General features: G+C 46.7%; 1 protein-coding gene across 1 annotated transcript; it reads right to left on the reverse strand.

The window, feature by feature from the left end:
• Nucleotides 1-7,500: 7,500 nt before the first annotated feature.
• kcnk9 (potassium channel, subfamily K, member 9) lies at nucleotides 7,501-103,435 on the reverse strand. Its single transcript, XM_072467869.1, has 2 exons — nucleotides 102,600-103,435; nucleotides 7,501-9,436 (listed from the first exon to the last, which is right to left on the reverse strand). The coding sequence occupies exons 1-2, from the start codon at nucleotides 103,147-103,149 to the stop codon at nucleotides 8,595-8,597; spliced, it is 1,392 nt and encodes a 463-aa protein (XP_072323970.1). The 5' UTR covers nucleotides 103,150-103,435; the 3' UTR covers nucleotides 7,501-8,594.
• Nucleotides 103,436-144,179: the final 40,744 nt, after the last annotated feature.

Below are 144,179 nucleotides of genomic sequence, written 5' to 3' on the forward strand. Positions count from 1 at the left end.
GGTCTAGATTTGGCAGTACCATTCTTATTTTTGGATGGGACCTGTCTATTTTGTACCCTTAGGATCTCACTAATTAGTGCTTCCCATTGGTTTACCACTGATTTATCCTTTAGCAGTCTTGTCCAGTCCACACCAGCCAAACCACTTCGCAGTTTGGGAAAACTTGCCTTCCCCCAGTTTAAAACATTTTCTCTGAGTTATCTCTGTCCTTTTCCATAATACTAAATCTAACTGAATTGTGGTCACTAGCCCCAATATGGTCACCCACTGTCACATCACCAACTTGTCCATCTTTCCCAAGACTAAATCCGGAATTGCATCTCCTCACATTGAGTTGTCACATATTGTTTAAAAAAAATTTCCTGGACACAGCAGATAGATTTTTCACCCTCAATGCCTTTTATATTATTTGAAACCCAGTTGATATTGGGATAGTTATAGTCTCCTACTATTATTGCCCTCTTATTCCTACGGGCAGAAATTTGTTTACATATATCTTCCATGATCCTTTCACTATTTGGCCGTCTATTATATACTCCTTGTGGTGTGACTGCCCCTTTCATATTCCTAAACTCAACACATAAAGCCTAATTTGTCAACCAGTTTAGCATATCATCCCTTCTCACAACTGGAATTGATTCTTTAACCAATAATGCTACCCCCTCCTTTTTTCTCACCCACTCTATCCTGCCTGAAAACTCTATATCCAGGGATATTGAGCTGCCAATTTTGCCCCTCCTTGAGAAAGGTTTCCATTATAGTAACAACATCCTGCTGTCATGTGTCCATCTGTGCCCATAGCTATTCCGCCTTGTTAGTAACACGCCTTGCATTGAAATTTAAACAGTTCAACCCCACCAATTTCCTTTGCTGAGCGCTTTTTAACCCTTGTTTCTTTTGTCTTTCTGAATCGCTGACTGCATCACTAACTAATGTTCTATCTCTTGTTTCCTGATCTGAATCTGACCCGTTTAAGCCTACCCTTGGCCATACTAGTTTACAACCTCCCCAATAGAACCAGCAAAAGCCACCTGATGATATTGGTCCCAGCCCTGCCTGGGTGCAACCTTCCCACCTTCCCCAGAACTGGTCCGAATGCCTCAATAATCTAAATCCCTACCTGCTACGCCATTTCTCCAGTCAAACATTCATCTGATGTATCCTCTTATTCCTGCTCTCACTAGCGCATGGAACTGGGAGTAATCCTGAGATTATTACATTTGAGGTCCTGTATTTTAATTTATCTCCTAATTTCCTGTACTGAGCTTGCAGATCCTCTGTTTACTTGAAGAAGACTTTTGGTTAAATACAATGACTTAATTGTAGCTACTGTTTTGGCACAAACATAGTTGGCGCTTAGTCATTCCCGAGTTTATGATTGTATCTCTACTCAAGTTATTTTTCCCAAGTTTATGATTGTATCTCTATTCAAGTTATTTTTCTTCTTTGCAATTAGAGTCAGTAAATGCTTCAAGTCAGTACTCTATGGCGATATCATTACCAGTTGTAGTTGAACAGAAAGAGTTTAAGTAAAAAAGCTGACAGAAATATTCAGAACCATTGCATATCACATTTTTGTTGCAATTACTTGATTTTTGAAACAAGCTCAGATGCTGTGATTTCCAATTTCAATATTTTGCACAATTTAGCAGGCAAAACTTTACCTAATTAGACTAAGAATCATAGATACTGCTACAATTTAATATCCCTTAAATAGGTTGCTTGACCCATATGTTATATAGATAGACTTTGTGAAACTATAATTTATTGCATACAGTGTTTCAGCCCAGGGCCAAATAGTCCCAGCATTGTGGAAACAGGGTTGGAAACAAGGGTTGAGAAAATAGCAAGGTGGGATGACTCCCCGATACATTACTGTAATTAGGGAAGTTTTGAGGGGTAGGTTGGGAAGGGGATAAGCTGCCCATGCCACAGAGGCAGGCAACCCTTTAAAGTGCTTCAGATTCCAATTAGGGGTGATTTTGCTGCTTGCAGAATGGTCACCCACTGTGTGCAGAGGCTGCCAGCTTAATAGAACTGGTTTCCCTGCTGCAGACTGGGGAACCATCGGAGCCAGGGGCTCCGTACTCATTGACATTGCCGCAAGCATGACCAATCCGGAACCAGCAGAGGGATTTTCCCTCCATTCAAATGGACCTGACAGCCTCAATCCTATTGATTCTGCACGGCAGTGGAAGACAGTCAGAGTTCCTAGCTGTTCTTGACCTGGCTCAGCAGTCCCCATCTTTCTCAGTGGGCCTCCCAAGGTTCTAGAGCTGCTGGCCTTCTGATTGGGCTTGCCGCATCAAGTGCCCATCTCCCATCCTTAACTGGATGTTGAGCTTGGAAGGAGCTAAATAGGAGACTGCCTCCTGGAAGATTGTTGTGCGGTCTCACTGCTTGGAAGCGTGGGCTGGGGAACCTCCTTTTGAACCCAATGTCAGGGTCCCAAAAATCAGGGAGAAACCCAGCCATAAAAGTCACTAATATAATTATTTCAATAAAGTAGTCACTTATATTTTGCAATTTGGCTGACTAGGCAAAACAGTGAGCTTCATAGGCTCATGTTCTGCCTAGATTCTTCAATTAAGTTAACTTTGTGTTAAAGACAGACCTTTGAAGACCAATAAATTATTGTAATGACAATAATGTTAAGGGAATTTCTATAATTTAATTAAAACATGCACTGAAGCATGAATGTACTACATAAGATTGTAGGAACAGGATTTTGCCACCCATTAAGGCTGAATTTGTATTCAATTAGGTCTTGGCTGATCTGCATCTTAATTACATCTACCTTCAATATACTTTTTAAAACCTAAAGAATATGAATATATTTGCACTGCTTAAAGTATATTCATATGTTGTGTATAGTTACAAAATATATATGTGGAAGTAACACATGCAAGATCGGCCTCCTGTCGGTGCTAATTACTATTAGAATTACAATCTAATGGGGGCCCTTAATATAGCTTTGGAAACTCTTAAGTATTAAGACTGGAAAACAGGCAACACCTGGAGCAACAGCCAGAAGCCTGATAGTATCTGAAGGAGACATAAATACCGTTTCTTTTTCTTTTCTCTCATCTTGTGGGCCCTCAGAAATGCTCTGATCCTTGGAGATCCTGGTGCTATCCTCAGTTCCTGGTTTCCTTTAATTGTGCACCCATTGGAATGATATGGAATAATGTGAAGAAAGGCGCGCTTAAGCTGCATTTGGATCTCTGAAATGTGCCTGGCTGTTCTTCTCTTGTGACTCAGCTACCTCTTGGACAAGTCACAGAGTGTCAAAGACAAAGTAAAGCAAGCAGAACTTCAGATCTGCTTTTCCGATCTTTGCACCAAAGAAATGGGTATTCAGGCTTTTATCTACTCATTGTCCGTGTTTTATGAGGAGTTAAAGTCATAGAAGCCTCTTTAGATAGGTCAATATTCTGGATTTCATTTTCTGTATTTCTCCTTATCTCTTAAGAGATTGGCTGAGAGGTTTTGGAATTTTCTTTCTTGCCATCTCTCACTTGAACGTAAGAAAATAAGTAAAAGTGGGACTATGCTACTGGTTGTAGTACTGAAAATCCTTCATTAATACGATAAGTCCAATTTAATTGAGGATTATCACTGTCATTTTCATGTATTTTGCATTTATGTATTTTGGGATAGCCCTGCGTACCTAGCAATTATTGATGCAGTTTAAGTATCTATCCTAAAGCATATTAAACTCCTGAATGTAGAAGCGTTAGTAGGTTCCTATCTTTGTCCAACATTTGCAAAGCATCACAGACTAATGTTTTTGAATGTGCAGACTAAATTGGTTGCTAGCAACAAGGAATTCATGAATTACATGTAACTTTCCTATTTATTATTCATACTATCGCCACCTTAACCTGCCCCTTTACCTCCTTCCTGCTCACCATCTCAGGCCCTCAGCACTCTTTTCAAGTGAGGCAGCGATTCACGTGCACCTCCTTTAATCAGGTCTATTGCATTTGTTGCACCCAATGAGGTCTACTCTACATTGGGAAGATTTAACACAGACTGGGTGACCGCTTTGCTGAACACCTCCGGTCCGTCTGCAAGTAGGACCCAGACTTCCTGTCGCTTGCAATTCAACTCACCGTCTTGCTCTCACGTCCACATATCCATCCTTGGCCTGCTGCAATGTTCCAGTGAAGCCCAACGCTAACTGGAGGAACAGCACCTCATCTTCCGAATAGGAATGTTACAGCCTTCTGGACTTAACATGGAGTTCAACAACTTCAGACTGTGAACTCTCTTCTCCTCCACCTTTACCCCATTTTTATTTCTATCAAAGAGTTACCCAATCTCGAAACGTTAGCTCCCTTTTCTCTCCACAGATGCTGTCAGACCTGCTGAGATTGTCCAGTATTTTCTGTTTATGTTTCAGACTCCAGCATCCGCAGTAATTTGCGTTTATCTTCGAATAAACGGTGCCTGAATTTTCCCTCAGCGAACCTGCATACATGGGGACAGCCAGCTGGAGTTGGTGAATAGCTATCAGGTCTGGATCTGAACTGTTTTTCTCCTCCCGAGCCCAGAGGCACCAGCCAATTGTAGAACTCCATCCCCAACCCAGCTGAACTCAGCTAAGACCATGTATGGACGGCACGGTAGCACAGTGATTAGCACTGTTGCTTTACCTGGGTTCAATTCTGGCTTGGGTTACTGTCTGTGCAGAGTTTGCATGTTCTCCCTGTGTCTGAGTGGGTTTTCTCCGGTTGCTCCGATTTCCTCCCACAAGTCCTGAAAGACGTGCTTGTTAGATGAATTTGACATTTTAAATTCTCCCTCCTTGTACCCGAACAGGTGCCTTAGTGTGGCAACTAGGGGATTTTCACAGTAATTTCATTGCAGTGTTAATGTAAGCCTACTTGTGACACTAATAAAGATTATTATTATTAAATCAGGGACTAACAGTATCATGGTCATGATTGCTTATTTTACACATGATTTGGATGTTAATTTTCAAATAATGATGGTAGTTCACTGATAAGAAGAGGGAAGAGTTCAAAAGTAACAAATAAAAGATAATATCGAGACATTGGATCATTTGGAAAGCTGGAGTCACAAATGCAATGATCTGATCTAGTATTGTCAAATAAAAATCGCTGACTAGCAACAGGTGCAGCTACAGTGACACTATTTTGTCAAGTACGCTAATTTTAGTACATACATAAACAGAATACAGGTAAATGTGTTTCACTTGGATGTTCACTTAACAAATATTTATCATTATTCAGTACAAAACTTTCGAGTTTTTTCCCTTTCCAAATGTTTGGAATTCTGGTATGAATTTATTGAACATACGTATCTTAGTGCAGCTTCCAAGATTTTGCAGAGCAGCATTGAGCAGTATTTTAAGTTGTACAGACTGACTGCTGAAAAAGTCGACTTGCACAGCAAGATGCATCAGTTCGCATGCGTTCTCTCGATCCAGTGGCTATATGGGACAACAGCAGTCTAATTTGAATAAATGCAGTGTCTGGTAAAGAGGCAAGAAAAGAAGTAGAAAGAATATAAACTTAGCAGTTGCCAGCGAAAGGACACAATACAGAAAGGATATCTGGAGGCACTGGGTGAAACAGTAAAGACTGCAAACATGATTTTCGATAGCAATTCGAAGGATTAAATCATATATATCGGGAGGTGGTACTGAATTTGTGCAGGTATTAGTCTAACTCTCCATAAAGACGATATAATTATGACCACCATACTGCAGTTGGGGCGTATATCTATTCTATGTAGGCTATACTAGCTGGACAGGAGAGTTAAAGTTCTTTGGCAAATATACAACCCCAACCCATGGCACTTTTCACATCCATCCGACTCAAATATTATAATGAGAGGCAAATTTGGCAACTGCATCAGAGAAGTCAGCATATTTCAAAGAGTGAAATGTTTTCTTTCTTTAATTCTTCAGAGACTCAGATCAATATACCCCTTTGAAAGATGCTACAGTGATTGTCCTCCCTCTCATCCAAGGTAGATGCTGCAGAAGCACTGGAAATGGCCCAATCACTGGCCTCCTTCTCATCCCCCCCCTACCCACTCCTGGTCTCTCCATCAGAACATTATCATCCTCTCTCACAACCCCCAATCCCTCTGCCACACTGTATAACATTTCAGTTTCCCCACACCTACCCACTCCATCACACCCTATCTATCAGATTTTGTCCCTCAGACAAGTTCTGTCCTCTATCCGACACCCACCCAACATGTTTTCAACCTTCTTCCAATCTCCTACCACGAAAGGTTTTGACTCCTTGACCAAGAAAGGTTTTGACTCCTTCCCAAATTGGAATTGTGAGTCAAGGGATGGAGCATTAATATTGGATACTAAAATATTGAAGGAATAGTTGTTGCTGGCATTTGAATAAAATAGAGCAGCTAACAAAACCTCCTGATATCGAAAACTGAATTTGATTCATTTTGGGTCATTTGTATTACATCAAAGGTTTGTTTCTTACAATGATTGATTAGGCTGGGAAATGTGACTTGATATCAAAGCAGACATTTCTATGTACAACTGCATGACGGTCTCTCGCATAGTTCATCATAATAAGCTTGTACAGTGCAGCCTGATAAAGATCAATCCTTTGTGCTGGTAAAGCTAACATGAGTTCACTTTGACTTCACCATGTGGTCTACACTGAGTCTAATATGTTACAGGACTCAGATTTTTTTTTAAAAAATTTAGATTACCCAATTCATTTTTCCAATTAAGGGGCAATTTAGTGTGGCCAATCCATCTAACCTGCACATCTTTTGGGCTCTGGGGGCGAAATCCACGGAAACACGAGGAGAAAGTGCAAACTCCACGCGGACAGTGACCCAGAGCCGGGATCGAACCTGGGACCTCGGTGCCGTGAGGCTGCAGGGCTAACCCACTGTGCCACCGTGCTGCCCGACAGTACTCAGATTTAAAAAGAAAAGGTGCAGGCATTTCTTTGGAACCAGTTGTAACTGTCAACCTGTAGTTAAACAATTAAACCAAAAAGTTCCTTTGTCCATTCATGAAAAAAATCAAATTGCCTAGGCTGGTCACATTTTGTGACATTGGTGCTGCCATTATGTTACATAGAAAGGAGGGTACAGTATGGGGGAGGGATCTCTTTTACCTGAGTGCTCATTCATCCAGTCATTGTAAACAGTGGCTGTAATTAACTATAACATTTAAGTGATTGTAAATCTGATTTGGGAAAGTTTGTGAATGTCACTTTGCACATAAGAGTTGTCAAAAATGTAATTTTTATTGCATGCAAAATATTTGTCATTTATAACATCTCTTTATACTTAAATTCATCAGTTAAATAGTCTCTGTACATTTTCATTCAAATTTGAATATATTATATATATATATATTCATAAATCTCTAGATGTCTGTTCTTTTGTACAAAATACTACCACTGAAGTTAGCTTCTGTGGTGCAAATTTACATGATTTCCCCTAACCATGTACATTCGTTATAAAAGCAACAATGTACATTTTGAAACGTGCCATATTTTAATGAAAAAATTAGAAAAGTGCATTATTTTACAACACTGCAGTAATTGTAAAGACAATGTAAAATATATACATATTAGTGCAATCATTACAAAAAAGAAGCAACCCCAATAATTACATTTTGTACATAAGTCTGAGAGCTACCTTGAGTTGTAAACATTTTGTTACAGCTTCCTATCATTTGAACTATTTCATAGAACAGCAAAATAAAAATCAATTTTGGAAATAACAGTTAAAATCATTTAAACTGTTAGACCTTCTAAAGAAAAAAATCATTTTTGTTGTTGATTTTCTAGTCTTATTGTGTTTACCCAGGCATTCAAAAACTAATTCCAGGTCATGCCAGTCATAACTGCGCTAAATAACTAAATGCAACTCCAGCCATTTATTTTTACTCCCCACAACATTCCAACAAATCTCCACAAGGGGTGAGAAAGAACAAACGGTTGGAATTGCCGTAAAAGCATAGATACTCATCATAAATCAATAAATATTAATGGTTTTATTAATTTCAATGCTAGTTAAGTTGTGTTTTCAGGTAAGTTACAAGGCATACCAGTTGTACAAAGCGCATGCATTTTAACTGGCGTGCTAAAATGATCTTTCTGCACCTTACAATCCAGTAATATAGAGCCAGCTGTTGAAAACACATCCAGTATACCGACTGCTTCATGTGTTCACGCGCATGCTGTTTTGGCAACAGGATTTTGGTTCTTCTGTTCTGTTAGTCAAATCTGAAACTCAGTATTTAAACTGTTTAACAAAATTAATACCTGATGCAATGTTTCCACACATCCAACTTCCATCATAACACTCTCTCATTCTAACAGTTTACTGTCTTTCCCAAGCAGAACAATGCCAATCTAACGAGTCCTCTTGCTTGTAGTTTCAGTGAATTCCCAACGTGTTGCTTGTTGCTAAAATTCCAACTGCCACCTGTAAGGCATATTGTCGCTACTGTAGAGCTTTTATTAACCATGCTTCATGCTTGGTTTCTGAGTCCCAGAGAAAGGTTGCTTTATTTTCCTCACCTTCTCCAGCACGCTCAAAAACAAATCAAAATCAGAATTGTTTCAAATGGACTTTCTCCTTCTCATGAGCCTGTGATTTTCATTGAAGCTGTGCAAACCTGGCGACACAGAACTCACCGGGGAGGGGAACAGACTGTTTTTCAATGTGCTCGGTGAAATCTCTTCTATCTTGTAAGATACTGAGTGAAAGTACTGGGGATTGAGTTGGGAACTGAATGAATTCTGGTGAGATACCACCTGGTTGGTATACTCATGGGACCTGTAGCACATGCAGGAGCAAACAGACTGCAGATCTGTCATCTCGGTTTTGAACCGTTGCCGGCCCTGTTGGGAATCCTCCTGGATATGGATGATCATGCTGTTCCTGTTTCCCGCCAAAGAAGCTCGCTCTTCGGCATCCCGCCGCTCATCTTCACTGTTCATGGTCAAAAACCTGAGAACCACAAGGTTGAGGAAAGCTCCAATAACCGTTAAACCCACTAAAATATACATGAAGCTAAAGGCCACATAGAGTGGCCTTTTCTGCAGAGCCTTATCCTTCTGGAGGGCCACATAGTCCCCGAACCCTATTGTAGTCAATGTGATGAAGCAGTAGTAATATGCATGAAAAAAGTTCCAGTCTTCATAATGTGCAAAGGCAGCTGCTCCGATGCACAGGGTCCCCATGCAAGAGAAGAAACCCACAGTCACCATGTTCTCCATAGACACATCTGTGCTTTTCATGCCCAGGCATTTCTTTATTCGTTTCAAAAGGTATTTGACAAATGTGTTCATCCGTTCTCCCAGACTCTGGAACATGACTAGGGTCAGTGGTATTCCCAGCACGGCATAAAACATGCAAAAAGCTTTACCTGCATCAGTGTCTGGAGCTGCATGGCCATATCCTGCAAAGCAAAACAGAACATAGTCATTAGTCAAATTGCACCCAGAAACTTTGGTGTTCGAGAATTTAATCTTCAAATCTTACAAAATGCCCTGGTGAATTAATCTCAGCTGGAAAATTTTCCATTTTATTTCTTGTTGACCTTTGGCACACCTTTGGTGTTGCGTTATCTCAACATTGCAACTTGATTGTCTTTGATGTTTAAAATATGCCCATCACCAGAACATAGGAACAGAGGGCTGAAAATTTCTCAGATGTATCTGTCATGAAATAACAAAAGTCTTTAATTACTAAATTATTTCATATCAATGTTGAATGTCAATAATGGTAAAAAGAAAAAATAGAGATACTATAAACTTAAGCAAACACAGCAATTCAAAATCAGCCTGAGGTCTGGCACATCTAAATTGCCAAGTTTTACAAAGAAAACTGTTAAAATTATATTGTGAATTCATGTTGACTTGGGTACTGGAAACCAGGGACTTGATTGAGATCAACCAAACTAATTTGATGTTTGACATAGGTAAAAGCATTGTTCATTACCAGAACATACTTGGACTCATGTTTCCAGAGGTTTCAATTCACAACACCACTCAACTTCTAAATATGTACTCTTCAACCCTAATAATTACATAACTGAATTGCCATGATTTGAACTGGGATTTATGTATGCTCTAGATAAAAATTGCATCTAATGATCATTTTGTTTAGTCAGTAATTCAAAAACATATGTGACAGAAAATATCAAACAAAGAATAGTTTGGCTTCCAGAATGTGGTGCTATTTCCAGGTTAAATGTTGCAATGGCTGAAATGGTCTGCCAGGGGATCTTCCGGTCCCGCTGATGATGAACCCCACCGGTGGCACATTCCCCTCTGGCGGAGGATATGGGGCACGCAAAACCCCATAGACATTGGATGGACCAAAAGATCCTGCCGCCAGCCAATAGCGGGGCACCTGTGATGTTATCAAGTATCCTATAAACTTGTAAAAAGAAAGGGAGCAATTTATTCCAGTGCTTTGCCTTGAGTGGTCATTCTAAACAAAATGGCAGAGAATGGGAAATGCTTTGCTCCAATTAAATTTTACAATTAGATCCCCCAGAGCGAGTTAGACAACTTCTCATAATAGCATCACAACATCCATGTCAGGACCCACTGCAGTGTCAAAGGGTAGACCTGTCCCACTCTTCTACCTGAAGAGGAAAGTATGGTTGGCATGGAGGGAACACACAGTAAAGTCACTATATTAACAAATCATTAAACAAAGGCAAAATTTTACGTTTAAATATTTGAAGAAATTTGAATTTTTCACATCTAAGGGCAAACTTGTAAGATTATTTCAGCAATTAGCACTAGGTAACACAGCGACCAGGGGTTTCCTGGAAAGATTCAATGTAACTACACCATGAAAATAGAATTACACCCCATTTTACCAAAGTTGCATGTTTCTGTTTTATGCCAGTTTTGACGCTATTGTTTGCATCTCCTTGGTTACATCTGCCAAAATCCAACTTAACTCATTAGAACTGCTAATCCTGTTCAAATGTCCAGTGAATGCAGGTTTCCTACATTTGCTCTGATTAAATTTGAATTTCTCCCAAACGTTAAGGTGCAGCAAGGTCCAAAGTCACCATTTATGTTTTTCGCAGATTTTTATTTATTTCTCCATACTGAGGCCTGCTCTGTATTTTATAGCTTCAGAATCTGTAACATTAAAAAGAAAAAAGCTTCTACTTCAGCATTTTCTTAGACATGAAATTCCTAATGTACATAATTGATTATGTGATGGCTCCCATCTTTACTTTTCAGTGCATCAGTAAGATAAGGAGGAACTACCCGTACCAGCCTCCCCGAACAGGCGCCGGAATGTGGCAACTAGGGGCTTTTCACAGTAACTTCATTGAAGCCTACTTGTGACAATAAGCGATTTTCATTTTTTCATTTTCAACTAAAGCAGAAAGAAGGCCTATATTCTGCACTTTCCCCTGCACACCTGCTATGGTAGCCGGGGCCAGATCTCAGTTTATTTTAGGAAACCGGACAAAATCCCAACAATTTTTCAATTTGTTAAACTGTGAGGAAAGAATGCTTCACCACAGGTGTGACTCCACTGAAAAATAGGAATATTTTATATTAAAACAAACTTTATTATTAATAATAATAATAATCATCACTTATTGTCACAAGTAGACTTCAATGAACTTACTGTGAAAAACCCCTAGTCGCCACATTCCGGCGCCTATTCGGGGAGGCCAGTACGGGAACAGAGGAGTAATCACATTTTCACAGAAAATAGCTTTTCAATTAACAGTTTAAAAAATTGTTATGGGAAACACTTTAACTACTAACTCATACCTTCTCTATCTCCAATTAAGCAAAGTCCATTACAGATCAAAAGCCACTGGTAAATAAAGTTAGCAAACACATATTCTTGCTGTACTATCGCAGAGATTTCCTTTTGGAAAAGTAGAGAGAGACCCTTTCAAGCACAACCTGCAAAATCCTTCAGTCTCTGCCAGGCTCCGGCTCAACTTGACAACATTTGGAAAAACTGTTATACAACTAAAAAACTCCCAGCAGACTGCCAACCCTATAAAAAGTGCAATACTGCAGACAGACCTGGGGCGAAATTCTCCGGAAACGGCGTGATGTCCGCCGACTGGCGCCCAAAACGGCGCAAATCAGACGGGCATCACGCCGCCCCAAAGGTGCGGAATGCCCCTCAATGTTGGGGCCGAGCCCCAACATTGAGGGGCTAGGTCGGTGCCGGACGAATTTCCGCCCCGCCAGCTGGCGGAAAAGGCCTTTGGTGCCCCGCCAGTTGGCGTGGAAATGACATCTCCGGGCGGCGCATGCGCAGGAGCGTCAGCGGCCGCTGACGGCATTCCCACGCATGCGCAGTGGAGGGAGTCTCTTCCGCCTCCGCCATGGTGGAGACCGTGGCGGAGGCGGAAGGGAAAGAGTGCCCCCACGGCACGGGCCAGCCCGCGGATCGGTGGGCCCCGATCGCGGGCCAGGCCACCGTGGGGGCACCCCCCCGGGGCCAGACCGCCCCCCCCCCCAGCCCGCCCGCGCCGCCTTGTCCCGCCGGTAAGGTAGGTGGTTTAATTTACGCCGGTGGGACAGGCATTTTAGCGGCGGGACGTCGGCCCATCCGGGCCGGAGAATTGAGCGGGGGGGCCGCCAACCGGCGCGGCGCGATACCCGCCCCCGCCGAATCTCCAGTGCCGGAGACTTCGGCAACCGGCAGGGGCGGGATTCACGCCAGCCCCCGGCGATTCTCCGACCCGGCGGGGGGTCGGAGAATCTCGCCCATGGTTCCTCCCATTCATTATATCCCACTCAGAACCCATTACCTGCTTACCTTAGTCTAAACAAAATGGGCGGGATTGTCCATCCCGCCGCACCCATTTTCTGGTGCGGCGCACCCCTACCGGCAGCGGGATCCTCCATCCCGCAGCCAGCCAATGGGGTTTCCCATTTTGGGTACCCCCATGCCGTCAGGAAATCCACAGGCGTGAGTGTGCAGCCGACAAAGCAGAGGATCCCACCGACGGAGAATCCCGTCTCAAGTTATCTAGTCTCCAGGGAATCTCCTGCAATCTAAACAAAGTTCCATTCGGCATCTCTTTGTAAACAGGTACATGGTTAGAATTAATGATCATCTCATTTTACAACATCGTTATTGCATCATTTGCAGACATACCACCTGCCTGTGTGTTAAACCAGGACTTTTAAAAATATTACGGCAGCAGATATATATTACCTTAACCCAGGAGTTTAATAACATTGCCGTAACAAATGTGTATATAATACAATCTATATAAAAAATTCTTACATCCATCACACCAATTGCAAATGGTCTGTGGCGCCCTCCCCCTTAAAGGGGCCAGGCTACCACATCTCTCCCCTGAACTCTTGTTGCAATTACCCTAACAAAGCTAAATACAGAAGTTACAAATATTATAAGAGACAACAGGGGAAATAGACTCCAGCAAAACATCTATCGGCCCAGAGACCTAATAATAATAATAATCTTTATTTATTGTCACAAGTAGGCTTACATTAACACTGCAATGAAGTTACTGTGAAAATCCCCTTGTTGCCACATTCCGGCGCCTGTTCGGGTACACTGAGGGAGAATTCAGAATGTCCAAATCACCTAGCAAGCACATCTTTCAGGACTTGTGGGAGGAAACCGGAGCACCCAGAGGAAACCCACGCAGACACGGGGAGTACATGCAGATTCCTCACAGACAGTGACTCAAGCGGAGATAGAACCTAGGACCTGGTACTGTGAAGCAACGGTGCAAACCACTGTGCTACTGTGCCGCCCACCGCTGGGTTCTTCCGGACCTCTGTAGCCCTACCATAGGCTTAGCATCCTTCTGAGCAATTGAATTGTCAATAGTCAATGTCACCTCAGGGAGCACCACCTCAACGACAGGCGATCTGGCGTCATTGGTTTCAAAGGGTGCAGCTGGTTGAGCAGAATCAGGGGCGGGATTCTCTGCAATCGGCGCGATGTCCGCCGACCGGCGCCAAAAACGGCGTGAATCAGCCCGGCATCACACCGCCCCAAAGGTGCGGAATTCTCGGCATCTTGAGGGGCCGAGCCCTAACCTTGAGGGGCTACGCCCGCGCTGGACTGATTTCCGCCCCGCCAGCTGGCGCAGAAATGACTTTGCCGTACGGCGCATGCGCGGGAGCGTTGGCGGGCGCTCACGGCATCCCCGCGCATGTACAGTGGAGGGGGTCTCTTCCTCCTCCGCCATAGTGGAGACCATGGCGAAGGCGGAAGGAAAAGAGTGCCCCCATGGCACAGGCCTGCCCGCGGATCGGTGGGACCCGATTGCCACCGTAGGGGCACCTCCCGGGGCCAGATCGCCCCGCGCCCCCAGGACCCTGGAGCCCACCCTCACCACCTTGTCCCGCCGGTAAGAGAGGTGGTTTGATTCTCGCCGGCAGGACAGGCATTCCAGCAGCGGGACTTCGACCCATCGCGGGACGGAGAATCGTCGGTGGGGGGGGGGGGGGGGCGCCAACCGGCACGGGGCAATTCCCACGGATGGGCCGAACGGCCTGCCCAACACGACAGGTTCCCGCCGGCGCCATCCACACCTGGTCGCTGCCGGCGGGAACAGCATGGTAACGCTGGGGGGGCGGCCTGTGATAGGCATTCTCACTCAGGGTTTAATCATTCCCGACTCTTGCTGGAGCTTCTCGACTTTCTCAACTGCACCTTCCTTCCCCGTTCAATTCATAACGTCTGTAGGCTACGATCAAAAACTTTTACCTCACCACAAATGTGGTGGCTCGAGACATACACTGGAGGCTTCCAGTAGTTAGCAAAGGGGTTTATTTATTAAAGGCAAAGGCAGTAAAGTAACAGGCACAGAACACAACACAACAGGTGCACTTTAATTTCTATGATATGTACAGGTCTTAACACTTCAGCTCAGGGGTCCACACTTATTGGGGTCCTGTTCCCAGGGCAAACACCCTATTGGCTGGGGTTTGCGTGATCCCGTATGATTGGCCCCAAGCCAGACATGTAATCCATGGAGACTGCCTCCTCAAAAGGCACTACACCTTTTTCAAATGAATTATTAAACATGTGCAGTAATGCCTTTCTCTGGATTCTTTCAAAATGCTTGGATGCAATCCATCCTAACCAGAGGTTTTATCCATTCTATGTTTTATTACTTTATTTTAAAATATTCCTCTTTTTTATTTTAAATGCATTTATCTCTCTGCTCATTTCATCATTCAATGCCATGTTTACCTTTTCCATAGCCCTGGCAAATACGGAAGAGAAATAATTACATTGGGGGTTTTTACAGCCCTTCCCACCAGCGGAATCTTCTGGTACCGATGAAGGCAACCCCCCAAAGTAAGATTCCCTCCAGCGGGACTAGCGAGCCACACAAAATACCGTTGACTTCGGCAGTACCAAAAGATCACACTAGCGGCCAATAGCGAGCCATCTCCATCGCTGAAAACATCCAGGTTGAGGGGGTGGGGGAAGTTGAAAACCCTGCCATCACGCTATTGCTTTCTGTGGTATTATCCGGTCTATTCCATAATGGCCCTATTCCCATCGCAGTCTTTCTTTTTTATTAATGTACCTGTAAAATATTTTACTGTTTTGTTTAATGTTCCTTGAAATTTCATTACATGTCCCTCTTTGCCTTCTGATTTTTATTGAACATGGAACATAGAATCCCTACAGTGCAGAAGGAGGCCACTCGGCCCATCGGGTCTACATCGACCCTCCGAAAGAGCACCCCACCCAGGCCCATACCCCACACCAACTGCTGGTTTAGCACTGTGGCGACTAGGGGCTTTTCACAGTAACTTCATTGAAGCCTACTTGTGACAATAAGCGATTATTATTATGATTATTATCCCTGCAACTACGCCTAGGGTCAATTTAGTAAAGCCAGTCCACCTAACCTGCACATCTTTGGACTGTGGGAGGAAACCGGAGCACCCGGAGGAAACCCACACAGACACGGGGAGAAAGTGCAAACTCCACACAGACAGTCACCCGAGGTTGGAATTGAACCCGGGTCCCTGGCACTGTGAGGCAGCATTGCTAACCACTCTGTCACCGTGCTCCCAAACCCTTTTCTCTCTTATCATGCGCTCCTCTGCTATCTATGTATTTGCTGTAAGCTCAATTGTTCCCTTATGTCTTTATTCATCCTTGGAGTCTCACTAGTGTTTAGTGAGATCTTTCCTTTTAGTGGAATGTATATTCCCTGCACTCTGTTGAACACAGTTTTAAATGTTTCCCATTGTTGTTCTTCATGATTGTTTTACAGTCTGGCTTTAGATTTTATTTTCCAAAATTCTGTTCTCTGCCACTTATAATCAGCTTTTCTCCAATTTCTTCACTGGTTTTCATCATACATATCTCCTTCTCAATTGTCATTTTAAAGTAAATGATTTTCCAAAAAGTTATAAATGTTTTAATGCTGGAGTCAAGCAGACAGTTTGTGCATTGATAACAAGATAAGCTATTTCTGGGGAATAGAGCTCCTTGTGTACTTGCAAGGATGGTCTGGTAAATGCGGATTCTTACAGTCCCTGTAAAGGCAGTGGGTGAGATTTATCACATAACCTGCCACATGTCTCATTGCAGCCCCACCAATGGCCAGCGACAGAATCTTACGGTCCTGTCATGGGCAACGGGGGGGCTTCCTGTTGAATGCATCCCTCGCCACCAGGAAACCTGTGGTGGGGGTGGACTGTTGGCAAGTTCCGGTCAATAATCTTTTTTAAAAAGAAAGGAAACCCCACGCCTCCAATGGAAAGAAAACCACCGAGCAATATTTCACGTTTTAAAACTTCTACCATGACAAATCAACCAAAACAAAAACATAATTCAAACATTAAATAACAGGTTGTGGATATTTCAAATAAAAAGGTCAATTTCACTTTAAACAGTCAATACTTACAGTATTGATACGCATCATATCGTTACAAGCACACACATTAATTCCCACACAAATGTGGGATCACACATGCAATCTCACAGTCTTTCCAACTCAGCCTTTGCTATGCACGACCTCGCACTTCCCACTCAATCATGTTGGGCTTGCGTCACATTCACCTGCAGCTGTATTACGTCCAAAGTCCCAGGACACACAAGGCATGGGTGGAGGAACCCTCTCTCACTCATGTGTCGCGAGGGCAGTATGCCCAGAGATTTCCTTCTCTGACCCACTGGTCTGATGGCCTCTGACAAAACTGAAACAACTGCAATGGCTCTTGTCTAATCTACAGTCCATTGCGTTTCCTGTCTTCAGCTCATTGCTCATTCCAACTGTATAACACACACAGTAACACAGTCTGTGCTCTATTCTCAGAGACCTGGGGCGAGATTCTCCGACCCCCCGCCGGGTCGGAGAATCGCCGCGGGCTGGCGTGAATCCCGCCCCCGCCGGTTGCCGAATTCTCCGGCCGAATCCCCCCCCCGCGATTCTCCGGCCCGGATGGGCCGAAGTCCCACCGCTAAAATGCCTGTCCCGCCGGCGTAGATTAAACCACCTACCTTACCGGCGGGACAAGGCAGCGCGGGCGGGCTCCGCGGTCCTGGGGGGGGGCGTGGGGCGATCTGGCCCAGGGGGGGTGCCCCCACGGTGGCCTGGCCCGCGATCGGGGCCCACCGATCCGCGGGCGGGCCTGTGCCGTGGGGGCACTCTTTTCCTTCCGCCTTCGCCACGGTCTCCACCATGGCGGAGGCGGAAGAGACTCCCTCCACTGCGCATGCGTTGTTGAATCTGGGGCTAAATTCTCCGGTATCGGCGCGATGTCCACCGACTGGCGCCCAAAACGGCGCAAATCAGTCGGGCATCGCGCCGCCCCAAAGGTGTGGACTGCTCCGCATCTTGGGGGGCCGAGACCCAACCTTAAGGGGCTAGGCCCGCGCCGGACGAATTTCCGTCCCGCCAGCTGGCGGAAAGGGGGTGGGATTCTCCACTCCCGCGCCGAAGTGGCCGCGCCGTCGTGAACGCCGTCGAGGTTCACAACGGTGTGAAACGGCCCCGATCCCGACCGATTCAGGCCCTGACAATGGGCTAGGATCGGGGCCGCGTCATCTACACGTGCCAGGCCTTGTCGCCCGCGGAAAGGCGGCGCCGCATAGGTGACGCGACCGGCACCGCATAACTGCCGTCATCTGGCGCCAACCTGCGCATGCGTGGTTGCCGTCCTCTCTAAGTCCGCTCCGCAAGAAGATGGCGGACGGATCTTGCGGGGCCGCGGAAGGAAGGAGGTCCTCCTTCAGAGAGGACGGCCCGACGATCAGTGGGCACCGATCACGGGCCGTGCCACATTTAAGATACCCCCCCCAGTGCAGGATCCCCCCTCCCCCCCGCAGGCCGACCCCCCAGCGTTCACGCACCGTTCACGACGGCAGCGACCAGGTGTGGTCGGCGCCGGGGGAACCCGCCGTTTTGGCCTGGCCGCTCGGCCCATCCGGGCCTGAGAATAGCAGGAATCGCCATTTTGGGTCTCTCCAGCGATTCTCCGGCCTGCGGCCCGCGGAACTCGACGGGGCTGTTCCCGCGCTTGGGAGAATTGGGAGGGCGTCGGACCGGCGGCCCGGGAAATTTTGGCGGACCAGGCGATTCTCCCAACCGGCGTGGGAGTGGAGAATCTCGCCCAAGGCCTTTGGTGCCCCGCCAGCTGGCGCGGAAATGACATTTCCAGGCGGCGCATGCGCGGGAGCATTAGCGGCCGCTGACGGCATTCCCACGCATGCGCAGTGTAGGGAGTCTCTTCCGCCTCCGCCATGGTGGAGACCGTGGCGAAGGCGGAAGGAAAAGAGTGCCCCCACGGCACAGGCCCGCCCGCGGATCGGTGGGCCCCTATCGCGGGCCAGGCCACCGTGCGGGAACTCTCGGGGCCAGATCGCCCCACGCCCCCCCCCCCATGACCCCGGAGCCCGCCCGCGCCGCCTTGTCCCGCCGGTATGGTAGGTGGTTTAATCTACGCTGGCGGGACAGGCATTTTAGCTGCGGGACTTCGGCCCGTCCGGGTAGAGAATCGCGCAGGGGGGCACGCCAACCGGCGCGGCACGATTCCCGCCCCCGCCGAATCTCCGGTGCCGGAGAATTCGGCAACCGGCGGGGGCGGGATTCACGCCAGCCCCCGGCGATTCTCCGACCCGGCGGAGGGTCGGAGTATCCCGCCCCAGATTCAACAACAGGACTTCGAAGACTGACAAACAGAAACATTTTCCAATCAGATAGAACCTTGCTTGTTTCTTCTTTACATGAATTCTCAGTATGAACTAAAGTGCCAAACAGAAAACGCAGGCTAATCCAACCCGGTTGCAATTATCACATGAGCATTTTCTGGAAGCTAACGATGTCATAATCAGAACCACAATGAACCCTCTTTCAGAATTCTTCCAGCCCACATTGGCCTAAAAGTGACATTGCACAAGAGAAAATATAGCTTTTCCCAGCACATTGGGCCTCACAAAATTGGACTTCACACATTGATCCAACCTAAAACTGTATCAAAGCTGTTTCTACCCCCCCACCGAACACTCTGTCTTAGTCCTAAAATTAGTTTCTACTTCCAAATTCAATTCAATATTTACTCAGAAGCAATTAACTGGAATGATTTTTAATGTTATCAATATTATTAATGTCACCACGTTTTACAAGCCATCAGGTATAGCAAGTGAATTGTGCTGGCATGAGCATGGTGACTAGAAGCAATAGGAGCTATAATGAAGCATTTTATTTGATTTAGAAACAAACAGACCAGTTAAGGAAAGTGTGAGGCACTGATCAGAGGCAGAAAAGGAATTTTCACAAAAGATGAAGGAATTGGCAAACATACTAGCTAGGTTATTTGTCCTAATTTCCAAAAATCGCGATAGTGAAGTTGCATGCATCGTAGAAAGGTGAAAACTCACAGAAACAAATTGCCTGGGGCTCTGGGCAATAATCCTTCAACCACCCTTTGATCTGGAACGTATGCCAAAGGAATGAAGGGTTGCCAAGGTAACACTGCTATTCAAAAAATAAAAAATAAATAAATTGCAGAGCTTTAGGTCAGTTCAGCATTGGTAGTGGGTAATTTCTTTTTTTTAATATAAATTTAGAGTACCCAATTCATTTTTTAACAATTAAGGGGCAATGTAACGTGGCCAATCCACCTACCCTGCACATCTTTGGGTTGTGGGGTGAAACCCACGCAAACACAGGGAGAATGTGCAAACTCCACACGGACAGTGACCCAGAGCTGGGATCGAACCTGGGACCTTGGTGCTGTGAGACAGCAGCGCTAACCACTACGCCACTGTGCTGCCCTAGTAGTGGGTGATTTCCAGAGACCAATACATAGGTGAAAATGAATACTTACTTCGAAAAACATGGGTCGATTACAGACAGCCAACATGAATGGGCTAGTTGTATGTGACAAATTTAGTACACTTCTTTGAAGATGAAATGAGTGCATTGCATGATCACAGAACTCTGCTTTCTTTTTCCTTTCAACCTTTTATTTCCTGAAGAATTTAACTCCATATGGAAGTTTTATTCTATTGATGCCAGCCAACCTTCAGTACCTGAATGTTCATTATTTATGTGTGGATATTGTTCAAGTCAAAATTAATTGGCTTTAAAAGCAAAAGTAATTTGCGAAGAAACAATTCTCACCGGTAGTGGTTAAAGTTTGGAATGCACTGCCTGAGAGTTGAAGCAGCCAAAAGAGAATTAGACTGTGATCTGGAAAGGATGAATGTGTAGGATTATGGGAGAGAAGGCTGGTGAGAATGGCTCAAAGTGGACGGGATTGTCCAACCCCCCAACGGGTCGGAGAATCCGCGGGGGGCGGCATGAATCCCGCCCCACTGCTCCGATGCCGGCAGCCGTATTTTCCTGCGCCAGTTTTCGGGCGGGGGCGGGGATCACACCGTTGGCAGCGCCCCCCTCCCCCCCTGGCAATTCTCCGGGCCCCGATGGGCCGAGTGGCCGATGGTTTCTGGCCAGTCTCGCGGCGTGGATTGGACATGGTCCCACGCGGCGGGACCTGGCTGGTAGCCCGACTGGTGTGGTCGTCGGGGAGGCGCGGAGGGATCCGGCCCCGGGGGGGCGCCCCACGTTGGCCTGGCCCGAGATCGGGGCCCACCGATCTGCGGGCAGGCCTGTGCCATATGGGCACTCGTTCCTTCCGCGCCGACCTATGTCGGGCTCCGCCATGGCCAGCGCGGAGAAGACACCCCCCTGTGCATGCGCTAAAATACGGCAGCCGGTCTGCGCATGCACGGAACCACGCCATCTCGGTGATTCGGGAAAATCCCGCAGAGTGTGTTGCTCATTCAGAAAGACAGCGCAGACAAAATGGGCCAAATGGCCTCCTTCTGTACTGCAACAATTCTGTGATTCTGTCATGAGGAGGACTATAAGCAACTTTAGGAGGAATTAAGTTAATAGGTTGGACAAATACACATCAGATGAAAGGAATGTGAGGTGATATATTTTTGGAAGGAAAATTATGAAATATGCACTAAATGGCAGAACCTTAAAAGGGTTATTGAAACAGAGATAGCGAGGTGAATTCACCGCCTCCCTGGCTGCATGTTCCTCGGCGGTGTGCCATCGCTGGCAGCGAGATTCTCCATTCCTGCCACCGGCCAATTGGTTTTCCGGTTGTAGCCACCCTACGCCGCTGGGAAATCAGTGGCAGGGGTGTGCTGCCGACAGAACAGAGAATCTCGCCGGAGGAGAATTCACCCCAGAGTTGCAAATCCCTAAAGGTGTAAAAAAAGTTGATTTACAGGATTTAGGGATTTTTAAAATTGGGCATCACGTACAAAAGCAGAGTTAATGCTGGACCTGTACAACTCATTGGTAATTATGCTAAAATGTTGGAATATTGGGCGCGATTCTCCAAGCCTGGCACGGGCCAGAGAATCACCGCAACTGCGCCACGCCGCCCCGATGCCGGCGCGCGATTCTACGAGGCGTGGAGAATCTCCGACCCGGCGGGGGGTCAGAGAATCCCGCCCCAGATACAACAACAGGACTTCGAAGACTGACAAACAGAAACATTTTCCAATCAGATAGAACCTTGCTTGTTTCTTCTTTACATGAATTCTCAGAATGAACTAAAGTGCCAAACAGAAAACGCAGGCTAATCCAACCCGGTTGCAATTATCACATGAGCATTTTCTGGAAGCTAACGATGTCATAATCAGAACCACAATGAACCCTCTTTCAGAATTCTTCCAGCCCACATTGGCCTAAAAGTGACATTGCACAAGAGAAAATATAGCTTTTCCCAGCACATTGGGCCTCACAAATATGGACTTCACACATTGATCCACCCTAAAACTGTATCAAAGCTGTTTCTACCCCCCCCCCCCCCCCCCCCCCCACCGAACACTCTGTCTTAGTCCTAAAATTAGTTTCTACTTCCAAATTCAATTCAATATTTACTCAGAAGCAATTAACTGGAATGATTTTTAATGTTATCAATATTATTAATGTCACCACGTTTTACAAGCCATCAGGTATAGCAAGTGAATTGTGCTGGCATGAGCATGGTGACTAGAAGCAATAGGAGCTATAATGAAGCATTTTATTTGATTTAGAAACAAACAGACCAGTTAAGGAAAGTGTGAGGCACTGATCAGAGGCAGAAAAGGAATTTTCACGAAAGATGAAGGAATTGGCAAACATACTAGCTAGGTTATTTGTCCTAACTTCCAAAAATCGCGATAGTGAAGTTGCATGCATCGTAGAAAGGTGAAAACTCACAGAAACAAATTGCCTGGGGCTCAGGGCAATAATCCTTCAACCACCCTTTGATCTGGAACATTTGCCAAAGGAATGAAGGGTTGCCAATGTAACACTGCTATTCAAAAAATAAAAAATAAATAAATTGCAGAGCTTTAGGTCAGTTCAGCATTGGTAGAGGGTAATTTCTTTTTTTAATATAAATTTAGAGTACCCAATTCATTTTTTAACAATTAAGGGGCAATGTAACGTGGCCAATCCACCTACCCTGCACATCTTTGGGTTGTGGGCTGAAACCCACGCAAACACGGGGAGAATGTGCAAACTCCACACGGACAGTGACCCAGAGCCGGGATCAAACCTGGGACCTTGGTGCCGTGAGACAGCAGCGCTAACCACTGCGCCACTGTGCTGCCCTAGTAGTGGGTGATTTCCAGACACCAATACATAGGTGAAAATGAATACTTACTTTGAAAAACATGGGTCGATTACAGGCAGCCAACATGAATGGGCTAGTTGTATGTGACAAATTTAGTACACTTCTTTGAAGATGAAATGAGTGCATTGCATGATCACAGAACTCTGCTTTCTTTTTCCTTTCAACCTTTTATTTCCTGAAGAATTTAACTCCGTATGGAAGTTTTATTCTCAAAATTAATTGGCTTTAAAAGCAAAAGTAATTTGCGAAGAAACAATTCTCACCGGTAGTGGTTAAAGTTTGAAATGCACTGTCTGAGAGTTGATGCAGCCAAAAGAGAATTAGACTGTGATCTGGAAAGGATGAATGTGCAGGATTATGGGAGAGAAGGCTGGTGAGAATGGCTCAAAGTGGACGGGATTGTCCGATCCCCCGACGGGTCGGAGAATCCGCGGGGGGCGGCATGAATCCCGCCCCGCTGCTCCGATGCCGGCAGCCATATTTTCCTGCGCCAGTTTTCGGGCGGAGGCGGGGATCACACCGTTGGCAGCGCCCCCCTCCCCCCCCTGGCAATTCTCCGGGCCCCGATGGGCCGAGTGGCCGACGGTTTCTGGCCAGTCTCGCGGCGTGGATTGGACATGGTCCCACACGGCGGGACCTGGCTGGTAGCCCGGCTGGTGTGGTCGTCGGGGAGGCGCGGAGGGATCCGGCCCCGGGGGGGCGCCCCACGTTGGCCTGGCCCGAGATCGGGGCCCACCGATCTGCGGGCAGGCCTGTGCCATATGGGCACTCGTTCCTTCCGCGCCGACCTATGTCGGGCTCCGCCATGGCCGGCGCGGAGAAGACACCCCCCTGTGCATGCGCTAAAATACGGCAGCCGGTCTGCGCATGCACGGAACCACGCCATCTCGGTGATTCGGGAAAATCCCGCAGAGTGTGTTGCTCATTCAGAAAGACAGCGCAGACAAAATGGGCCAAATGGCCTCCTTCTGTACTGCAACAATTCTGTGATTCTGTCATGAGGAGGACTATAAGCAACTTTAGGAGGAATTAAGTTAATAGGTTGGACAAATACACATCAGATGAAAGGAATGTGAGGTGATATATTTTTGGAAGGAAAATTATGAAATATGCACTAAATGGCAGAACCTTCGGCGAAATTCTCCCCCAACGGCGGGATGTCCGCCGACTGGCGCCAAAGCCGGCGCCAATCAGACGGGCATCGCGCCGGCCCAAAGGTGCGGAAGGGATTTCCGCCCCGCCAGCTGGCGGAAATGGCGTTTGTTTCCCCGCCAGCTGGCGCGGAAATGCGGCGCATGCGCGGGAGCGTCAGCGGCCGCTGTCAGTTTCCCAGCGCATGTGCGGGAGCGTCAGCGGCCGCTGTCAGTTTCCCGCGCATGCGCAGTGGGGAGAGTCTCTTCCGCCTCCGCCATGGTGGAGGCCGTAGCGGAGGCAGGAGGGAAAGAGTGCCCCCACGGCACAGGCCCGCCCGCGGATCGGTGGGCCCCGATCGCGGGCCAGGCCACCGTGGGTGCACCCCCCGGGGCCAGATCACCCCGCGCCCCCCCCAGGACCCTGGAGCCCGCCCACGCCGCCTGGTCCCGCCGGTAAATACCAGGTTTGATTTAGGTCGGCGGGACAGGCAATTTCTGGGCGGGACTTCGGCCCATCCGGGCCGGAGAATCCAGCGGGGGGTCCCGCCAACCGGCGCGGCCCGATTCCCGCCCCCGCCCAATCTCCGGGAGCGGAGACTTCGGCGAGGGCGGGGGCGGGATTCACGGCGGCCAATAAAAGGGTTATTGAAACAGAGATAGCGAGGTGAATTCACCGCCTCCCTGGCCGCATGTTCCTCGGCGGTGTGCCATCGCTGGCAGCGAGATTCTCCATTCCTACCACCGGCCAATGGGTTTTCCGGTTGTAGCCACCCTACACCGCTGGGAAATCAGTGGCAGGGGTGTGCTGCCGACAGAACAGAGAATCTCGCCGGAGGAGAATTCACCCCAGAGTTGCAAATCCCTAAACGTGTAAAAAAAGTTGATTTACAGGATTTAGGGATTTTTAAAATTGGGCATCACGTACAAAAGCAGAGAGTTAATGCTGGACCTGTACAACTCATTGGTAATTATGCTAAAATGTTGGAATATTGGTTGCAATTCTCCAAGCCTGGCACGGGCCAGAGAATCGCCGCAACTGCGCCACGCCGCCCCGATGCCGGCGCGCGATTCTACGAGGCGTGGAGAATCGCCGCCATTTGCGCCGGCATGTTTGGCACGGTGCCAGTCGCAGGCCGCTGTCCACGGTGGGGCCGCCGTTTTTGCGGCCTGGATCGTCCGAGCGGCCGCGCGGAAACGGTAGAGTCCCACTGGCGCCGTTCACCCCTGGTCGCTGCTGGCGGGAACTCTGCGCGAAGGGTCAGGGGGCGGCCTGTGGGAAGGGGGAGGGGGGCACCGTCCCCGGGGGAGGCCTCCGATGCGGTCTGGCTCGCGATCGGGGTCCACCGATCGGCGGGCCGTCCTCCCCCCCCCCCGGGCCTACTTTGTTGCACGGCCAGCCCCTGAACCCCCGCGCCATGTTGCGAAGGGGCCGGCACGCTGACGAAGTCCCCCACGCATGCGCGGGTTGGCGTGGCACCCATTTGGCGCCGGGAAGGGAGGCTGGAGTGGCGTGAACCGCTCCAGCGCCGTGCTGGCCACCTGTGGAGGGGGCAAACACTTAGTCTCCATTTTGGAGAATCGCGCCCATTATTTCTAGTTTTGAATGTAATAAAGAGTGTACAGAACAGATTTATTAAAATGCTACCAGGGATGACAGATTTTAGATATTATGATAAAGTGAAGACACAAGGGTTCTTGTGAGAACAAAAAGGTCAAGGGGATATATAATAGAGGTGTTTAAATGATGAGAGACTTTAATGAGGTCCATAGGGCAAAACTCTTCCACTGGCTGGTGAGTCAGTAAACAGAAGTAATGAATTTAAGATCATTAAGAACAGATGGAGAGTTTTGACATTTTTCATGCTTTGGTGTGCTAAGATACAGAGTACCCTATCAGAAACATTGACAAAAGCAGATTCCATAACAGTTTTTAAGAGAAGTAGATAAAAAGCTGTAAAATAAATTTTTAAGGAATTTGGTGAACGTGTTGAGCTAATGGATGAACTGGTTTGCTCTCTAAGCAAGCTGAAAATGGGTGTGGTGGGTCAAGTAACCCCTGTCTGACATGTAGGATTCGATGATCCCATAAGATGCAAATGTCATAAAACAAAGGAAAATTGCCAATTGTTAGAAGATGACCTACTGCTCACAAGTTTAGAGCATCCACCTTTCACCTGGGAGATTCAGGTTATGTCAGGGTCCAGCACAGACTAATGCACACTTATATAGGAACTAAAATGTTAGAAAGGGGACATAACTTTGAGAAATGAGAGAAAACATAGAGAAAATGATTACTGACCGACAATAAAGGCAAAGTAAGTCAATAATGTTAATGAGATTCAGCCCAGTTGTTGACTAAATGTTAAAGGCTTTTAGGCATACACTTTGCTGAGTACAGGGATGGGATTCTCCCATCCGCCAGTTGCGTTTCCCCCTCCCCCGCCTACAGCGATATTCCCATTGTGGCCACCTCACACCGTCGGGAAACCTACGGGCGAGGGTGCGCTGCCGGCAGAGGACCAGAGGATCCCGCCAATGGAGAATTCTGCTGCAGAACTTTATGAACAACATCTTGCACCTCTTTTCATATGATAAAAAACCCAAAGTGCTTCACAAAGTGGAGCTGGATACCAAGCAGAAATTACAAGACCATAAGAAATAGGAGCGAGAGTAGGCCGCTCGGACCCTCGAGCCTGCTCCACCATTCAATATGGTCAAGGCTGATCTGACATTCCTCACATCCACATTCCTGCCCTTTCCCTGTAACCCTTGATTCCCTTACTGATAAAGGATCTACCTATCACAGCCCTAAATATACACAAGGACACTGCCCCCACAATCATCTATGGTAAGAGGTTCCAAAGACTCACAACCCTCTGAGAGAAGAAATTCCTTCTCAGCTCAGTCTTAAATTGGCCCCTCTTTATTTTGAGACTTTGTCCTCTAATCCAAGATTGTCCCAAGAAGGAAACATCTCAGCATTTATCCTGTCAAACCATTTAAGAATCCTGGACAGGATTCTCTGATCCTGAGGCTAAGTGTTGACGCCGTTGGAAATGCCGTAGCGCTTCTCGACGGCGTCAACACGGCCCCAGGATCAGCATTTCTGGCCCCTACAGGGGTCCAGCAGGACGCTCGAGTGGTTCACGCTGCTCCAGCTGCTGATCCGGCCGTGGAATGGGCGCGGGGGGTGCCCGCATGCGCAGTGGGTCCGGCGCGAACCCGTGCATGCGCAGTCCCACTGGCGCAATTTCCGCGCGTGCGCTTTGTCTCCCTTGTCCGCGCCGGCCCCGACCCAACATGGCGCAAGAGTACAGGCGCTGGCGCAGAAGAAAGGAGGCCAGGAGACAGAGAGGCTGGCCGGCCGATCGGTGGGTCACGATTGCGGGCCAGGCCACATCGGAGGCCCCCCTGGGGTCGGACCCCCCCCACCCCTAATACCTCCCACAGGCCACCCCCAGATCCTTCAACGCCGAGGTCCCTCCGGCTCAGATTATGTTATAACGGTGCCGGCGGAACTCGTTTTTTTTTAACGGCCGCTCGGCCCATCCGGGCCAGAGAATCGCGGGAGGGCCGCGTAGAGTGGCCGCCGGCCACAATGGCGCCGATTCTCCACTCTGCAGGGAATCGCGTCCCACGTCGGTGTAGCGCTGCGCGATTCGCGCGGCCCGCCGCCTATTCTCCGACCCGGCGCGGGGTCGGGGAATTCCGCCCCCTATATGTTTCAATGAGATCATCTCTCATTCTTCTAAATTCCAATGAGTAGTCCCCACCTGTTTAACCTTTGCTCATAAGGCAATCCCTTTATACCAGGGATCATCCTACTGAACCTTCTCTGAATGGCCTCCAATGAAATATTGGGCGAAATTCTCCGGAAACGGCGCGATGTCCGCCGACTGGCGCCCAAAACGGCGCCAATCAGACGGGCATCGCGCCGCCCCAAAGGTGCGGAATGCGCCGCATCTTTGGGGGCCGAGCCCCAACATTGAGGGGCTAGGCCGACGCCGGAGGAATTTCCGCCCCGCCAGCTGGCGGAAACGGCCTTTGTCGCCCCGCCAGCTGGCGCGGAAATGACATTTCCGGGCGGCGCATGCGCGGGAGCGTTAGCGGCCGCTGACAGTTTCCCACGCGTGCGCAGTGGAGGGAGTCTCTTCCACCTCTGCCATGGTGGAGGCGGAAGGGAAAGAGTGCCCCCACAGCACAGACCCGCCCGCGGATCGGTGGGCCCCGATCGCGGGCCGGGCCACCGTGGGGGCATCCCCCGGAGCCAGATCACCCCGCGCCCCCCCCCCCAGGACCCCGGAGCCCGCCCGCGCTGCCTTGTCCCGCCGGTAAGGTAGGTGGTTTAATCTACGCCGGCTGGACAGGCATTTTAGCAGCGGGACTTCGGCCCATCCGGGCCGGAGAATCGAGCGGGGGGGCCCGCCAACCGGCGAAGCGCGATTCCCGCCCCCGCCGAATCTCCGGTGCCGGAGACTTCGGCAACCGGCGGGGGCGGGTTTCACGCCAGCCCCTGGCGATTCTCCGACCCGGCGGGGGGTCGGAGAATGTCGCCCATTATCTTTTCTTAATTAAGGGGATCAAAAGTGCTCACAGTACTCCAGATGTGATCTCACCAGTACCTTGTACAGTTGCAGCATGACATCCTTACTCTTATACTTCAACCCCCTTGAGATAAGGCCCAACATTCCATTAGCCTTCCTGATTACCTGTTGTATCTATGTGCTAGCTTTCTGGGTTTCATGTACAAATATCCCTAAGTTCCTTTGTGTTGCAGCTTTATTCCGTTTTTCTCTATTTAAATAATACTCTGTTCTTGTGTTCTCTCATCCAAAATGAACAACATCACATTTTCCCACATTATTCTCCATTTGCCAACTGTCCACTTACCTAACCTAACACTATCTCTTTGCAAACTGTTTGGATCCCTCTCGCAACTTGCCTTTCCACCTATTTTTGCCTTGTCTGCAAATTTGGCTACAATACATTCGCTTCCTTCCTCCAAGTTATTAATATGTATTGTAAAGAGTTCCGGTCCCAGCACTGATCCCTGTGGAACCCCACTGGTTACAGCTCGCCAACATGAAAAAGAACCCCTTATGCCCACTCGTTGTTTCCTGCCCATTAGCCAATTCTCTATCCATGTCAATATACTACCTCTAACACCATGGACTCTTATCATATGACTTAACCTTTTGTGAGGTGACTTGTCGAACGCCTTCTTGAAGTTCCAAATACAACACATCTACTGGTTACCCTCTATCCACTCTTGGTTGAGACTTCCTCAGAAAACTCTAAGAAATAGGTCAGACACAATTTCCCTTTCATGAAGCCATGCGGCTTCTGCTTGCTTGATTAGATTATGATTTTTCAAATGTACTGCTATTAGTTCCTTAATAATTGATTGCATCATTTTTCCAACAATAAATGTTAGGCTAATCGACCTACAGTTACCCACTTTTTGCTTCTCTTCCTTTTTGAATAGGGGTGTCATATTGGCAGTTTCCCAATCCTCCGTTACTTCTCCAGAATCCAAGGATTTTGGGAAAATTACAACCAATGCATCCACTATTTCTGTAGCTACTTCTTTTATGATTCTAGGATGTAAGCCACCAGGGCCCAGAGTCTTATCTGTCTTTAGCCGCATTAGTTGGTCTAAAACTAATTCTCTAGTGATTTTGATGATATTTAATTCCTCCCCTGTATATTCAGTATGAATGGGATGTTCAAAGTATCTTCCACTGTAAACACTGTTGCAAAATATCTATTTAATTCCTGTGCCATTTCCCCAGAACAACTATCTCCCCAGATTCATTTTCTAAGGAGCCTATGTTCACTTTGATCTCTCTCTTTCTTTCTATATATTTAAAGAAGCTTTTATTGTCGGTTTTTATATTCCTCGTCAGTTTGCCCTCATAGTTTATTTTCACTCTTTTTATTATCTTTTTAGTCCTCCTTTGCTAGATTCTGAATTTATCCCAATCTTCGCGCTCTCACTGTCCTTTGCCTCCTTATATGCTTTTTCTTTCAACTTAATACTCTCCTTAACTTCCTTGGTTAGCTGTGGTTGGTTTATCCCTCTCTTAGAATCTTTCCTCATTGCTGGGATCTATTGAAGGGAGTTTGATGAGTGTTTTGAAAGTGTGAGGAGATTTTGACAAGTGTTACGACACCCTTGACTAGTGCGCGGTCGACACCAGCCCCAGAGGCCCCGGAGTCCCAAGTGAACTGACCAATAATTCATATAAAATTTGCAGAATCTTTGGCCCTTGACTGCTCAATAAGTTATAGCCACCAGGTTTGTAAGTTGAACACAACGACTGTTTATTTATAACAGGAAGAAAATTAAAATATGCAATTATTATACCAGAATAACAGCCAGCTAACCTACTCCCCGCAACCCCCCCCCCCTCCCCCATTCTACTGTCCCACACTCTACCCAAACACACACAAGGCAGACACACACAGAGGGAGAGGGGAAATAATTGGAATTAAAATGAAATGAAAGATAAGTGGCCTTGCTTCTGATGTTGATGTTGTTGCAGCAAGCTGTCCTCCCAAGATGCTTAGGGATCAAAGCCATCAGTGTATGGTTCGAGATGATCTTCTGACAGGCGAATTCAGCCAGTTTGCCCAGACAATAAGTTTGCCTCCAGAGAGCCACTTTAACTGTTACAAAAATGGGCCTTCACTCAAAGGAACAGCCTCAGGTCTGTTCAATTCTTATTTGTTTCCAACTTCACGTGAATGACCAACAGCTTTGCTGAGATAAGAACAGAGTTCCCCACACGAGATTTCAAAAGAGTTTTAGACAACTGATTCTGCCTTCAGCTGGTGGTTGGACTGGATTTCCTTGCAGTTCAGTCTGGCTGTGGAGAGAGAATGGCCTTCACTTTGGATCTTCAGAAAGAATCCATGAGATGAAAGAGAGATCAGGGCTGTGACCCTCCAGCTTCTGATCAAAATGAAAGTAAAAGAGAAAAAAAAATAGTCACATAGAGGAAGAAACATTCCAGAGAAAACCCCAACCAATCAGCAAGGGCCATTGATAAGGCCCGGCAATTCAAAACAGTCCATTGGTCGACAGCCAAGTCCATCATGAGGTGTCAGCACTGATCTCCCTTGAATCGCCTGATCCGGAATATAAACAGTTCTTTGCAACCTGCCTTGCCTGAGGTCATAAGTCAATCCTCAGTTTACCAGCCACTCGAATTAAAACTGAAGTCTATCTTAAAGGAATAGGCACTTTAATTGTCCATGTACAAAATTTGAAAGAGCAGAACAACAGAATTTAGAAGGAAAAAAACAAGAGACAAACAGGGATTAATGAGAGGATCCTTACACAAGGGTGTGCCAGAATATTGAATGTTAGATATTGTATGTCAATTTCATTAGCAGTCCCTTCTTTATATCTAATTGTTGTGTCAAAACTTAAATGTGAACGAGATTACGAAACTTTTTAGAACCTAGTCATGGTCACTAGATGTCCAAAATGCAAAGCATTCTGTTCCTAGCATCATCATCTTTCAGACTGATGAGTTCAAACTATTTTTCTAAATTGTTTTGCTCACTGTGAAGATATAAATTGATGCGATTGGTGGTTTCAACATCTGACTGAGAAAAATATGATTGTGTTCATTCTGCAAGCTGATGTTGCACTTTGTGAAAGATGAAATAAATTAATCTGCCTTTTTATTAAGGAATTCTGTTGCTCGCCATACGAACAGCAATCAAACATAAAAATTAGGAGCAGGAGTAGTCCACTCATCCCTTAAGCCTCCTCATCCATTCAATGGGATCATGGCTGATCTCATTTATAAAAAAATATTTTGTTGGTATTTTTACAGAGTAAGAGCTCAATCTCTGTGTGCCTGGTATTTACATATGAAGTTGCTTCTTATTTACAAAGATTTTTACATGTGTTTTCTCCATCTACCCTCCCCTCCCTTCCCCTGTTGGTAGTCTAGTTTTCCTCCCTAGAACTGACCTCTGCCCTGGGTGCCCCCGACTGTGCTCAGGTCATTTCTTTTGTGGTTTTTAGTTGTTGTTCTTGCGGGGACGTGGATGGGTGGGGCTTGCAGGCCCCTCCCCTCCTCTCTTTTTCCATTTGTTTCGTTCTGACTCTCTTGAGTTCCCTCCTCTCCTACCCGCCCCTTCCCCCTCTGTTCCTTTCCATTGTGCGTGCTCTTATTTGTTTTCCTCCATCACACCTCCCCGCCTCCTCATACCCTCTTCCTAGTCACTATTGGCCTCAAACAGATCTTGGAACAGACAGATGAATGGCCCTCACATTTTGTGGAAGCCCTTATCTGACCCTCAGATGGTATACTTGATCTTCTCCGGGTGGAGAAATTCCATCTGGGGCGAAATTCTCCCGAAACGGTGCGATGTCCGCCAACTGGCGCCCAAAACCGCGCCAATCAGACGGGCATCGCGCTGCCCCAAAGGTGCGGAATGCTCCGCATCTTTGGGGGCCGAGCCCCAACATTGAGGGGCTAGGCCAACGCCGGAGGAATTTCCGCCCCGCCAGCTGGCGGAAACGGCCTTTGTTGCCCCGCCAGCTGGCGCGGAAATGACATCTCCGGGCGGCGCATGCACGGGAGCGTCAGCGGCCGCTGACTGTTTCCCACGCATGCGCAGTGGAGGGAGTCTCTTCCGCCTCCGCCATGGTGGAGACCGTGGCGAAGGCGGAAGGGAAAAAGTGCCCCCACGGCACAGGCCCGCCCGCGGATCGGTGGGCCCCGATCGCGGGCCAGGCCACCGTGGGGGCACCCCCCGGGGTCAGATCGCCCCGCGCCCCCCCCAGGACCCCGGAACCCGCCCGCGCCGCCTTGTCCCGCCGGTAAATAGGTGCTTTACTTTACGCCGGCGGGACAGGCAATTTATCGGCGGGACTTCGGCCCATCCAAGCCGCCGCCGACCTAGCCCCTCAAGGTTGGGGCTCGGCCCCCAAAGATGCGGAGCATTCCGCATCTTTGGGGCGGCGTGATGCCCGTCTGATTTGCGCCATTTTGGGCGCCAGTCGGCGGACATCGCACCGTTTCCGGAGAATTTCGCCCCTGTTCTTTGTTCTTTGTGAAGAATTGAATTATGGCAATGCAATCGATTTTATGGTTAGACTTTCTCTTGTTGGAGATAGTTTGGGCAGAATTCTCCAGCCTCCCAATCCCAGCGGCAGGAGGTGGTACGCCATTCACTGGCAGCGGGATTCTCTACTCCTACCACTTGTCAATGGGATTTCCCATTGAAGCTGACCCCCCGCCGCCGGCAAACCAGTGGGCAGGGTGCACTGCTGGTGGGACCAGAGAATCTCACAAGCAAACAGCCGGAGAATTCCAGCCAGTATTTGTGAATAGATGAATAGTACTTTCCATTTGCCAGCCCAGCGTGGATCTTCCAAGGCTGTAGCTGGAGACTTTTGCGACATTGTGCAGTTTGTGTGTACTGCTGGTAAAGGGAGATCACTGGCACTCTGTACTGATTGACAGGTAGCCACTTTTCACTCTCGCTTCCCAGAGAGAAGCCAGCAGAGCAAGCATGCTGCTTTGTTAGGATTGCAGATTCTATGGCCGGGATTCTCCAATATCGCGACCAAGGGTTGACGCCAGCGTCAAAATCGGCTTGAGCTACGCCAGCGTCAACGGGCCTCCTGGCCCAGTTATCCTCCGGATTTCAGGGGGCTAGAACGGCGCCGGAGTGCTGTGCGCTGCTCCGGTGCCAAAAGCCGGCTCTGCACGGCTGCCGCGTATCCGCACATGCACGCGATGGCTGGCACGGGTCTGCGCATGCACGCGATGGCCGTCTCCATGCTGGCACATGCGCGTGGTTGCCGTCTCCATGCTGGCGCGGAGCAACATGTTGCCGACCGGACAGCGGGCCCGCGCGGAAGGAGGTAGGCCCCCTCCAGATTGCTACCGCCCGCCAGGTGGTACAAGGTTTGAACCACGCCGGCGGGACTCGGCAGAACTCGGTGGAAATTAGGCATGTCGCGTGCGGGGAATCGCCACGGGGGCCTATTTCCGTGGCCCCCGACCAGCGCCGCGGCGACCGCGCGGGCACGATTGGCACCGATTCTCCGGTCACTGGCCCGGCATCGGAGACGGAGCGGCATGGAGGGATTCTCGCGCTCCCCGGCGATTCTCCCGGCCCATATGTTGCAGTGCACTGTCTTTGAGAGTGTCGGATGGCAAGTCTGCCTAATACTGGAACCAAAAGGAATTCCGCTTCCTCAAGGTCCATCTGCTGTGTTGCCATAGGCCAAGGATTATTCAGGTCAATGTCTAGTTTCCTGGCAGCAGTCAGGATGGCTTCATTCATTCATCGGCAGTTTGCTGTACCATTTACATTTTGCTACCACAGAAAATCAAACAGGGGCTACTGGTGTCAAGGCCTATTAGCTGACCACAGAGATGATAGATCCAGTGCGCAACTCACACACATGTGCACAACATGCAGACAATGAAAGCTATGCTGTCATATGAAAGGTGATAGAACAGACCATTCTCATCCTGATTCATTGCTGCTGTTGCCCCGGCTGCACTGGAGGAGCTTTTCAGTATTCAGTAGCATGGGTGACAAGATTGGTGATGGTCTACTGCATGGTGCGCGACTTCTCCATCATGAGGAGACAGCTACATGGTGAGAAACCCTGGGGCAGAAGCATGAGGAGCAGCAGGAGGAAAGGAAGAAGAGGAAGATGAGGAAGTCAGGAGGCAAATTAGATAACCTCATTCTGGCCAACTGTCCATGAAGAGCTCTTCTGCATGCAGTAAAGGTAAAATCATCATAATATAAGATGAACATAGGCTGCTTTTCCCTTTGAGAGGGAGAGATGACTGGTGGTGATTTAACCTGAGGATCACCACACCTCAGGCGAAGGGCAAGGTTGAGAAGGCGGGCCCTTCATGAATAGGCTCAGCTGGTACGAGAATTGAACCTGTGCTGCTGGCCTTGCTCTGCATCGCAAACCAGATATCTGGCCAAGTGAGCCAAACCGGCCTGTGCAACACCAGTAACTGCAACCTTTGTTTCCTCTTCATCAACAGTCCCAGATATTAGCTTTCCCATGTCACAGAATATAGCACCACAATGCAAAAATAAAAGCCAACACAAAATAAACATTCCTAATAAAATTTATGAATGAAATCATAACATATTGATTGCATAATTAAATGAATCACTCTTCTGCATTTCCTTTGTGCCTGTTTTCTATTTGCTCTTGCCTGTTCTAGTGCTCCTGCAGTGCAACAGCTACAGCTGCAGCCTGGCTGGCAGAAGGTTGCTGACTTTAAATGCAGAAAAGAGTGTGTCATGATATTCAGGTAAACATCATGGTGCAAACATACATACATACTGATGGGCAGATCAACGGACCAATCAATACACACACAACACCACAGCCAATCACAGGCAAGAGCATACAAACTATAAAACGGGGAACACGACACTTCCCGTTCATTCCAGCAGGAGACAGCTCAGGGCACAGAGCTCACAGCAAGCCACTCAGACATCCACCATGTGCTGAGTGCCACTCCAAGATAGTGTTAGGGATAGGTCCACAGATTCAAGGGTGATGAACGAACCACAGTAACCAGTTTACCATTGTAAATATTGTTAGTAATAAAACTGAGTTGTACCATCCGCAACCGTGTTGGTCTTCTGTGTAGCAGAGCGCCCAATGTGCAGATGGCCCTGGTGGACCAGCTCAATCTGCTTTATATCTAGAAGGTCCGGCTGCAGATTTCACTGTCTCACACTGGCTGGCAGGATTGGAGGATGAATGATGTCCTCCTATGAGCGGGCAGCCAGTTTATGTCCCACGAAATCAATGCCCCTCCTTTGGGCTCGCACCTCAGCAATCTCAGTAATCTGAGGAAGGACTATTGATGAATTGCTGTGAACCCCCTTTGCAAACTGCATTCCGCAGCTATGATGGCAACTGTCTGAGCTTGCATGGCAGCAAACTAACCTTACTTGGCAACAGTTTGAGCCTTCACTGTAACATTCAGATTTTGGATGACTGCTAGTTGTGTGCAATAGACGCTGCAATATTATCATAAGATAGGACATCATTGTTGGGTTCAGACTGTGTGAGTGTCACCAGTTCTGGAAAGGATGTGACCCAAGCTCTGTGCAAAGCCCTGCACCAAGTTTGTACTGGACCCTTCCATACTTCCTAGCATTGACCGCAAGTTTTTAATCAACTCCCCAGTGCATCAAGCATTTGTTGTGCACACGCATCAGTGTTCTTGTGTAGGTTGCCCCATTGAAGTACTTGCAGCAGAACACTAATGCCTGGTTTCTCACCGTGTGCAGATACTACCCCTATGCTATCGTCTAAATTACATGCATTGTCAGTATCTGAACTAGTAGCTGCAGGTTTAAAATCAAGTGACCATGGGCGCAATTTAACATCGTGAGTGGGTTTAGCGGAGTGTTTCCCAGTGCCTAGGGAACCCAGCGCCGGGAACGACCCCGCTATCGAACAGGACTCTTTTTTTTCCACTTGCCTTCATTTCCTGCACAGAGGACCTCTGCTCGCCAGTGCAGGAAGAGATTCGGGTGCCATTTGTAAATGTGCCCCTCTCTCTCGATCCTCCACCACAACCCCAGATTCCCCCAATGTCCCAAGTTACCAGTTCGGGAGTCCTGGAGCCCCCCACGCCCCACTTCATAAGGGCAGGGCAGCCCCGGGCCCAAGGCTTAATATCATTGAACAGGAATGCACATAATAGGAAAAATACAAAAGGACCATAATCTGCTGTATTGATACTTAGAAATAAACTCTCATCAATTCATAGAAAACAAGATGATTGCTTCTCTTTTGATTTCTCTCACTGCCGATATATGCACTTCATTTTATATCAATGGGCTCAGATCCTCCAGTCACCAGACAGTATGAGATTGGACGAAACCAGCAGATATGCTATGGGACCCTTCAGAAATCCCAATGCAAGGACTCCATGGAAATTGCCTGGGAAACTTGACCTTCCAATGGACATTTCCCTGCTTCCAGGACACTCTGAAAATGTCTGCAGCTCAGTGTTAGAGTTGGAGAGCTCTGACAGTTCCCTTCCGGAGTACTTACCTGGATAGTTACCCAGGAACTGTTTGATAGGAAAAAAATCTACTCTAACTCCTGGATAATTACACAGCTGAGCACCACTGCCCCCCCCCCTCCCCCCATGCTCCCCCCCTGCCAATCACTTACACTGACCACCCCACCAGCACCCCAAGTACCCCCCCAGTTCTCCCTGACCCGACCTGACTAGCCCCACTACCAGACTACCCCTGACCCACCTGCCACCCTTCCACACTGCCCATTTCATCCACCTACCACCTTACCATTACATACATTGCATACTTAGCTTCACTCCACTGCTGTTTTCAACGCAGATTTGGGACACTTAATCTATTTATTTACAAGAATGCAGCAGATAATGCTATTAAAAAGAAAGTGCATTGGTTTTTATTCTCTGCACTGCTCCCTATGAGATTCATTGGGTCGAATGTGAAGGATCATCCATCCGAATGTCACTCAGGAAAATTAGAGGAAAGGAAACGTGTATTTATTTGTCTAATCAGTGACGGAAATAGAGATTTCGATCCTGATTAGAAGATCTTGGCTAAAACTCTGAGATAGAGTCCGAGGCTTTTACCGGTTCCAACTTATTTACCTAGATACTCAAGGAATGTTAGACAGGGAAAACCTAGTCAAAAACCTACAACTGACACCCCTATCTTCCCCTGAACGTCCAGCTACCTCCTTGAACCCCAAATATGCTCCTGACACCACACACCCAGCCCCTCTCAGATACTCTCCCTACCTTTCCTGACACATCGACTTTCCCCCGACCGGACCAGACTTGCCTCTGACCTCACCTAATAACATCCCAACCACTTATCCACTCACCCAAATGTCATCCTACCTACCTCACCTGTCTCCCTGTCTGCAATGTACTGAACCTGAAGCTGGCCTACCCTTGGACCACTTACTTTTGGCGCGATTCTCCCTACAGGAAACAAAGTCCCCTAGCGAGCCTGTTTACTGAATGGTTCCCGGCTCGCACAGTGCTGAGAAACACATGACTATTCAACGTGACTCACATTGAATAAGGGGCCTGAACGGGGAATGCGCAGCCGAGGCCACTCATGTCCTGTTTTGTACAGTGGGGATCTCTGCTCGCCGGAACTCCCCATTGTAGCGAGAGATCGGATCGCCATTATTAAATGCCGTCCCAATCTCGGAGTCCCCCAAAACAATCCCCAACCTTTCCCCCAGCCTGAACACAATATGGGAGGGTCCAGGAGGGTCGCCCCCTCCCCAACACCCACGGAGGGCACCCCCGACCCGATCACGTGCGTGCAAAAAATGCCAGCTTCAGATTCAGTACATTGCAGACTGGAATAGAAGAACCAGCTGATGTGCTGGATGCTCTTATAAAAATTGTCTACCCCATTTCCCATAAGCAAGTCTTCAGCACAATGTGAGAGTTGGAATCATGATCAAGATAAAGTGAAACACTTTACAGGTTGTTAGTTATTCTGAATTGGTTGCAGTGGTGTTAACAGAAGTTTGTAACCTCCCTAGGACCTGAATTTTCCACCTGTCAGACACGCACACTCGACGGGCCTTGAAATGGATTGGAAACACATTCCTGGCCACTGTCAGCTCCAGAGATCAATTTCATGCTGACTGGCCAATTAGCGGCCATCCAGCGTGAAACACGTTCCGTGACAGGCTCGGCTCTGCCAGGGAGGGGAAAAAAGACATGGTTAAAATGGGACCTAAAAGGAGAATGATGGGGAAAATATTTGGGATCATGGAGAACATCTTTGTCCTCGTATTTACTCATCTAAAAAAAAAATTATAATTGCTCAGGCATTGGCATCATCATGAGCATTACAAGCCTGTACAGAGAATTTATCTTCCGAATGCAGTTTCTACATTGGAAAGAATTCAAACATTGATGTTTTCTTTTAGATGGATTTATAGGCCCTTAAAGCCACAAAAAAATACCCTTTCAGTAGCAATGCCAAACAATTAAATATTGAAGCTAGTATTTCCATGTACTTATTGGACTTCCTCTTCAATACATCTAAGTTACATAGATACATAGAACATACAGTGCAGAAGGAGGCCATTCGGCCCATCGAGTCTGCACCGACCCACTTAAGCCCTCACTTCCACCCTATCCCCATAACCCAATAACCCCTCCTAACCTTTTTTTTGGACTCTAAGAGCAATTTAGAATGGCCAATCCACCTAACCTGCACGTCTTTGGACTTGTGGGAGGAAACCGGAGCACCCGGAGGAAACCCACACAGACACGCGGAGAACATGCAGACTCCGCATAGACAGTGACCCAGCGGGGAATCGAACCTGAGACCCTGGCGCTGTGAAGCCACAGTGCTCGCCACGTGTGCTACCGTGCTGCCCCTCAATGTGGTAGAGAGTTCCCCATTCTCACCACTCTATGAATAGGGAGGTTTCTTCAGAGTTCCTCATTGAATGCTTGCTTCATTTACACAGCATTTGTAAAATTAAATTGTCTATTATCAGAAATAACCCAAGCACGTTGTGGCCTGTAATCACACGTGTCCTATCTTTTGATGCTAATGTTGTGAAAGCCACTTTCTTAAGTGAAAAAGCATGCAAACAGATAATAATAATAATCTTTATTGTCACCAGTAGGCTTACATTAACACTGCAGTGAGGTTACTGTGAAAAGCCCCGAGGCGCCTGTTCAGGTACACAGAGAGAGAATTCAGAATGTCCAAATTGCCGAACAGCACATCTTTCGGGATTTGTGGGAGGATACCGGGGCGCCCGCAGGAAATCGACGCAGACATGGGGAGAACATGCAGACTCTGCACAGATAGTGACCCAAGCCGGGAATCGAACCCGGTACCCTGGCGCTGTGAAGCAGCAGTGCTGACCACTGTGCTACCGTGCCGCATTCTCCGTTTGGGAGACTATCAGCCAGATTCTCCATTCCTGAGACTAAGTGATGACACCAAGGCAGGACTTGTGGAGCTCTAGGACAGCAAAACAAGGGCTGTATTTGGACAAATTCACCGACCATTGAGAGGCTAGCACCGGCACCATGTTGAGCAGATTGATTCCAATGGAAAACAGTGTCAGATTCGCCAAAAACAGTGTCTAGATTGGCTGACAAGCTACAGCTGCATATTGGCACTCCACTCCCCACACCCACTCATCCCAGCCAACAAGATGGCACTGGTTGCGCTGGAACACACCAATCCCATTGATAAGTCAGCTGGGGTCAGAGGGTACCAAGAGGATTGGCCTGGGGTGGGGGGGAGGGGGGGTCACCATACGACCATAGCGCTCGGTTCACAGTTGGTAGTCAGCCGCATGGCTGCCTGGCAGGCTGCGGCAATGGTGCTCCGTACCCCTCCATCCCAACCCCACAGCCCACCTCCTGGCCACCGTCTGCTACTCCCCCTGTGCCGGTCAGCAGTACAACTGTCAGCCCACTATGGCGATGTTGGACACTTTCCATATCCCCTCTCTTCCCCCCTCGTCAGCCACGATGCCCATTTCTCAATTTCTAAAAGCACAAGTGAACCTCGCCGTCGGGAATTAACCCCGGTGGAGGTGGAAGATTGCTGAGGCCCTGGGGAATACTGGGTCAGGCCTGCTAATGAGATGGCAACGGCGTTTACTGTACCTGCGGAGTGGAACGCATTGACACCAAGTGTCAAGACACCGCAGAATTGCGCTTTGGCGTGAACCAGGTAACCACCACGATTTCCGCAACAAAACCAATTCTCCGCCCAATTGCGTTTCACGATTCCGGCGTCGGCCAATGGAGAATCCCCCTTATTTTCACCCACCGCAGCTGAATTGCGCCCGAGTTGTTCGCCCTCAGGAAGCTATTCCCAATCCTTAGCCATGCAAATTTTTGCATTGCAAGGATTGCGATGGATTTCTTAGGCAATCCCACTATTAAGCCGCCATTTTGAGTGGGTGGCCCATAACGAGGTCCCATGGCTGGGCACCCCGCCTCCCCCCCCACAATAAAATTCAGCACCCCCACCATCCGTCCCCCATACAGCGCAATTCTGTCCCACCCCCCCCCGGGATTTTCTGGGTCACCCTATTCCCCTCTCCCCCAGTACGGGATGACCCAACACCCCCCCCCACTGTTCCCACCAGAGACCCACAAAATAAAGTGACCCCCCCGTGACCCCCACAGAGAGTCCTAAATAAAGAGACCCCCCCCCCCAAGTAAAGAGAGTCCCTAAATAAGGAGAGATCCTCCCACAGACACCCCGCTCCGCACCCACACAGAGGCCCCCTAAATAAAGAGACCCCCACAAGAGAGATCCCTGTCATAAAGCCCCCCCAGAAGAGAGAGTGCTGTCTGGAAGCTAGAGAGAAGTTCAGACAGAAGCAGCGAAAAAGAATCACTGCTTTACCTGGGTATACACCTGCGGGCTCAGACAAAGAAAGCAGCACCTCTCAATTCCTGAGAAGAGAAACCAGTCAGCTGGGTTTAAACCCCCTCAGATCTTCGATCTGTAAGCCATCCATTCTTTTCTCTTTGGTATTGACTTTATTAGGCTGTGATTGACAGCTTCCACGCACACACAGCTGTCAGCATTGTTTCATTCAAGGACGGCACAGTGGTTAGCACTGCTGCCTCACGGCACCAAAGACCCGGGTGTGGAGTTTGCACATTCTTGCGTGTCTGCGTGGGTCTCACCCCCACAACCCAAAGAGGTGCAGGATAGGTGGATTGGCCATACTAAATTGCCCCTTAATTGGAAAAAAATAATTGGGTACTCTAAATTTAAAAAAATATTGTTCCATTCATCTCCCTTCACAGTTGAGTATCTTTGAAGCAGTCAGCTGTGAACCTAACCGCAATGTTTATAAAAATCAAGCTTTGATTAGCAGCTCCTGGACCACTTCAAACAGAATTAAGTGCTGTTAGTATAGAGGAAGCAGTGGGGGCTTCTGGTGAGGATGGGATGGACAGGTGGCCCATCCCGAGGTCCACCATATCAAATACATGCTTGCCAAGACCAGCACCAATTTTCACCCACATGATTCCTGGACCAGAGAACCACGTGGGACCAGAGAGTATGGTGTCCAGCCCATTAATAGGATGCAATTGGGTGGGGCACAAACTTTGGTCTCAATGCCAGCAGGGGGAGCCGGAGCATCGAAAATGGGTCATCGCCTGACACCAATCGCGTTTTTCCCCGAAGCTGGATTCTCTGGCACCTCGGGAACTCCGCTACTGGCGGCGCGAGGCAGACAATCCAGCCCCAGTTGATCAAGTCGGTTCCTAGCCTGGATCTTGTGTAATCTACCCTGTCATGGACAATAACTCACCCACTTAATCATTTCACAGAAAGTTCTGCATAAAACCTCACTGATCCCCAAAGCACTCCAGAACATTCATCGATTTACACTACCCAATACTGGTCTGCTGCATTCTGAGCAACACAGAAATCATTTTCTTCAGTGTGGTATACTGTGAGACTGCTTATCACATGGAACTCTTAATGAAGCCAGATCATCAGTTTCAACTATTAATTCAACATCATGTTCCTATTGTTAATACTATTAGGTAGCCATCAATTAATTTAAGATACCAATCTAGTCAAGGGCTTTAAATGGTATGTAAACTGTTTGACTTTTTAAAAAACTGTTTGAATTTATTGCATCACCTTAACAGTTCAGTTGGATCATTTGTCTTGTTATCCACTGAGAGATGATTAGTGGCTCCCTTACATTTCTAACATTAAGATTCATCTACGATACTTGAGATGACAGATTGTGTGAATTCTGCTATAACTGACCTCCTAAGTACAACAAATTATCAATGCTTAACACCAATTAAAGAGCATCTCTCATAGATGGAACTCCTGTAGCTCACACTGATAAACATTAAAACGTTTAAGTAACTACAACAGCAAAATTGTGTCTAAAGAATGTGATAAAAAGCATTAAATGGACAGACGAAGAATGGCTGAGTATTTACAACAGTGGCAATGGAAGTTTGGAATGGAAGTTGATTTAACTCTCAGGGTGAAGTGATGCCATGGAAGCCTAGTCAGCTTTAATGACCAGGCCTTATTTGCAATCTGCAGGGTGATTTCTCAGCCAACTGAATGGGAATGATGGAGAGTCTGTCAGGTAGGCAGGAGTAGGAGATGAACACCAAGGACCTCAGAGTTCTGGGCATCATTGAGTCAGTCAGCATTTATTGCCCATCTCTAATTGCCCTAAAACTGAGTGGCTTGCTAGGCTATTTCAGAGGCATTTAAGAGGATATGGAGTCATGTGTAGGTAAGGATGGCATATTTACTTCCCTAAGGGACATTAGCGAATCAGGTGGGTTTTTACAGCAATCGACAATGGTTTCAATTCCAGGTGTTTACTGAATTCAAATTTCACCATCTGCCGGATTCTCCGTTCCTGAGATTATTTGTTGATGCCGGGGCAGGATTCGTGGACTTCCACAACAACCAAACTGGCACCTCACCTGGCCAGATTCTGCTCCTGTTAAGGAGTTAGCACCGGCACCACATGGAACACAATCGATTCCAATGAGAAATGGTACGGGAATCGCCAGTTTTGCTATTGACACTCAGCACGCTGCAGCCGCATATATACACTGCACTCTCCACACAAAGAATCCCAGCCAACAAGATGGCAGCAAAGACAGCGGCCCCAAGATTAACCAAGCTAGAGACCGTCCTGGATGTGGTAGAGGATAGGCGGGCCACCCTGTACCCCGGCTCAAGAAGGAGGCTGCCAGCTCCCACCATTCCCCATGCCTGGGCACAGGTGGCAGAGGCAGTCAGCGCCACCAGCAACACCATCCGACTGGCTGGCAAACCTCCTCAGGACGGCCAAGGTGAATAGGCAATACTGTGCCCCTGGCACCAAACCCCATCCTACACACCCGTGACCCACCCCCCCACCAGGAGAGCAGTCGAACCCCGACCTTGCATCACATGCCGGCACCCATACCGGCCGCCATGGCCTGGTGCCCTGGTCACTGAGGCCACCAGCCATCCATCCCCTGGGCTGCATGTTTTGAAATTTTATTCATTTACAGGATGTGGGCATCACTGGTTAGGCCAGCATTTATTGCCTATCCTAGTTGCCATTCAGAAGGTGCAGGTGAGTTGCCTTCTTGAACCGCTGCAGTTCCGGAGGTGTAGGTACACCCACTGCGCTGGTATGCGTCGGACTGTCTAACACTGTCGTTTTCTGTTTCCCCCATCCCCAGGAGAAGGCCGACCATAACCGCCAGTAGCGGGAGAAAACAGGGGGGGTGTCCACCAGACCTGCCGCTCCTCACCATGGCAGAGCAGCATGGTCGGCGGGCCAGAAGAAAAGGAAGTCCACGGGGTGGAGGTCAGCCGCGGGCGAGGAAGTGAGACACCACTTGCAGTTCCCCGTGACCGTGTGTCAACCCCCCCAACAGCAGCCCCACCCTTACCCCCACACCACCCTCACCCACACCCCACACCACTCTCATCCCCACACCACCCTCACCCCCACAACACCCTCACCCTACTCCCCACCCCACTGGCCCGCGGTCTAATCACGCTTCTTGTCTTGTGTCTTGCAGGACCTGTTGGCGATGGAGCGGATCCATCTGGTGTCCCCACCCCCAGCCAGTACCACAACCTGAGTCCCCCATGGGCCAACCAGCGACAAGGACACCGACACGGACAAGAGCGATATTATGCCTGTGACCCAAGACACCCTGGAGCTCAAATCCGGAGATGACACTGATTTCCCATCACAGCTGTCTCCAACATCCTCCACCATGCCAGAGACACACTCCTCAGTTGGGCACTTCAGCGAAGAGGCTCCTCGGACACCCTCTGGTCTGCACCACACAGCTGCTCCGGTATATCAGGTGGAGGTAGGAATTCCCGAAGGGGCGGAAGGTTGGAGGGTGGGCCGACCCCAGTGACTAGCTGCCATTGAGATGGGTTTCGGTGTTCTGGAACGGACAGTCCCATCGATTGTGGAGATGCAGTCGCAGAGCCAGGGATTATATGAGGGGTTGGCAGTGAGCATTCAGTACCTAGAGATGCAGTTGGAGGAGTCCAACCGTGTGCAGCAGCAGGAGGTGGTGCCGACCATGCATGCCACCCAAGCCAACACCACACGGGTGGTGTCCGCGGTGAAATCCTTTGGGGCCAGGGTTTCGGCTATGGATCAGTATGTCCAAGACCTGGGGTGCTCAGTGTAGGCACTGGCCCAGGAGAGGGCTACCCTCTCACAGGCAGCCATGTGCCAGAACCACTTGGACATTGCAGTGTCTCTTCTCAGCATGGCCCAGTCACAGCAGGCCATGGCTACAAAATCATAAGAACATAAGAACTAGGAACAGGAGTAGGCCATCTGGCCCCTCGAGCCTGCTCCGCCATTTAATGAGATCATGGCTGATCTTTGTGGACTCAGCTCCACTCTCCGGCCCGTACACCATATCCCCGAATCCCTTTATTCTTGAGAAAGGTATCTATCTTTTTCTTAAAAACGTTTAAAGAAGGAGCCTCAACTGCTTCACTGGGCAAGGAGTTCCAGAGATTCACAACCCTTTGGGTGAAGAAGTTCCTCCTACACTCCGTCCTAAATCTGCCTCCCCTTATTTTGAGGCTATGCCCCCGAGTTCTGCTTTCCCCGACCAGTGGAAACAACCTGCCCGCATCTATCCTATCTATTCGCTTCATAATGTTATGTGTCTCAATAAGATCCCCCCGCATCCTTCTAAACTCCAACGAGTACAGTCCCAGTCTACTCAACCTCTCGTCATAATCTAATCCCCTCAACTCTGGGATCAACCTAGTGAATCTCCTCTGCACTCCCTCCAGTGCCAGTACGTCCTTTCTCAGGTAAGGAGACCAAAACTGAACACAATACTCCAGATGCGGCCTCACCAACACCCTATACAATTGCAGCATAACCTCACATAACCTCAAGATAGGTGGCATTGCCCAAGCGCTGGCCGACATGGCGCAGTCCAAGACGGCGATGGTTGACTCCCTGTGCTCCATGGCCATGAGCATGCAGACCCTGGGCCACACCAGAGCAGGCCTCCAGGACTGGCAGTACAGGTGGCGGGGGTGCCTCAGGGGATGGCTCAGCTTGCATTGCCGTCCCATGGAGTAGCCCGGGGCCCATCGGGCACTCCAATGGATGAGGAGGAGGTGGGGCCCAAGCCAGTGGCTCCCGCAGGGGTGTTGCTGGAACACTGCAGCGTTGGAGGCCAGACAGGAAGCCCTGTTCCCCTGAGGTTCAGGAGGGTCAGTCACAGGGCAGCAACTGCCACCTGGGAGGAAGTGGCAGTGGCCGTCAGCTCAGGGAGCATGAGCAGGAGGACCGGCACCCAGTGCCACAAGAAGGTGAACAACCTCCACCGGGCCATTCGGATGAGCTCGCACCGGTCCCCCAACCCCCCCCTCCCAACATACTCTCCCCCCCATACTCCCCATACAGGCCATCACCCCATGACGTTGGCCCACAACTGACAGATGAGGGCCCAGAAGGGGAGCGTGTGCCAGACATCAGAGTCCTCACCCCTTTTGAGGAAAGACCCGGGAGGTTACGGGGGGAGCGAGGACAGATTGGTCACCAATGTGGAGGTCAGGACTGTAGTGATATGCAAAAGCAATTGTACTTTTAAATATGTTTGACCTCCGACCACTAGGTGGCAGGCAAGTAATACCATGTGAGTCTGTAGGAGAATTTGTCGTGGTTAGTTGTGTTTGTGATTGTTCCAATCTCCAACCCACAGTTTCTTATACAATAATAAATTTGACTAGTCTAGAACTTGATGTTCTTTGGTACGCCGACTCAATCATTGTCTCTGTACGAGAACATAACATGGTACCAGAAGTGGTGATCAAAAACTGACGGTGAACATTTGAAAGACCCCAGCCGGAATTCACCGCCGGCATGATTCTCCGTTATGCCGGCTCCCGGGGGTTTCCCAACTGCGTGGGGCTGCCCCACAATGCAAAACCCCATTGACCGGCTGGCGTAATGGAGAATCCCGCCCGCCGGTCGGGGCAGAAATGTGGCGCGGCGGGGCGGAGAATCCCGCCCACAGTCTTCAAATTCAGAAACGGTGCTAAAAAAAACAAACGAGGAACATCGAAAATAACCTCTGAAAACGATTAACAGGTAAAAGAAGAAGATGGAAAGTTTAAAAACGCCTGAGTATCTTTGAGTAACTGGTAATTTAGATAGTAATTGCCGTGCATTTAAACAACAGTTCACATTGTATGTGACAGCCTTAGGGCCACAAGTACAGCCAGATGAACCAAAATAGTGTTATTGCTAACTGTGGCAGGCCCCCAGGCGATAGAGATTTACAACACATTTGTTTTTGAACAGGAGGAAAATGGTAAAAGCTTCAATGCCATCATTAAGAAGTTTGATGAGCATTGTACTCTGAAAGGAATGAAACTTTTGAGCGGTACACATTTAGAACACGCACGCAGAAGACGGGGGGAGTCATTTGATAGCTTTCTTATCGACCTCTGGTTGAAAGCACAAACTTGTAACTTGACATTAAAATCTTTGATGATTCGAGATCAGATTGTCTTCGGAATTAATAATGATAAGATGCGTGAACGTCTCTCATGGGAGAATGAGCTTCAGTTAGAAGGCGCGATTAAGATTTACCATGCTAGTGAGCTAGCTGTGCAACGTGTAAACATATTGAATGCATGGAGTTTCGGCGCAAAAATTGGAAGCAATGCCGACACCACTGATGTTGTGACACACTCTAAAATAAAATGTGGTCTTAGCAGTGACAGCCATTTTAAACGCTGCCAAAAGCAGCCATTTCATGTAAAAGACGTGGAAACAGACACCTACTGAGTCAATGTCCAGCATATGGAAATGTTTGCACAAAGTGCAAAGGTAAAAATCATTTCGCCAAACAATGTTTTACAATCAAGTAAGTTAATCTAGAAAGGTCCATCAATACTATTGACAATATTAACTTAAGAGGGCACACTTTTCATTGATGTAGTCTCGAATTAAGACCGGGCCAGCGAAGCCAATCAGAGTAAAATGTCACCTACAGAAACAGAAAGTTGTAAAAATGATATTTTAACAGTAACAAAAGACAACTGGACATTTTCTTTGTTAATAAATAAATCACTCATCAATGTTAAATTAGACCCAGGAGCAAGAGCGAATCTCATAAGCATCAGTGATATTGAAGCTATGAAAATAAAACCAAGAATAGTAAACAAACCAGTCTTATTGAAGGACTATAATGATCAGAAAATTGACACATTGGGGATATGTGAACTCTATGTCCAAGTAAAAGATAAAATTCACAAGTCAAATTCTCCATAGTAGCTAAAGATTGTGAGTCGCTGAAGTTGTTGAAGCGTGTGAAGCACTGAAACTGTTTGAACGAGTATATAGCACTGTATGTGCACTGAACACACACAGTGGATCGCTTGAGTCTATTGTGTAGGCTTTTCCAGACATTTTCCAGGGTTTTGGTGTCTTGCCTTTCACCTACATGATTCAACTCAAAAGTGAAGCTCAATCAGTGATACATGCTCCGAGAAGAGTTCCAGCACCATTACGTGACCGTCTAAAAGCTGAATTAGATAGAATGACGCATCTTGGTGTGATCAAAAAGATCGAAGAGCTGACAGTGGGTCAATTCGATGGCATGTGTAAAAAAAACAGAATAATGATCTTAGAATATACATGGATCCTAAAGATCTAAATGCAAGTATAAAAAGGGACTACTATCCGATACCTAAGTGAGAGGAGATCACAAGAGGAGATTACATATTTCAGCAAACTTGATGCTTTGCAGGGATTCTGGCAGCTCAAGCTAGATGAAGAAAGTACCAAGTATTGTACGTTCAGTACTCCATTTGGTAGATCTTGGTTTCTTCGTATGCCCTTTGGCATAATTTCAGTATCAGCAATTTTCCACAGAGAGATGGAACACAAAGTTGAAGGCATTGAGGGTGTTTGAGTATACGTTGATGACATCATCATTTGGGGTTCCACCCAAGAGGAACAGAATGACAAGCTAATAAGAGTATTGCAGAATGTCAAGAAAAATGGGCTGCGTCTTAACAAGGCCAAATGTCAGTTTGGTGTGAAGGAAATAACATTCCTAGAAGCCAGGTTGTCTGCTCAAGGACTAAAGCCTGAGGACATGAAGATACAAGCCAGTATGAATATGCCTCGACCAACAGACAAAAAGGGAGTCCTAAGAGTACTAAGCGTGGTTAACTTCATTGGTATATTTATACCTAATCTCGCAGCGAAGACAACTTGTCTTAGAGAAGTCCTGAAGAAAATGAATAACTTCACTTGGACAGACAAACATGAACAAGAGTGGATCACATTGAAAACAGCTCTGACAACAACTCCAATTCTAACATCTTTCAATCCCCCCAAAAATACCAAGATTTCAACAGATGTATCGAAGGATGGTTTAGGTGCAGTTTTGCTGCAACAAGAAAATGGTAGTGATTGGAAATGCATATGCATCCAGATCAATGACAGAATCTGAATGTCGTTACACTCAAATAGATAAAGAATGTCTATGGTTAGTGAATAGATGAGAGAAATTGCACAGTTACTTGTATGGTCTACCTACTTTCCTTGTAGAAACAGATCACAGACCATTGGTAGCCATAGTCAGGAAAAAGCTTAGTGAGATGTCACCTCCCATCCAAAGGATGATGATGAAACTTCAGAGGTATGACTTTGAATTGATCGATACACTGGGCAAGGACATTGTAGTAGCTATCCAGGGCTACAGCAACACTGGATGACACTTACATGGGAGAGGATGTGCAAGTGCATGTAGATATGATCACAGAAACACTACCAGTGTCAGATGCATAGTCAAAGCTGATTGTTGAAGAAACAGAGAACGATGAAGTATTGCAAATGGTGCTACACGATCTCAACAATGGATGGCCGAAAGGTTAATGTTCTAAGTATCATCATATAAGATCAAAGCTAAGTGTAGCAAATGATTTGTTACTAAGACCAGATAGAATCGTTATTCCACAGTCTTTGCGCAATTAAATACTGCAAAAGATTCATGAGGGTCACCTTGGAATCAAGAAATGCAAGAGAAGAGCGCGAGATACTGTATATTGGCCAGGAATAAATAAAGATATACAGACAATGGTGGACGAGTGTACCACTTGTCAACGATACCAATATCGACAAGCAAAGGAACCGATGGAGATGGGTGAAATCAGTTCCTTGGCAAAAGGTTGGGATAGACTTCTTCTACCTTGAAGGTAAAGGATATTTGCTAATAGTGGATTAATATTCAAACTATCCTGAAGTGGCACAATTGTCAAGCTCGTCAGCCAATTGTGTACTTATGCACACGAAAGCACACAAAAGTAGTATTTGCACAACATGTCTGAAAATAGGTACAGGATCCGACACTGCAATCACGGAGCAAGGACAGGTACTAAGGAGAATAAGCGAGGACTCCTAAAGGTTAAACAACCTGTTGCTCAACTGCAAGGGGACAATGTCAATGAAAATGTATATTCAAAACCAACACAACCAGAGGACGAATCAAATATCATTGTACAGTCTGAAGTTCCGAACAGTGATGTGGTCATATCAGTTGCACCTACAGAAATGCCAGACTGTCAAACAGATTCATCAGATCTACCGAAGTTAAGAAGATCAACAAGACATAGAAAGAAATTTGAAAGACTGAATCTGTAATTGAACAATATAGCTGTACTTGATATAAATTATTGTGCTATGCATATTGTCATGTGAGAGGGCCTTTAAGAACTGGATGTTTAAACAATGTACCTTTAAGAGAACAGTGATGTCATAGAGTGAGTGGAGCTCAGGTGGAGGATGAGGCGGATATTTTTAGTTGAGGAAAATTGGCTGAGTTACAACAGAAAGATGTAGAAATAAAACGGATAAATCAGAAACCATATACGGAACAGGAATCTGAGAGTATACCAGAGTGTTATTACCGTAAAAATGATGTCTTGATAAGAAAATGGAGACCTGTACATATGCATTCAGATGAAAAGTGGGCAGAAGTTCATCAAGTAGTATTGCCGGTAGGGTATAGAAAGGAGATGTTGCGAGTTGCACATGAGGTCATTTGGGAATAAGGAAAACTCAAGCAAAAATCCAGAAACATTTTTATTGGCCTGGACTACATAAAGATGTAGTTAAATTTTGTAAATCATGTCACACATGTCAAGTGATAGGGAAACCTCAAGCAGTGATAAAACCAGTGCCCTTAATACCCATTCCAGCATTTGAGGAACCTTTTACAAGGGTCCTAATTGATTGTGTAGGACCGCTTCCTAAAACAAAAGGTAGGAATCAATATCTTTTGACTGTAATGGATGTGTCTACTAGGTTTCCAGAGGCCATTCCAGTACGAAATATTACAGCTAAAAAGATTGTGGCGGAGTTACTTAAATTCTTTACTAGATATGGACTACCCACAGAAATTCAATCGGATCAAGGAACAAATTTTACCTCAAGGTTATTCAAAGAAGTTATTGATAGCTTAGGAATAAAACAATTTAAATCAACTGCGTACCATCCAGAATCGCAGGGAGCATTAGAAAGGTGGCATCAGACATTAAAGACAATGTTGAGGGCATATTGTCAAGATTATCCAGAGGATTGGGATAAAGGAATCCCATTCATATTGTTTGCAATTAGGGATGCACCTAATGAGTCTACCAAATTTAGTCCTTTTGAAATAATTTTTGGTCATGAGGTAAGAGGACCACTTAAATTGATTAAGGAAAAATTGGTGGGTGTGAAATCGGAAATTACACTATTCGATTACGTGTCAAATTTTAGGGAACAATTAAATAGAGCAGGTGAATTGGCTAGACAACATTTGAAAGTTGCACAAAATGTGATGAAACGGGTGGCGGACAAGAAATCCAAAGTTCGTAGTTTTGCCAGTGGGGATAAAGTTTTAGTGTTGTTACCAGTGGTAGGGGAGCCTTTAAAAGCTAGGTTTTGTGGGCCGTATCAGATTGAAAGGAAATTAAGTGAGGTGAATTATGTGGTAAAAACACCAGATAGAAGGAAGATTCACCGAGTGTGTCATGTGAATATGCTTAAAAGGTACTTTGAAAGGGAAGGAGAGAAAAAGGAGGTTTTATTGATTCTAACTCAAAGTGACAAACCAAATCCAGATGACTGTGAATTTGACATACCTCAAATTAAATTGGAAAATGAGGAAGTTCTTAAAAATTGGGATGAATTGTTAAGTTACCTTCCAGAGGAAAAACAAACTGACCTGAAAGAGTTATTGATATCACATGGGCAAGTTTGTGGAGATAAATTGGGAAGTACTAAAATGGCTATACATGATGTAGATGTGGGAAATGCTGTTCCTATCAAACAACATCCATATAGACTTAATCCTTTAAAATTGGCACAGGTTAACAAAGAGATTGACAGTATGCTAATAAATGGCATAATTGAAGTGGGTTGCAGCCAATGGAGCTCACCCATAGTGATGGTACCTAAACTATATAGTAGCCAACGGTTGTGTGTGGACTACAGAAAGGTGAATGCAGTTACAAGAACGGACTCTTATCCTATCCCACGTTTGGAGGATTGCATGGAGAAAGTGGGACAATCTGCTTTTATTTACAACTTCCAGACATGGAAAGAACATTTAAAGCATCGTATGGAGTTCTTCGATCGACTTCAGGTGGCGGGTTTGGTGATGAACCTAGCCGAAAGTGAATTTGGAGAAGCCCGAATCACTTTCCTTGCGGAGTTTCCGTTATCCTCAAGATGAAGGGAAATAATGCGATTTCTTAGCACAAATGAATTTGATCGAACCTTTGTGCAAAAGCTTTGTGGCGTGATTACTCCACTGATGGACTTGCTAAAGAAGCATAAAAAATTTCAATGGACAGCGGACTTTCAACAGGCATTTGACTGCCTGAAAGCTGTGGTAACCAATCTTCCTGTATTGGAGAATTGCAAGGGACTCTGTGGTCAGATTGAACTAAATTATCTGATTCTGAAGAGAAATGCCGAGGAGTAGAGGAATGGATGGATCGTGCAGAAACTTTGTTCAAAGAGACTGTCAATCGAGAAGGATTTCGGTTGGAGGAAGAAGACAAAGAAAAATGGACTATATTATTATACCTGTTTGCGTGTGTGGTTTTTTTAAAGAACGAAAAGGTATATTTACTGTGTGCATTTCTTAGTGGAGGGTGCAAAAGTGAAAAATGAAACCATCTTGAAGTTGATGGTTTATTTTTTTTTCTTGGGGTGAGGTGTCATGCAAGAATGCCTTTAAGAACTGGATGTTTAAGCAATGTACCTTTAAGAAAACAGTGATGTCATAGAGTGGGTGGAGCTCAGCTCAGTTCAGCCATTTGGGGTTTTGCAGTTTAAAAAGTGCCTGGCTGGTTTTGCTGAGAGCAGTTTAAAAGTAGAAAGCCAGTTTGAGACAGCAGCTTGAGAAGTTCTGGTTTGCTGTGATCTGCTTAGAAGGGAGAAAGCCAGGTTTAAAAAGTAGTGTGTGGGTGTCTGTGTGTTTCCAGAGAGCTGCAAGTTTTGAAAAGTGCCTGGCTGGTTTTGCTGGATCTCTGCCATGAAAGACTATCTCTGGGTCATTTGGGTGATTTAAAGAAAAGCCTTTAACCTGATGTGATTTTGTTTAATAAGTCTCTTGGAAGTTTGAAGGAACATTTTAAGGAGTTACTTACTGTTGCAATATTTTCTGAGTTATCTTTGAAGTAAGGTGTGTTAAGAGATCCAATGTTTATTTAAGATGTTAAGTTGAGCTCACAGAAGAAACAGTGTTTTGTGTTTAAAAACCCACGTGTCCATAATTGTGATACCACACCTAGGGAAAAAGCCGTGTGCTCGGAAAAGCAACAAATCCATTAAAGGGAGAGGTTGGTTGAACTCCATGATACATTTTGAGGTTCTGAAAACGCCTGTCCCATAATAATATCATATTATACATCATTTCAATAAATATTATATATGTTTTGTTCAGAATCTCAAGGAAAGAGGATGTAGCGATATGCATAAGCAATTGCATTTGTAAACATGTTTGACCTCCGACCACTAGATGGAAGGCAAGTGACACTAACCTAGCATGAGTCTGAAGGAGAATTTGTCATGGTTAGTTGAATTTGTGTTTGTTCCAGTTTGTTAGTATTAGTTTCCAACCTACAATTTGTTATACAATAATAAATTTGACTAGTCTAGAACTAGTTCAATATGCCGACTCAATCATTGTCTCTGTACTTGAACATAACAGAAGCATGGCACCGAGGGGAAGTTACAACCGCCTGCACCCAGATGAACTTTCAAACATGAGTGTTTAACGCCATACGGACTGACCCATTCCTCCCACTGACCACATGTCTGTTTTCCCACAGGACCTCCAGCCGACGGCACGGGCCCATTCGTGGTGGCCCCCCCCCCACTTGCCTCAAATGAGAATGTCTCCGAGAACTCCAAGGATGCCACCATGTACGTTGTGTATTTATGTTTGCCCTATGTTTTTTTCATGTATAGAATCATCTGTCTGTACTGTTCGCAGAAAAATACTTTTCACTGGACTTCAGTACATGTGACAATTAACAAATCCAATCCAATAGACGTGGCACAACTGTCATCCCCACCCTACACGAGCACAGAGATACGCATCTCGGTGGGACATGTTAGTGGACAGGCTTCTGGGGCACAAGCTGGGATGCACAGTTGCAGATGCGCATCAGGTGGAGCAGGAACGCCCAGGTGAAGCAGCAGTCGGAGATCCCAGGACCCAGCTGCATCCCAGTCAGATATTGAGCCTCTGGAAGATGTTTACCCGGAGCTGATGGAGACGTTAGGGAGCAGCCGTGATATTCAGAGGGGGATGTCAGCAACACTCCAGTGGGCCCATAGCTGATTGAAGGAGTGGCAGAGGCTAGGACACAGGAGATGGCACCTGCAATGCCTGGCACCAAGGCCAACACTGCTAGGATGGCGCCTGCAATGGAGAGCTTGGTGCACAATGTTAACAGCATGAGTGGAGGTGTGCAAGGTGGCTCAGTTGGTGACAGCCATGGTGAGGGCCTCCTCAGCATGTCCGATTCAGTGGGGGACCTCACCCAGCACCAAGCGGACCTTGATGACGCACTGTGGGACATGTCCCGCTCTCAAATGGGAAAAGCCGAGGCAATTACCTGTAGAATACCAAGAACACGGTGGGGTCTACAAGTAGCATACACCTGATGTGGCCTATGTCCATAATGTAATTCTTTGCTAATCATGGGCAGGATACTTCAATCCCCCACCTGCGTGCTTCTCGGCTGCGCGCCATTCATTGGTGGCGGCGTTCTATCCTCCTACCACGTGTCAGTGGGATTTCCCATTGAAACCACCCACGTTGCCGCAAAACCTCCTTGTGGCGGTGCGCTGCCAGGGGAATCAGTGAATCCCAAGGACCGGATAATTCTGGCCCATATCAAGCCCATTGCTCACATAAAAAACAATTTTGCACTCACTGTTCAGTGGCGTCTGACCTTAGAAATATATTTTTACATATCTAAGAAAGATCTGCAAGCTAGGAGACTCTGCACCCGGGATCTACCCTGCTCGCAACGCCTTGTGAGATTCAACGCAATCTTGTGGGACGTTGTGAAGTGAATCCCGCCTACAATGGGCAAATCTGCATATTAGAGCGAGGCAGTAAGCCTCACTCTAATGTGCAGATTCCCAAGGGTATCTGAGGCTTTGGATACAACCCCTTTGCCTCAGAGACCTCATTGCATTGGTCACCGGCCTCCATACTGGTGTCGTTAGCCAGGTCCTCAGCAGGTACCCCTTATCCCCCAAGGGCCAACCAGGCTGGAGATGGCTGACTGCCCCAGGATGTAGCTGTCGTGCACACTCCCTGGGCAGTGTGCACACACACGTGCACGATCCTCATCTGGTGGACGCACATGAGTTGGATGTTCAGGGAGTAGAACCCCTTCCTATTATGAGAGGGCACTCCCAGATGGCATGCATGAGCAAGGCGACATGCATGCCATCTATTAGCCCTTGAACTTGGGGCATCCAGTCGATGGTGAAGAATCCTGCTGCCCAGGAATTTTGGTGGGCTTGGTATAAGTCAATGTTTATATAGTTTGCTACCTAGGTAAACAGGGCATCCGTGACCTCATGGGTGTATTTCTGGGCTGTAGCTTGTGAGATGCCGTATAAGTACCTGCTCGAGCCCTGGAATGATACTGAGGCATAGAGGTTCAGGGATACGGTGACCTTGACGGCCCCCGGGAGCAGGGATCCATCATCTATTCAAAAGACCAGCGACGCTTGTAAACCTTGGGCCGTCGTGCATCCCCCCACCCCCACCCCCCACCCTGAATCTCTCCCTGGCCTGTTGGGTGGCTAGGTCCTCAGGGTGTGGAGCGGGGCTCAGCATATGGGCTGCCTCTGTCTATGCTGCTGCTGCCACCACCTTTTCCACCATCTGACCACCTGGCCTGCCAGCAGCACCATTAGGGCAAATTCCGCTGGGTCCAAAGTATCGTCCATGCTGTTCAATATCTGTAATGAATTGGAAGAGGTTGTGAGACTGACAAACAGTGATGTCTTCCATCCTGGGATGCTCCAGTCTCCTCGTTGCTTCCCCCTTTGACACCGCCAAGCCCTGCACACATACTCCTGGCCCGCAGTGGGGGCCACTATTCATTAAACCCCACACCCTGCACCCCAGACACCTGCACATAACATTACCTGGACCAGATGCAAGTCCCCTCCCCAGTGCATTCACCCATCCTCCGGCTGCGGAAATGCCCCCGGAGTTTGGATGTTGGATGCTGCGCCCATGGCATTTCTTCCTGCAGTGTCCAGGCATAACGGTCTGATTGGGATGCCTGGCAGTAACCCCCACATGCTACATGGCATGCCTACCCACGGGGTCTACTTGGGAAATGTGAGATACTCACTTAACCATGATTGTCAATTCCCTATTAGCAATAGCCTTCAGCAACGTGGCCAGATGCCTCCACAGACAGTGGGAGTTATATGTGGGTGGTGGAGCAGAACAACAGGGGCTAGGGTTGCCCCCAGAATGGGTACACATGATCCAGGGGTTGGCAAGGCAGACCAGCGGGCGATTAGACTATCCCAACCGAGACCATGGGAGGCCAACCCCCTGCTCCTTGACCCCAACCCCCGAAGGTGGCTCACCCCGACCAAGACTGGCCCCTGGTTGCTTTCCCATCCCCTCCATGCACCAGGGTAGCAACCCAGTGCCCCTGGGCTCATTGTCCCGGAACGAAGATGGCTACTCATCTCCTTGTGTCCCCAACAGTAGCTCCCCCGCCAGTTACACGATTTTAAAAAGGAGTACTAATTGTCGCCTGCACAACCACTTGTTGGGGAGGCCGTTAGATAGGAGGTTGCTCCCATTAATTGTATGGAGATTGGCTTAAGTGGTGATTATTGGTTGCTCGCCATGCTTAGGCGGGATCCAGATTTCGCCAACGGGACTGGGCCGGTTAGATCGCGAACAGATAAGCGCATGGCACGGTTCTCATTTTGGCCTTTCTCATGATTGAACGGCCTTGTCGCACACTTGCTTAAGTGCAACACAGCCATTAAATCAGGCCCAACATTACTTAGATTACCGTCTCCAGACAGTCCTCGGATTTACGACACAACTGGTTCCTGAAAACCGCATAGTAAACCGAAACATCGTAATTCAGACTGATTTGCCCATAGGTACATTAAAAATGTGATTGGTTTGTGAATTGGTTTGTTAGTGTCCAGCCCTTCAGCTTCATTTGTGCATCTGCTTGGAAGTCCCAGCTGGTGGTAAGCCATTTGTCTGAAGCTATTTCTCAGCGAACAAGTCACTGTAGGAGATTAAACCACATGGATACATTAGGAGATCAGCCTAGTACGGTGCTGGCATATTTACTGTGCTCTCATGTTCTCAGTGTAAGTGTCTGTCTAAACTAGGCACATAAAACCAAGGCAGATAGCACTGCCTCTCCCACTCCACGGATCCCTGTCCATCTCTCATCCTGTCTGTCTCTGTCCCTATACCTCTGTACTGTAAAGCCACATTTTTACTGAAAATTCTGAGGGGGATTTCTCTGCTTCCATGGGCTCATTTGGGGTCAAAGACCCCAAAATATAAAAGATGAGCAGCGCAGAATGCTGTAACGTCAAAACTGTTATTGTAAAGCTGAAACAGTGAGCAAATTTATAAATGTCGCAAATGCTATTAGTCGTTAAGTCAGGTACTTAAAATGACACAATCTTGATCACCACACACTTAAATGAAAGTGCCCATATTATTTTATACTTAAAATGAAGTTCTTACATTGCTGTATACATACATTTATATTGCCATAAATTTAGAACAAGTAAATGTCATAAAAAAGAATAAGGGAAGGGGCTTAAAATAAACCAACTTGTACAGTAAAATGGAGTATATTATAATTGAGGCTCTCTGCTGAAGTATACAATTACTCATGATTGTTTCCATCAGTTCAATAGATGTTGATGTGACTGGGATTTCAGATGGTAATACCTAGTCACCAACTTTAACTCATATTTAAATGAAGAGTGCACTATTAATAAAATGGAAAGCTAGCTTCAAATTCAGGTTACTTTACTTATCTTTTGAAAGCTGAGGGAAGGGCAAACTTTAAAGCAATAGTTCCTGCACACTTTTACACGGTACAGATGGGCTTTGCTCACTTGGGGAGAGCCTGATTTTTAGGAACAAATTTGCTCCACCATTAGTGACCCATTTAACTTGGGCAGTTTAAATTCAATTGTATTTCTAAATAAACACAGATGCTATCATTGTTTGTGAATCATAATTATGGGTTAAAGGAAATGACTTGGCTGACGTGCTTTCTGGCAGTGGAGGCAGCTTGCCACTGGCCCCCAGGGGGATCTTTCATTCCTGCCGACATCTTCGACATTTTGTGTGCCTTGCCGTCCCACTGCCAGGGAACCCATCGCAGGGGGTTGCATTCGGTGGAGTCAAAGGATCCCACCGGCAGGAAGGGAGGGAAAATCCCACCCATTATTTGCCATTTCCAGATGTGTCTTAAAGTATTTGTGATCCGCAATATTTTTAAATGACTTACGTTAGTTCAGTATAACATTACATGTTATGGCTGAGAAACCTACTTCAGGTCAACCTGTTAGAGACGTCAAATACATTGTTGCTGGGTAACACTGCATTAGAATCTACGTGGTATTAGGGTTTGTTTTTATTTTAACACCGAATACTGATTTGAGTGAAGTGGCAAGTTTTTCTTTGGGTGGAAGAGGCAAATATATCACAAACTCTTGTACTCATTGACCCTTTTTAATAAAACCAAATGATGTTGCCCAAATTATGTTTCTCCACCTGGTCAGGTTTTCGGGAATTATGGATGGGATTCTGTGATCCTGAGGCTAAATGTTGACGCTGTCGGAAACGCCGTCGCGTTTCTCGACGGCGTCAACACGGCCTCAGGATCAGCATTCTGGCTCTACTGCTCTCAGCTGGCAGGAACTCGGCATGGAAGGGTCGGGGGAAGCCTGTGCAGGGGGCCAGCACGGCACTGGAGCGGTTCATGCCGGCGTCAACTGGGCACCACGGGATCCGCGCATGCGCAGTGGCTCCCTTCAACGCACCGGCCCCGACGCAACATGGCACAGGGCTACAGGGGCTGGCGCGGATGAAAGGAGGCCCCCAGCCAGAGAAGCTGGCCCGCTGATTGGTGGGCCCTGATCGCAGGCCAGTCCACATCGGAGGCCCCCCCTGCACAGGCCGCCCCCGACCCTTCCATGCTGAGTTCCCGCCAGCTGAGAGCAGGTGTGGATGGTGCCGGGGGGACTCGGCTTTTCTACGGCGGCTGCTCGGCCCATCCCGGGTCGAGAATCGGTGGGGGGGCCGCGTAGAGAGGCCCCCAACCAGCAGCGCGCCAACCACGCCGGCGCCAATGGCACCGATTCTCCGCTCTGCGGCGGCGTGGCGCGATTCGCGCCAGTCGTGGGGATTCTCCGGCCCGGCCCCGGGCTGAGAGAATCCCGCCCAACCTATTTGCATCCCAAGATCTCTGCTCCTCTAAATATGTCAGCACTTTTGGATTGGTGTCCATCCCTGCTTGTTCTTCTGAAAATATATTGCCCTGCTGTATCAGTAGTATATGCTCCCCCCCCCCATCCAGCTGTTCATTATGCTAACTCAGCTATGGCTTTCAAAAATCTGCTACATTCCCCCTCACAGTTTCCCACCACTTTTGGTTTGTTAGCAGAGTTCAGTATTGTGCTCTCTAATCTACAATTTACATCATCTAAGGAGATTGCAAACCAAAATGATCCCAGCATTGACCCTAGAGTAACATTATTTCCAATCCTTCTCCAATTCATCGGACTGGGATTCAATTTGTACACTTGGTACACTTCGTTGAAACTCAAGTCTGTTAACAATGATTATTCAAAGAAAATGAGAGAAGAGATTCGAGAAATTATAGCATATTCTACAAAATGACCTGAAAGTATTTAGAACAATTGTTCAATCCAACTCTACCCTGCCCCCAACCTGACATCAGGATGCATGTTTAAAAGAAGAATGTGCAATTTGTATTCAGTTCAACCTTTTAAGGGCTACTTTCAGTTTTAGCACAGTTTGAAGTATGGGGAAATCAAAAACTGAATTCCCAAACAGACTTTTGTTGATGAGTGATTCTGCTTTCCAAAATGGAAGTACAGTCCTGCAGAAATCCTATTCAGAGCCACTGATCTATCATGAATGTTTTTTCTTTATGTCATCAACTTTCTTCTCATTTACTGGGATCAGATTAATTGTATTAAAAGCTGCCATTGACGGCACCACTCAACAGAATGTACCAAGTCCCTGGCCACATAAGAGATTAGATCAGATGTCAAAATCTACCCAGTGCTGCACATGGATCTGAACAAGGCTTTTTTTTATATTATTCATTGTAAATATTCTATCCTTAGAGTCTTGGTATTTCTAAATATTACAACACAATCAGGATCTCAATGCAGAGGAATCCAAGAGGAATATCCTTTCACATTTGCGAATATATAGTGATTGAAATGTCAACAATAAGCATTAAGATTATTCATCTCAAGTGCCCGTCAGTGATTAAGATTATAGGTTACTCTTACACACAAATCCTGATGTTCCTATATATGTTGTACAGTGACTGGGGAACAATAGAGTACTACAGCTGGTGAATAATTAAATTCAAGAGATTGCTTTCTCTCCTCTCAACAAGAGAAAAGCAGATTTTCATCTAAAAACAAAGAACATTTTTTCCAATTCTCCCATTTTTTTCACTATTCTTTCTATTCCATTCTCATTTCAAAACTTGTTGTGTCCTGAGATAACAGGATTACAGCCCTCACTCAGCCCTGACTCTCCTGCTGTTCAGTATGCAGCGTATTGAAGGTATTAAGGGAAATGGGACAAAGACAATTAGATGGAGATAGGTCACAAATCGGCTATGATATCATTGACGAGACCTATTGATGTTCCTATGTTCCTACGTTGCATCAAGAGTTGTAAAAAGTATCTGGCTGCACTATTCAGTCAAGGACTTCAACTGCACATTATGTGAAGCCTGCGATGAGATGAGAGATATCTAGATTAGATTAGAGGTTAGAAATGGTGAAGGTCACAGTATTGCTTTGTGCTCATTTGAGGTTCACAAGTGCATTATTTCTGCATTGATGTTAACCTTATTTCAAGGGAAGACTACTTCAAGGAAGTGTCCTATCTGCTTAATTCCTTCTTTCACATTTCTCAGTCAAACAAATTAGCACTTTATTGCATTTACCTGGTACATCATTTAAAAGTCTGGGATTGCAATTGATTTGTTTTTGGTTTACCCGTCTGAGTTACATACATGTCCTTAAAATAAAATCCAACCAAAACTCCGAACTGAAGTGAAGATACAAGTCAGCCAGTCACTTTGTAAAAGGAGTATGGCCCAGATTTTGCAATCAGTGCCGAAGAATGGTGCTCACTTTTTACCAGGCAGACAGATTGCCACAGTTTTTCAGACTTTTGAAGAGAGTCTAAACCAGCATTGCAGCCTCTACTGAGGATCAGTAGTATGTGTGACCAGAAGAGCAACGTGAATCTTCAACTAATCAGATTGACAGTCCTCACTGGGACATACAGGGCAATGGAGTTCTGAACCCTTTTCAGGCCCAGATTCGGGTCAGATGCCCACATTCTGTGGTAGACAGTCACCACCTGTGCTTTTCCTCAAATTGGCCAATAAGTAGCCAGAGGGCGAGTATCCAATTATAGATGATAGGTAAGCTCTCAAAGCTGGAGAACCAATGCGAGGCCTTCCATCTTGAAAGCAGGATGCCATGGCATCTAAAATAAATTATGCTTGCAACTGGATCGCCACCGTTTAGAGGAGGGATGACTCCCCTCTAAAGAGTGGCCTGCAGCTGCTGCTGCAACCAGGCAAGCAGGACGGATCTCTAGGCCTGCCTGAAACCTGGGGCGAGATTCTCCGACCCCCCCGCCGGGTCGGAGAATCGTTGGGGCTGGCGTGAATCCCGCCGGCTGCTGAATTCTCCGGCACCGGATATTCGGCGGGGGCGGGAATCGCGCCGCGCCAGTTGGCGGGCCTCCCCCCCCGCGATTCTCCGGCCCGGATGGGCCAAAGTCCCGCCGCTAAAATGCCTGTCCCGCCGGCGTAGATTAAACCACCTACCTTACCGGCGGGACAAGGCGGCGCGGGCGGGCTCCGGGGTCCTAGGGGGGGCGCGGGGCGATCTGGCCCCGGGGGGTGCTCCCACGGTGGCCTGGCCCTCGATTGGGGCCCACCGATCCGCGGGCGGGCCTGTGCCATGGGGGCACTCTTTCCCTTCCGCCTCCGCCACGGTCTCCACCATGGCGGAGGCAGAAGAGACTCCCTCCAATGCGCATGCGCGGGAATGCTGTCAGCGGCCGCTGACGCTCCGGCGCATGCGCCGCCCGGAGATGTCATTTCCGCGCCAGCTGGCGGGGCACCAAAGGCCTTTTCCGCCAGCTGGCGGGGCGGAAATTCGTCCGGCGCTGACCTAGCCCCTTAAGGTTGGGGCTCGGCCCCCAAAGATGCGCACCTTTGGGGCGGCGCGATGCCCGACTGATTTGCGCCGTTTTGGGCGCCAGTCGGCGGACATCGCGCCGTTTCCGGAGAATTTCGCCCCTGATCTCTGAGCTTCCACCAAGATGCCATCGGCAGGCAGTTAAACTGGCCCCCACTGCCTGCAGAAACTGGAGGATGACTGGAAAATCCTATTCGACCTCCATCAATTGACTTTAAGTGCCGTTAATGAGCTTAACAAGCTATCCACCACTTGCAGGCAGGTCGCCCAGCCACATCATCGTTCACCACCCCACCCACATTGCACCTCCACGAAAAAGGCCTGGGAGGGGGGTTGGAACTGATGAACAGCACTGTTTTTAATGCCCACCATGTCTGTTCACAGTCCCAAAAGGTATGAAAACTCAGAGCTCCAGTACTTAAACTAGGAATTATAAATTAGCCAGAAAGTGAAATAAAAAAGGGAATGAAATTTGGGATTAAGAGAGAGACAAAAGAGGTGTTTTTTTTTAAACTCAAACACAAAGTAAAATCTGAAGGAACAGGCAACATACTTGTAAAAATAAACTTTCAAAATTAGAGAGATCGTTTGGCAGTAATCATGACTAACACACCTTTAAATATTAATATTCACCTGAATGCTATGTTTAATGATTAACTAGTGGGCAAGTGCCACAACTTCACGCCCTTGGAGTCAGAAATTATAAGGTGTGTTTGTACATATTAGTATGCATATATGTCAGTAATTACAAATGTGTTTGTGTACCTGTTAGTGTATGCATGTCAGCAACTATGAATGTCTTTGTCTATCAGTGAATGTGCATACATATCACAAATTATGAATGTGTCCATATTTATGAGCCTGCATGTTTGCCATTAGCCAGGCATGTGTTTGTGTATGTATGGATGTGTTTAGCTGTGTCTCTGCTTGAGAGAGAAAGACAGAGAGAAGAATTTACAATCTGGAGAATAGAGAAAATGAAAATATTGACATTTTTCTGTTTGCACCTTTTTATTTTGAGGTGAAGAATACAGTAAATATTTTATGACATATCTAAAGGGCACTGATATATTACTTCAATATGAAAACTTCTGTTTCCCATATACAAATGAAAATTTCCATTGTGTGACATAGAACCTAAGGCAATGTTGCTGAGAGTGATGTAGTGTAAGGGTACACGCCTCACAGTATAGGATTTTAAACTATTATGCTGCATCTTATTTTTACTGCACCTTTTGTACAGAAGATTCTATATTTTGCTATGTTTATTTTTTATGAAGTAAGAAACTTATAGCCAAGAAATAAACTTAGAAGGGCGGCACGGTGGCACAGTGGTTAGCACTGCAGTCTCACGGCGCCAAGGACCAGGGTTCAATCCTTGCCCCGGGTCACTGGAGTTTGCACATTCTCCCCGTGTCTGCTTGGACCTCACCCCCACAAAAGATGTGCAGGGTCGGTGGATTGGTCACACTAAATTGCCCCTTAATTGGAATTTTTTTAAAAAAAAGAAATAAACCTATAAATCAATATATGTTAAATGTGTAGCATCTAATTTTAACAGGAAAATTACGTTTCATCTTAGAATCAAAAAAATGACACTTGCAGTACATTTCTCATTCCTTCCTTTAACTTCCAACCCTTCATGAAGCATGCCCATCATCTGGTAGATTACAGAATTGCATTGATGGTGGTCAACAGGAAATCCAATCCTGTTGTTCTAATTGCAGGAAGCAAATCAGCATTGGAGTCCAGATTGACTGATCAAACATGAGGAAAAATCAATGATAATAATAATAATCTTAATTATTGTCACAAGTAGGCTTACATTAACACTGCAATGAAGTTACTGAAAAAGCCCTTAGTCGCCACACTCCGGCGTCTGTTCGGGTGCACTGAGTGAGAATTCAGAACGTCCAATTCACCTAACAAGCACGACTTTTGGGACTTGTTGGAGGAAACCGGAGCACCTGGAGGAAACCCACACAGACACGGGGAGAACATACAGACTCCGCACAGACAGTGACCAAGCCGGGAATCGAACCTGGGACCCTGGGAACCTGGCGCTGTGAAGCAACAGTGCTAAAACAAACCAGAAATAGCATTCCCTGCCCACAGTATCATGCCCTGAGCATGTTACGAAGATAGCATAGCATCTTATAGCACAAAAAAGGATCATTCGGCTCATTATGCTGGTGCTGGCACTTTAAAACCTATATCCAATAGTCCCACTCTCCTGCTCTTTCTGCACTGCCCTGAAAATGTTTCCTTAATTGCCTCTTGAAAAATTTGAAAGCTTAATTATGTCAGTGTACCTTTCATTATAAGTATGAGGGATCTTTTTAACATCCTATAGTCAGACTGTATCAGGATACATTTTAGTAAAGCTCTACCAATTTTAGAAACTGTCTCATACATTTCTTACCATGTAATCCATAGAGAGACAATCTGTAACATTACTTTTCAAGGGACTGTAGTTTTATTGGACCCTAAGTAGCCATTCTGCTACCAAGCAAACGTATAATTCACTAATGGCTTCCAGGGGATAATAATGATCAGAGTGATGGTATGAAATAACATTGTTAATGGAACCATCATCTATTTTGTCTCTTTAATTAACTTTGTAATAAATCTAGCCCTTGGAGTTATTAGTAAAGTTTTTATTTCATTGGCTTGCTGAATGACATATTGTTTCATTTAATTTTGCCTAAGAATCCACAAGGCTAAAATTGATTTGGCCTTTCTATCATGATGAAATGGTTCTGCGGTACCAGGGAGCATTTTCAGCTGTTGAAAAATAAATGACTGAATAGAGAACTATATAAGACTGATGGAGAGGAAAAATATGAAATTGCACAAAAGAGACGAACAGTAAGTTGTGAAAAGAAAAAGCCATAAATTATTTTCTTGCCAGTATTTCCTTCATGCATTACAACTTCAAGGATATTTATTAATATAATTTGTTTTTGAGGCTGAGACATCAGAAAAGTTACTCAATAATTTCATGTGAAATTATATATAACCATCAATTGTAGCTTATGCTGCACATGTAATGTGGCGTGATTATGGTTTACCAAAAGTTCATTGTCACATCCTTCAGATAAGACTTTTGAATTATCCAAGAAAGGGAAACATGAGTAAAGAAAGATAGCTGTTTATCCTAATTTAATTTACTGAGTGGTTCATAACTAGCATACATCTCTGAGCCTGACATCAGGGGCGGGATTCTCCGACCCCCCGCCGGGTCGGAGAATCGCCAGGGGCTGACGTGAAACCCGCCCCCGCCGGTTGCCGAATTCTCCGGCACCGGATATTCGGCGGGGGTGGGAATCGCGCCAGTTGGCGGGCCCCCCCCCCGGCGATTCTCCGGCCTGCGATGGGCCGAAGTTCCACCGCTGTCAACCCACGCCAGCCAGCGTGGATTGAACCACCTTTGGGACGGCGGCGCGGGCGGGCTCCGGGGTCCTGGGGCGATCTGGCCCTGGGGGGTGCCCCACGGGGGCCTGGCCCGCGATTGGGGACAACCGATCCGCGGGCGGGCCTGTGCCGTGGGGGCACTCTTTTCCTTCCGCCTTCACCATGGTCTCCACCATGGCAGAGGCGGAAGAGACCCCCTCCACTGCGCATGCGCAGGGATGCCGTGAGCGGCCGCTGGCGCTCCCGCGCATGCGCCACCCGGCAAAGTCAGTTTCTCGCCAGCTGGCGGAGCACCAAAGGCCTTTCCCGCCAGCTGGCAGGGCGGAAATCAGTCCGGCGCGGGCCTAGCCCCTCAAGGTGCGGGCTCGGCCGCTCAAGATGCGGAGACTTCCGCACCTTTGGGGCGGCGCAATGCCGGACTGATTCACGCCGTTTTTGGCGCAGGTGGGCGGACATCGCGCCGATATCGGAGAATCCCGCCCCAGGTCTCAACTAAGCTCTCACCAGATTTTTTGTCTTATTGTCAGGAAGGAATTTGGTGCAGCATAGTTTGAAATGTTGGTTTCACTTGGATCTAGCTCACTTTAATGGGCATTGCAGATCTTCTCTTTTTAGCTGCCAATATGGATTGCATGCAAATTGGATTGGATTGGATTTGTTTATTGTCACGTGTACCGAGGTACAGTTCAACAGATCATTAAGTACATGAGAAGAAAACGGAATAAAAGAAAATACATAATAGGGCAACACAACATATACAATGTAACTACATAAGCACTGGCATCGGATGGCAAATAGAATTGATGTAGCCAATGCCTTTTTTAGTAGTTCTGAACTTGCACTTTTTAGATTGGCCAACCATTTGAGATTGCTGATGACAATCATTCAGTGCAATTCTATACTGAAATTGTCCAGTTTGGTGGAGTAACATTTTCAAAGATTGAGTGATGTACAGTCATTATGATGCAGGCCCTTTTGCATTTTTCTACATCTGATGATATTGAGGGTCTGTGTCCAAACATGTGTCCAATCCTCCTCCGGTTTCCTCCCACAAGTCCCAAAAGATGTGCTGTTAGGTAATTTGGACATTCCGAATTCTCCCTCTGTGTACCCGAACAGGCGCCGGAATGTGGCGACTAGGGCCATTTCACAGTAACTTCATTGCAGTGTTAATGTAAGCCTACCTGTGACAATATTATTATAAATAATAAATATTATTATTATATTATTATAAAAATAAGGTTCTTGTGAAAGAGTTGGTTTTATATGGTGAACTTTTTAAAATCCCAGGATCTAAATCAGGGTTTGCAGAACATGCAGGTTAGCATTGTCTTCAGTAGTAAATGCAAAAGAGGTGCAACTTTCCTCTATGGTGAAATATTTCCTAATTTCTACAACTCCTGTGCTCAAACATAAAGCACAGGCACCTATGCTACAAATTCCAATATTAGCAGGTAATGTTTGACCTCCATCTGAGACAGCAGGAAGTGACCCTCTTGGGTTTCCCCAAAAATCCGCTTCACAGGAGAGGAATACAGTCCAGTAGAAGGAATCTACCTTTGGACAGGCAAGGACAATAACCCTACCTAATATTATTACTTGCAAACAATGGTAAATTGGCTTAAATTGTGCAGCAAATTGAGTGATTCATGATGCACAGGATATCTCTTCCTCACTCCGAATCTCTCAACAAAAAGAAGGGGAGCTCCCTTATAGATTCAACATCCGACTCAAATTTTATGTGGAGCCTCATCTCTTACTTCGGGATCAGACCAGGCACCAGTGTTAACTGCAGTCCCATGATGACCTGCTAAGTGGCCATCTACATTGTTCATTGTGGCTCATTTGACTACCAATAACAATGTGCATCATTCACATATCATAAATTTTCAGCCAAATCTGGGCTAGTACTGACACATTAGTTTAGTCAAGAAGATGGACCATTCACATGAATAGCCTCAGGCAATTAATCTAAAACAACAACTACAACTTATATTTATATATCCTTTAATGAAATGCAGGGCGGGATTATCTGATATTGAGGCAGAGGATCCGCGCCGTCGTGATGGCCAGCGCGTTTCACGCCGGCGCGAAATGGCCGCGGGCATGATCGATTCAGGCCCCAAAAAGGGGCCAGCAGCGGGGCCGTGAGAAACCAGGTGGGCGAGGTGCCAGAGCAGCGGCGTCATCAGCTGATGCCGCGCCACATCACTTAAAGTGCGCGATCCGCACACAGGACCCAAAGGATCGAGATGGCTGAGCCCCGCCGTGCCGCTCCCAGGTTCCAGGACAGTGACCTCGAGACGCTGCTGGATGCTGTAGAAGAGCGCAGGGCCATCTTGTACCCAAGACGTGGGCACCGGCAACCATCCAGCACTGTGAAGCGCGGCTGGCGTGAGGTGGGCACCATGATTAGCGCTGTGGGGCACACCCCCCGCTCTGGAGACCAGTGCCGAAAGAAGCTCCACGACCTCACAAGGGCTGCCAGGGTAAGTACCCCGAGGTTCCCCTGGGCCACACCCCACCCCTCCCTCCCCCCTCACCACGTCTCGTGGGACCACCACCCCTGCCCACGCAGGAGGGGGGGGGTTGGGGACACCATGTTGTACCCGATCCACATGGGCAACACACCCCCCTTGAGAGCTGCCGTGGCGTGGTGCCCAGTGTCCCCCACCCAGTCATAATGTTGCCAACATCTGCGCGTCTTGGTGCTGACCGCCTAACTCTGATGCCCCCCCCTGCAGGATAAGACTGCTCACAACCAACGTGAGCGTACAAGAACCGGAGGGGGATCACCTATGCTGCACCCCCTTACCGTCCACGGCTCAGGACCTCGCTGGGGGAGCCGCCACCCGGGAGGTAGCGCCATGCCAGATCGGAGGCGCAGGACCAAGTGAGACTCCCCTGCCTGGCTACACACCCTCAGCCAGTCACTGCCCCCCAACCCCCTCACACTGCACCCCCTACCACTGCCCCCAAGCCCCCCACTTTCAACCCACCCCGTGACACATACCCCTCCACCCCCTAACCCCCCGACACTCCATCCCCTCACAATGCCCCCAAGCCCCCTACTTTCAACCCACCCCCTCACACTGCCCCCTCCACCCCCTAACACTCCGCCCCCTCATACTGCCCCCTCCACCCCCTCACACCCGACTCCGCGTGTCTAACGATACATGCCTCATTGTCTTCCCCAGGGCCAGGAGCCAATCGTCCAGGGACGTCTCGGACAAGCCCCCGCCCTCCAGCTGCAAGCTCATCAGCCCCCACGGATGCACGGCAGAGGGGGGAAAGAAGACAGACAGGCGGGCCCTCCTCTGAGGCCGGGGCACTGGAGGGGGACGCACCGAGGATGGACAGCCACGACACGGACGAACACAGGACGGACAGTCAGGACACTGATGGCCGTGATTCGGATGAGGAGAGGGCTGCGAGCCAGGACAGTGATGGAGAGAGGACGGGGACTCTGGACAGTGATGCACAGAGGACGGCCAGTCGACGGACACACCGGACACGGCACCTAACATGGGCCGCGGACTAGTTGCATTGGTCCAAGTATCGACACAGGAGACCCCAGTCCTGGAGACAGATGAGGACCTCGGGTTTGCGGCACTGCTGTCACCCACAACATCCACCATTGCAGATACACTCACCCCGGTTTGGCACATAAGTGATGAAGCTTTGGGTTCACTGACTGGTGCGTACCACACAGCCGAACCGGTACAGCAGGTGGAGGTAGGGACAGCCGAGGGGCTGGACGGTCGGAGGGCAGCCCTGGCCCAGCACCCAGCTGCCGCCCAGGCGGTTCCCGGGTTCCTGGACTTACCAGACCCACCCCAGACCCAATGCATTTGGAAACCCAGGGAGTGGACAAGGGGATGACGGCCGTCTTCCAGCATCTGCAGACGCAGTTCGAGGAGTCCATCCACGCCCAGGAGCAGGGAGTGGTGCAGGTCATGGCTGCCACCCAGGCCGACACCACACGGGTGGCGTCCGCGGTGGAGGCAATGGGGGCAACGGTTTCGGTCATGGGTCAGGTTCTGCAAGGCGTGGGACTTGATGTGCACATGTCATCCGTGGCCCATGACAGGGCTGTCCTCTCACAGGCAGCCATGCACCAGAGCCAGCTGAACACTGCCGCCACACTCCGGGGTCTGGCCCAGTCTCAGCAGGCCATCGCTGAGAGCATCGGCGGCCTTTCCCACGTGCTAGATGGCGTCGCAGAATCCCAGCGGGAGGTAGCGCTGTCCCTGACAGGGATGTCACACTCCCTGAGCTCCATCGCTGGGAACGTTCAGACCCTGGTCGATTCCACAGCGGGCATCCAAGACTGGCAGCGCCAGGTGTCGGTGGTGCCACGGCGCCTGTCTCCGCGCGCACCACCGTCCCATAGTGGGGGCCACCGGGCTCCCCGAGGGAGGAGGAGGTTCTGGTGCCCGTCCCAGTTACTCCAGCAAGGGAGGTCTCGGAACACTCATACTCCCCCTGTTCCGTCCCTGGTGCATCTGGTGGGCAGCGGGCAGAGCAGGGTGGCACCACGCCATCCAGCACAGGCACCGAGCAGCCTGGCCCATCCAAGCCGCGACGCCCCAGGAAACGCACGCCGACGGGGACCAACGTCGCAGGGCAGGAGTCTCAGCAGTCCGCCTCCACTCCTGCTGTACCGTCTGGGGAAACACCAAGACGTAGTGGTAGGGCCCGTAAGGCCAAGAAGTTAGACACGTAGTAAGTTGGCATGGGTGCAGGGCACAGCTTAGTTGTAGAGGCTAGGGCACTTGTATGTGAATGGCTCGATTAAAGTCACTGTTACACCAAATCTAGACGCCTCTGTGCCTGAGCGGTCGTGAGGGGGACCGAGTGACGCTGGGGGTCGAAGGTCTGTACAATGGTGAGGCCGGGTGTGTGTTTCTACCCCTCACCGTACTCAGTACCTCGGGCGATTCTCCGGCTGGCGAGGCGTCGACATCAATGGGAGAATCCTGCCCGCAACCTCCCAAGTTACTTCACAGGAGCATTTAACACCAAGCCACATAAGGCAATATTAGGTCAGGTGACTAAAAGCTTAGTCAAAGTGGTAGGTTTTAAGGAGTTTCTTCAAGGTGGAAAGTGAGTTAGAGAGGCAAATTGCAGAGCTAGGAGCCCAGGCAACTGAAGGCACTGTCAAAAAAGGGAGATGATTAAAATCAGGATGCTCAGAATTAGAGGAATGCAGATATCTTTGGAGGTGTGTGGGGTTGGAGGAGATTACAGAGACATAGAGGGGAAATGCCAGGGAGAGATTTGAAAACAAGGATGAGAATTTTCAAATCAAGATGTTGTTTGACAGGGAGCAAAGGTAAGTCAGCGAGCACAGGGGACATAGCTGAACAGGACTTGCTTGTGAGTTAAGATACAGGCAGCTGGGTTTTGGCCTGAAGTTTACAGAAGGTAGAATATGGGAGACCAGCCAGGAGTGTGAGAGAATAGTCCAGTCTTGCGAAAAGGCATGAATGAGGATTTCAGAGGCAGAGAGCCTGAGACAGGATCGGGCAACATTATGCAGGTGAAAATAAGAAGTCTTAGTGATGGGGCAAATGTGAGGTCGGCAGCTCATCTTGGGATCAGATACGACACCATGATTATGAACACACTGTCTTAGTCTCAGATAGTCACCAGGGAGAAGGATGGAGTCAACAGTTAGGGACAAGAGTTTGGAGCAGGAATCAAAAACAAAGGCTTCAGTTTTCCCAATATTGAATTGGAGGAAATTTCAGCTTTCCAGTACTGGATGTAAAATATGCAGTCAGATAATTTAGCAATTGCAGAGGAGGCAAGAGAGATGGTGGTAGGTGGTGAAGTACAACTGGGTGTTGACAGCAAAGATTGGGGCGGCACAGTGGTTCGCACTGCTGCCTCATAGCTCCAGGGACCCAGGTTCAATTCTGGCCTTGGGTGACTGTGGGAAGTTTGCACATTTTCCCCGGGTCTGTGTGGGTTTCTTCCGTGTGCTCTGGTTTCCTCCCACAGTCCAACGATTTGCAGGTTAGGTGGCTTGGTCATGCTAAAATCGCCCCAAAGTGTCCAGGGATGTTCAGTTTAGTTGGGGTTGCAGGCATAGAGTGGGGGGGGGGGGGGGGGGGGGGCCGAGGTAGGGTGCTCTTTCAGAGGGCCGGTGCAAGCTTTATGGGCCAAATGGCCTCCTTCTGCATGTAGGAAGTCTATGGTTCTATGTGAAAACGAATGCTGTGCTGTCAGGTGATTTTGCCGAGAGGCCGCATGTCAATGGGAGGTAGTAGAGAGCCAAAACTAGGTCCTTAGGGAACACCAGAGAAATGGTGCAAGAACAGGAACAGAAGCCATTGAAAGTTCTTCTCTGGCTACAATTAGATAAATAAGAATGGAAGCAGAGCTATTCTACCCAGTTAGATTATAGCGAAAAGTCACTGGGAAAGGATGGTATGGCTAACCATGTAAAAGACTGTACACAGGTTTATGGGACCATCTCAGAAGACATTCGCAGAAAGTTTGGGACATTTAAAAAAATACTTGAACAACTGCACCAATGCAATGCATTTTGCTTTTTACAATATCCACCAGAAAAACATTTGAGATTTTTGTGTATTTTGTGATCGTACTGCCTGTGAGGTCTCCTCAATGCAAAAAGGGTGTACTGAAATTATGACAATCTTTTAAATGCAATTGATACATAAGTAAAACAGAATTTTCAGAAGAGTGGAAATTCAACATATTATCAAACAATCATGGGCGAGATTCTCCGACCCCCCGCCGGGTCGGAGAATCGCCGGGGGCTGGCGTGAATCCCGCCCCCGCTGGTTGCCGAAGTCTCCGGCACTGGAGATTTGGCGGGGGCGGGTATCGCACCGCGCCGGTTGGCGGGGGCCCCCCCCGCGATTCTCCGGCCCGAATGGGCCGAAGTCCCGCCGCTAAAATGCCTGTCCCGCCGGCGTAAATTAAACCACCTACCTTACCGGCGGGACAAGGCGGCGTGGGCGGGCTCCGGGGTCCTGGGGGGGGGGCACGGGGCGATCTGGCCCCGGGGGGTGCCCCCACGGTGGCCTGGCCCGCGATCGGGGCCCACCGATCCGCGGGCGGGCCTGTGCCATGGGGGCACTCTTTCCCTTCCGCCTTCGCCACGGTCTCCACCATGGCGGAGGCGGAAGAGACTCCCTCCACTGCGCATGCGCGGGAATGCCGTCAGCGGCCGCTGACGCTCCTGCGCATGCGCCGCCCGGAGATGTCATTTCCGCGCCAGCTGGCGGGGCATCAAAGGCCTTTTCCGCCAGCTGACGGGGCGGAAATTCATCCGGCGCCGACCTAGCCCCTCAATGTTGGGGCTCGGCCCCCAAAGATGCGGAGCATTCCGCACCTTTGGGGCGGCGCGCTGCCCGTCTGATTTACGCCGTTTCGGGCGCCAGTCGGCGGACATTGCACCGTTTCCGGAGAATTTCGCCCCATGCATTTTTTAAAATGGCATCATATGTTCAGCAGGCACCAGGGACACTTATATTGTATATGTGCAAATTAAATATGTGCATAACTATTAGAAAGATAAATCAGACTTCCGGTTGCGGCTATGCGGAGCTAAGTCACACATTCGGCAGCTCCCGCTAAAAACGGACTTTTGGGCTCTTTTCAGGGCCCCCATCGGCAGTTTTTCGATGTTTCCCGGTGTGGGAAGGAGATTTCAATAGTTCCCCGACAGTGTATGGCTTGGACCAGGAGCGGGGCGACTAAGAAAGTGGTGGTGAACCCAAAGAAGGTGCGAGGGAAGAAGAGCAAAATGGCGGTGGGCGGGGACTAGGCAGTGTGGATGCAGTGGGCGCAGGAGCAGCAGGAGGTTATCCAGCGCTGCTTCAGGGAGATTAAAGCGGACCTGCTGTAGTTGATGAAGGCTTCTATCGACAAGCTGCTGGAGACCCAGACGGCCCACGGGGTGGCGATGCGCGAGATCCGACAAAAGGTCTCCGACAACGAGGACGAGATCTTAGGCCTGGCGGTAAAGGTGGAGGTTCACAAGGCGCTCCACAAGAAATGGCAGGATTGGTTCGAGGAGATGGAGAATCGGTCGAGGCGGAAGAATTTGCGGATTCTGGGCCTCCCGGAGGGGCTGGAGGGGCCGGACGTGGGGGCCTATGTGGTCACCATGCTAAACTTGCTGATGGGAGTGGGGTCCTTCCAGGGGCCCCTGGAGCTGGAAGGGGCCCTTAGAGTGTTGGCGAGGAGGCCCAAGGCTAACGAGCCTCCGCGGGCGGTGCTGGTGCGGTTTCATCGGTTCGCTGATCGGGAGTGCGTGCTCTGGTGGGCCAAGAAAGAGAGGAGCAGCAGGTGGGAGAACGTGGAGGTTCGAATATACCAGGACTGGAGTGCGGAGGTGGCGAAGAAGAGGGCCGGGTACAATCAGGCGAAGGCGGTGCTGCACAGAAAGGGGGTGAAGTTTGGCATGCTGCAGCCGGCACGACTGTGGGTCACCTACAAGGACCGGCACCATTACTTTGAGTCTCCGAAGGAGGCGTGGGCCTTTGTTCAGGCCGAGAAACTGGACACAAACTGAGGGTTGGGATGGGTGGTCGGGGATTGTTGTTGGGGTGTTACACTTTGAGGGGGGGTTCTTTGCTCTTATTTCTGTTTGGTTCGATTAGGGTGGGTTGGGCACTGTTTTGGTTGGGTCTGTCGGGTGGGCTCTTGGAGGAGGGTAAGTAAATGGAGTAGGGGTGGATGGCCGGTAGGAACCTCCAGGTTCCTACCGGCCCGAGTCGGGGGTGAGGGGACTGGGCCTGTAAAAGGAGCGGCGACAGGGGTGGCGGGGCCGGGCAGGTGGAAAGCGTGGGCTTTTTCCCGCGCTGAAGGCTGGAGGGGGTGGGGCCGGGGCGTGGAAGCGAGGGTTGTTTCCCGCGCTTGGGATGGAAGGGGAGGCGGAGAGCCTGTCGATGGGTAATGGAGGAGGAGGATATGTCCCACAATGGGAGGAGTTGAAGGAGAGGCGGGAGTAGCCGGGGTCAGCAGGAGTCAGCTGACTTGCGGGAGTGCAATGGGGGGAGTAAAGCAGCTGGGAGGGATCCTAGCTGGGGGGGGTGTGGGGGGGGTGGGGGGTGGGTGAGTGGGGGGGAACCGGGTTGCTGCTGCTATTGTCAAGGGGGAGCTGGAGCGAGTAGAGGGGGTTGGGACGGGGGTCTGCCGCCGTGGGGAACGGGCCGGGTGTTGGGTGCAGGCGCGTGGCTGGCCAAGGAGGGGTTATGGCTAGTCAGCGGGGGAGGGGGGTGGGTGGCCCCCCGATCCGGCTGATAACCTGGAATGTAAGGGGACTGAACGGGCCGGTCAAGCGGGCCCGGGTGTTCGCGCACCTAAAGGCGGATGTGGTCATGCTCCAGGAGACACACCTGAAGGTGGCAGACCAGGTAAGATTGAGGAAGGGGTGGGTAGGTCAGGTGTTTCACTCAAGGTTGGTTGCCAAAAATCGGGGGGTGGCGATCTTGGTGGGAAAGAGAGTGTAGTTTGAGGCGTCGAGCATTGTGACAGACAATGGCAGCAGGTACGTAATGGTAAGTGGTAAGCTGCAAGGGGAGAGGGTGGTGCTGGTCAATGTGTATGCCCCGAACTGGGACGATGCGGGTTTTATGCGGCACATGTTAGGTCGCATCCCAGACTTGGAAGTGGGGGGCCTGATAATGGGGGGGGGGACTTTAACACGGTGTTGGATCCGGCATTGGATCGCTCCAGGTCTAGGAGGGGTCAGAAGCGGCAACGGCTAAGGTGCTGAGGGGGTTTATGGACCAGATGGGAGGGCTGGACCCTTGGAGATTTGCAAAGCCGGGGACGAGGGAATTTTCATTCTTCTCGCATAATCATTCATTCTTTCTCCATAAGGCTTATTCTTGGATCGACTTCTTTATTATGAGTAGGGCGCTGATAGCGAGAGTAGAGGATACCGAGTACTCGGCGATAGCCATTTCGGATCATGCCCCGCATTGGGTAGACCTAGAGCTGGGGGAGGAGAGGGACCAGCGCCCGTTGTGGTGCTTGGAGGTGGGGCTGTTGGCGGACGAGGAGGTGAGTGAGCGGGTCCGAGGAAGCATAGAGAAATACCTGGAGGCCAACGTTAACGGGGAGGTCCAAGTGGGGATGGTATGGGAGGCACTGAAGGCGGTGGTTAGGGGAGAGCTGATCTCCATTAGGGCCCACAAGGAGAGGAGAATGCAGAGGGAGAGGGAGAGGCTGGTGGGGGAATTGGGGAGGGTAGACAGGAGGTTTGCGGAGGTGCCGGAGGACGGACTGTTGAGGAAGAGGCGTAGCCTCCAGGCCGAATTCGACCTGTTGACAACCAGGAAGGCGGAGGTGCAGTGGAGGAAGGCCCAGGGGGCGATTTATGAGTATGGGGAAAAGGCAAGTCGGATGCTGGCGCATCAGCTTCGGAAGCGGGACGCAGCTAGGGAGATCCAGGGAGTTAAGGATAGGGGAGGGAGTGTGGTACAGAGTGGGGTTGACATCAATGGGGTCTTCAGGGACTTTTATGAGGAATTGTATCGGTCCGAGCCCCCACCGGAGGAGGGAGGGATGGGCCGCTTTCTGGACCAAGTGAGGTTTCCGAAGGTGGAGAAGGGGCTGTTGGCGGGATTGGGGGCCCCGATTGGGCTGGAGGAGCTGGCCAAAGGGATAGTGAACATGCAGGCGGGGAAGGCACCGGGGCCGGACGGTTTCCCGGTCGAATTCTACAAGAAATATGTGGACCTGTTGGGCCCGTTGCTAGTTAGGGCCTTCAATGAGGCAAGGGAGGGGGGGGCTTTGCCCCCGACGATGTCCCGGGCACTGATCTCCTTGATCCTGAAGCGGGACAAGGATCCCCTGCAGTGTGGGTCTTACAGGCCGATTTCGTTGTTAAATGTAGATGCCAACGTCCTGGCGAAGGTCTTAGCCACGAGAATTGAGGATTTTGTGCCGCAGATGATCCACGAAGACCAGACGGGATTCATGAAGGGGAGGCAGTTGAACGCGAATGTGCGGAGGCTCCTGAACGGTATTATGATGCCGGCGAGGGAGGGGGAGGCGGAGATAGTGGTGGCGATGGACGCTGAGAAGGCCTTCGATAGGGTAGGGTGGGGGTACTTATGGGAGGTGCTGAAGAGGTTTGGGTTTGGGGCGGGGTTTGTTAGGTGGGTTAGGCTGTTGTACGAGGTCCCGATGGCGAGTGTGGCCACGAACAAGGGGAGGTCTGAGTACTTTTGGTTGCATCGAGGGACGAGGCAGGGGTGTCCCCTGTGCCCCCTGCTCTTCGCACTGGCAATTGAACCCCTGGCTATGGCACTGAGGGAGTCGAGGAACTTGAGGGGGTTGGTGCGGGGCGGGGAGGAGCATAGGGTGTCGTTCTATGCGGACGACTTGCTGCTATATGTGGCGGACCCGGTGGCGGGGGTGCCGGAGGTAATGAGGATCCTCAGGGAGTTCGGGGATTTCTCAGGGTACAAGCTCAACATGGGGAAGAGCGAGTTGTTCGTGGTTCACCCAGGGGACCAGGGATTGGCGAGCTTCCACTAAAAAGGGCGGAGAGGAGCTTCAGGTACTTGGGGGTCCAGGTGGCCAGGAGCTGGGGGGCCCTGCATAGACTTAATTTCACGAGGCTGGTGGAGCAAATGGAGGAGGAGTTCAAGAGGTGGGACGCGCTGCCGCTGTCCCTGGCAGGTAGGGTGCAGTCAGTTAAGATGACGGTGCTCCCAAGGTTTTTGTTCTTGTTCCAGTGCCTCCCCATTTTTATCCCGAAGGCCTTCTTTGGGTGGGTCAACAGGAGCATAAAGGGGTTTGTGTGGGCGCGAGGGACTCCGAGGGTGAGAAGGGTGTTCCTGGAGCGGAGTAGGGATGGGGGGGGGCTGGCACTGCCCAACCTCTGTGGGTACTACTGGGCCACCAATGTGCCGATGGTGCGCAAGTGGGTGAAGGAGGGGAAGGGGGCTGCATGGAAGAGGCTGGAGACAGCGTCTTGTGAGGGTACGAGTCTGGAGGCGCTGGCAACGGCGCCGCTGCCGCTCCCTCCAATGAGGTATACCACGAGCCCGGTAGTGGCGGCTACCCTCGAAATCTGGGGGCAGTGGAGACAGCACAGGGGGGAGGTCGGGGCCTCGGCGTGGACCCCAATACGGAGGAACCACCAGTTTGTCCCAGGGAGAATAGATGGAGGGTTTTCGGGGTGGCACAGGGCAGGGATAAGAAGGTTGGGGGACCTGTTTGTAGATGGGAAGTTCGCGAGCCTGGGTGAACTGGAAGAGAAGTATGAGCTCCCCCCGGGGAACACCTTCAGATATTTACAGGTAAGGGCGTTTGCCAGGCGGCAAGTGGTGGAATTCCCGCGGCTGCTGCCACGCACAGTAGAGGACAGGGTGCTCTCGGGGGGGTGGGTGGGAGTGGGGAAGATCTCAGAAACTTACCAGGTGATGCAGGAGGAGGAGGAGGCCTCGGTGGTGGAGTTGAAGGGTAAGTGGGAGGAGGAGTTGGGAGAGGAGATCGAAGAGGGGACGGAGACAGATGCCCTAGGGAGGGTGAACTCTTCCTCTTCGTGTGCGAGGCTCAGCCTCATACAGTTTAAGGTGCTGCACAGGGCACACATGACCGGGACAAGGATGAGCCGGTTCTTTGGGGGTGAGGAGAGGTGTGTTAGGTGCTCAGAGAGCCCAGCAAATCACACCCATATGTTCTGGGCATGCCCAGCACTGGTGGAATTCTGGAAGGGCGTAGCGAGGACGGTGTCAGGGGTGGTAGGATCCAGGGTCAGACCGGGCTGGGGGCTCGAAATATTTGGGGTTACTGGGGAGCCGAGAGTGCAGGAGGCGAAAGAGGCCGGTATTTTGGCCTTTGCGTCCCTGGTAGCCCGGCGAAGGATTCTTCTTCAGTGGAGGGATGCGAGGCCCTCAAGCGTGGAATCCTAGATCAATGATATGGTGGGGTTTATTAAATTTGAGAGGGTGAAATTCGCCTTAAGGGGATCGGTACAAGGGTTCTTTACGCGGTGGCAACCGTTCTTGGACTTCCTGGCAGAACGGTAAAAATGGTCAGCAGCAGCAGCAGCAACCCGGTGGGGGGGGTTCTATTTTATTTTTGTTTATTTACCCTGGGGGATCTGAGGGGGTGTATATATTTGCCATGTTTGCTTTGTGTTAACTCGGGATGTTAATTTATTATTTATGTATAGGGGGGAGGAGGGTACGGGGGTTGTTTTAATTTGTTCTGTATTTAATTTTACTGGGTTTCTTTTTCATTCTGTTGTTGATATTTTGTGAAAGCCCTAATAAAAATTATTTTTTTTAAAAAGAAAGATAAATCAATATTCCCGTAATTCTCCATATTTCAAATACAATAAAATGACAATGGCAAAGAATTGTTCTGATTTCATTTAAATGCAAGGCACAAGGCATTTGATAAATGTTTTGAATCGTTATTAGTGAACTCAAATTCAATCATCAAGTCAATTATTCAGAAAAGGCATTTTTGTATGCTTCGTTTTGAGTTTTTTTCAGTACTAGTGGTTACTAACAATGGTGAGAGCTGACAGTGCTGGATGGCGGAATGGATTTTTTGCTCAGTTACAGCAAAATCCGTACCAGGCAGATGCCTCACATTATTGTTTTTTTCCCATGTCGAGCTTCCATAAAATAATTCTGAAGTTCCAAGACAAAATTGCACTTGTTACAATTTAATTAACTTCATTTAGTTACAAGTTGTGCTTCTGATTTAGTTACAAATTGTGCTTTCATATTTGTGTTATATTTAAATGTTTGAAATGATATGTTTATTAACATTTGATGTAGGCTTTACCTGTGGATGATAATCCACTATAATATGGGAGAACAGTTGGCAGTGCGTATTTCTGCGACAGGTTCACTCTGGTTTACTGCAATGCCATGCAGCATTGCAGTTATCTTTCAAACAAAACCAGGGGGCTGCTTGAGCTCAGTTAGCTGGATAGCTAGTTTGTGATGCACAGCGAGGCCAACAGCAGGGACTCAATTCCCGTACCAGCGAGGTTATTCATAATTGCCCACCTTCTCAAATGTGCCCCTCGCCTGAGGTGTGGGGATCTTCAGGTTAAATCACCACCAGTAGTCAGCACCCCACCCCCCACACCCACGAAAGGGAAAAGCATCCTATGGTCATCTGGGACTATGGCGACTCTACTGCCTTTACTATCTTGCACCAACTCACTATATGAGTATTTAGCAATACTGGGCTGAATTTTACCAGCCTGGTGGAAGGCCTTGTAAAATGGCAGAGGAAGGCATTGCAATAGGAGCCTGACATCTTCCCACTGTCGCAACATTTTCAATGGTGGGAACACCAACAGCATGGTCTCCCAGGAACCGGAAGCATGTAACTAATTAAACCAATTAATTGGCATAGTAACAGCCACTCATGTCCCTGCTGCCAGTGTCAGGATGAGCCCTCACTGGGGAGACCATGAGACAAACCATGGCAGCCTCCCAGAAGGTTAACGAGGGGACCCTCCTTAATGGCCTATCCATGATCCACAGAAGAGCCCCCAGTGGCCATGGCTACCCCTACAGCTCCAACACCATGGCTCCAACTCTCAGCTTTACCCCTCCAATCATTGGGGCCTGTCTTTCTGGCCTCAGCTCAATAAAATAAATCTTACCTGACCTTCTAGGATACCTTTCTACATCTCCTGCAGTCTCAGCAGAGGTTAGCTTTATTGGTAGCACTGCTGGTGCTGCTGAGCTAGGAGATTTCTGATTGTCTTGGATGTGGGCTGTCCTCCTCAATTGGACAGCGGTCCTGGCAGTATCGCTTAATTGACCACCACCAGTAAATTCTCTCTGCAGGTCCCGGCAGTGGGACAACATGGGATTTGGTAAGGTTCCAGACACTTGTTCTGAGTTTTACCAAAGACAAGATCATATTTATTTTAAACCACACTAAGTAATAATGAAAAGTAATGTGGCGTTCTTTAAAAATATCCAAGAGTTTATATCCAGATAGTATATATTGTAAAACATTTGGTTTCCAAGCGTTAGTACCTTGATTAGAAAGTCAAAGAATTATGCACCGCCAAACTGCTGTTGTTCATGCGCAATGATGATACACTTTGCCTTTTCTTAGCGAGTTCCTTAACTATTCTTTACACATAGAGGTCTTCCTTGTTCTTATTTTTGCATGAGCAAAAGAGCAATTAATATCTGTACACTCCATTCTTACACCTACCCTTTGTTTTCATAAAAACAAATGTTTCATAAATGATTGCTATTTTGCAATAATATGACTTGGAAATGAAAAGTCATTCATTCATCCTGTGTATTAAACATAAGGAATAAATTGAATGTCTTTAAACTAACACTGACACTTAATAACCACAGAATCCATCACTGCAAGGCATATGTCAAAGTCTGACACTTGAAAGATTCAATGGCATATAATAATGCTGCATGCAGAGAGAAATTTTTGTTTTTTAAATAAGCTTGCGTGACACACTGAAGTTGGAGTTTAGAATTGCCAGTGGATGGTGACATACATCTTACATTATGTGTAAGGTTCACCAAGACGAGTGAGTTCCTGGTCTTGTCTCACTACTGTTGAGAGCAAAATGCACCATTCTGCACGGTTTATGATAACATAGCCTTCTAAGCATCCCCCTATGTTGTTGTGAGAATATAAATTAGAGGATAGTACTACAGCTAAGATCAGGTTGTGGTGAATTATGCAGCAATATGTTACACCTTTGGAGCACTATGTATTACCTTTTACAAACACGATATCAGTGCTGTTCCATAACTACTGCATGCTTTGGAGCTATCAGACAACTGAAACAAACCAAGGGGACAGATTTTCTGCTGCCTCATCGGCAGGTATGAAGGGATGGGCATGTTGAAACCAGCAGGTGGACTTCCTGCCACTTCTCTGCTGGCCCCCAACTGGTCTGAAATTTTATGAGGGGGTGGGAGAGGCAAGCACAGCTCAAAGCCCTGGGTCCTTCTGATGCCCTTAATTGGCCACTTTAGGGCCTCATTCCACTTCTACTGGGATTTTATCCACAGCAGGCCATGCCGCGCTGATTGGAAAGTGTGAGAAAAGCTGCTTTGAAGACCCCCTGTGCTTACCAGAGGCATCCCCAAAGGTCATGCTCCCCTTCAACAATGCTCCCTGGCATCCTGAAACTGCCCCCTCACCCAACTCACTGAGATCCTGATCCTAGACTCACCTGGACTCCTTGATCTGGTGGCATTGCGTGTAGTCCTAACAATGGCCACCGCTCCCAGCTGGTGTTGCTGGGACTACAGGGAGTTCTCTAAAGTGGGATTCCGAGAAAGGGGGGAATTATTGTCTTAAGACTTTTTAAACGGGAGGTGAGTTGGTGGAGAGTGTTGGAACCTGTATTAATGCCCTGCAAAGTCCAGCCCAAGGACACAATAATTTTAAACAGTACAGCATAGATTATCACTAAACTAAGAATGTTTTCTGTTTGCTATTTTGTCAAATTAAGATTCAGTTTGATATTTTTGAAGGCAATAGGTTTAAAATTATTGGGTAGGCTCTATGTTAATGCTATGATTTTGTACCAAACTGTTTTTTTCATACAATGTAGTGTCATGTGAGCGTACCTTTAAGAAATGGGTGTTTATAAATGGGTTTGTATATAATTATCTGCAGTGAGAGTACCTTTAAGAAATGGGTGTTTATTACTGCAGTGATGTCAGAGAGTGGGTGGAGCTGGGCTGTCTGTCAGCTTTTTACTTTCGTTTTAGGCTGTTTGCTGCAGGGTGTGTTTTAGTTTTGTTTTCAGAGCTGGATAGCTGCGGTCACAGCCAGAAGGTGTATAAATCTCTCTCTGTAATCTAAAGATTGTAAATCGATCCTGGTGATTTAAAACTAATAACAGTAGTGACTTTAATCTGATGTGCTTCTGCTAAAAGGTGTTTTAAGTCGAATGGATGTTAAAAGGAAAGCTTAAAGGATTACTTAATGTTGTATTCTTTGGGGGTTGTATTTGAATTGATGGTTGCTAAGATGTTCAATGTGTGTTTTAAAAAGGTTAACTTGAGTTCATAGAATAAACATTGTTTCGCTTTAAAAAGTAATTTTCCATTTCTGTTGTACCACACCTGTAGAGTGGGCCGTGTGCTCCTCATACCACAATCTAGTAAAAGTTGAGGGTCAGGTGAACTCTATGATACACTTTGGGGTTCTCTAAATTCTGGCCCATAACAAATTGGGGGCTCGAGGAGGATAAAAGTCTATCTATTGGATTGGCTTAGTGAACTTAAAGGCAGTGAGGGGTGAGCATATTGTGGTTGCTTTTCAGGTGCGGTATTTCAGTTTAAGTAGAGAGTGTGTTGTGGACAATGGCTCTTTCAGAGGCTCTGAAGTTCTTGGCGGTGGAGACGGTCACACGCAGTACCTTACGGACAGAGACTAAAAGGAGACTGTTAGATTTGGCAAAAACATTGCAGTTGACATTACCTGACAAAATGCAAAAATATGAGGTAATTATGGTGGTGGCTAAGCATTTAAAGTTGCCTGAGATACAGTTTGACTTGACTCATTAGAAATGGCAAAAATTCAGTTACGAATTAAACAAATGGAACATGAGAAAGAATTAAAGCAGCTTGAATACGAAAGAGAGGAAAAAGAAAGAGAGAGCGGAAAATCAAGAGAAAGAGATAGAGCGGAAAGAGAAAGAGAGAGAGATGAAAAAGAAAAGGAGAGAGACGAAAGGAGAAAAGAAAGAATGGCCCTAGCAGAACAAAAAGAAAGAGAAAGGGAGATACAGATCAGGGAAAAAGATAAAGAGAGAGAGTTTGAACTTCAGAAAATGGGCATGAAACATGGCAGTCAGTTAAAATTGGCAGACATAAAGGGAAACGTAGTTGGTGGTAGTGATGAGGATAGTGAGAAAGATGGTCAAAGTCGAAGGCTTGGTGGGGATCTATTTAAATATGTTCAAGCATTGCCAAGGTTTGGCGAGAAGGAGGTAAAAACCTTTTTCATTTTATTTGAGAAGGTAGCTAAACAAATGAAAGGGCCACAGGACACGTGGGTATTACTGATTCAAACAAAGGTGGTAGGTAGGGCTAGAGAAGTGTTTGCATCACCACCAGAGGAGGTATCTGAGACGTATGAGGAGGTGAAAAATCCATCTTAGGTGCATATGAACTAGTGCCTGAAGTTTACAGCCAAAGGTTTAGAATTTTAAGGAAAGAATTTGGTCAAACATACATGGAGTTTGAAAGGATCAAACAGAGTAATTTTGATAGGTCTGAAGCTCTCAGAGAAATTATGCTTTTGGAGGAGTTTAAAAAAATCAATTCCTGATGTAGTAAGAACTCACGTGGAAGAGCAGAGGGTTAAAGCTGTGAGGTTAGCAGCAGAAATGGCAGATGATTATGAATTAGTTCATAAATCAAAGCTTTGTTTCCGACATCAGTTTCTGCCTGTGAGGGATAGAAACTGGGGACAATACTCAAGTGGTTAAGGTAAAGGTGATCTGATGGAAGATAATAAGGAGAGTGCACCTCAGATTAAAAAAGAAATCCAGGAGGGTGGAAAAGAAATGAAAAGTTTCAAATGTTTTCACTGTAATAAACTAGGCCATGTAAAATCACAGTGTTGGTGGTGGAAGAAAAGCACTGGGAAGGCTGATGTGGTAAAACAGGATAAGACAGTGGGGTTTGTTAAAGTGGTAAAGGAAAGCCCAAGTGAAGAGAAGGAGGTGCAAAAGATTGTACAGCCTGATCAAGAGCTGATTGATTAGAAGGTGCCAGATCTCTTTAAAGAATTTACCTGTGTGGGTAAAGTTTACTCATGTGTATCAGGAGGAGCAGGTAAAGAAGTCATAATTTTAAGAGATACGGGAGCTAGTTCATCTTTAATGATAAGAGATGAGGAATTATGTAGTTTGGGAAGAATGTTGCCAGAAAAGGTGGTAATATGTGGAATTCAGGGTGAGAGGAGTAGTGTTCAATTATATAAGGTAAGGTTGGAAAGTCAAGTGAAGAGTGGTGAAGTGGGAGTAGGAGTAATAGAGAAACTATCTTGTCCAGGAATACAGTTTATCTTGGGTAATGATATAGCTGGATCACAGGTGGGAGTGATGCCTACTGTAGTTGATAAGCCAGTGGAAAATCAGACAACTGAAGTGTTGAAGGACAAATATCCTGGGATTTTTCTGGATTGTGTAGTAACAAGGTTGCAAAGTCACAGGTTGAGACAAGAGGAGAAATCAAAGAGTGAAGATGAAGTTGAAGTGCAATTATCAGAAACGATTTTTGATCAGATGGTTGAAAAAGAACAAGAACAGGTGGAGGATGAGGCGGATATTTTTAGTTCAGGAAAATTGGCGGAGTTACAACAGAAAGTATCGAAATAAAACGGATAAATCAGAAAGCATACACAGAAGAGGAATCTGAGTGTATACCAGAGTGTTATTACCGTAAAAGTGATGTCTTGAGAGAAAATGGAGACCTCTACATATGCAGGCGGATGAAAAGTGGGCAGAAGTTCAACAAGTAGTATTGCCGGTAGGGTATAGAAAGGAGGTGTTGCGAGTTGCACATGAGGTCATTTGGGAATAAGGAAAACTCAAGCTAAAATCCAGAAACATTTTTATTGGCCTGGACTACATAAAGATGTAGTTAAATTTTGTAAATCAAGTCACACATGTCAAGTGATAGGGAAACCTCAAGCAGTGATAAAACCAGCGTCCTTAATACCCATTCCAGCATTTGAGGAAACTTTTACAAGGGTCCTAATTGATTGCGAAGGACCACTTCCTAAACCAAAAAGTGGGAATCAATATCTTTTGACTATAATGGATGTGTCTACTAGGTTTCCAGAGGCCATTCCAGTACGTACTATTACAGCTAAAAAGATTGTGGAGGAGTTACTTAAATTCTTTGCTAGATATGGACTACCCACAGAAATACAATCGCATCAAGGATCAAATTTTACCTCAAGGTTATTCAAAGAAGTTATGGATAGCTGAGGAATAAAACAATTTAAATCAACTGCTTACCATCCAGAATCGCAGGGAGCGTTAGAAAGGTGGCATCAGACATTAAAGACAATGTTGAGGGCTTATTGTCACGGTTATCCAGAGGATTGGGATAAAGGAATTCCATTTGTACTGTTTGCAATTAGGGATGCACCTAATGAATCAACCAAATTCAGTTCTTTTGAACTAAGTTTTGGTCATGAGGTAAGAGGACCACTTAAATTGAATAAGAAAAAATTGGTGAGTGAGAAATCGGAAATTATATTATTGGATTACGTGTCAAATTTTAGGGAACGATTAAATAGAGCAGGTGAATTGGCTAGACAACATTTGAGAGTTGCAGAAAATGTGATGAAACGGGTCATCGACAAGAAATCCAAAGTTCGTAGTTTTGCCAGTGGGGATAAGGTTTTAGTATTGTTACCAGTCGTAGGTGAACCTTTAAAAACTAGGTTTTGTGCACCTTATCAGATTGAAAGGAAATTAAGTGAGGTGAATTATGTGGTACAAACACCAGATAGAAGGAAAACTCACCGAGTGTGTCATGTGAATATGCTTAAAAGGTACTTTGAAAGGGAAGGAGAGAAAAAGGAGGAGGTTTTAATGATTGTAACTCAAAGTGACGAATGAAATCCAAATGACTGTGAATTTGACAGACCTCAAATTAAATTGGAAAATGAGGATCTTCTTAAAAATTGGGATAAATTGTTGAGTTCGCTTCCAGAGGAAAAACGGACTGACCTGAAAGAGTTATTGATATCACATGGGCAAGTTTGTAGAGATAAATTGGGAAGTACTAAAATGGCTATACATGATGTAAATGTGGGAAATGCTGTTCCAATCAAACAACCTCCAAAAAGACTTAACCCTTTAAAATTGGCACAGGTTAACAAAGAGATTGAGAGTATGCTTAAAAATTGTATAATTGAAGTGGGTTCCAGCCAATGGAGGTCACCCAGAGTGATGGTACCAAAATCAGACGGTACCCAACGGTTGTGTGGGGACAATAGAAAGATTCATGCAGTTACAAGAACGTACTTTTATCCTTGCAACTTTTGGAGGATTGCACTGAGAAAGTGGGACAATCAGCATTTATTTCCAAACTGGGTTTACTTAAAGGTGACTGGCAGGTACCTTTATCTGAAAGGGCAAAGGAGATTTCAGCTTTTGTGACTCCAGATGGCATATACCAATTCAAAGTTATGCCATTTGGCATGAAAAACGCACCAGTAATATTTCAACGGTTAACTAACAAAGTTGTTGCAGGATTACCCAATTGTTTGGTATACATCGACGATCTGGTAATTTTCAGCCAGACAAGGACAGAACATTTGAAACATCTGATGGAGTTATTCGATCGACTTCAGGAGGCGGGTTTGGTGAGAAACTTAGCCAAAAGTGAATTTGGAAAAACCCAAGTCACTTTCCTTGAGGTGTTTCCGATACCCTCAAGACGGAGGGAAATAATGCCATTTCTTGGCATGAGTGGATTTAATCGAACATTTGTGCAACAGTTGTATTATTCTACCTGTTTGCGTGTGTTGTTTTTTTTTAAACAAAAAAGTATATTTACTCTGTGCATTTCTTAAAGGTGCATTTCTTAGTGAAAAGGTGAAAAATGAAACCATCTTGAAGTTGATGTGTTTTTTTTCTTGGGGGGAGGTGTCATAAGAACATAAGAACTAGGAGCAGGAGTAGGCCATCTGGCCCCTCGAGCATGCTCCGCCATTCAATGGGATCATGGCTGAACTTTTGTGGACTCAGCTCCACTTTCCGGCTCGAACACCATAACCCTTAATCCCTTTATTCTCCAAAAAACTATCTGTCGTTATCTTAAAAACATTTAATGAAGGAGCCTCAACTGCTTCACTGGGCAACGAATTCCATAGATTCACAACCCTTTGGGTGAAGAGGTTCCTCATAAACTCAGTCCTAAATCTACTTCCCCTTATTTTGAGGCTATGCCCCCTAGTTCTGCTTTCACCCGCCAGTGGAAACAACCTGCCCGCATCTACCCTATTTATTCCCTTCATAATTTTATATGTTTCTATAAGATCCCCCCTCATCCTTCTAAATTCCAACGAGTACAGTCCCAGTGTACTCAACCTCTCCTGGTAATCCAACCCCTTCAGCTCTGGGATTAACCTAGTGAATCTCCTCTGCACACCCTAATGCGCCAGTATGTCCTTTCTCAGGTAAGGAGAGCAGAACTGAACATAATACTCCAGGTGTGGCCTCACTAACACCTTATACAATTGTAGCATAACCTCCCTAGTCTTAAACTCCATCCCTCTAGCAATGAAGGACAAAATTCCATTAGCCTTCTTAATCACCTGTTGCACCTGTAAACCAACTTTCTGCGACTCATGTACTAGCACACCCAGGTCTCTCTGCACAGCAGCATGTTTTAATATTTTATCATTTAAATAATAATCCCTTTTGCTGTTATTCCTACCAAAATGGATAACCTCACATTTGTCAACATTGTATTCCATCTGCCAGACCCTAGCCCGCTCACTTAACCTATCCAAATCCCTCTGCAGACTTCAGGTATTCTCTGCACTTTTTGCTTTACCACTCATCTTAGCGTCATCTGCAAACTTGGACACATTGCCCTTGGTCTCCAACTCCAAGTCATCTATGTAAATTGTGAACAATTGTGGGCCCAACACTGATTCCTGAGGAACACCACTGGCTACTGATTGCCAACCAGAGAAACACCCATTAATCCCCACTCTTTGTTTTCTATTAAATAACCAATCCTCTATCCACGCTACTACTTTACCCTTAATGCCATGCATCTTTATCTTATGCAGCAACTTTTTGTGTGGCACCTTGTCAAAGGCTTTCTGGAAATCCAGATATACCACATCCATTGGCTCTCCATTATCTACCGCACTGGTAATGTCCTCAAAAAATTGCACTAAATTAGTTAGGCACGACCTGCCCTTTATGAACCCATGCTGCATCTGCCCAATGGGACAATTTCCATCCAGATGCCTCGCTATTTCTTCCTTTATGATAGATTCCAGCATCTTCCCCACTACCGAAGTTAAGCTAACTGGCCTATAATTACCCACTTTCTGCCTACCTCCTTTTTTAAACAGTGGTGTCACGTTTGCTAATTTCCAATCCGCCGGGACCACCCCAGAGTCTAGTGAATTTTGGTAAATTGTCACCAGTGCATTTGCAATTTCCCTAGCCATCTCTTTTAGCACTCTGGGATGCATTCCATCAGGGCCAGGAGACTTGTCTCCCTTTAGCGCCATTACCTTGCCCATCGTACCTCCTTAGTGATAACAATCATCTCAAGGTCCTCACCTGTCATTGCCTCATTTCCATCAGTCACTGGCATGTTATTTGTGTCTTCCACTATGAAGACTGACCAAAAAACCTGTTCAGTTCCTCAGCCATTTCCTCATCTCCCATTATTGAATCTCCCCTCTCATCCTCTAAAGAACCGATATTTATCTTAGCCACTCTTTTTTTGTTTTATATATTTGTAGAAACTTTTACTATCTGTTACTATACTTCTGTTAGCAGCACGGAGAGAGGGCGAGATTTCAGTAAAGAGCACGGAGAGAGAGAGGGTGAGACTTCAATAAAGAGCGCGGAAAGAGGGCGAGACTTCAGTAAAGAGCACGGAGAGAGAGGACGAGACTTCAGTAAAGAGCGCGGAGAGAGAGGGCGAGACTTCAGTAAAGAGCGCGGAGAGAGGGAGGGCGAGACTTCAATAAAGAGCGGGAAAGAGGGCGAGACTTCAGTAAAGAGCACGGAGAGAGAGGACGAGACTTCAGTAAAGAGCACGGAGAGAGAGGGCGAGACTTCAATAAAGAGCGCGGAGAGAGAGAGAGCTAGACTTCAGTGAAGAGCGCGGATAGAGAGAGGGCGAGACTTCGGTAAAGAACACTGAGAGAGAGAGGGCGAGACTTCTGTAAAGAGCGCGGAGAGAGAGAGGGCGAGACTTCTGTAAAGAGTGCGGAGAGAGAGAGGGCGAGACTTCTGTAAAGAGCGCGGCGAGAGAGAGGGCGAGACTTCGGTAAAGAGCGCGGAGAGAGAGAGGGCGAAACGTCAGCAAAGAGCGCGGAGAGAGAGGGCGAGACTTCAGTAAAGAGCGCGGAGAGAGAGAGGGCGAGAATTCAATAAAGAGCGCGGGGAGAGGGCGAGACTTCAGTAAAATGTGCGGAGAGAGAGAGGACGAGACTTCAGTAAAGAGCGCAGAGAGAGGGCAAGACTTCAATAAAGAGCGCGGCGAGAGGGCGTGACTTCAATAAAGAGCGCGGAGAGAGGGCGAGACTTCAGTAAAGAGCGCGGAGAGAGGGTGAGACTTCAGTAAAGAGCATGGAGAGAGGGAGAGACTTCAGTAAAGAGCGGGAAGAGAGGGCGAGACTTCAGTAAAGAGCGCAGAGAGAGGGCGAGACTTCAGTAAAGAGCACGGCGAGAGAGAGGGAGAGACTTCAGTAAGGAGCGCGGAGAGAGAGAGGGCGAGACTTCTGTAAAGAGCGCGGAGAGAGGGCGAGACTTCAGTAAAGAGCACGGAGAGAGAGGAGAGACTTCAGTAAAGAGTGCGGAGAGAGAGAGGGCGAGACTTCAGTAAAGATCTTGGGTAAGACAGCTGTTTGATTATTTAAAAACAAATGGTATTGTGACATCACACGAGACTGTGACCTGATTGGCTGAAAGTCAGATTGGGCTAAATTTGAATATCTGGAGTTACTGATTTAAATACTAGTTTTGATTTGACTTAGATTACCATTTTTAAGTTGATTTGAATTACTATTTTAAATTTTTTTTATTTGACTTAAATAACTATTTAGGGTTGATTTAAATTACTATTTTTAATTTGATTTAAATAACTTTTTTAATTTCAATTAAATTACTATTTTTAATTTGTTGTCAGATCAAGAGGGATAAATACTCAGTTTTTAAAAAAAAATCTAATTAAATAGTACACGGGGATTGGATTTAATCTGACACAAAAATATCTTTCGAAAGTTTAATTTCAAAGGTTTAATTTAAAGGAATAATTCATGGCAGGACAGCCCCAAGGCATGGTCTGCTCCTCTTGCTCCATGTGGCAGGCTGGGGACAGTTCCAGTCCCCTGGGTCAGCATGTGTGCAGGAAGTGTCTCCAGTTACAGCTCCTGGAAGCTCGGGTTTCAGAGCTGGAGCGGCGGCTGGAGACACAGTGGAGCATCCGCGAGTCAGCGAGCATCGTGGATAGCACGTACAGAGAGGTGGTCACACCGCAGGCTCAGACTCCGCAGGCAGGAAGGGAATGGGTGACCACCAGACAGAGCAAGAGAGCGAGGCACGTAGTGCAGGAATCTCCTGTGGCCATTCCCCTGCAGAACAGATATACCGCTTTGGATACTGGTGAGGGGAATGGCCACTCAGGGGAAAACAGCAACAGCCAAATTCGTGGCACCACGGTTGGTTGTGCTGCAGAGGGGAGGGGTGATAAGTGTGACAGTGCAATAGTTGTAGGGGATTCAATTGTAATGGGAATAGGCAGGCGTTTCTGTGGCCGCAAACGAGACTCCAGGATGGTGTGTTGCCTCCCTGGTGCTCGGGTCAAGGATTTCTCGGAGTGGGTACAGGACATTCTGGAGGGGGAGGGTGAACAGCCAGTGGTTGTGGTGCACATCGGTACAAACGACATAGGTAAAAAAAAGGGATGAGGTCCTTAAAGCAGAATACAGGGAGCTAGGAAGGAAGTTAAGAAATCGGACCTCGAAGGTAGTGATCTCAGGATTACTACCGGTGCCACGTGCCAGTCAGATTAGAAATGACATGATATATAGGATGAATATGTGGCTGAAGGGATGGTGTCAGAGGGACGGTTTCAGATTCCTGGGGCATTGGGTTCTGGGGGAGGTGGGACCTGTACAAACTTGATGGGTTACACCTGGGCAGGACAGGAACTGATGTCCTAGGGGGGCTATTTGCTAGAGTGGTTGGGGAGTATTTAAACTAATGTGACAGGGGGCTGGGAACCGATGCAGGAAGTCGGAAGGTAGTGAAACAGGGACAAAAACAAAAAACAGTAAGGGGGAAATCTGTTACTTTTACTATATGTCATGTGAGAGTACCTTTAAGAAATGGATGTTTATACATGGGCTTGTATGAAAATATCTGTAGTGAGAGTACCTTTAAGAAATGGGTGTTTATTACTGCAGTGATGTCAGAGAGTGGGTGGAGCTGGGCTGTCTGTCAGCTTTTTACTTTCGTTTTAGGCTGTTTGCTGCAGGATGTGTTTTAGTTTCGTTTTCAGAGCTGGATAGCTGCAGTCACAGCCAGAAGGTGTATAAATCTCTCTCTGTAATCTAAAGACTGTAAATCGATCCTGGTGATTTAAAACTAATAACAGTAGTGACTTTAACCTGATGTGTTTCTGGTAAAAGGTGTTTTAAGTCATATGGATGTTAAAAGGAAAGCTTAAAGGATTACTTAGTGTTGTATTCTTTGGGGGTTGTATTTGAATTGATGGTTGCTAAGATGTTCACTGTATGTTTTAAAAATGTTAACTTGAGTTCATAGAATAAACATTGTTTCACTTTAAAAAATATTTTTCTATTTCTGCTGTACCATACCGGTAGAGTGGGCCGTGTGCTCCCCATACCACAATCTAATAAAAGTTGTCGGTCAGGTAAACTCCATGATACACTTTGGGGTTCTCTAAACCGTGACCCATAACAGTAGGATTATAACATGTTGCAATACGAATATACATCTGGGAAAGTATCAAACAGATACAGGGCCTGGAATCTTATGCCTCTGCAAGAAAGCAGGCTGGCAGGCAAGGGAGGTATTAAATTAGGCCATGTCAGGGAACACTGTGTCCATCTTCTACCTACCTCCACTGCTATTTTATCAGTGGTGGCGAGGCATCAGGCAGCTCGCCCACCCAGGCCAATTGACACCCTTAGGTGGGCAATTAATCACCATTTAAGGGCTCTTCCTACCACCACTGATAATTTATCAGCAGTAGGGCATGCCCACATCATATGGCAAGACCGTTGTGAAGCCTGGCATCTTTGTTGCAATCTGGAGATGGAGTCCCCATTGTTCGAGCATCCCTGTGCCCAACATATGCTTCACAAACACATTACTTTGCACCTCCACTTGTTCCTTCCCATGGCAGCCCCACTTTCTGCCCCTTGTTGGGGCCTACCTGACTGGTCCTGACAAAACCACCCCACTTACTTCAGTGGCCAGCCACCAGTAATGGTTTTCCTTGATGACTAGCTGCAGTCTCAGCAGTGACCACCACTCCTGGCCATTTTATTGAGCCAAGTAATAGCCCAATGGCCATAAAATCAGCTCAGGGTTTCGCAGTCACATCAAGGCCAATTGCTCCTAACTTTTCAGCTGGAATGTAGGGCCAACATCTCAATGTGAAATTATGGCTAATTTTGGCTAATCACTCTGGAGTGATAAGACCATAAGATATAGAAGCAACAGTAGCCCATTTGGCCCATAAATCTGCTCCGCCATTCAATTCCACAGGTTCACTACCCTCTGAGAGAAGAAATTCCTCCTCATCTCTTTCTTAGGTGGGAAACCCCTTACTCTGGTCCTGTCTCTCTCGCAAGGCAAAACAACCTCTTAGCACCTACCCTGTCAAGCTCCCTGACAATTCTATATGCCTCAATAAGGTCACCTCTCATTCTTCTAAACTCCATCGAGTACAGATTCAACCTACTCAACCTCTCTTTGTAAGAAAATTCCTCCATACCCAGGATAAACCTAACAAACCTTCGCTGGACTGCCTCCATTGCCAGTATGTCTTTCCTTAGATAAGGGGACCAAAACTGTTCACAGTATCCCAGGTGGAGAGAAAGTCAGACAGTGTCAGTCCCCCAGATACTCTCCTATACCAATGGCTGGTTACTTTGCTAAAGTCACCATAATAAAGTCACAGTAAGGATGTTAGAAATGTTCCGAGAGCAATTTCAAAAACACAAGCCATATTTGAAAAAATGCAGCATTGCAGGAACAGAAATTGAGATAGAAGGCCAGTCCAGCTTTCACTGAAATATGATCATTATAGGATATGACAGTAAATAATTTGTTGGACCATCCCTGTGTGTTATTGGTACAGTCCAGCAATTACAAATCATTACTGTAAGCATAGAATAGCAGATTCAATAATAGGAATTCATTGCTGAACCCCTAATCTTTGATCAATTGGTCTATCATTATCTTTCTCAAAGGTACTTGATTGGAGAACATTTCTGTGTGGATTGCATATATAACCAGCTACCTGCCCATTCTTGCTAACCAGTGTGAAATAAATAGTTGCTGCTCTTGAGAAATCAGCAGCCAGGATTTCACAATTAACAGTGAAGCGACAGTGCTCATGGCAGCCCTCTCTCGAGGAAAAGCGCCCACAAAGATCGAGTGATCTGTGTGGCGTGGTTTTCCCCTTTCCCAACATCAGTTTGAATCTAGCGCCAAGAAAGGGGGGGGGGGTCGCCAGGCATCCACCACTCAGATGTGATCAAGCAGGTCAAGACCAGCACGAAGTATTCTCACAGACAGTGGGCTGAATAATATGGTGGGGGTGGAGGCCACCCCGGAAATCACATCAGCAGGGGGCCAGCTGACACCTCGCCCAGCAGCACAGCAGCAGCAAAGCACTGCGGGCCCATTGACAGGAGCCCAGTGAGTCTCCTGCCCCTCACTGGCATGGGGGCCTGGCCCTCTGCAGCTGCTGATTACCTGGCAGCTCCAGCAGTCCCGGCAATGCCAGGAGGGGTCGAGTGGCAGCTTTCGGGACCGCAGCTGAAGAGAGGAGCCCAAGGCCTGGAATTCCCGGAGCAGGTAAGTCCGGAATCTTAGTTTGGTTACGTTAGGGACAGGGGCAGTGTGAGTTCAAGAGAGGGAGTGGGTTGGAAGGAAGTAAGGGTTTATAGGTGTGTGTCCCTCCCACAATCAGCAAAGGGTTGCCCCTGAAGACCCCCCTCCCCCCCTCTCCCCCATTTGAGGTTAAACATCGGGCTCCTGCTCCCATCCTGCTGCACATGCCAAACGTATTATCGTGTGGACAGCATATTATTTGGTTTAATAGGATTGATAGCAAGCCCAGCTGGCCTTTACATTGTAAATTTAATATGACAGGTAGGCTACTTATTTCGGTGCCCAATGGGGTTGAGGTGGGGAGTGGACAGGAAGGTGGGAGTCGTGCCCCCACCCCCTTCCGTAGGAAACATGCTGAGGGCAAGTAAAATTCAACACAGCAAATCAGGGAGTTTTTTAAAAATTTAACATTGTTTTAATTAAACCTACAAAAGATTAAATGAATGCTGGGGCACATAGATGAGGTTAAGATAGAAACTGAAATATTTTTATATCATCAATCATATTATTATTTTCTAATTGAGATTCCCCCCCCCCCCCCCCCCCCCATCGTGGTTGAAAATGTGGACCTTTCACAAAATAGAAATGGATTATCCGGGCCACAGAGGCTGTTCAGTAGTAATTATGAATTTAGTACGCCCTTAAAAACCCAGTGACACCTCATTCAATATGATGTAACATTTTCAGGGGGTTTTACAAGATCGGTTGCAGACGAGCAAGTTCTCTTTGGTTCATTAAATTATTTGTTTTGCAATCCGGGATGACTTCAACAGCACATCCTAGAATCACTAACAGCAGCGTGTGAATTGCTGTGTTTAATGGTTTGTGTGCAGGCTCCAGACGTAGCTTTTAGTTGTGGAGGAATAATTACCATGAACACAAGCTTTCACCATCATTCCTCCGGGCCACTGAAGAATGTGGTTACCGTCGGCCCCTATAATGTGGCCGAGATGAATCCGTGTTTGTGTGAAAGGGGCACGATCTGTGAGCCATGTTGAAACGTCTGAAGTGTGTATAGGTGAGAGAGATGAAAGAATCGTGTGTGCGACGTAAGTGTGTGTGTGGCCTGCAGAATAGCTGTGTACAGGTGTGTGACATGTGGCAGAGCTGTGTGCTCTGCATGATGCAGAGGTGGCCATGCCCTTGCATGAACTGTACGCTGCAGTAGTCAAAGCCATGGTACAAACGCTTTCCTTTCTTTAATGTTTAAAGTGTGACCACCAGGGGGGCATTCCCGGAGTGACAGCAGGATACCAGACCACACCGCAGTAAGTTCTGAGTTCCAACAGAAACCGCTGCGATTTGACGCTTTGGGGAGATGCGCAAATTGTTAACCCTGTCACTGAAGAAATTCTTCATCTGCAGCGCTATCCCTTGAGAGTGTGAAGTGAGATTCACCGCCACTTTCTTCAAAAGCACTGTCTATAACCTGCAGATAAAAGCAAATGACTGCCGATGCTGGAATCTGAAACAAAAACAGAAAATACTGGACAATCTCAGTCGGTCTGGCAGCATCTGTCAGTCATTCAGACTGGAAACGTCAGCTCCCTTCTCTCTCCACAGATGCTGCCAGACTTGCTGAGATTGTCCAGTATTTTCTGTTTCCGTCTATAACCTGGGCAGCCACAAGAAGGTTCAGCAGAAACAGAAAAAACATCAGGCCCGGCCCGTCGGAATTTGAAGTCGTGTCCTCTGGCTGTCCCGTGTCAAAACTGTTCAATGGAGCTTCTGTAATTTAATTTAGCTTTTCTTTCATTCTCCGTAATTTTGTTATGAGAATGGCAGCTGTGTGTTTTTCAAACACTTTGAATTTTTATTTCTGCCAAAAATGAAAACAAGGAACTTTTGTGACAAAACGAATCCACCGCAAAACAGGGGGGTGAGAAAAGGAGGCTCGCGGGAAGGTGAGAAACAAGGACACAGTAAGAAAAGTCAGGGAGGAAGAGAGTGGACAGGGATGAGATGTAACGTGTCAGATTGCAAAGGCAGATCATTATGACCGTAAATAAAGATTAGAACAGGACTGGGAAGACGTGTGGAAGGACAATAATAAGGAAAGGCAAAGAGTGAAAGTGCCAAGTGTTGTGTTCAAGTTCTGAGAGACCAGTGACCCCGAGCCGAATCCACAGCGAGCCAGGCAGCGATCAGGTACAAAACAGGCCAAACTCCAGGAAAGCATGATGCAAAACAAAAGGCCGTGACATGGCAGCGTTTAACCCCTTCCTGGTCACGTTTACGGAAAGATAAGCACAACACACTATGTCTTAAGTCACCCTACTACCCAGCACCACCCCAGTAGTAAAGAGCAAGATCAGAACCCAGGTAAGGGTGTTGGGGCGGTTACTACCCGAGCTTACAGTACCCAAGTACACTTCAGCACGACCGACACCTTCCCGCTAAGACCGGTGGGGATACAAATCGATTCAAAGCCATATCCCGGTAGCCAGATCATTTGAGCACATCACCATGGGCCTTTAATTAATATTTAAGGAATTACCTTTCTTTGCGCTCCCTGGGTAGATTGGGCTACATCTGTAGCTTGACCGAGGCAATGGGTTTCAAAGATTCTGACCTAGTTCAATTTAGCTATTAGAATCAACCTATTTGGCTCCAGATTTATTCCAAGATGAGTTATTAGTAATGTACTGAAAGATAAGACAAAATACAAAACATTAACTGTGACTGGAGTCTATTCTTGGATATTCAGCATCTGGGGAACGATTTTGTGCAGTTGAAACTGAAAAATGGCTTGTATTGGATAAGCACCTGAAGATTAAAAATAATGTAGGGCTTCAGGGAAAGGGCGGGGGAGTGGGATAGCAGAGAGCTGGCAGGGGCCAGGCAGGCGGAAGGGTCACCTCTTGAGCTACAACCATTCCATGAATCTCTTGCAAATTCGGAGTGGTGTTGTTTTTAGAAGCTGGGAGAAGCAAAGTTCTACCCTGCCTCCCTCTCCACTCCCGGATGGGGAAGGAGCTCATTTTGGTGCCAGACTCACCAGGAAGCTCTAAAGGGAAAAGAATATCTAAAGAGATAAACTATTAGAGACCCTTTTGTTCCCAGTAGTAGCTCTAAGTAGAAACGCGCCCCTCACTTTAATATCATCGTTCAATTCCAACCATTTCTGTTTCTCTGTTTGTTTTGTCAAATCAAATTGTTCACTGTTGTTCACTGACGATCTGATGACAGAGCTTTGTGAAATACCGCCCTACCCTCCAAAATAATCACTCTGAGCACCAAGATACAATTTAAGATTGCAATATACATTATTCAAGTCTGGCCAGAGGGGAATTTCCAGGTGCAGCAAGGGAATAATCCTATTCCACTGTATTTAATCATCTGTCTACCCTCATATCCTCCAGTTCCCTTCTTGAACAGATATTTATCTATCTCTTTAAGAAAGCAGGCAACAGTATTGTCCTGGTATTGGACAATTTCTTCCATTTCCTCTCATTTTACCTGCTTCCAAGGTTAGAGAAGGCAGTGTTGAATGGAAAACAAAGGTTTGTTGGAGAGAAGATTCAAAATTTGCAATAGTCATTCTCACCGTCTCTCCTTGCAAAGTTACCACTCTCTTCATTTTCCTGCGTCTTTCCTGTTTCTCGCCTATTTATTTGATCAGTATCAGCTGTTACGAAACAAAATGATGTAATACATCATTTCACAGACTCATCATTTGTTTACTACATCACCCGTAGTTTTGGTTATTTTATTCCCAGGCAATATTAGTTTTCAACAATTATTATGGAGAATACAAACTATGTTGAATGCGCTATTGATCGGAGAACAAAGCTGACTAACAGCGCTCCAAATAATTAACAAGGCTCCAACAACACTCAAGAAGCTCAACACCATCCAGGAAAAAGCAGCTGCTTGATTGGAACCCCATCCACCATCTTAATATTCAGTCCTTCCACCACCAACACGGTAGCAGCAGTGTGTGTACCATCTACAAGATGCAGCACAGCAACTTCGGTAGCACCTTCCAAACCCCTGGCCTTTACCACCTAAGGGGGCAGGAGCTGTATGGGAACACCTCCACCTGCAAGTTGCCCTTCAAGCCACTCACCACCCTGACTTAGAACTACACACCCTTTCTTCACTGTTGTTGAGCCAAAATCCCGGAGCTCCCTCCCTGACAGCACTCTGGGTGTATCTGCATCAATAGACTGCACCATTTCATGAAGGCGGCTCACCGTCACCTTCTCAATTAGGGATGGACAATAAATGCTGGTTTTACAAGCGGTGGCCACATCCTATGAAATATTTTTTTTAACCTGGCCAATTGTGAGATTAAAGAGAACCACATTTTTGCCAATGTCAGAATTAAACGAAGTTTACAGAAGTTTAGACAAGTTCCAATTGATACTATCTTTCGAGTAGAAAGGAGCAAGTTGCTCTGGGACCGGGGTTAGTGGTGACGAGGATCGGGGGGGGGTGCTTGTCTTGGGTTTGGGTGCAATATTTTAATTGCTAAATGTTCTCTTCTGGGGCGCGCTACCTTGACACTGAAAGACTGGCCTGTAAGCCATTACTGAACCGTAAGCATGCACCAGAACACAATCTAGGTGATGCCAGTTTATTTATATCCTGACGTAATTCGAATAGCTCAATATGTTTATTGATAGCTGTGAGTTTTCAAGCACCAGATAGTTTCTACCTTCAACAACTGAATCATTCCCATATGTTGAACTATGAGATATTACAGTATCACTAAAACACTCATCTTCTCGCAATCTATTTATATGTATGGAATAGATTCAAATAATGTTGCATGCATCATGTGCTTGACATATACAAAAGAGGAAATAATGTGTACATTATAAGTGCATCTGTTTGGCACGGCGGATGCACTCCCCAGGCCCAATGATCCTACACCTGGATTCACAAGGTAAGCAAGGTACCAGGAGCCTCTTGCCAAATGATCTGTACCTGAATGTGCGTGGGTACCCCCGCCGAGTTCTGACACGCTGTTGTGATTCTAACTTAAATGCATCTCTAAGCCGGCGCTTGTTGTCGGTAATTAAATAAGCAGCGTTGGTGAAAACATTTAAAGCAATTAATCAGGAAAAGTGCACTGGATCGAGTGACTGGAAGGCGGGTGGAAATGTCAATTCTTACACTTATGGATGAGCAAAGAGGAGCGGCTGGCGGGGCCAAAGGCGGTACACAGGACTTGAGCTTGAATTACAAGAAGACGTTTCATTCTATTGGGAATCAGGCCGTGTCAGCTGGGACATCTTTTGACTCGCCCAAAGAAAACAAAATGTGCAAAACAGCAACTTTAATGGCACGGGACGCTTACAATATAATTGGCTGAAAGTTATGGGGAAACAATTAAGTGTGGAGCTTTCACAGGGTGGCTGGAGTGGGCTGCAATCACGCCCAATACTGGAGTGGTCAAGTGAAAGCCATCCTCATGAGGAAACCACGATGTGGGATTACATTGTTTTATTGCAATCCCGTGACTACTTCACAGAAGTGACGTTCCCCTTGATGTTTAGTGTGGGAGCAGAGATGAGACGGTAGTGATTCACCTCCCCCTTTCGTCACCCACCAGCACCACCCACCCTACCCACCCCCATTCACGCCTGCGCATTCCAGCTAAATGACATTGTTATTGGTTATTATTGTCATTTGAAAAGGGGGAGGGAACAGCTGGTGTATCCCAGATACTGGGTATCACTTACTGCAGTGTTTTGTTCCAAACACTGAGCTACTGCCTTTGGCGCAGTAGGGGGCTGGTTTTCCACCTTGCGGGGCCTTGTTATTCCAACACGCCACCAAGAACGACCATATTCTCTTAGTATCTGAAATTATCTCGGTCTAATAAAAAAAAGCTCGAAGCATGTAATAGGTTCCTTCTCTTCCAGTTTTACCAAGGACTAGTAGAAATTAAATCTGCAGTTCCTTTCTCCAAACTGCCACATGCAAGTTCATTGAAAACTATGTTGCGCACCTCTTTGCATACCCTCCCATATCTTTAAGCCCTGGTTTTACATGACACGTCATTTTTCGCGCTTACTGCACTGCACGCACATGGTTCCATTGCATTTTGCCCACATTGCGGTTTTCTTGAAAGAGTTTCAAATTCAGCCCTCCCCATTATTTCGGACTTTACGAAGCAACGTGTCCCAGTGAGTGGAACAGGCTCACCTTTTCCCTCCCCCCACCCCGTTCCCCATCGCCTCCCCTTACACTTTACTAATACTCTTGCAATCTCCTGTTCGCATCTTCAGTAGACAACATGACCGCCCCAGCTTTACGTTCTGCCAGGTGTTTTTCGTACTTCGCATGCAACAGGACACAAGTTGAGTGAAAAGACTGAAGCAGAGGCGCGAGTGCAGTTGCTATGTGCTGGATCTGACAACGGAACGATCGCTGTTCAGACTCTGAAAACCACGAGTGTGTGTGTTCTCAATACGTTTAACCATTACAATGATGAAATGTAGACATGGTCTTATTCCAAACAGACCACGTAGAGTGATGGAGAAGTTGCAAGTCATGCTGAAAGCTAGCGTGTCTGGGCTACCTAACTGAAGTGAGCCTGGCCAGCAGTTTCACCTCGTCTTGCTGTGAAAATGTGCTCACGGGCAGCAATTTATTTACATTAAACACACCAAGCTGAACAGTTTTCTTTGTATCTGGTGCACTGTTACTGGGGGAAAGGGTTTAGATCGCGTTTAGAAATCGGTTTCATAGCCAGCCAGATTCGTGTATCTGCCAAGCAGGAGCAGAACAAAAAACCTCATCCCGTTTAACACTTCTGTTGCTGCCGGACAAGTGGCTAACCCAGCAAACGTTTCTAGTTTTGGAGGGTTCTCCTGCTCGGGTTGTCGCTGTTCTTTCAGCACCGACACCAGCGCAGACATAGCCCTGTGTGTGTGTGTGTGTGTTCAAAGTGGAATCACAAAGCAGAACCTTACCTATAGTTGTGATCACTGTAATAGCAAAATAAAAAGAGCCGGCGAATTTCCATTGAACTCCAGCTCTGTGGGGCTCCGCTTGCATGATGATCACCTCCAGTTGCTTGTAGTCCTCGTCGCTGATGTTATACTTGCCCTTGAGCCCGATCTGCTGCTCCTTTAGCTTCCCACCCTGCTCCATTTCAAACTCGGACTCGAGGGCATCGAAGACAGCGGCTCCCACCAGCAGGTAAGTGAACGTGCAGATGATCAAGGATAGAGTTCGCACGTTCTGCCGCTTCATGGCCTCCAAAAAGCGGCTTGTGAGCGGCTCATGTCCGCTCTCCCTCCTATTCTCCAAACGGCCGAGGTCCACAGAGAAAGCCCGGGTGCAGCAGCCAGGATCCCGGCAGCGGTTGTTCAAGTTATCCGAGACGTACTGGTCCTCGTCGATGGCTTTCTCGGAGGCGGACAGGCAAAGCAAGCTGCTCGATCGCCGGGACCAGGATCCCTGCAGCCTAACTCTGCGCAAGACCTGACCAAACCAAGTGGTCCCAGTGCGCAGGGCCATCAAAACAACACGCTCAGGGTGGGGGAATAATGCTTTTCGCTCAACGATCTGTTCACAAAGGATGCGATCGGGTGCCCAAAACCTGTGTAATCTGCGTCAAAGCCCGCTGCTGACAGTGGGGAGATGCTGACGGGGTTGGACTGAGTGGGTTTGGCAGATTCCTGCTGGATCTGGGTGAGATACCCACCAAGTTGGTTTGGGTGTGATCGCCTCCCCCGGGTCCTCTCTGTCCTTTCTAACTACACCCAGTGGGATCCCAGTCATCAGGGTGTTTATTTATTTATTAATTTAAAGGACAGGTCATTTCAGATGGATTTTTATCAGGAAGAGTTGCTGCCAGCCAGCAGGCTGATGTCATCCCCATATTTGTACTATGAAAGGCGGGAATTAAGCAACCTGTTAAAGGAGGATTAAGTCTGGTGAGGGCGGGGACAAGTAAAGCGAAAGGTCATCAACGGGAACATTCTTACAAAAATGTCAAATCGTGCTGCATAAACTTCTATAACCTTCCTTTCCCCCACATAATCCTGATTTCACATGGGTCCCCGCAGGGGTTGCCTGGATTAGCTACCTAGGGTAGCTTGACATTTAACATGATAATAATAGAGTGGGACGAGCATGTTGGCTCTCCATTTATGTTGTGTGTATGTTTTTGACGTGCACTCATTGTATCACTTTTACTTTAAATTTTTGGATTATACTTGTCCTAAAATATATTTTCCTTTATAAATGTATGGTCAACCAGGACAGATAGTTCATTGCACTGAGCACCGATCCTGATTACCAGGTACAAACGGATGTTCCTATCCCTGCGCTATCAAACCGTTTGAATGCAAGTACATGGAATGCAAGTATCACCAATCTTCCACATGAGTTCTCCGACTATGTATTTTTTATTCCCTGACGTGACATTTCGACTGAAAGAAAGGCAAATACGGAAGGATACAGCAGCGAAACAGAGCCCCAAAGCGGTGCTAAACAAATGCTTACCTCAGTAAATGGAGTATAACTACAGGGAATTGCTACAACCCAGGTTTAGATCATACGCTCGAATAACCCGGCAAAGTTAGCGCTGCGAAAGTGTATCGAAGAACCCAGCAAGTAAAACAACAGAAGCATCCTGGAGTGGCTGAAGACATTTTGGGGAATGGTCCCGAAGATATTCTACATAATTACTCATAATCTGACTTCAGCATACTACCAGCCCATTGGTGTTGTTACATTCAATTCATTGTCCAAAGTTTCTTAGAACATAGAACATACAGTGCAGAAGGAGGCCATTCGGCCCATCGAGTCTGCACCGACCCACTTAAGCCCTCACTTCCATCCTATCCCCATAACCCAATAATCCCTCCTAACCTTCTTTTGGTCACTAAGGGCAATTTATCATGGCCAATCCACCTAACCTCTTGTCCCATTTAACCGCACGATGGATTGTAGTCAACTTCATCTGAAACTATAACATATTTTAAAAGTTTGACATTTTCCTGTGTGGGTAAATAAATCTCCTTACGACCCTGTTACATAATTCAACCCAGGTTATCTGCCTAACGTGGAAATCCCGATTCAAGTGTAAATCTCGATTCAAGCCTGACATGATTTGATCAAGAAATTATACCTGTTAGTATTAGACAATGGGGAATCTCGGGGACCCGGAGAAGGGCATCTGTTATAAATAGGGATCTCTTTGCATTTGACCGTGCATTAAAGGAGTCATGATTCATGCAAGATCAAATTGTTGTCCCAAAATGGCGTTGGTTATCTGGAACCATGGTGATGAAAACAAAACTTGTTCTAATAATAAATAGTCTCATGGTAGGCACGCTGTCTCCTTGTTGTTTCTCCACTGCCGTGGTCCTGAAATCAGCATAAGGCACAAGCTCCAGGGCGGGGTTTTCCTTCTGTGCGTCACCGGCAGCAGAAGAAATTGACATCATGGGTGAGTTACATGGAAATCAAAAGCTGCAGAGATGTGAAATGGTATGGCCGAGTCAGCCTTCTGTCTGCTGTGTCAGCAGACACACAAAATGCTATCAGCCGCTGAAACTTCAGCCAGCCTTGAACAGCCTTTTCGGGGATAATTAGTTTAGGGGGCACTCCAGATTAACATATCACTTCTCCAACCGACCAGGACATGGTATTTTGTTTTAAAAGTCATTGAACGACCAACTATTCAAACCTCAGCGCTATGTGATGTTGTGACAAAAGTGCAACTTGTGTTTGCAAGGAATCGTCTGGTTTCAAATGCAATATTTTCCATTTGTTCGGCGCTCCAGACCATTAAAGCCAGAAAGTAAACCGTTCCGCATCCCCTGATCCACGAACAGGACCTACCCCCGGACTGACACCAGGTACTATTGTTCCCATATCGCCCTGCACACCTTTTAAGCAGAGTTCTCAGAAAATGGATATGGTGCATTATCACGTGGTCAAGGTTACTGTAAATATAACCATGTCACTTCAAAGCTGAAAGATTGCCCTTGGCGCCCAGTACGCAGGAAAAGCCTGTGTCGAAGGATTAAATGCATTTTGCTGCCCTCCTCACGTGACGCTTTAAGACGTTCCTTTTTATATGTTCACTAAACAATCCTCACTGACACTGTTTAGCCTTTAACTTTAAAACTCGGCTTGCCAATACTCAACAGAACACTGTGTTTTTGCTTTGCCCAGGGCTGCGAAAAATACCCACTTAAATGAGAACAATCTCGCATTCCTTGGATATTTTTGCAAACGTTTGATCCATTTTATTTGGATCCTAATAATAGGCAGAATTTGAAAAACACGCGTTTTTTTAAATTCCAGTAACATTTGAGTTAGAAGGGGGTGTTGCAATGACAATGTCGCTGAGTCTCCTTCTGACTGTTACTGTGAGAAGCGCACAGTGAAGTGTATTGGGAGAGCCGCTTGTTAAATACTTCTACACAAACACACACGCACACACTGTTTTTTCATATTAGAACATAGAACAGAGAACAATACAGCGCAGTACAGGCCCTTCGGCCCACGATGTTGCACCGAAACAAAAGCCATCTAACCTACACTATGCCATTATCATCCATATGTTTATCCAATAAACTTTTAAATGCCCTCAATGTTGGCGAGTTCACTACTGTAGCAGGTAGGGCATTCCACGGCCTCACTACTCTTTGCGTAAAGAACCTACCTCTGACCTCTGTTTTGACCCGAGTACAGGGAACAGCTTGCAGTTAGCATCGTTGTTGTTATTGTATTTTCTATGAAGGACTTGACCTAAGGATATTGCAATTCACAATAAAACGGATGTGGCATGTCCGCGCCACTGGACAGTTGCTGTGAAACAGCTTATCAATGCAAATGGAAGACCCTGCACCTTGGTTGCAGCTTGTAACTCGGCAAAACAAAAAGCACATTGGCAGGAAATAATCCGTACACCTTTTTGACTGCTCAAGGTACAGGATGAGGACAATTGAAGACATAAATTTGTTTTCGGGGGGTATTGGGACGTTTATGGTGAGTGTGGAAGTGTGTTAAAGAGGTCACTTAGTCCCGCTCACCTTGAGGGGACCATTTTTAAAGAGTGCGTTGAACATTATTGAGCTGGCGAGAAAGTATTCCTCAGCACTGAGTGGTTTTATGGAAGCGTTCTCCAAACAAAACATTTCTGGTGAAGGGGAGCACATCACGACATCGCTGAGAACATGGACAACCTCACTAAGAAGAGAATAAACAATCCTGCATGTTTGTAAAGATCATGATTGGAAAGTTCCTTTCCAACATAGACAACTCTCGCTGTGAAGACTGGGCTGCATTTTAACCCTTCACCCTGCTGCATATAATTTTTAAGGACAGAGTATACTCTATTGGATTATCATGGTGCAGAGCCCAGCGTTTGAAGCGATAAATTGATTAGTGCGGTCATGGTAATCAGTATCTTCATAAAAGGGTTGGAGGTTGTACAGTCATCTCGGGCTCTTTTGATACGTCTCGATTTACATGGACAGCTTCAAATATCAGGCGCCCTCACACATTTTCTGAGAATTGATTGGGAAAGATGTTAGTTGAGAAGGTACATTTGCCCGAGAACTAGTTGTCTCAGCTCCCCTTCGGCATAGGTCACATTAGGTGACCAAGAAAATTAGTTGAGATTTATGTGCTTCTACACCTGTTGCCCTTATAAAAATCTCAGACGAAATAGGGTAAGAGAGTTGAGTTGGCGCATGTACCTGAGTACCTGTGGCCCCAGATCGCTTTATACCCAGCTCAATCTTGGCTGCAAGGAGAGTGTTTCGGCTGGCACATGGACCCAAGCAACTATTGTACTGGATATCCTCGGGCATATCGCAGAATGGGCGAAAACTCTTTGTTTTTAAGACAAGAGGTACTTAATTATAGATATGTTTTTCATCCTGTTAAAGTTAAACATTACATGGGCTGACCACTACTTTACTCCCCGAGGGTCTGCTTTCAAAATCCTGTTTGCTAAAGATTGCATTTTGCATTGTAAGCGTATTATTTACAAGCATATACATTGTAGTTACAACATGCTGCGTCTTTTCTGTGGGGCTAGAAATGCAAATTAAACTGGAGCACCATTACTTAACTTTAGGTCTAAGATTATGGATTGAGATGGGTTGGTTAGCGCAGTTGGCTAGATGACTCTCTCCTCACAAAGCAACTTTGAGCGGAGGATGAAACAGACCTGGGACAACAGGTACTCAAGTACACGTACCTCCTCAACTAATCTCTTCTCCAGCCTCGTCTGACATATTTCTAACTAAGTCAATGACAACAGGCATTGAACTACATAAATCTCACTGCGGGTTCACTGCCCGCACCGGCTATGAAGACTCTTGGGAGCACCCTCCATGCCTTGTCCCATACAAGTAACATGGCAATCAGCCAATGTCAGCAAACCCTCATGACAACGAGAACGCTCCAGAGAGAGACATTACGGATGTTCTAATGTTACAGTCTGCTCAGTTTTCCTTTGATTATTTTCCCCTTTTTGTCAAGTTACCTGATGAAACGTTTGATCAAAATTCTTGGAGTGGGCTGAAGATATACTGGAACATTTATAACATACTGTTCCATAAATGCATCTTGCCCCTGTTGTCAGCTCACACTTCCTGCAAAATCTAATTTCCCGGTAACAATGGTAACCCCAGTCCGCCCTTTCTCACACCCTTGTCTTCACACTCACTGCCTGTCATGGACACACCGGTATTATCTTCGTCCTTCTCGTCTTCCCCTCTGTATTTTTTCATCTATATCGCGCTCTCGTTTTTTCCTCAGTTGAGCAAACTCTGGATTACGTCTTCTCTCTTTCTTCGCCCCCCCCCCCCACTTTATTTTCTTACTTTTTCCACTCCTTCCTTTTAAAATAACCATTTTTACTTTTCATCATAACTGCTGTTATCACTATTATTTTTGTTTTCCAACCTCCTGCTCGCTTGATTGTTTTTCTCTTTGAATTATTCTGACGTTGATTCCTCCCTTTCCTAGAGGTGATGATGCGGCTCCGATATCAAACTAACCAGTGACAATGCACATAGTGATCGATGGAAAGGGGGTCAACTGAGGACATGCTGCTCCATTTCTAACCTGCTGTTCTTACAGCGGGTCTTAAAATTAACATGCAGTCTCACGGCAATAAAGTTCTGATTAGACTTATGCATTATTTCAGAAACTGGACAGCATTTTAAGATTGATCAAACACTTCATTCAAACACGCAGAAAGACCGTTAGGGATTGGTGGGACCTCTCATTTTGTTGAGTTTTCGTAGTCTTCTCTTCACATTGAATGAGAAACCGGCCTCCTCGAACAGGCGCCGAAATGTGGCGATTAGGGGCTTTTCACAGTAACTTCATTGAAGCCTACTTGTGACAAGAAGCGATTATTATTATTATAAATTGTATGAACTGGGAGTTAAATGAATTAGATTAGCAACAATTGTTTCCATCATCAATTATTGGAATATGCTTTCATTTGTGTTAACCATCTTCCAGGATCTTGCACACAGTATTCTTAATCTGTGGCCTTAGACAAAGTCAAGGAGTTCAGGCAGCACGGTAGCATTGTGGATAGCACAATTGCTTCACAGCGCCAGGATCCCAGGTTTGATTCTGGCTTGGGTCACTGTCTGTGCGGAGTCTGCACATCCTCCCCTTGTGTGCGTGGGTTTCCTCCGGCTGCTCCGGTTTCCTCCCACAGTCCAAAGATGTGCAGGTTAGGTGGATTGGCCATGATAAATTGCCCTTAGTGTCCAAAATTGCCCTTACTGTTGGGTGGGGTTACTGGGTTATGGGGATAGGGTGCAGGTGTTGACCTTGGGTACGGTGCTCTTTCCAAGAGCTGGTGCAGACTCGATGGGTCAAATGGCCTCCTTCTGCACTGTAAATTCTATGAAATTCTTCGATCATGAGCAACATCCAGCCACGTTCAACCTTCTTCCCCAATAGATGTTCATATACTCCCGGCAGATGTCAGTGTATCAGGATCAGGAGTAGAAATCTCTGTCAATCTTTCTCTCTCAACAACAAACTCCAAGGTTATTTATAGGGCTCCCACGGTGTCCCGTTGCATATCAACTAATATAGACTCTGGTCAAAGACCGAGACTGGGTTCAGCAATTCATGGAAAGGGCAACAGAGCAGATCATTCTGAAAAAGACCAGTCGGCACGTAGATTCCCTTTTGATATTACGTTTGCACGGACTACACATGTGTTGATTAATGGTCACCCACTCGACAAGATCTTAAAAAGCAATTTAATAATTATCCGTGTCGATAACGTGTTTTGATATTCGGTGACTTCATGGGACTGTTCTTCAGATGTTTTGGCCAATGAGAAGATGAAGGCAGTTGTGAAATGTCCATATCCTGTGCAGCCCAGGACATTTGTGAAGCAATCTAGTGTATTTAAATTGTATGAAATTGGGACTCTAAATCCACTCTGGCTTTCTCGAGCAAATTCATTAGTGAGAAAGTCTCTTTTGGGATTTGATAGAGATAATCCGAGGAATGTGTTTTGGTATTTGTTGGAACAAATTTGTAAGAGAATATTTGCCTTGAGGGCATTTGGCCAAAAACAGCAATTAGTAGATTCATTGAACTCCTACGTAATTCAGAGTAAGATATGTGGCTAAAAAAAATCCATGAGACCAAATATCACGTTAATAGTTAAATATGAAAGAGGATGAGTTCTTCAGAGGGGAAACGATTTCCGATTGGGCGGCGTGTTGTAAATACGGATGTGTATGCACTACAGAAGTTAACCTTGTAGACAAAATGCCTGACATAATCAATTTTAAATGACCTGGAAAGATATTGGTTCGTAAATTGTGGAGAAATATTATTTCTGATAAAACAAGTTATAAAAAATGATAGTTTGTTTTATTGGTACCTGTTTTATTGGTACATGGAATATGGGCCTCCATGGCTGGGCCTGCGTTCATTGCCCGTCCCTAATTACCCTGAATTGACTGACTTGCTCGGCCATTTCAGAAGGCAAGTAAGTGTCAACCACATTGCTGTGGATCTGGGGCCACGTGTAGGCCAGACCAGGTAAGGACGGCAGATTTCCTTCCCTAAAGGACATTAGTGAACCTGATTTATTTTTTTAAACCACACTCCACAATGGTTTCCTGACCATTAGATTTTCAATCCCAGAGACTTAGAGTTCAAACTTTAACATTTAGGTCCTTGATATGTATGTCCCTGTCAGGCAGGGAAGAGATGGTCAAGTGAGGGAACCATGGTTGACAAGAGAGGTTGAAGTCTTGTTAAGAGGAAAAAGGAGACTTATGTAAGGCTGAGGAAACAAGGTTCAGACAGGGCGTTGGAGGTATACAAGATAGCCAGGAGGGAACTGAAGAAAGGGATTAGGAGAGCTAAGAGAGGGCATGAACAATCTTTGGCGGGTAGGATCAAGGAAAACCCCAAGGCCTTTTACACATATGTGAGAAATATGAGAATGACTAGAGCGAGGGTAGGTCCGATCAAGGACAGTAGCGGGAGATTGTGTATTGAGTCTGAAGAGATAGGAGAGGTCTTGAATGAGTACTTTTCTTCTGATTTTCAAATGAGAGGGGCCATATTGTTGGAGAGGACAGTGTGAAACAGACTGGTAAGCTCGAGGAAATACTTGTTAGGAAGGAAGATGTGTTGGGCATTTTGAAAAACTTGAGGATAGACAAGTCCCCCGGGCCTGACGGGATATATCCAAGGATGCTATGGGCAGCAAGAGATGAAATTGCAGAGCCGTTGGCAATGATCTTTTCGTCCTCACTGTCAACAGGGGTGGTACCAGGGGATTGGAGAGTGGCAAATGTCGTGCCCCTGTTCAAAAAAGGGAATAGGGATAACCCTGGGAATTACAGGCCAGTTAGTCTTACTTCGGTGGTAGGCAAAGTCATGGAAAGGGTACTGAAGGATAGGATTTCTGAGCATCTGGAAAGACACTGCTTGATTAGGGATAGTCAGCACAGATTTGTGAGGGGTAGGTCTTGCCTTACAAGTCTTATTGAATTCTTTGAGGAGGTGGCCAAGCATGTGGATGAAGGTAAAGCAGTGGATGTAGTGTACATGGATTTTAGTAAGGCATTTGATAAGGTTCCCCATGGTAGGCTTATGCAGAAAGTAAGGAGGCATGGGATAGTGGGAAATTTGGCCAGTTGGATAACGAACTGGCTAACCGATAAAAGTCAGAGAGTGGTGGTGGATGGCAAATATTCAGCCTGGATCCCAGTTACCAGTGGCGTACCGCAGGGATCAGTTCTGGGTCCTCTGCTGTTTGTGATTTTCATTAATGACTTGGATGAGGGAGTTGAAGGGTGGGTCAGTAAATTTGCAGACGATACGAAGATTGGTGGAGTTGTGGATAGTGAGGAGGGCTGTTGTCGGCTGCAAAGAGACATAGATAGGATGCAGAGCTGGGCTGAGAAGTGGCAGATGGAGTTTAACCCTGAAAAGTGTGAGGTTGTCCATTTTGGAAGGACAAATATGAATGCGGAATACAGGGTTAACGGTAGAGTTCTTGGCAATGTGGAGGAGCACAGAGATCTTGGGGTCTATGTTCATACATCTTTGAAAGTTGCCACCCAAGTGGATAGAGCTGTGAAGAAGGCCTATGGTGTGCTAGCGTTCATTAACAGAGGGATTGAATTTAAGAGCCGTGAGGTGATGATGCAGCTGTACAAAACTTTGGTAAGGCCACATTTGGAGTACTGTGTACAGTTCTGGTCGCCTCATTTTAGGAAGGATGTGGAAGCTTTGGAAAAAGTGCAAAGGAGATTTACCAGGATGTTGCCTGGAATGGAGAGTAGGTCTTATGAGGAAAGATTGAGGGTGCTAGGCGTTTTCTCATTAGAACGGAGAAGGATGAGGGGCGACTTGGTAGAGGTTTATAAGATGATCAGGGGAATAGATAGAGTAGCCAGTCAGAGACTTTTTCCCCAGGTGGAACAAACCATTACAAGGGGACATAAATTTAAGGTGAATGGTGGAAGATATAGGCGGATGTCAGAGGTAGGTTCTTTACCCAGAGAGTAGTGGGGGCATGGAATGCACTGCCTGTGGAAGTAGTTGAGTCGGAAACATTAGGGACCTTCAAGCAGCTATTGGATAGGTACATGGATTACGGTAAAATTATATAGTGTAGATTTATTTGTTCTTAAGGGCAGCACGGTAGCATTGTGGATAGCACAATTGCTTCACAGCTCCAGGGTCCCAGGTTTGATTCCGGCTTGGGTCACTGTCTGTGCGGAGTCTGCACATCCTCCCCGTGTCTGCGTGGGTTTCCTCCGGGTGCTCCGGTTTCCTCCCACAGTCCAAAGATGTGCAGGTTAGGTGGATTGGCCATGATAAATTGCCCTTAGTGTCCAAAATTGCCTTTAGTGTTGGGTGGAGGTGTTGACTTTGGGTAGGGTGCTCTTTCCAAGAGCCCGTGCAGACTCAATGGGCCGAATGGCCTCCTTCTGCACTGTAAATTCAATGATAATCTATGATTAATCTAGGACAAAGGTTCGGCACAACATCGTGGGCCGAAGGGCCTGTTCTGTGCTGTATTTTCTATGTTCTATGTGCCCTGGTTGGCTTGGCACGCGGCTCCCCCGAGTGTTATCCTGGGTCTTTCCTAGTCCAGCAGCAATATCACTACACATGGCTTCCCCATACAATCATCATTTAAAAAAATCACCCAGTTAGAATACATACGTTTGAAATCTCAGCTCATGCATTTACGGGTAGGGAATCGAGCAAATAGGCGGGAAAAATGATCTTTATAGTGAGCAATTCCTTTCCTTGCATGTACAGGTCCTGTAGTTAAAGTCAATCATGAAACTTGGAATATCAGGATGACACCTTCATCAGGCCTTAATTGAAAAAGACAAGACCCGTTCCTCTTTCCCTTATATCTTGTGAATTCAATAATCTGGGAATTTGCATTCCATTCGGCCCCTTCTCAAGGGCGAGACATTTCCTCCGCCCAATGACGACTTCCCGTGGGAATGATGGTCCACACGTTTCAGTTTCTGTCTTCCTGACTCGAAGCCGGTTTGTGACCAGTAACCAGGCTCCAGCCAGGAGAAGGACATCTTCTTGGCTAACAAGTTTTCTCCCAGAGACTAATTTTGACAGATGTGCCCTGGGAAAGTACCGACATGGTAGGCTGCGCTCTTACTCCAGAGAAAATGAAAGTACTTTTCTCCCAAAAGGAAATATATTCGCAGATCCATTATTTAATGTTGCCTTCATTCCAGAGATCTGTGCAAAATCGACAAATATAAAGGTACATTTCGACTGCCCGATTATTACTTAAATTGGGAACAACTTTACTCGTCCGATTAAAGCTAACAATCGTTGTTATTCCTATTCACGCCTCCTCTAGACACGTCCTTTGTTTCTTTACAAAAACTAAGTGGTGCTTAGGAACAGGGAAATAAAACAGAAAATGTTGGAGATGCTCTGAGCAGGTCTGGCAGCATCTGTGGAGAGAGAAACAGAACTAACGTTCCAGAGATAACTTTCATCAGAACTTGTCCCAGTATTACATCTTTGTGCCTTTCACCACCATCCCATGTAATCTCTCATGTCCTCCAAGGATGGACCGTCTGTTTTGTTCTCCCGTCCCCGCCCCATCTTCGCCGGATTATATATTTGGGGAATCTTCTGAAAGGTTAACCATCTGAAAAATTACCCATTTCCCACTTCTTAGATGCTACCTGATCTGAGTACTTCCAGTATTTTTTTTATATTTCAGATTTGCAGCACCCATGATATTTTGCTGCTGTTGTTATATCAAACTTGCCTCTTGGCTCGCAGAAGGTGAGCATTACTATCCCAGGTCTTGCAACAGTCAAGCCACCTGACCCATTCTGCCTTTAATGACCTCAGGATGGTTGATTGGCATTTGCAGAATAGGCACTTGCCATTAGGCACAGCTAACAGAGAGCTCTCTCTTCAAACCCTGGGCTCCGATACAAAGCTACCCTCACCTCTACGTGTTGTGGAAAAATCACGTCCGGAAGATAAGGCATGTTGCGGGCCGTATACACCTTAGTCTGCTGTGTGCAGAATTGCTGAGGTTGCAGTGTCCCCGATTACACAGAAGGTGAAACAAGAGCCTCCAGAGATTTACTGAACCTTCCACTTTTGCGAGAAGCTGCAAGGTGCTCTGGGTCTACCCAAGAGAGACACTGCCGGGTCTCACATTAATGTCCCATCCTACCCATGAAGGGAACACAATCATTTCGCTTCCTTTTGTTGAATTTCACTTTAACTGCAAGAGGGCAAATCTGTTAAATTCAAAAAGGGACAGTTTCACGTCAGCCAACAGCAAAAGGGTATCCAGTGATACTCACAGGATAATTACAGGAGAAGGAGTCATCAGCCCATCTCAACTCATCTACCCGCAAGACCCCGATAAGAGCAGCCAGCGATTCCTTAATAAATCCAGGGTTTTAATTTCCACTACTCTAATGGTGTATTCCGCGATGAGCACGTTTTGTCTTTTGCTAGTTTAAACCCGCGAACTATCTTCACAGTTTCATTTATAATCTATCTTTTTTTAAATTCATTCACGGGATCTGGGCGTTACCGGTTAGGCCAGCATTTATTGCCCATCCCTCGTTGTTCTTCAGAAGGTGGTGGTGAGTTGCTTTCTTAAAAATACTTCATTAGTTGTCTTGAGGTCATTTTTTCTTTACTTTTAATGTTATTAGCATTCATATACAACATCCAAATGTTGATTTGCCTCCTTTCCTCCTCCCAATGGTTGCCTTTTCCTGGTCACAGGTTCTCATAGAATTTACAGTGCAGAAGGAGGCTATTCGGCCCATTGAGTCTGCACCGGCTCTTGGAAAGAGCACCCTTCCCAACCGCACACCTCCACCCTATCCCCATAACCCAGTAACCCCACCCAACCCCACCCAACACTAGGGCAATTTTGGACACTAAGGGCAATTTATCATGGCCAATCCACCTAACCTGCACATCTTTGGACTGTGGGAGGAAACCGGAGCCCCCGGAGGAAACCCACGCACACAAGGGGAGGATGTGCAGACTCCGCACAGACAGTGACCCAAGCCAGAATCAAACCTAGGACCCTGGAGCTGGGAAGCAATTGTGCTAACCACAATGCTACCGTTCTGGTACATGCCTTTGATTTGTTGTAGCTCTACCCATCTTCTCACTATGCCTGACTTTACATTCAGTATCATCTGAGATTCTGCCTTTGTCACATCTATCTAGTTTAAATCAATCTTAATTTTTGTTTTAATGTTGTTCATAAATGTTTTTATTCCTATTTGGGTTAACTCCAGCCTGCCTCCCCTTTACCTGTCTATTATTTTGAATATATTATCATGATTGCGTGTAGACCAAAAAGAGTCAAAATTACTGAACCACCCAAATGAGAAAACAATGGACACGTTTTCAATAACTTATACATTATCAAACAGAAATCAACATAAATTAAACAAGAATTAACAGGCAAATTGTGGCCAAAGGAATATATATAGCAGGCTGGTTTAGCTCAGTGGACTAGACAGCTGATTTGTGATGCAGAACAAGGCCAGCAGCGCGGGTTCAATTCCCGTACCAGCTGAGAATTCTGAATTCGCCCGCTGTGTACCCGAACAGGCGCTGGAATGCGGCGACAAGGGGATTCTCACAGTAACTTCATTGCAGTGGTAATGTAAGCCTACTTGTGAGAATAAAAGATTATTTATAAATTACATGTTAACTAGCAGATACAAAAAAGATAGATCTCAAAAATTTACAAAGAAGTCCACACAGCATATACGACAACAATTCCAGTCAAAAAGCCCTTTGAGGCTCAGACGTTCCCCAGGTGGAATTCTAAATATTGTTTCAAGGATTTAGACAATGATTCTCATCTGACAGCAGCTTCCCTTCAACCCAAGTTCCACGGGCATGGTCTTTAGCAAACGGCACATTTACCCAGGAAAGTTTCAGCTCTGCTCGTGACAGTCTTCATGGTGTGGACCTACCACAGTGACCTTAAACCGAACCTCCAGGGGTGACCTTGTGCAGTGCAGAGCAGGTTCTGGTTGTTCAACCACTTTAAATAACAGGAACAGTGGTCACCATTTTGTACTTGCCTTTTGCCAGCTCTTGGATTCAGCCTCCGTTTTTATCTCTTGTCAGCTGTGTCACAACCTCTTTTTTTCAGCAGACCCAAGAATACCCTTAGTCACGTGGAGCCTGTTTCACTCCGGCCCTCAGTTCATGTGGGCCAGTTTTGCAACCTTTTAGAGGCTGAGCCAATATCCCCAGCCCACCGAGCTTGCGCATGACATCCACCAGCCACACCCCACCCCATCCCAATCATGGGCCCATCCCAATATCCCCAGTATTTACAAACACAACATTGCCGTTTGTACAACATTGATACATAACCTGAGTTTTCATGATGAATAACTTCTTCTTTCCCAGAAACTGAAAATATGTGGAACACTGCCGCACATCCGTTGTCACAACGTCTACATGGTCTCATGCAGACACAGGAAAGGATGTCCCGAAGCGTGATACACTGGCGAGACCATGCAGACGCTGCGACAACGGATGAACGGACATCGCGTGACAATTGCCAGGCAGGAATGTTCCCTTCCAGTCAGGGAACACTTCAGCAGTCAAGGGCATTCAACCTCTGATCTTCAGGTAAACGTTCTCCAAGGCAGCCTTCAGGATGCGCGACAACACAGAATCGCCGAGGAGAAACTTATAGTCAAGTTCCGCACACATGAGTACGGCCTCAACTGGGACCTGGGATTCATGTCGCATTGCATTCACCCGCCCACCATCTGGCCTGGGCTTGCATAATCCTACCAACTGTCCTGGCTTGAGACAATTCGCAACTCTTTAACCAGGGATTACTCCTCTCTCTGGATCTGTAAAGACTTAATTACCTGCAAATGCTCGCTGTCAAAGTATCGTCTTGCATCTTTGACTTTGTCTATATATATGTTTCTGGAACCTCTTCATTCACCTGAGGAAGGAGCAGTGCTCCGAAAGCTAGTGTTTGAAACAAACCTGTTGGACTTTAACCTGGTGTGGTAAGACTTCTTACTGTGCTCACCCCAGTCCAACGCCGGCATCTCCACATCAGTATAAATTAGATCATTTCTTCAATATGCCCTGCTCTAGGGAAGCAACGTACTATTATATAGATATTGGCTGGGAGTTTTCTCAGAACTGCTCGCAATCTGCGACCCTAACTGCTCTGGAAACTGTTTACATGTAAAAATCAGTTTCCTTTGCTGGAAATGTTGCAGAGGTGTTCAGGGAACAGTTACAAAGAAATGCTTGGCCAATGGCACATCAAAACTACAAACGTAAGGTGGAATTCTCCCATTATGAGACAAAGTACGGTGACATCCGGCTCCAGCAGTGATCTTTCCCGCTGACCAGAATGGCAGGATCGCACGTCAGATTGTGCACTTGGAACCTAATTAATTATGTATGGACAAGTTCCCGTGAGTCACCTGGCATGGCAGCAGCTAATTTATCTTTCACTGTCAGCTGGTGGGTTCAAGGGTTCCAGCACCATATTTAAATACCAATCCAGCACACTCGGATCACTCTGTCCAGCCCACCCGTCTTCACCAGACTGTGCAGGATATCAGCAACCCAGAGGGAAAAAGGACAAGAAGAAATCTGTTCCTTGATTCAACACCATCCCCCTCAGCCCATCATCTGTGAGGCACTCTTTGTTTGTGAGCTTTTTGTGCAGCCTGGTTGGGGTCCAGCTTCCCTCCCCTCGGTCTTCCTTCTGTCTTCTTCATCCACCCATAGTTAAGTATGGTAATCTGCTTCTGTCAGAAATCATGGGCAGTATGCTGAAGGTTTGCGGTAATTTGAAATGTTTGCAATAATGGTCTTTTACCTGTGACCACCCCCAAAACAGGAGGTAAACAACCAGGATGATGATGCCTGACACGTTCTTAATGTGGGTACCTTAGACATGTGGAAGTCCATCAACCTATTTAAGTTACTCCAAACCAAGTTAATAAGGAATTCACATGGGGAAATTTCCTGCTCGCTGAAACTCACCTTCTCACTTCACTTATGCTTTAGATATAAGTTTAAATAACCAGGACTCAAGGATACCTCAGAGAACATAGAACTGTACAGCACATTACAGGCCCTTCAGCCGAACTACTCTGAAACTAAGATTAAATCAACCTATTCCCAATCTATCCAATAACCGCTTGAAAGTTCCTAAAGTGTCCGACTCCACTACCATAGCTGGGAGTGCGTTCCATGCCCCAACCACTCACTGAGTAAATAACCTACCTCGGACATCCCTCCTATTTCTTCCACCATGAACTTTATAGTTATGCCCCCTTGTAACAGCTACATCCACCCGAGGAAAAAGTCACTGAACATCCACTCTATCTATCCTTCTCAACATCTTATACACCTCAATTAAGTCACCTCTCATCCTCCTTCTCTCCAATGAGAAAAGCCCTAGCTCCCTCAACCTTTCCTCATAAGACCTACCCTCCAATCCAGGCAGCATCCTGGTAAATCTCCTTTGCACCCTTTCCAATGCTTCCACATCCTTCCTATAATGAGGTGACCAGAACTGCACACAATACTCCAAATGTAGTCTAACCAAGGTCTTGTACAGTTGTAGCATAACCTCACGGCTCTTAAACTCAATCCCCCTGTTAATAAATGCTAACACACTATCGGCTTTCTTCACGGCTCTATCCACTTGGGTGGCAACTTTCAGAGATCTATGGACATGAACTCCGAGATCTCTCTGCTCCTCCACATTCTTCAGAACCCTGCCGTTAATCCTGTAATCCGCATTCAAATTTGTCCTTCCAAAATGAATCACCTCTCACTTATCAGGGTTAAACTCCATCTGCCACTTTTCAGCCCAGCTCTGCATCCTATCAATGTCTCTTTGCAGCCTACAACAGCCCTCTACATTATCCACTACTCCACCGATCTTGGTGTCATCAGCAAATTTACGAACCCAACCTTCAACTCCATCACGGGCAGCACGGTAGCATTGTGGATAGCACAATTGCTTCACAGCTCCAGGGTCCCAGGTTCGATTCCGGCTTGGGTCACTGTCTGCGCGGAGTCTGCACATCCTCCCTGTGTGTGCGTGGGTTACCTCCGGGTGCTCCGGTTTCCTCCCACAGTCCAAAGATGTGCAGGTTAGGTGGATTGGCCATGATAAATTGCCCTTAGTGTCCAAAATTGCCCTTAGTGTTGGGGGGGTTACTGGGTTATGGGGATAGGGTGGAGGTGTTGACCTTGGTGCTCTTTCCAAGAGCTGGTGCAGACTCGATGGGCCGAAGGGCCTCCTTCTGCACTGTAAATTCTATGATAATCATCCAAGTCATTGATAAAAATCTCAAATAGCAGAGGACCCAGCACTGATCCCTGTGGTACACCGCTGGTGAATGGGCTCCAGGATGAACATTTACCATCTACCACCACCCTCTGTCTTCTATGTGATAGCCAGTTACTGATCCAATCGGCCAAATTTCCCTCTATGCCATGCCTCCTTACTTTCTGCATGAGCCAACCATGGGGCACCTTATCAAACGCCTTGCTAAAATCCATGTTTACGACATCAACTGCTCTACCTTCATCTGTGTACTTAGTTACCTCTCAAAGAATACAAGCAAACTTGTGATGCAAGACTTACCCCTCACAAATCCGTGCTGACTATCCTGGATTAAGCTGTATCTTTCCAAATGATCATAAATCCTATCCCTCAGGACCCTTTCCAATAATTTACCTGTGACCGCATACCTATTCCCTTTCTTGAACAAGGGGACAACATTTGCCTCTCTCCCGTCTTCTGGCACTATTCCTGTCGACAGTGAGGACATAAAGATCAAAGCCAAAGGCTCTGCAATCTCATCCCTCACCTCCCAAAGAATCCTCGGATATATCCCATCAGACCCAGGGGACTTATCTATCCTCAGGCTTCTCAAAATTTCTAACACATCTTCCTTCTGAATATCTACCTCCTCCAGCCTACCAGCCTGTATCGCATTATCCTCCTCAACAACATGGCCCCTCTCCTTTGTGAACACTGAATAAAAGTATTCATTTAGTGCCTCTCCAATATCTTCAGATTCCATGCACACATTCCCACTACTGTCCTTGACCGGCCCTAACTTCACCTTGGTCATTCTTTTATTCCTCACGTAAGTGTAAAAAGCCTTGGGGTTTTCCTTGATCCTACCTGCCAAGGAATTCTCATGCCCCCTCCTAGCTCTCGTAGGCCCTTTCTTGAGCTCCTTCCTAGCTATCTTGTACCCCTCAAGTGTCCTAACTGAACCTTGTTTTCTCATCCTTACATAAGCCCCCTTTGTCCTCTTGACAAGACATTCAACCTCTTTTGTAAACCATGGTTCCCTCACTCGACCATTTCCTCACTGCCTGATAGGGACATACGTATCAAGGACACACAGTATTTGCTCCTTGAACAAGCTCCACATCTCAATTGTACCTATCCCTGACAGTTCCTGTTTCCATCTTATGCTTCCCAATTCTTGCCTAATCGCATCATAATTACCCTTCCCCCAGTTATAAACCTTGCCCTGCCATATGTTCCTATCCCTCTCCATTGCGATAGTGAAAGTCACCGAATTGTGGTCACCTATCTCCAAAGTGCTCTCCCACAACCTAATCTAACACTTCATCATAGAATTTACAGTGCAGAAGGAGGCCATTCAGCCCATCGAGTCTGCACCGGCTCTTGGAAAGAACACCCTACCCAAGGTCAACACCTCCACCCTATTCCCATAACCCAATAACCTCACCCAACACTAAGGGCAATTTTGGAGACTAAGGGCAATTTACCACGGCCAATCCACCTAACCTGCACATCTTTGGACTGTGGGAGGAAACCGGAGCACCCGGAGGAAACCCACGCACACACAGGGAGGATGTGCAGACTCCGCACAGACAGTGACCCAAGCCGGAATCAAACCTGGGACCCTGGAGCTGTGAAGCAATTGTGCTATCCACAATGCTACCGTGCTGCCCCGTTCATTGCTTGGCCCGGTTCATTACCCAGTATCAAATCCAATGTGGCCCGGCCTCTTGTTGGTCTATCCACATATTGTGTGAGGAAACCCTCCTGCACACACTGGATAAAAACAGCCCCATCCAAACTATTCAAATTATAGTGGTTCCAATCAATATTTGTAAAGTTAAAGTCACCCATGACATCTACCCTGTGACTACTGCACCTATCCAAAATCTGCATTGCGATCTTTTCCTCCACATCTCTGTTACTGTTTGGGGGCCTATAGAAAACTCCTAATAATGTGACCGCTCTTTGCTATTTCTAACTTCAGCCCACACTACCTCAGTAGACAGATCCTCCTCAAACTGCCTTTCTGCAGCCATTATACTATCCTTGATTAACAATGCTACTCCTCCACCTCTTTTACCACCTTCCCTAATCTTACTGAAACATCTAAACCCCGGAAGCTCCAACAACCATTCCTGCCCCTGTTCTATCCATGTCTCCGTAATGGCCACAACATCGTAGTCTCAGGTACCAATCCATGCTTCAAGCTCACCAACCTTATGCCTGCTGCTCCTTGCATTGAAGTAGACACACTTCAAACCACCTTCATGCCTGCAGGTCCACTCTTGTGATCTTGGTACCTTCCTCAGTACTGCACTACCTTCAACTTCCTGAACTCCAACAACCCTGTCTTCTGGACTACAAATCAGTTTCCCATCCCCCTGCCAAATTATTTTAAAAGCCCCCCGAAGAGCTGTAGCAAATTTCCTTCCCAAGATATTGGTGCCCCTCTGGTTCAGGTGTAACCCATCCTGTTTGTATAGGTCTCACCTTCCCCAGAATGTGCTCCAATTATCCAAGTGACTGAAACCCTCCCTCCTACACCATCCCTGTAGCCATGGGTTTTACTGCATTCTCTCCCTGTTCCTCACCTCGCTAGCACATGGCACTGGCAGAAAACCAGAGATGACAACACGGTCTGTCCTGGCTCTCAGCTTCCACCCTAGCTCCCTGAATTCCTGTTTTACATCCCCGTCCCTTTTCCTACCTATGCTGTTGGTACCAATGTGTACCACGACTTATGGCTGCTCCCCTCCCCCTTCAGGATCCTGAAAACACGATCAGAGACGTCACGGACCTTGGCACCCGGGAGGCAACACACCAACCGCGCGAGCCTCTATCGTTGCCACAGAACCACCTATCTGCACCTCTAACTATAGAGTCTCCAATAACTAATGCTCTCCTGCTCTCCCCCTTCCCTTCTGAGCCACAGGGACAGACTCAGTGCCAGCGACGTGGTCACTGTGGCTTACCTCTGGTAGGTCGTGTGTGTGTCCCCCCAACAGTATCCAAAACGGTATACCTGTTATTGAGGGGAACAACCGCAGGGGATCCCTGCACTGACTGCTTCTTCCCCCTCCTTTTAAACGTCTCAGACGGCTGTGCTGCCTTTCTTACTACTCACTGCGCTGGAGGAGCACAGACTGCAGCAGCAATGTGCGGTAGCTCAGAGCGAAGACCCTGCAGAACAGGACCAGAGGGTCGTGGAACAGGATCAGGGGCCAGAGGCTGCATCAACTGTGCACACGTCTGAAGCTGCCATCAAAGACCCTGCCTTATGAAGGAGACGGTGCGGTACTTGTGCCATGTCCTTGCAGACTTATCGTCACATGGCAGCAGAGGAGACCCACTTCCTGTGGCCATCAAGGTCATGGCAGCCCTCAAAGTCTTTGCCACAGTGTACTTCCAGAGCTCCATGGGGGCCTCTGGGATATTTAACAGGCATCGACACATAACTGCATCCGTGAGATGCACTGGCTCTGAACTACATGCACTTTGACCTGGACCAGGAACGGCTGGATGAGAGGGCTACGGCTTTTGGGCACATAGCTGGTCTGCCAAATGTGCAGGCAGTGATAGACTGCACCCATGTCGCTCTCTGTGCCCTGTGGCATCAGTGAGTTCCCTTCTTCAACTGGAAGGGGTCCCTCTCCCTCAATGTTTCACATGGCTACATGGCTAGCCTTGGCCAGTTACAGATCCCCGGAATCTTTGAGGGACACCCTAGACTACAGGATGGCACCTCGGGGGCAAGGTATATCCCCTCAGGTCATGGCTGATGACACCAGTGTGGAGGTCACAGACCGCTGTGAAGACCAGGTACAATGAGGTGCGCTGTGCGAACCAAGCTGTCATCGAGCAGTCCATCAGCTTGTTGACAATGCAGTTCTGCTGCCTTGACATATCTGGTGGGGCCCAATGGGGCCCCTGCATTGTTATGATTTGCTGTGTAGCCCACAAAGTGGCTCTGTAGTGGGGCATGACGCTGCCTCCGGACGACTTCGAAAAGTGGCACATGTCTTCACACAAGGAGGACATGCAAGAGGGGGTTGAGGAAGAGCCCGCTGATGCTGAGGGTGTCGGCCAGGCCCGGGGGTGGGGGTGGGGTGCAAGGGTGTGCAATGGCAGAAGGACCATAGGCACCCATATTGTCTCCTGCTTCATGAGGAAGACTCGCTCGCTGTCCAACAGTGCAACCCCCCCCCCCCCCCCCCCCCCACAAACATCATGACCCCTCTGCAACCAGGGGATGAAGGTAGCCGAGATGTTAATCAGCAAGGTATGGAGGCTGGGGAGTCCTTGACTGCCTGCCACCCATTCAATGCAGGAGGATGATGATGGCTTGCAGCGAGAAATGGCCTGCAATGCTCCTGAGCTACTGTTTATGACTGACTCTTGTCTGTCTGCTGTCAGCCCTGGTTCATGTCTGAGTTTGGTTCTGAACTACATTCCTTAGTCCCTTTGCTCGAGAGGGGTTTAGAGGCAAGTGTCTAGGGTTCACTGAATCATACCTGTGTCCTGTCACTGCAAATTAAACACTCGCACCGAGAAGGCCTAACCATCTGGTGGGCATGGAGGCCCACTGAGAACAGCTTTGGCCTGACTGGGAGAAGCCCCATGGCACTGGGAGATGCGTTAAAGGTTCTGAGATGTTAAAGTAGTGAGAAACAATAATATTTCACATAGTGACATATCAACAAGCTACAACTGTAAGGTTTAGGGATTTGAGGTCTGTAAGGGCCCTTCCTGTTGATTTGCCCCCCCTTTCTTTATTTTTGCTGTTATCAATTTGATCCATTGATAGTTAATGGACATATACCTTTAAGTCAAGCAGCGGAAGTGAGGAATTCAAAAGTTAAAAGAAAGAACACTGTGCTAGCCTTCAGACAGCAGAACTCAGACTTTTTGGCATTCGATTGGTTGGCTGGTGGCCAACGAATTGGCCTAAAGACTGTGTTCTGCGCGGTGACAGGCAGTGATTGGATTCTGCCCAAGTGGGATGCTTTTCCAGAGAACTAAGGAAGGACAGTTGTGTCCTGGACGCGCAGAGAAAAGGACCTACTCTCTCTCTCTTTCTTTGTCTCTCCGGAAAAGATGTATTGTTGTACAGAGACCTGAATGAATGTACAATGAACATCATTACCAATTGAAAGCAGAAACCTTGAACTGAAAGCCTAAATTGAAGGTGTGCTGGAAGATAACCACCTGAAACAAAGACTCTTATCCTTTTTACTTTTATCATCCTTTTCCACCCCTCTTTTCCCTCTGTGTTTCTTAGTCTTGTGCGTAAGTAGAGGAAGGGCTGGGTTTAAGTTGGGCAGTTAAGAATTAGATAATAGTTAACCTATTGTATTTGCTGCACATTTAATTTAGTTATTATTATTAATAAACTTAATTGTGTTTAAATTTCTAAACCTGGTGACTATAGTTATTGGAGGCAAAGGCCAAAGACTTTTCTAACAATTATTTATTAATTTCAATTATGTTGCGACTCTAGGTCAAGTGGGGCTGGAATTGATTGCATATTAGCCAAGGGGGTCGTAGCAAGTATAAACCTTCCTAATTAAAACAAACTCTAAGGTCTGAGTTTTTACTTTCTAACACTAAAGTCCTCAGTTGTGTTTGACCTATAAGATACAAATAACTAGTGTTTATGAATCAAGTGGAATTTATCAAGCAAGATTTTACATATGCTTAACAAGAAGCAGCGAAGGCAACATAGAGGTTTATCATCTCTCAAGATCCCAGGAAATCTTGTGGTTGTCAGCACAGGCGATGTCTTTGACCTGATGTTCAACTGTGTCCAGAAGAGTCATCCCTCAGAAGCTCTGGCAACACCAAGACAACCTTTATCCCTCAATCTCCCATTCCTCCTTCCTTTTTTGGAGATGGTCCAAATCGGCTATAGGATGCCTTTAACTAATCATTGTTAAATCAGTTTCTCTAGAAAGCCTGTGTCAATGCCTTGATCCTCTAAACATTTCCTGTTTCAGTAGTAACCATGTTGTCAAGTAGCTAATCATGTAATCGGACAGTGGTCAGGGACAGAGTGGTGTGACTGCAAGGGAGGCAGGTAGGGGGATCCTGAGTTTAGGAGTTGAGGAGCCTCAGCCCTTGACCTTGTCCAACAGGTATGAGGTACTTGCTCCCTGTGTGGATGAGGAAGAGGGCTGTAGGGGGGATGTGTTGACTGACCACTGCACCGTGGTACAGGAAGCCATTCAAGAGGGGGGAGCAAAAAGACAAGTGGTAGTTGTAGGAGATTCTATAATTAGGGGGATTGATGGCATCCTTTGTAAGCCAGATCGAGAGTCCCGCATGGTATGTTGCCTGCCCGGTGCCAGGGTGAGGGACATCTCTGATCGGTTTGAAAGGATTTTGGAGAGGGGGAGGATCCAGTTGTTGTGGTCCACATAGGTAAGACTAGGAAAGAGGACCTGTTTGGGGATTATCAAACACTAGGGACTAAATTAAAGAGCAGGTCCTCCAGGGTTATAATCTCTGGATTACTACCCGAGCCACGTGCCAATTGGCATAGGGTTGAGAAAATTAGAGAAGTTAACATGTGGCTAAAGGAGTGGTGCGGGAAAGAGGGATTCCATTTCATGGGGCATTGGCATCAGTACTGGGGCAGGAGGGACCTGTACCGTTAGGACGGTCTTCACCTGAACCATTCTGGGACCAGCGTTCTAGCGATTAGGATAAATAGGTTGGTCACAAGGACTTTAAACTAGCAAGTTGGGGGGGAAGGGAAGTGTAAAGCTATGGACAGTATAATGGTTAATGGAGATCAAGGCAGCAGGTTACACGACAGGTTATTATGTAGAGATATGGGTTCAAAGACAAGGAAAATTAGGAGAAAGGGTGAGAGGAAAAATAAATTGCAAAAAGTTACTGATCAAGGTGTTAGGATTCATAACAAAGACATAAAAAACAGCATAAGTGTACTTTACCTGAATGCTCGTAGTATACAAAATAAGGTAAATGAGTTGATGGCGCAAATCATCGTGAATGACTATGATTTAGTGGCCATTACTGAAACATGGTTAAAAGATGGTCACGACTGGGAGTTAAATATCCAAGGGTATCAGACTATACAAAAGGATAGAATGGACGGTAAGGGCAGTGGTGTAGCTTTGTTGTTTAAGGATGGCATCCGGGCAATAGTAAGGGATGATATTGGTGCTATGAAGGACAAGGTTGAATCAATTTGGGTGGAAATCAGGAATAGTAAGGCGAAAAGGTCACTGATAGGAGTAGTCTATAGGCAACCAAATAGTAACATGATGGTAGGGCAGGCAATAAGCAAAGAAATAACGGATGCATGTAGAAATGGTACAGCGGTTATCATGGGAGATTGTAATCTGCATATCGATTGGTTTAACCAGGTTGGTAAAGGCAGCCTTGAGGAGGAGTTTATAGAATGTGCCCGGGATAATTTCCTGGAACAGTATGTAATGGAACCTACAAGGGAACAAGCGGCCCTAGATCTGGTCCTGTGTAATGAGGCAGGATTGATTAATGATCTCATAGTTCGGGATCCTCTTGGAAGGAGCGACCACAATATGGTGGAATTTAAAATACAGTTGGAGGATGACAAGGTAAAATCAAACACTAGTGTTTTGTGCTTAAACAAAGGCGATTACAATGGGATGAGAGAAGAACTAGCTAAGGTAGACTGGGAGCAAAGACTTCATGGTGAAGCAGTTGAGGAACAGTGGAGAACCTTTCGAGCGATCTTTCACAGTGTTCAGAAAAGGTTCATACCGACAAAAAAGAAAGACGGTAGAAAGGGGAAAAATTGACCTAGGATAACTAAGGAGGTGAGGGAGAGAATCAAATTGAAGGAAAAAACATACAAAGTGGCAACAATTAGTGGGAGACTAGAGGACTGGGAAGTCTTTAGGGGACAACAGAAAGCTACTAAAAAAGCCATAAAGAAGAGTAAGGTAGACTATGAAAGTAAACTGGCTCAGAACATGAAAGCAGACAGTAAAAGCTTCTACAAATACTTAAGACAAAAAAGAATGGCTAAGGTAAATATTGGTCCTTTGGAAGATGAGAAGGGAGATTTAATAATAGGAGACGGGGAAATGGCTGAGGAGCTGAACAGGTTTTTTGGGTCAGTCTTCACAGTGGAGGACACAAATAACATGCCAGTGACTGATGGAAATAAGGATATGATAGGTGAGGACCTTGAGATGATTATAATCACTAAGGAGGCAGTATTGGGCAAGCTAATGGGGCTAAAGGTAGACAAGTCTCCTGGCCCTGATGGGATGCATCCCAGAGTGTTAAAAGAGATGGCTAGGGAAATTGTAAACGCACTAGTGATAATTTATCAAAATTCACTAGACTCTGGGGTGGTCCTAGAGGATTGGAAAGTAGCAACCTGACACCACTGTTTAAAAAAGGAGGTAGGCAGAAAGCGGGTAATTATAGGCCGGTGATCTTAACTTCGGTTGTAGGGAAAATGCTGGAATCTATCATTAAGGAGGAAATAGCGGGGCACCTGGAGGGAAATTGTCCCATTGGGCAGACGCAGCATGGGATCACAAAGGGTAGGTCGTGTCTGACTAATTTGGTAAAATTGTTTGAGGCCGTTACCAGTGCAGTAGATAACGGGGAGCCAATGGATGTGGTATATCTGGATTTCCAGAAAGGTTTTGACAAGGTGCCACACAAAAGGTTGCTGCATAAACTAAAGATGCATGGCATTGAGGGTAAAGTGGTAGCATGGGTAGAGGATTGGTTAACTAACAGAAAGCAGAGAGTGGGGTTAAATGGGTGTTTCTCTGGTTGGCAACCTGTAACTAGTGGGGTCCTTCAAGGATCAGTGTTGGGCCCGCAGTTGTTCACAATTTACATAGACGATTTGGAGTTGGGGACCAAGTGCAATGTGTCAAAGTTTGCAGACGACTCTAAGATGAGTGGTAAAGCAAAAAGGGCAGAGGATACCGGAAGTCTGCAGAAGGATTTGGATAGGTTAGGTGAATGGGCTAGGGTCTGGCAGATGGAATTCAATGTTGCCAAGTGTGAGGCTATCCATTTTGGGAGGAATAACAGCAGAATGGATTATTATTTAAACGGTAAGATGTTAAAACATGCTGCTGTGCAGACGGACCTGGGTGTGCTGGTGCACGAGTCGCAAAAAGTTGGTGTGCAGGTGCAACAGGTGATTAAGAAGGCTAATCGAGTTTTGTCTTTCATTGCTAGCGGGATGGAGTTCAAGACTAGTGGGGTTATGCTGCAATTGTATAGGGTGCTGGTGAGGCCGCATCTGGAGTATTGTGTTCAGTTTTTGCCTCCTTACCTGAGAAAGGACATATTGGCACTGGAGGGAGTGCAGAGGAGATTCACTAGGTTGATCCCAGAGTTGGGGGGATTAGATTATGACGAGAGGTTGAGTAGACTGGGACTGTACTCATTGGAGTTTAGAAGGATGCGGGGGGACCTTATTGAGACATATAAAATTATGAAGGGAATAGATTGGATAGATGCGGGCAGGTTGTTTCCACTGGTCGGGGAAAGCAGAACTAGGGGGCATAGCCTCAAAATAAGGGGAGGTAGATTTAGGACGGAGTGTAGGAGGAACTTCTTCACCCAAAGGGTTGTGAATCTCCCTTTCTAAAGAATAAAGGGATTCGGGGATATGGTGTACGGGCCGGAGAGTGGAGCTGAGTCCACAAAGATCAGCCATGATCTCATTAAATGGCGGAGCAGGCTCGAGGGGCCAGATGGCCTACTCCTGTTCCTAGTTCTTATGTTCTTATGTTCTTATGAGGCCCATTCTTCACATGTCCGTCATTTCACACGATCGTGAAAGACACTTCCAATCAAAATTACACACTCGCATTAGCATCTCAACATCATGTCATCCTTTGTGGACATCATGTGAAATTATTGAAAGACCAGTGTATATATACATTGATGTATGTGTGTGAGGGTCTCCGTGGCAGAGTCTTTGTTTCCCTCCCACTGCATGGTCCCAATACCCTGGACAATGGCAAAACTATCAAATTAAAGTCTCTTAAAAAGACTCACAGACAAAGGCACAAACATAACCAAGAGAAAGCCATTAATAACTAATTTAACCTACACTTTCTTGATTTTCACTAAAACTCACACATGCCAGGTGTTTCGGTGGGAGAGCATTTCAGTGACAGTGACCACAGCTCCTTGACATTTACCATAGTTATAGAGACGGATAAGAACTGACAGTATGGGAAGGTATTTAATTGGGGGAGGGGAAATTATATTGTTCTTAGACAGAAGCTGAGGAGCATAAAATGAGAACAGTAGTTCTTGGGGAAATGAACAACAGTAATGTGAGATTGTTTAAGGAGCACTTGTTGTGAGTGCTGGATAGTTTTATCCCACTGAGCCGAGGAAGGAATGGTAAGGTGAAGGAGCCTTGGATGACAAGAGAAGTGGAGCTTCTAGTCAAGAAGAAGGAAGCTTGCGTAAGGTTGAGGAAGCAATGATGTGGTATGGTTCTAGAGGGTTACAAGGTAGCCAGGAAGGAAATCAAAAATGGACTTAGGAGAGCTAGAAAGGAGCATGAAAAAGCCCTGGCGGGAAGGATTAGGGAAAACCCCAAGGCGTTCTACACTTATGTGAGAAATAAGAGGATGATCAGAGTGAGAGTAGGGCTGATCAGGGATAGCGGAGGGAACTTGTGCCTAGAGTCTGAGGAGATAGGGGAGGCCCTATATGAATATTTTGTTTCAGTATTCACTAGAGAGAGGGACCTTGTTGCTCATGAGAACATCATGAACCAGGTTAATAGACTCAAACAGGTTGATATTAAGACGGAGGAAGTTTTGAAAAGCATCAGGATAGATAAGTCCCCTCGGCCTGACGGGATATACCCAAGGTTAGTACGGGAAGCGAGGGATGAGATTGCTGCGCTGTTGGCAATGATCTTTGCGTCCTCACTTTCCACTGGAATAGTACTGGATGATTGGAGGGAGGCAAATGTTGTTCCCCTGTCCAAGAAAGGGAATAGGGAAATGCCTGGGAATTACAGACCAGTCAGTCTGTGGTGAGCTAAATATTGGACAGGATTCTGAGAGATAGGATTTATGATTATTTGGAAAAACATAGTTTGATTCAAGATAGTCAGCATGGCTTTGTGAGGGGCATGTCATGCCTCACAAGCCTCACTGAATTCTTTGAAGATGTGACGAGACACATTGATGAAGGTCGGGCAGTGGATGTGGTGTATATGGATTTCAGTAATGCATTTGATAAGGTTCCGCATGGTAGGCTCATTCAGAAAGTTAGGGGGCATGGGATACAGGGAACTTTGGCTGTCTGGATACTGAATTGGCTGGTTGAAAGAAGACAGCGAGTGGTAGTGGATGGAAAGTATTCCACCTGGAGGTCGGTGACCAGTGGTGTCCCGCAGGGATCTGTTCTGGGACCACTGCTCTCTGTGGTTTTTATAAATGACTTGGATGAGGAAGTGGAAGGGTGGGTTAGTAAGTTTGCCGATGACACAAAGGTTGGTGGAGTTGTAGATAGTGTCGAGGGCTGTTGCAGGTTACAACAGGACATTGACAGGATGCAGAGCTGGGCTGAGAAGTGGCAGATGGAGTTAAGCCTAGATGAATGTGAAGTGACTCATTTTGGAAGGTCGAATTTGAATGCTGAATACAGGGTTAAAGGCAGGATTCTTGGAAGTGTGGAGGAACAGAGGGATCTTGAGGTCCACGGACATAGATCCCTCAAAGTTGCTATCCTAGTTGATAGGGTTGTTAGGAAGATGAGAGTTTGGCTCAAGATAGAATCGGAGCTTGATGGGAAATAGAATGTCAAATCAAGATAGAATAGAGCTTGATGGGAAATGGAATGTCAAATAGAGCTTGATGGGAAATGGAACGCCAAAGCTTTGTGTAAGATGGGTAGGTGACTTTTGAGATGTATCGCTTCTGCTTTTGCACTAGACAGTCTGCAATAACAGGACGCAGCTTTGGGAATGAGTTCCTCATTTAAGGATAATTATAATTTAGCTGAGAGCAACAGAAAGTGTCCCTAACTTGGGCCTCTAAGGGGACCGCCTCTAAGGGGGCCGTCCTTAGTAAAGGGACAGTGTCATATTGTATGTAAGCTACTGTCGAATGTACTGATATTGACTTGCTGCTGTGCTCCCCCGAAGTACAGTGGTGCAGCCCCGGCCGTGAATAATGTACGTTGAAGTGATTTGGTGTTCGATTGATCATTTCATCCGAACTGACAATAGCAAATTCTCATTTGGTGGCAGTGGTGGGATCTCACGGAGCCTCGCCAGGAGCAGACGGTGTAACTGGCTGATCGTGTCCGGACGCGAAGGAGGGATTGGGCCCCCAAATGTGAGTACCCTTGTTACCACTTTGGTTTCCCCCTCTGCTGTTCCGAGTGCGACCTAGTCCTACCGTCTGTTTCTGAAGAGACTCTTACGAGATCCAGGTCAGTCCGGTGAACCCCTGTTACAGTCCGGGTTAGAGGCCTGAGACAGGGTTACAGGCCCGTAAGAGGTTAGAGTCCTCTTCGAATCAGGGTTAGAGGCCCGTAAGAGGTTAGAGTCCTCTTCGAATCAGGGTTAGAGGCCCGCAAGAGGTTAGAGTCCTCTTCGAATTAGGGTTAGAGGCCCGTGCGCGAGGGTTAGAGGCCCTCGGCCGAAGAAAGGTGCTTGGCTGATGATGATCCTTCTGGTTGCTTGATACCTTCGTGATAAAAGGTTGCCCTTAAAACAAAAGATTGTCTCAACCAGTGTCTTGACTTGTTCGACACTCCGGGTTGATTATTGGCTACAGCGGAGCCCGATAACTCCGTCCAAAATATAGTACTTCCCATCAGGTGCGGATGACACCTTAGCCTCCACAATAAACAGGGTTTCACCGTTGCGCACCCTGTCGGAACACTCATACAATTGTTTAAATTCCTGATTGGGTTGCGGGGCAGGATAACCCCGTTCTAACTCTTGATTGAATAAGCGACTTAGGCTCGCTGCCAAATTAAGTGAGTAACCGTGAGGATCATCCGAGGATAGGAGACAATGGGTAATACTCTGGATAGCACCTCTGATAGTGGAAGCGCGCTTCAGATTCTTTGTGAACAGTATCTGGAACATTCTAAGCAGCTGCGGCAGTTATCGGGGGAACTGCATAAAAACTTGGGACAGGGAAAATGGCCCCTGGGCGGGCCGAAAGATTTGCCTACGGTTGTAGAGGCACAACAGGTTATCTGGCAACATAACCGTAGCCCCACGGCTAAGAAATTGATTGTGTTATGGCGGGAGTCCTGTCAAAAATTAAAAGATGCATCTCTATTGGCTAGCTGGCAGGATAATGCCTTAAAGTTGGGCATTGAGTTAACAGAAGGGGGAATTGTTAAAACTGCGGGGGGTTTTAAAAAGGAATGTGCCCACCATAAGAGACCTAAGTCTCTCGAGCCCCCGACCCCTAAATCAGGACCATGCGGTCGAATGGCCGGCCTTGCCTTGACCGAGGGAGACGAAAACGATGACCCTGAAAATCGGTAATATCGGGGGCAGCCGACTGCTCCTCCACCACCGCCACCACGTCCAAATTATCGTCGCCTGGACATAACTGCTTAATGCTCCTGAAGGAGGCTGTCTCGATCCGCGAAGATCTCACTGATACTCCCATGCCCGACGCAGAATTAATTGTTTTCACCGACGGGAGTGCTTCCGTCGGTGAAAGGGGGGATAGACTGTCCGGATATGCCATAGTTAATCAGCAGGGCGAAACTCTCGAGGCGGCAGCTTTTGAAAAGCCCTTCTCCGCCCAACAAGCCGAGCTATTTGCACTAATCCGTGCGTGTGTACTGGGAAAGGACAAGAAAATCAATATCTATACCAATTCCAGATACGCATTTGGAGTCACACACGACTTCGGCCAATTATGGAAGAACAGGGGATTTCTTACATCTGCAGGCACTCAGATATCCCACAAATAGTTGGTTATACAATTACTACAGGCTTTAATGCTCCCTAAACAAATAACCGTAATAAAGTGCGCTGCCAATACAACTGGCAAAACCCCGGTGGACATAGGTAATCGGCAGGCGGACCACCAAGCTAAAGAGACTTCTCGCTTAAAAGACATGGTGGTACCAAAAATGATGAGCCAGACTAAAAGCTCTAAGGGTCAGTCTCCCTCTGAAAAGCCAATGCCGACCATCACTGACGTCATTCAGTTACAGGAGGACGCTCCTGCCTGTGTAAAAAGATTATGGGAAGAATTGGGATGTTGTTATGACCCTGTAAGCAAACCGTGGGTCACCCCGGCAGGGCAAACTTGTATGCCCGATGCATTAGCAGCCTGGGTCACCGAATGTGTTCACTTTGCAACTCATTATGGTGCGTGAGCTACGGGTGGTGTATTGCTCAAGACTTGGTGGCATCCAAGACTGCAGGACATAGCGCAAAACATTAGCAGTCGTTGCCTGGTATGTCAGCAATATAACCCTGGAAAAGCAGTACCCTGTGAAATGGGTAAAACCCTGCTACTGGAAGGTCCCTTTGAAACACTCCAGATGGACTACATTGAGTTGGAAAGATGCCAATGTTATAAACATGTATTGGTTATTGTTGATGTATTTAGTAAATGGATAGAAGCTTACCCCACTGTAGATAACAAAGCTTCCACGGTAGTAAAAGTTTTGATGTGAGAAATTGTTCCTAGATTTGGGATTCAATATCAATTAAGCTCTGATAACGGACCTCATTTTGTGGGACAGATCAATAAGGAATTTTGTACTCAGCTGGGAATAAAACAACAATTACACTGCGCATACCGACCCCAAGCAGCGGGAATGGTAGAAAGGGCTAACCAGACATTAAAAATGAAACTGGCAAAACTACAGGCAGAGACTGGAGCCACTTGGCTCAAATTATTGCCTATTGCCCTCTTCCAGATACGTGCAACCCCAGCTGGAAAGACACGACTGAGTCCCGCCGAAATGTTATACGGAAGACCCTTTCCCACTCCCTGGGATCAAGAAAGCCCTAAGGAAGTACAGTTTCACCATATGACTACTGAAATGGCCAACTATGTGATAGCCTTGACCAAAGTGCTAAAAGGCCTCCATTCATGGATGCGAGCTGCTTATGAGGAGATACCTCCCTTGTCCAATTCTGTCACTATTAATCCGGGGGAGTATGTTCTGATTCGTAATTGGGTTAGGAAAGGATTAGAACCAAAATAATCCTCTGTTTTGAGCCCTTGGTAATAACTTCGGCATCACTTAAAGGATGAAGGCCACACTTATTATTGTAACCCTGCTGGGACTTTTGGAGACGAAGGGGGAGGCCAAGCGAAGGATCTGCGGTCCCAATGGAAGGCGGACTCATCAGCTCTGTCGAGGAGACACATTACAATGCACCAGTCAAGGCTCAGGAGATGGACCTTGGAACGCGACCCCTGCGGACGGATGTTCGGCCTACGTACAACGGTGCAATCAGACCATACGCATCAGTGGAGTGACTAAGGGCAACCTACCCTGTCATCGGGTCAACTGTAAATGGGACTATAGCTGCAGAAACAAAAATAAGACTTTACCCTTGGGATGCGTTGACCAAGGGAGGGTAAAGCTGCGGAAAATAAGGGAATTACATGTAAACACTTATCTGTATATGTTATATGTGTACGCAAAGGATATGAATGTTTCTAGTTGCTGGGTATGTACACATATCCAGACCCATGCTAAGTGAGGGATCCCCCTCAGACCTGTTCCGTTTAACCTATCAGAAACAGTAGAATGGTATATTTACCATGGTTGTTTGACGGATCATGGGGGTCTTACCTAGTGCATGGATTAATAATCCTGGTAGTTGTAATACTTGTAATAATCATGCTTAGCTTCCTAATGAAATGCTTGTGTAAAAGCGTTGGTGCAGCAGTAATTTCCCAACAGTTAGTACAGCAACATGAAGTGAGCCTTGAAGAGCTAATGGATGAGAAAGAAGGTGCAGAGGAACGTAGGAAAATGATAGAAGTGCAGATAGAATGGGAAAGACTGAGGCAAGTGGCTATGGATTAGAAGTTATCATAAAATGATAAAAGGGGGGAATGAGAGTTTGGTTCAAGATAAAATTGGAGCTTGATGGGAAATAGAATGTCAAATCAAGATAGAATAGAGATTGATGGGAAATGGAATGTCAAATAGAGCTTGATGGGAAATGGAATGTCAAAGCTTTGTGTAAGATGTGTACCTGACTTTCGAGATGAATCGCTTCTGCTTTTGCACGAGACAGTCTGCTACAACAGGACGCAGCTTTGGGAATGAGTTCCTCATTTAAAGTTAATTATAATTTAGCTGAGAGCAACCGAAAGTGTCCCTAACTTGGGCCTCTAAGGGGGCCGCCTCTAAGGGGGCCGTCCTTAGAAAAGGGACAGTGTCATATTGTATATAAGCTACTGTCGAATGTACTGATATTGGCTTGCTGCTGTGCTCCCCCAAAGTACAGTGGTGCAGCCCCAGCCGTGAATAAACATACGTTGTAGTGACTTGGTGTTCGATTGATCATTTCATCCGGACTGACAATAGCGAATTCTCAAAGGCGTATGGTGTGTTGGCTTTCATTACCAGGGGGATTGAGTTTAAGAGCCGTGAGGTTTTGCTGCAGCTTTATAAAACCCTGGTTCGACCACACTTGGAATACTGTGTCCAGTTCTGGTTACCTCATTATAGGAAGGATGTGGATGCTTTGGAGAGGGTGCCGAGGAGATTTACCAGGATGCTGCCTGCACTGAAGGGCATGTCTTATGAAGAAAGGTTGAGGGAGCTAGAACTTTTCTCACTGGAGCGAAGAAGGAAGAGAGTTGACTTGATAAAGGTGTACAAGGTGATGAGAGGCATGGATAGAGTGGATAGCCAGAGACTTTTCCCCAGGGCAGAAATGGTTGTCACGAGGGGTCATTGTTTTAAGGTGATTGGAGGAAGGTATAGGGGAGATGTCAGAGGTAGGTTCTTTACACAGAGAGTGGTGGGTGCGTGGAATGCACTGCCAGCGGAGGTGGTGGAGTCAGAGTCATTAGGGACATTTAAGCGACTCTTGGACAGGTACATGAACAGCAGTAAATTGAAGGGGTGTAGGTTAGGTTGATCTTAGATTAGGATAAATGGTCAGCACAACATCGTGGGCCGAAGGGCCTGTACTGTGCTGTACTATTCTATGTTCTATGAAACCAGAATAAACCCATAATTAATCCCAATTTGACATTGTGAAATTTCCCTTTATCTTATCTTACTCTCAGTCGCTTTTCCTTCAGACAATTTACACAGTTACACATACCAAATGGTTATCATCCTAACTTAAGCTTATCATTGAAAATTTTGTAGTGTCAAATACAATATTTGTTCTTTTCCTATCAACAATCAAATATTCAATATGATTCTAGGCTTTAATATTTTTTGTCTCCAAATTCCCAATAGTCATAGCTCAAAATTATTGTCTCCTATTAGCATACAAGCTTTGTCCCCTTAAGGTTCAAATAACTCAGTACAGATAAAAAGCAACAAACACATTGTTACCTAAACAAATTGTGGACAAAACTCCTCCATTTTCTCATCTTTGTTCTTGACCATTCTTTCTTAGTTCAGGAATAGCGTGATCTTCACAAATTCTGAATTTTATCCCTCTTCTAAGCTTTGACTTCCGCTCCATAACCCCAGATGACTACTAACTTCATCGACTCTGTCTACATTTAACACTATCTGCCCACCTACAGATCATATCATTCAGGAACACAGAAGAGTCCTTATCCTTTCACAGGAAGTCATTAATTCCATTACTATAGTCGCATCTAGGTACAAAGAATTAAAGCAACTGTTTATACATGTTCACAAACGCATTATCTCAGATAACATTTACTCATTATAAACAACACAAAAAACAGACCAATTATTGCTTTTATAAAATAATCCCAGATTCAAATAGTGACATCACAAACTGAGAATATGTTGACTTATCTTCCTGCAACAACACAAAACGTTTTTCTTGAAACTCAAAACTCATTCAGGCTAACTTTCCACACCCTTTATTTGTCAAAGATTTAAAAAACTGTTTATCCCCATAAATTTTACGTAACTTCCCTTTTATATGAGTTGCTTTTCTCCATGTATTCAATTTATTTTATCAACTAAATATCAAGAGCAATTGTATCTAGGCATGGTAGGTTTTTTTAAGTCAAATTATCAGAAACATTAGTTTTTACAGTTGTTTTGGAAGTTAAGTATAAATAATCACAAACAATTTAGCTCAAAAGGTAACACATAAATCTGAATGAGTTAACTTTATTTACCCAAGGCAAAGTCTTTTGTCCCCAATTGTCACTATGTTGTCATAAACAATCTTGAAGCTGCCAGATTTGCTTGTTTTCTGTGATTTATGATCCATCGTTTTTTAAAATATAAATTTAGAGTACCCAATTCATTTTTATTTCCAATTAAGGGACAATTTAGAGTGGCCAATTCACCAACGGGCACATCTTTTTGGGTTATGGGGGTGAGACCCATACAGACATGGTGGGAATGCGCAAACTCCACACGAACAGTGACCAGGGGCTCGGGTCAAACCCAGGTCCTCAATGCTGTGAGGCAGCAGTGCTAACCACTGCACCACCATGCTGCCCCTTGATCCATCTATTTTAAAACCAAAGCACGATAATACATTTGGCTTGGAGCCAAATGAATTAATTTGGTCCAGATGTATCCTGTCAATTTCTCTATCAGCAAATTAGATCCGGAATATACTAAGTAGAAAATTGTGAAATCTCTGCCAGGTGGGGAAAAGAGAACAAAAGTTATCAAATGTGATGACATCATCACTGCCCCTTAAAAAACTAAAGAACAAAAGAGCATATGGTCTCCTCAAACAAAGTGGGCTATCTTCACATTCCAAACATAAATAGTGAGCTTTGCACAGAGGGGAAGAAGTCACATCTGGCATAAGGCAGGGTCAGCTTTAAGGTTTAAACTTGGGAATTTGAAGCAGAGTGGGGATTGAATTGGTAAGTCTATTCATTTTCATTTCCATTTTCTGTAAGTTTAGTTATCCAGTCAAAATAAAATGGATGAAATAGTTGCACAGATAGATGTAAAGGGATATGATATAATTGGGATTACAGAGACATTACTCCAAGGTGACAAAGGATGGGAGCTAAACATTGAGGGCTATTCAGTTTTTAGGAAGGACAGGTAGAAAGGAAAAGGTGACAGAGTTGCATTATTGATTAAAGAAGATATTGATACAAAATTGAGGAAAGATATTAGTACAGATGATGTGGAATCTGTCTTGGTGGAGTTAAGAAATATCAAGGGGCAAAAAACATTCATAGGGGTGGTATACAGACCACCAAACTGCAGTGGTAATGTTGGGAATAGCATTAGACAGGAAATCAGTGATGTATGTGATAAAGTAACATTTGTGATTAGGGTGACTTTAATCTGGCTATAGATTGGGTGACTCAAATTAGTCACAGTACAATAGAGGAGGAATTTCTGGAGTGTATACGGGGAAGTTTTCTGGACCAGTATATTGAGGAACCAACAAGGGAATAGGCCATCTTGGATTGGGTGTTGTGCAATGAGAAAGGATTAGTTAGCAATCTAGTTCTGAGAGAACCTTTGGGGATGAGTGATCATAATATGGTGGAATTCTTTATCAAGGTAGGTAGTGAGGTAGTTGATTTTGAGACCAAGGTTCTCAACCTCAATAAAGGTAACTATGATGGCATAAGGCATGAGTTGGCAGTGACGGACTGGGAAAATTACTGAAAGGAAGGTCAGTGGACAGGCAACGGCAGGCATTCAAGGAATGAATATGTGAACTCCAAAAGTTGTTTATACCTATTTGGCGAAGGAGTAGAAAGGGAAATGTGGCCAAACCATGGTTTACAAGGGAAATTAGAGATAGTATTAGATTCAAAGAAGAGGCTTACAAGTTAACAAGAAAAAGCAGCAGACCTGAGAATTGGGAACATTTTAAAATTCAGCAACGGCAAACCAAGGGATTGATTAAGAAGGGGAAAATACAATTTGAAAGTAAATTAGCGGGAACATATAAACTGACTATAAGTGTTTCGAAAGGTATGTAAAGAGAAAAAGATTAATAAAAACTAATGTAGGCCCCTACAGCCAGAAATGGGGGAATTCAGAACAGGGAACAAAAAAGTGTCTGAGGAACTAAATTCGTACTTTGCTTCTGTCTTCAGAAAGGACGACATGAAAAATGTACTGAAAGTTTTGGGAAACACAAGTTCCCTCACGAGCTGAGGGAAATTAGTATCAGTAAAGAAATGGTTTTGGGGAAATTAATGAGATTGAAAGTGGAAAAATCTGCAGGGCCTGATAATCTGCATCACAAGAAGGTGGCACGGTAGCACAGTGGTTAGCACAGTTGCTTCACAGCACCAGGATCCCAGGTTTGATTCCCAGATTGGATCACTGTCTGTGCGGAGTCTACACGTTCTCTCTGCGCCTGTGTGGGTTTCCTCCGGGTGCTCCGGTTTCCTCCCACAAGTCCCAAAAGGTGTTCGGTGATTTGGACATTCTGAATTCTCCCTCAGTGTACCCGAACAGTGGTGGAATCAGACAAAGTCAGCATGGATTTACGAAAGGAAAATCATGCTTGACAAATCTACTAGAATTCTTTGAAAATGTAACTAGTAGAGTTGACCAGGAAGAACCCGGTGGATAATGTTTATTTAGACTTTCAGAAGGCTTTTGACAAGGTCTCACATATCAGGTTAATATGTAAAGTTAAAGCGCATGGGATTACGGGTAGTGTCTTGAGATGGATAAATAGCTGGTTAGCAGATAGGAAGCAAAAAGTTGGAATAAATGGGTCTTTTTTTGATTGGCAGGCAGTGACTAGTCAGGCACCACAGCAATTTGTGCTAGGTCCCCAACTGTTCACATTATATACTAATGACAGGACGAGGGATCCAAATATATTATCTCCACATTTGCAGATGATACAAAGTTGGGTGGGAGGGTTAGCTGTGAGGAGGATGCAGAGATGCTTCAGTGTGATTTGGATAGGTTGTGTGAGTGGGGACATGCATGCAGATGCAGTAATAATGTGGATAAATGTGAGGTTATCCACTTCGGTAGCAAAAATAGGAAAACAGATTATTATTTGAATGAGTGTAAATTGAGAGAGGTGGATATTCAGCAAGATCTTGGTCTCCTTGTGCATCAGTCACTGAAAGTAAGCAGGTACAGTAGGCAGTAAAGAAGGCAAATGGTATGTTGGCCTTCATAGTGAGAGAATTTGAATGTAGGAATAGGGATGTTTTACTGCCGTTGTATAGGATATCGGTGAGGCCACACATGGGAATATTGTGTGCAGTTTTGGTGTCTTTATCCGAGGAAGGATGTTCTTGCTATGGAGGGAGCGCAGCAAAGGTTTACCAGGCTGATTCCTGGGATGCCGGGACTGTCATCAGAGGAGAGGCTAAATTAGTTCCGATTATATGCACGGTAGCATTGTGGATAGCACAATTGCTTCACAGCTCCAGGGTTTCAGGTTCGATTCCGGCTTGGGTCACTGTCTGTGCAGAGTCTGCACATCCTCCCCGTGTGTGCGTGGGTTTCCTCCGGGTGCTCCGGTTTCCTCCCACAGTCCAAAGATGTGCAGGTTAGGTGGATTGGCCATTAAACATTGCCCTTTGTGTCCAAAATTGCCCTTAGTGTTGGATAAGGTTACTGGGTTATGGGGAAAGGGTGGAGGTGTTGACCTTGGGTAGGGTGCTCTTTCCAAGAGCCGGTGCAGACTCGATGGGCCGAATGGCCTCCTTCTGCACTGTAAATTGTATGATAATCAAATTCTATGATATTCATTGGAGTTTAGAAGAGTGAGAGGGGTCTCATCGAAACTTACAAAGTTCTAACAGGATTAGACAGGGTAGATTCAGAAAGAATGTTTCCATTGGTCGGGGTCCATAACTAGGGGTTTGAGGGAAAGGGGTAAACCTTTTAGGACTGAGGTGAGGAGAAATCTCTTCATGCAGAGAGTGGCGTATCTGTGGAATTCACGACCACAGAAAATAGTTGAGGCCAAAACAATGTGTAATTTCAAGAAGGATTTACAGTACGAAGTCTTACAACACTAGGTTAAAGTCCAACAGGTTTGTTTCGATGTCACTAGCTTTCGGAGCACTGCTCCTTCCTCACCTGAGGAAGGAGCAGCGCTCCGAAAGCTAGTGACATCGAAACAAACCTGTTGGACTTTAACCTGGTGTTGTAAGACTTCGTACTGTGCTCATCCCAGTCCAACGCCGGCATCTCCACATCAAGAAGGATTTAGATATTGCTCTTGGGGCTAAAGGGATCACGGGATATGGAGGGGAGGCAGGATCAGGGTATTGAACTTGATGATCAGCCATGATCATAATGAATGATGGAGCAGGCTCGATGGGCCGAATGGCCTCCTCCTGCTTCTATTTTCTACGTTTCCATGTTTAGATCCTCTTTTTATCACAATTTTGAACTACGAGTACCTCGGACTTTTCTAAGCTCAAACTGGTTATTTCCAAATTCCAATTTGATTTTTTTCTTCCTGAAAATTGTGTTCAAAGTAACTTCCAAAATGTTGATCATTGTTAGTCTCTCTCTGGATACATTCTTGTATATATATATATATATATATATATATATATATTGAGCAGTGATTGTGGCCAGCAATCATATACCCAAGATTAAGGAATTTCAAACATTTACCTTCTTTCAAATTACACTTTTAATCCAACTCACAACTCTCATTTGATTTTAAACTCAGTATTGAGTATATACTTTCACAAAATCACAAATGAGGGAAAACGTAACATTGAAACATTACAGCCAGCAACCCAACAAAGAAAAATCCACACAAATCGTTTATTAGACACACACACTCTCATCATTCATGGAAGCTTACATATTCACACATCGCCACAACATTTTGCTTTCATAAGAACATGAGAACATAAGAACTAGGAACAGGAGTAGGCCATCTGGCCCCTCGAGCCTGCTCCGCCATTTAATGAGATTATGGCTGATCTTTGTGGACTCAGCTCCACTCTCCGGCCCATACACCATATCCCCGAATCCCTTTATTCTTTAGAAAGGTATCTATCTTTTTCTTAAAAACGTTTAAAGAAGGAACCTCAACTGCTTCACTGGGCAAGGAATTCCAGAGATTCAAAACCCTTTGGGTGAAGAAGTTCCTCCTACACTCCGTCCTAAATCTACCTCCCGTTATTTTGAGGCTATGCCCCCTAGTTCTGCTTTCCCCGACTAGTGGAAACAACCTGCCCGCATCTATCCTATCTATTCCCTTCATAATTTTATATGTCTCAATAAGCTCCCCCCGCATCCTTCTAAACCCCAATGAGTACAGTCCCAGTCTACTCAACCTCTCGTCATAATCTAATCCCCTCAACTCTGGGATCAACCTAGTGAATCTCCTCTGCACTCCCTCCAGTGCCAATATGTCCTTTCTCAGGTAAGGAGACCAAAACTGAACACAATACTCCAGATGCGGCCTCACCAGCACCCTATACAATTGCAGCATAACCTCACTAGTCTTGAACTCCATCCCTCTAGCAATGAAAGACAAAACTCGATTAGCCTTCTTAATCACCTGTTGCACCTGCACACCAACTTTTTGCGACTCGTGCACCAGCACACCAAGGTCCCTCTGCACAGCAGCATGTTTTAACATCTTACCGTTTAAATAATAATCCATTCTGCTGTTATTCCTCCCAAAATGGATAGCCTCACACTTGGCAACATTGAATTCCATCTGCCAGACTCTAGCCCATTCACCTAACCTATCCAAATCCTTCTGCAGACTTCCGGTATCCTCTGCACTTTTTGCTATACCGCTCATCTTAGTGTCGTCTGCAAACTTTGACACATTGCACTTGGTCCCCAACTCCAAATAGTCTATGGAAATTGTGAACAACTGCGGGCTCAACACTGATCCTTGAGGGACCCCACTAGTTACAGGTTGCCAACCAGAGAAACACCCATTTATCCCCACTCTGTGCTTTCTGTTAGTTAACCAATCCTCTACCCATGCTACCACTTTACCCTCAATGCCATGTGTGGTAGTATGCATTAGGGGTCATGTGGGACTGTGAAGCCGTGATGTCATTGGCTGACAGATCCCGGGTCCTGGTTGGCCGTT

This window comes from Scyliorhinus torazame, chromosome 11 (genome assembly GCF_047496885.1).
Source record: "Scyliorhinus torazame isolate Kashiwa2021f chromosome 11, sScyTor2.1, whole genome shotgun sequence".
NCBI lineage: Eukaryota > Metazoa > Chordata > Chondrichthyes > Carcharhiniformes > Scyliorhinidae > Scyliorhinus > Scyliorhinus torazame.

Coding starts and splice junctions, on each gene's coding strand:
- kcnk9 (XM_072467869.1), bottom strand. CDS start 103,149: ATGGCCCTGCGCACTGGGACCACTTGGTTTGGTCAGGTCTTGCGCAGA. Junction 9,437..102,599: donor TACAGTGATCACAACTATAG/GTAAGGTTCTGC, acceptor TTTGCTTTGCAG/GATATGGCCATGCAGCTCCA.